A 129,968-nucleotide genomic window follows, 5' to 3' on the forward strand; every position below is an offset into this window, starting at 1 on the left:
CAGTCCTTTAAAGTCTAAATGTAAAAGTTAATCATTTTCCAAATGCATCTTATTGGTATTATTGTGAACAATTCATCCTTTTTTGAGCTCATAACATCTAATACAAAATTTAATGAATGTGAATCAACATACTTCTCTCTTATGACATGACTGACTTCTCCAATCATTTAGTCCACTTAAATCCTGTGCTTTTCTTACAATCAACTACATCTCAAAGTCCTATCTGCCTCCGTCCAATAATCCAGCAATGGATAAAACCAAGACCCTGTTCTACCTTTTCCTTTTCAGATTACTCACAATATAAAAAGAAAAGGTTAATACTTCCGATTCATTGCAACTACTGTATAACTGTTCTAATTCTGCATTAGAACTCCAAATCTAAAAGTCATCCACACAGAACGGTGGCAAAAGCATACAAAGAGAATATGTGATCATGTTCTTCATTACCCATGCTGAGCTTCAGAATCAATGGCTTCCTGAGCAGCAGATGAGCGGAGGTTCCATCTGCAGGCCATCTCAGGGATCTGGTTGATGTTAATGCCACCTGGGTGAGGAGATGAAGCAGCATCAGCACTGCAGAGGCCAAGCTCTGATCTCATCCCACTAAGATGACACAGCTCTGCTCCCCGATGAGATGAAGATACACTCTGGCCCTGGGATAAGGAATCATGGGAACAGATGGAAATACATCACAGTAAAAAAAGGCAGGAAATATCTGAGATCTAGACACTTTTTTTTTTTCTAATTTAAGGTACAAAGTAAATATGACTCATTTTTTCACACCCAAGTGTGCAAAAGCCTTTTCCTGTTTTTGCTATTTTATCCATCTAGACCAAAGCTTTGTGCTAGGATGTTACACAAAACACAATAGTTAATTAATTGTAAACTGTTTCAATGGACCAAGTTGCCGAGGACCATTTTCACATTTATACACTAATTTAGCTGTTTAAATTTAGTAAAACATTCCACACTGCTACAGTGGAGTTCATGTGATGATTAGTGATAGCAGGTGCCTGAAAACCAAATTGCTTTAGTTTGATTTTCTTGTTTTATTTGTTAGCTAGCTAGATAAATTGCTAGAATAATTATTTACCTTATCTGAGAAATTTGATATAAGAATATATAATTAGATATATATGATGTAATAAAAATTTATTTAATAGTGTTGGCCAAATGAAGTAGGTTACACACCTTCCAAATACCATCACATATGGTTTCAAATAGAGCTGCTGAGGAAGTGACAGTAAATGTATCTCCTTCCTTTCCTGTGACTGCTCTAATTCATCTTTTTTTTTTCTTGTTTGCGAAAAGGTGTGGAAAAATGCTCTTTACTTTTGTGGAAGCATGTTTACTTTAACTCTTTTGCAATAACATTCGCTATGATCTTCCATTCACCTATTCAAGCTGTACTGTCAACCCTGCTATTTCCTCCTCATCTAACTCAGAGATTTGAAAAGAGTACATATGAAATGGCATCTCTACAACACTGTAAAATCTGTGCATATGAGCAATATGCACTATAAATAAAAAAATATATATACACTGAGATTATATTATATATATATATATATATATATATATATATTATATATTATTTTTCTTGACATCGAAAAAAAAGTATTTTTTTTTTTGGTACACTCTCCAAGGCTGCATTTACTTTTTTTCTTTTTTTTAATCAAAAATACTGTAAAAACTGCAATAGTGTGATTTTATTTTATTTTATTTTATTTTATTTTATTTTATTTTATTTTATTTATTTATTTATTTAGCCAATTCTTCAGTCCTCAGTGTCACATAATCCTTCTGAAATCATTCTGTTATGCTTATTTGGTGCTCAAGCAACATTTCTTGTTATTATCAATGTTGAAAACAGTTGTGCTGCTTAATATTTTTGCAGAAACTGTGATACCTTTTTTTTCAGGATTCTTGATGAATAGAAAGTTCAAAAGAACACCATTTATTTAAAATAGAAATGTTTTGTAACAATGTAAAAGTATTTACTGTCACCTTTGATCAATTGAATGTCTTTGCTGAAAAAAAAAGTATTCATAAGAAAAAGCATTAATAAAAAATTCAAATAAAAATTACTGACCCCAAACTTTTGAATGATAGTTTAATTCTGTTGTAATGGAATTTCTTAATGATAAACTAACAAAAACTAAATTAGTCCAAACGAACCTTTTTTTTCTTTTTTTTTAGTAAATCTCTAGTGTGTTCACAAATGGCATACAGTATGCTCCACATTCAGCTCAAGTCTCCAGTGTTCATAGGTAAAACCAAACTCAGTTTGCCATGCTGACATATTCCTGTGGAGGGAGCTATTAATCACAGAGCCAGTTCTTGTATACTGTGATGTTTTTCTTCTTAAAGTGTAACCGATGTTTTGCATACTTAACCATTCAATCAATATGTTACCTAGAAGCAGCACCTTGCTGCAGCAACAATTAATTCATGGCTGTCTAGTTCAACATTGCACTGTGGTGAATGTAACTTCCTTTTAGTGCTGAGAGGCAGCAGACGAAGCACCTAACTAACTGGTCTTGTCACACAAGCAGCTGAGTTTAAAACTGTTTCTAGACAGAAAAAAATTTATTTCTCCTTCCCATCTGTCTTTACCATAACTTCTGATTGAATTAATGCATCCTTGCTAAATAATTAACTTTTGAATGTTAGTGTGTCATGGTTTCCATAAAAATATTAAGCAGCAAAAATTGTTTTTAACATTGATTAGAAAAAAATAAAATAAAATTGAGCACCAAACCGACATATTAGAATGATTTCAGGGGGATCATGTGACACTGAAGACTGAAGCAATGACTGCTGAAAGTACAGCTTTACCATCACAGGAATAGATTACATTTTAAAATATATTCAGATAGAAAACAGTTATTTTTAATTGTAATAATTTTCAAAATATTACTGTAGATATATTAGCTGTCATTGAATACATATATTCAGTATATAAGTAAATATGATGTGGTATGCGCTAATAGATGACATATCCCCGAATCTCCCAAGGCTCAAGCACATGACAGCACTTTTAGAACAATCTCTGCTTTACAGCATTTGTGTTGGTGGTTTGTTTTGCTCTGTTCTCTTGTGTATTTCCGTGTGAGTTTGAACAGCTGCGTTTCAGGTTTGTTTACTTTTCTTTGACAGGCCTGACTAACAGAGGCGCCATTTTACTGAAATAGGGCCATTTGATGAGCATATGAAAAAAGGGTATTCTAGGCACAAAATGCCTTCTTGATTTAGTAGTGGGCATCAAAAAGGGGCAATATGCTTAAGACGATTAGCTACGCTTCACTACACAGTCGCAAACACACACAAGCTAAAAACAACAAGGTAAGCGGAACAAAGCAGTTGCTGCATATAGTTCAATCACTATACCCTTTGAAAACATGCTGGTCTGTTTTGTCCCCTTTTCAGCACCAAGCCAGGATTATTTCGTAAAACATTTTATGCAAGTCTGCAAGAAGGTTGCAAGAAGGTTTTGCCAACATTCCTGCCATTTATCAGCAAAATAATTACACCTTTTCTTCTCCAGCCACCACTTTGCTTTTATCGTTTTTAAACACGCAAAGTTCTGTCCTATTCAAAGCCTTGAAATCATTCTCCCCTTGTCCAAACATTGGTCACGTAATCCACACTTTGTGTTTCACGAGGCAGTCGGCAGAGTGCATGTGCGGAGGATTAATTCCTGCTGCCAATCCAGAACACCCAGGGAGGATAGACCTTTACAACCTCGCCCTCACCTGAAGCTGGATATCATTATTATCCAGGATCAAGCCCGAGCATTAACCACCAGAAGGCATTTCTTGATTGAGTATTGACAATCCGCTGCTGCCTGCAACTTTTTTGGATTGACTTGTTGTTAGGTGATGCCTGTCAAGGGATCAATTGAGCTGATGACAGACGAGCATCTCTTTTCCCTCCCCGCACACTTTTCAGAGGTCAAATAATTCCATAGGCATAAAGTCTAAATAATCTTGTTTAACTAATGCATTTTTGTAATTAAGTGTGAAGATTAGACTTTGTGAGACTTTAAAGATTAATTCAACCAAAAGAAACATAATTTATGTCATCATTTACTGCCTCTTACATTGCTGCAAACTTAAAAACAAAAGGAGAAACTCTGAAGAATGTACTGGTTACTCTTTTCCGTGCAATTACAAAGAAAATGGGGACCGGAGCTTTCAAGCCTGAAAACGAGATGCAAAAGCATCCAAGCAAAAAAACAAATATTCCAATATAATCCAAGGCTTCTAACGTCATACTTTGATTAAAAATGAAATTTAAATCATCGGTCATTTGGTAATCATCTCCAGTGGGTTACTAAACACTGCATCTAGAACACTGAATCAGTGAGTTGAACCAGATCAGATCAATTTGTAAATGAATCATTCAGACCGTTAGGATAAAACGATCTAAAAATACAGGTTTGAAATGATATGAGGGTGAGTAAATAATTACAGAATATTTAATGGATTTATGAGTGATCTATATGTTTAATAAAAGATGTTAAAATTCGCTGTTGATTTCTAAAGAAATTAAATACATAATCAGATGGCTGTGTGGCTGATGGCTATATGCAAATACCATATTTTACATATATAAACATATCCATGACCTTAATCGTTATGTTTTCCCTATTAGTTTGGCATTGTAAGCTGGGAGCATAAACTTATGTGCTATGAGATTTTAATGAGCTGAAGGACATCTGAGGGCCAATGCATTTTCAGCCATTGTTAGCCCCCCTCCCCGGCTCCATTACACGCCTCATTTTGATGCGGCTATAGCATCTAGTGAATTACATTTGGTGTTTGGATGATTACATTGTTGGACAGAGATATGCTCATTGCCGGTGATCCCAGCAGTAATCAATATCTTTATGCAGACCAACTCCGACTCCTGCATGTAAAACATTCCCAGCACACCATCTCCGATCCACCCTAACATTCATTCCCTCAAAGACATCATGGCCCTGCGGCATCGACACAGAAATCTGTGCCTGTGTCTTCTTTAACCTACACAAAGTGGTCTCAGTTTACCAGTGTTATAGGGGAGTCTGTGACTAGTAGTCACACATTCACTGGAGTAAAACTTGTAACAACTACCCCAGTTTTCTGTTACAAATTACATGTAAATATAAATAATTACAGCAGTAATATTATTTTACTTATAGATGTTTTTGTCACTGTCACTTTAACACGTAGGGAATGGTACAAGCCATATTTTTTCGATCCATAGGCTATGTTTATGGTGAGATGATATGGAAACATGCCTCTAACAATGTGATGATAATTTTGTATAATACATACACTTTAATATGAACAGTGTACAGTATTACCAAAGTCATATCTAAATACAAAGACACTATAATGTAATGTAAGCTAACGATATGAGATCAAAAAGGTATATTTACAATATATCGAAAAATACAGCACTATTGCGAGTGTTTTGCATACGACAGTTCAGTAAACAAGAGCTTAATATTGAGTAACTTAGATTTTAGAAGCAATATTGCCAGCTCCTTCCTCTATTTGTCTCCAAAAATGAGAATACTTCCAAACAAAGCTGCAGCGCATTAGCCTTGCATATCCATAGCTGAAATCGTTCCTAATGAATCAGTGTTTTCGAATTAATCAATTATGAGCCAGTGACAACTGGAAACACACAAAGTGATATAAACAATGAAAATTTTCAGTGCTGTTGAACTATAAAATACTGTAAGTCCTTCAAGTTGATTGGCTTCTGAACAGAACAAACAGAAAAGACCAAATCAAAAATAAGACATTAATGTAACTAATACTGGAAGAGATTTAAACTTATTTAGACCATAATCATAATGAGAAATCTTGTTTAGCTACTGATCACTTTGCAAAGATTGTTCAGTGTATGCTCAGGGAAATGAAAACAGACATAATAACAGATGACAATTCCCTAAACAGGAACAAGTTTATATAACACTTGACATGACACACAATTTGACCTGAAAAGAATTTTAATAGTAATCTGTAGTGCTTCCAAGATCTTTTCCTGTGCTGAAAGGTTTTTATATTCTGATTGCAAATTTCCTCATGCTAATTCATTGGTGCAAGAGCAGATTTAATCTGCCACAAACCCATGATGTTGCATGAAGGGTAAATTGAAGAGCATGGCTGAAGTTTGGTAAGGAAAGTACCAACAGAACCATTTGATTCAACAATCCAGAGATCATGCACAAATGAAAACAGTGCCTTAGCACACGGTGCTCATAGCAGTGTGCTGCATTAATCAGGAAATCAATAGCGCTGTCGATCTGCTGCTTTGAAAGCTCAGTTGAAGACCTCAGTGGCACTAGACCAGAAAACTACCATCTCAATGGTAGAGCAGTCTGACATGGTCTTTAGCTTTTTACTTTATTTTCATTTATCTGTGATATTGATATTGATTTGTTCCACTAAATTTTCAGTTAGCCATATGATTCATTTTAAGTTTGTTATGAAGATGGTAACTCTGAATGTGCATTGCAAAGTGAAATACAGAGCTCTCTACAGACAACAAACAAACATAAAAATGTATGAATATAACTATCAGTATATTGCCCACATGGGAAGAGTTAAGCACAAGTACGTCTGATTTCTTAAGTTTCTCTAACTGAAGCAGACATTAATATACAGTGCAGAGCCCCTTATGGGACAAAAAGCATCTGGCTGTTCCATTGTAAAAGGCACATGGAAATGAAAAATATGAGATCTATTTCAATTTGTATTCTCTTACAAAAGTTTTACCAAAACATTTGTAATTCACAGAGAAATGTTATATTCACTTGCAAAACCTTTTTTGTTCCTCCAAAAATTTATGCGTTCAACTTTTCTGGGGGGAAAGTTTTGCTTTCACTTGCAAAACGTTCTCCTTGAGAAACTTTGCATTTGCTTGAAAATGTTTGTGCTCCTCCAAGAAACTTAATTCCTGTGAGAAACTTTGCATTTGTTGACAAGACTTTTGCTTTCCTTCAGGACATTTTGAGTTTGCTTATGGAAGTTTTGCATTCCTGCGAAAATCTGCATTTTACTGCAAAACTCTTTGCATTTCTCTGAGAAACTTTAGATACTTATCCACGATTGGGCTAAACTTTTGTCATTGCTTAATAGTTCCATTTTCCACGGTGGGGCTGATAACAGAATTCACAATACAAATATGTGTGCACACCAAATGCGAAGCAAATATTCACATTGCGTTATAGCTCTAGATTACTCAAGGGATGTTTTTTGTGTTACTCACGTGAATAAAAACATTGCATTTCTGATACAACTTGACATGTCAAACTGGGCGTGTCAATAAGCTCTTAGCTGACTGCCTTACGTGACAACGTGCCATGCAAACTTTCCACTCGAGTTGAAAATTTAAATTCCCAATTCCCATCATTCAAATAAATAAATAAATAAATTAATAATAATAAAAAAAATATATATTTGGACTTTATATTTGAAAATTAGCTCAAGTTACCATCAGTAGCTACTTAGTTAGCCAGTTAGCATCAGCTAACAATATTTTTCAAATAGGCTATTATAATTTTGTCATTCATAATTGTTGATTCTATTCTTTTTAATTTAAACTAAACTGCCTGTACTCTGATTTTGCTGTAAGTGTATAAAGAAAATTGCTTTGTCATGCTGAGGGCATTTTACCCCACCTTTGGGCAAAATGCACCCTTGGTACAAACTACATTTTTGTTAAAAAAATTACTAAAATTAAAACTCTGGACATTTTTCATTCCTGGTTTATAGTTTATGGCATTGTCACTAAAACTATGATAACTATTCTGGACACCTTTAACTGGAACCATTCTTTACCCTTATTAGAACACAGCCCAATGGTGGAAAACAGTACACATCAGTACCCCCAACATCATTGCTGACCTCATTTGTGTTTGAAGGGGAGCAACTCCAAGCGGCCATGTTCCAATGTCTAGTGGAAAGCCTTGAGAGAAGAGAGGAAGCCGTTGTAAGGTAGAATCAGCTCCCGGTTAATATCCATGAAGTTGAAATTGTCTCAAATGCTCAACAAGCACACATGGGTATAGGGTTTGGGTGTCTGCATACTTGGCCATGTAGTGTACCGCTATAGGAGTCAAGATGATTGTGTGTAGAGTGATCAGTATTTGATAATTCTCACTGATGTGTTCAGATGGTAGAAATTAAGGAATTCCCTGTATAGTTACCACAGATATAAGTATTGGAAACATAATTTTGGAAAAGAAATAAAGCCTGCTTTTCTGAAAGGAGCGGGTGTAGCTTTTATCCACCAGGGTCCCCCTGACAGACCACGCCTCATTGGTGTTGCTCTCCCATGTGTACTTCAAACGCTTCAGCCATCATATTCTGAGCTTGATCTGTCTGTTTGAAGATCCTCTTTATGGTCAAAGTTTTATGTGTCCTTTGTTATTGTCAGTCAGATGGATTTCAGCTGCATAAGCTGCAGCTAAAACAGAAGGCACAAACAACAAACAGACAAAAACAAACCACCAGATTTGGTGCAGTATATGTGAGCTTGAGAGCTGTGATAAAGGCACATGCAAACAGAATCAGGGTACTAATGTGGGTTAATGATAAAATTAGCTAAATGTTACAGCCAGGATTATTTAGTAATGCTGTGCAGTTCATGTATATACATAAAAGTAAAATTGAAGTGAAGTCAAATTAAAGTAAAAATCATAATTGTAGTGTGATGGATTTCAACTTTCAAAGCCAAGTCAAACAGGACAAAAAATGTTATAAGAATCCTTTTGACATTTTCAAAATTGTCATCCTGTGGACCATTTCTGGTTCAAAATCTTGTCAAAAATATCTGACCTCCAAAAAACATCTCAACTTCATGCTCTCTGCCTGTTCACACACAGAAAGCTGACATCTACAGTTACATACATCTGCATGTATATATATGCGAGAGCTGGTTGATTACATCGGATCCATCAAAATGCTTATCAGGGTTTCCCTGCTGTGAGCAGCTGCTTAATTATCAAGAACAATCTTGTTGTAGATGCAAATGGGGACTTTTGAACTAGAGCATCAAGTTCACTGTCAGTCACTAAACTCATAAGACCCTAAAATTTTCACAGGTCTTGTGACAAAATCAATATCTATTGTATCTGTATCAGTGTACACTATTTCTGTTGTCTAACTTTTTTTAATATCATATAATTAGCTTTACATTGTAAACAAAATACAATAATAATAATTAATTAATAATAATAATAATAAATTAATAATAATAATAATAATAATAATAAATAAAATCATGTTGTTTTTACAAAATAAAACTGCCAACTGTGGTGAATAATTCTGTAAAAAAAAAAAAACAATAATAATAAAATAAAACAATAATAAAATAAATATATAATAAATAAAAATTAAGACAGTAAATCCAGTATAACTGCACTGCTACTAAACTTTTTGTGTACTAATATATATTGACAAACATCATAACACATGATGAAATGAAAATGAAAATGTACATGTGAAGTGTGAGGTATCACATAGGGAATCTTTTTTTTTTCATTGTAAATTAAAAGGTGACTGGTTCTTTTACTGTACATAAAAGTATTTTATAATAAAATTTCATTTAATGCATTTTTCTTTAAAAAAAAAAAATACAATACAATACAATACAATACAATACAAATTACAATACCTGGGAAGTTTAAATAATATATATATATACATATATATATATAAATATATATATTTATGTCCTGGGATATATTATATATTATATATATATATATATATATATATATACATATGTGTATATATATATATATATATATATATATATATATATATATATATACATATACATATATACATATATATATAAAATATATTATATATATATATATCTATAACATACATAAAATGTATTTATTTATTCATTTATCCATTCATTCATTCACGATTGATGGAAATCATTTGCATGCATTTAGATCAAAACATTAAAAAAAGCCACAAAAAGTAAGTGAAAAAAGTTTTAAAAGTCACACTGCAGCAAGTCAATAAACTGGGGTGGTGCTAAGAATAATTTTCTATGAATTCACTGCAGCAGCTATGGGTTAAACACTGGCTCACTAAAGCTGTGATGCCCTACTGTGCCCTGGCTATAGTGACTCACAGGATGGATGGGATGATTAAACCACTCAGTGGAAAGCTTCTAAAAAACACATTAAAATCACTATGAGCAGAAAAATAGAGAAATTAATTCTCATAACCTAGCTCCAATTCTGAAATTAGAGACAGTTCTGTTTTTGGTTCTTTGTTTCAAACAACCTATTTTCCTGTGAGGCTTTTATTTTTATTATAAAACCAAGATAATCATGAAGGGGTTAAAAGGAGATTGGGACTGTGCAGAGATCTGGGCGTGTTGTCTTTGAGGGCTGAAGTTTGCAAAGTTGGGAAAAATCCATATTCATGGAGGTTTTCCAAGGCACAAGGGCAGGAGGTTGTCAACTAAACTGGACTGTAGAAAACACTGAGCATGCAGCATGATTTAAGCTAAGAGACTATTGAATAACCCTTATAAATAACTTCAGGCCTTGCATTTGTAAATAAAATGTAATATAGGCAGAGAATATCATATAGTTTCATAAACAAAAATATACACTGCAATAATATTTTTCTTTGCCATGTTGGCTGTCTTTTTGTTTGTACTGCTATTTAGAATATACAAAGGGTTGCAGAAAAATACATAATGCACCTAGTTCAATAAAAAGTCTATGCAAATGAGAAAAACTGATAAGCTGTAACCAGCAAAAGCACATCATAGGAATTTCCCTATCAAAGTTAAAACTGAACCCATGCTCTTGGTATGCAGTGAGCCAGGTGATTTCAAGAATAAATGATTTAGCTTGATTTCATTAACTCAGCATGGCAAAAGTAAATTTACTTGATGGAAAGCAATTACTATGGCTAACAGACAGGCCCAGGCAATTTGAAGGTTCTAATTTCATAAGACTTCAAATCAATTGTCATGACATGAGGAGAATAGTGTTACTGTACAAGAAATTGATATGACATAACATGGCTGAACATTTACAAAAATGCCAAAGGAGATATATCTAGTGTTCAGAAAATATTTATATAACTAAATAATCAACATATCTATATAAAAACAATCATAATAAAAAATGAAAGCACAAAGTGATATGAAAGACATGAAATTTATAATAATAAGAAACATATATATGATGTAAGGGATAATAAATAATAAAATAGTTTTATCACATGAAAAGAAAGAAACCAATGAAAGCACAAAGTGATATGAAAGACATGAAATCAGCACGGTGTATGAGATGTATGTCATTACACAAAAGTATCTGACTCCTGAATGCCATAACTGTATAATCAGAAACAAGTATTCCAAAGAGCTGTATAACAACTGTATGTAAGCATATATGTATTATACACTGTGAATAATGTGAAAAAGCTCTACAACAAGTAATTTTTTTTTAATAATATCTACAAAAAAAAAAAGGGGGGGGGGGTTTAATCAAAAAATAATATCTGGTTCTCTATATTAAATATTTAACATCAGAACATCACAGTATATGGCACTTGGATAATGAGATTAAAATCAATAAACAACCGGATTCAAGAAATAAAGAAAAAAGATAGCAATAAGGTTAACTATGAATTAAAGACATTGATCAATACGCACTGCTACTTCTGAAATTAATCACCATGTGCTTCATATTTACATAACAAGCCAACTATAATCTATGATGCATATTGCATATAAACATATTGTCTAATATATATATATATATATGTGTGTGTGTGTGTGTGTGTGTGTGTGTGTGTGTGTGTGTGTGTGTGTGTGTGTGTGTGTGTGTGTGTGTGTGTGTGTAGAGCTCTTCCAGCTCTCAGTCAACACAGAGACATTGTATCCAACACAGAGGTAAATACAATCATGATGCAAGCCAGTGGCATAGCAATGTAGTGGTTTGCTCTGGGCATTTCTAAAATAAAACTGGCAGAATGGTGGTGCAAGAGTGATCGCTAATCCTTCAATTCATAAGGAAAACAGAAATCGAGGTGAAGAGTCTAGTCAAAGAGAAGGATGCTGCATGGAATGTTAAAAGGGTGGAAACTAGCATTGGCAATGGGAGACGGAGGAAAATATAATGTCACATGTTCTGTTTCCTGTCTGTCAAGTCTTGAAAATCTATTTGAGCTATGTTTGTTTGTGGATGTGTGTGTTTTTGTTTTCTTTCTTCAGTTTTTTTACCTTCCTGGGAAATATGCTGCTCAACCGCATTGTGATAAGAATACAAATTACTATGAAGGCTTTTGTTTTTCATCAGTTACGATTTGCAGGATAATTTTAAGATAATTTGTTGTGTCTTCCTCAGCTGTGGTCTTGCAGTTATGCCAATTCATTACAATCTTTTTCATTCACTATAAATAAGAAAAAAGTCTGGGTAGTTGTAATAGTTATATGTAAAATATATGGCAGCTGCCACAGTAACCATTATTGAATTATCAGACATGAGCCTCCAGCATCTCTTCAAGAATGACAAACAGCTAAAGAACGTTCACAATAATGAGGCGAGGATAAAGTAAACCAGTGTTGATCAGGGCAGACTTCATTTCAATAAAAATATAGCTTGGTTATAGATGGTTAGCCTTGAGTCAGGCTTTATTAGACAGAAGAATAATCATTGTTGGTATATGGGAGCTTTCCTACATAATTAGTTTATTAATATAATCAGCCCGCAGCCTTTCAGGCAGCTTCATGCAGCTTAGATTAGGATTGTTGGAGGAGAAAAAAGAAGAAAGGAAGGAAAACTTAATTATATTCATTAATAATCCTCACATATATTTTGAATGAGAAAGCAAACCAAATTAAATGAATAGGCTAGATATAAGCAGACCAAAATACAAACGTTTATGAGGATGCTCCAGGATATTTTATAAGAAATAAAGGGGGCGGAAAATGCTTTCTTGTTTCATCTTGTTGTTGTTTTTTCTTCTTCTTCTTCTTCTGTAAATATGAATAAAAAATATCACATCTAATATGAATCTATAGATCAATGAACATTGTGCACTGTGTATTTTTTGTTTATGTTATCTTATGCTGTCATCTCAGAGTTATAGTGACACCTATTGGTGTGGAAGCAGCATCACACAAAAACAAACCAATTATAGAAATTTGCCATTTACAATAATAATTAATTTAGTTAACAAGTCAAAGTGTCCAGTAAAAGGCAGATTACAAAAATAATAATAATAATAATAATAAAATAAATAAATAAATAAATAAATAATAAATAATAGTATTTTCCTGGTCATGTGAACACACCTGTGTTCATTAAAAAGAAAAGAAAAAATACAAATTGGGTGGGTTTCCATCAAGTTGCTTGAGCAGATGACCGTAGTAAGATGGTACTGGTAACCTAGTAACTAACAGTAAATAAAAAAAATTAAAAATGGAAGAACAGCATCAACAAAAAACAGCCAATTAATCATGTGAGTATAATGTTCGCTTACTTTAAAATGTGAATTAAAACAGGGTGATTGAAATATAGCTAATGAGATACTAAGGGCCGGATTTACTAAGCAGAGCAAATGAGCGTGAGAGCTCAATCCAATAAAAGTCTCAATTGAAAGTTCTATGGTAGATCTACTGACAATGTGCAATTAAAGAACACAGATGCACTTCGATGAATTCCATAATTACCAAACTAGATTAGCGCAGGGTAATCTTGTAAACAAGCAGAACTGATGATAATCAATTGCGGGTAATCTATTAACAACACTGATGCAAAACAATCAACCTATAGGTAAGCCCCTCCCCTCGAATGCAGATCAACCAATGGCAGTTGAGTATCAGTTGCACTGGACTCAGATGTCTTTAGGTTTCTGTGCCATAGAGAAACACTGGAAGATCCAAAGCTCTCACTTGTAACACTGCTTTCAGGTTTTCAGAATTTATTTTATTCCATTTCCTAAACCCCAACAAGACAGAGAAAATTTTAAATTGCTGGTTGTCATACTCTTATTAAGTTAGAATTTTCATCTGCTCAAGCAGAACATTAATGTCATCTTGTGCTTCAGCAAGGTATCTCTGGCTAAAACCTAAATAGCTAAAGTCATGTAGGTCAAAAACACATAAACGAAGGTCTACATTTCACTGTCTCTCCATATTAAACTGGTTAAATGTAAATTAATTTAATCTTAACCTTCAGTATATGAACAATGTTGATCCTGGATGTTGTTAACTGCAATTGTGATGACCTTAACAAGAGGCTTCTCCCTCTTGTATTATGATCTGTAAATCCTTGCTTCCAAATTACACTTGTTACCCACCATATTTATTTTAATTTATTTTAAGTTTTCACACTGACAGCTGCATTGTAAGACAGTTATCAACTCTGTTTGTTTGTCCGAGTTAGCAACAGTAATTAAGGTGGGCAGGGCTTACTGATAGGTCAATTGTCCTAAAAGCAGAAAATATACAGACTATAACGTTATCAAAACAACCTCCGCTCACACATATCCATGAAAATGCTGCTGTATTATTAAAGTTTGCATTTTCAAGCCCTCAAAAAACCATGAACAGCCAAAACCCATTAGTTACATGATTTTTCTTCCCATACAATTTGTGTGTGAAATTCCTACAAATGCATATGCAATAAGGTCAGCCATAAAAATAACTGTTTCACTGCATGTGTTTAGCATTTTTTAATGCCAAAACAGGGTAAGCGTTTTACTGTTAGTAAATCTGACCAAAGCGGTAACCTAACTTTTAAACATCAACTACACTGAACAAAAATATAAACGCAACAGTTTTGTTTTTGCCCCCATTCTTCATGAGCTGAACTCAACGATCTAAGACACTTTCTATGTACACAAAAGGCCTATTTCTCTCAAATATTGTTCACAAATCTGTCTACCTCCGTGTTAGTGAGCACTTCTCCTTTGCCGAGATAATCCTTCCACTTCACAGGTTTGGCATATCAAGATGCTGATTAGACAGCATGATTATTACACAGGTGTGCCTTGTGCCACAATAAAAGGCCACTCTAAAATGTGCAATTTTATCACACAGCACAATGCCACAGATGTCACAAGTTTTGAGGGAGCGTGCAATTGGCATGGATGAATCCTGGTTTTCAATGTACAGGGCAGATGGCAGACAGCGTGTATGGCGTTGTGTGGGTGAGCGGTTTGCTGATGTCAAAGTTGTGGATCGAGTGGCCCATGGTTGTGGTGGGGTTATGGTACTGGCAGGCGTATGTTATGGACAATGAACACAGGTGCATTTTATTGATGGCATTTTGAATGCACAGAGATACTGTGGTGAGATCCTAAGGCCCGTTGTTGTGCCATTCATCCACGACCATTACCTCATGTTGCAGCATGATCATGCACGGCCCCGTGTTGCAAGTCTCTGTACACAATTCCTGGAAGCTGAAAACATCCCAGTTCTTACATGGCCAGCATACTCACCGGACATGTCACCCATTGAGAATGTTTGGGATGTTCTGGATTGGCGTATACGACAGCATGTTCCAGTTCCTGCCAATATCCAGCAACTTCGCACAGCCATTGAAGAGGAGTGGACCAACATTCCACAGGTCACAATCAACAACCTGATCAACTCTATGTGAAGGAGATGTGTTGCACTGCGTGAGGCAAATGGTGGTCACACCAGATACTGACTGGTTTTCAGCCCCCCCCCCACCCCGCCCCCCCCCCACCCCGGACCCCCAATACAGTAAAACTGCACATTTTAGATTGGCCTTTTATTGTGGCCAGCCTAAGGAACACCTGTGCAATAATCATGCTATCTAATAAGCATCTTGCTATGCCACACCTGTGAGGTGGATGGATTATCTTGGCAAAGGAGAAGTGCTAACTAACACAGATTTAGACAGATTTGTGAACAATATTTGAGAGAAATAGGCCTTTTGTGTAAATAGAAAAAGTCTTAGATCTTTGAGTTCAGCTCATGAAAAATGGGGGCAAAAACATAAGTGTTGCGTTTATAATTTTGTTCAGTGTATATGAAGATATCCACATTCAGAAAGAAGAGAAATAATTTAAAGAGGGACCAACAAGCAAACGCACTGAACATAAGCATGTACATTTTACACTCACTGTGATTTTGGCTTAGGGAGAACTGGCACCATTCAATCACAGACAAAAGCACCAGAATGAGAAACAAGGCACGTCCAGCAGATCACAGGAGTCAGTGGAATCAAAGAGGTAAAAATCTGAACCGCTTAAGTCCATGATGGTGAAGGCAGATAAAAGTCACTTTCATCAGGGCCAATTAAAAAAATAGAGGGCCACTGTTCTGGGACCCTCTTAACTTAATGGAGTATTTTCATACACCTAATGTTTGTGTGTGTTCAAAGGTTCTGCCTTATGTCACCATCTCAGCTTTTAGAGACAATCTATAGAGGCAACAGGAAAAACAAACCCAAACTTTAACCAAAAGGTCAACCTTGTGCATATTTTTAAAGCTGAAGCACCATGCCTTTGCATGTACCCTTGCATTTTTGAGTGAATTGTGAATGCAACTTCCAGGAAAAAAAAAAGTATTTGACTACTATAGACAAAAAAGTATATGTCTAAAACTTAACATATCTATCTTCATTTAAAAAGGCCTTGTTATTAAAATCAAATCAAATAAAACAAAATAATACATAATAATAAATTAGTCATATCTCACATAGGTCACAGGACTACCACGAGGGCCCACTCAAAAAAGAAACAAAAATGCGTATGAAGCCCATGTTTTTAAGTGATGGTTTATTGGACATGGATTTCTTATTATCCCTGCCTTTCCTTTGCGAGTGGAGCTAAAAAGGAGTCCACACATGAGTGAGTGGGATAAGGAAGTGAGTGAGCGCAGTGGAGGTGAGGGCGAATAGGTATGTGTGGCAGCTCTCAGGCAGATGGAGAAGCTGCACTTCCACACAGTGGGATGAGCCTCAGGCGTTTCTCTCTCTCCGCTGTTCCCCTGAGACATCCTCCTCCAACCTCACACTCACTCGCTCAGTCTGCCTAATCCAGCCCTGACAGGATGAGGCCAGCACACACTCACATACACCTATGCCCAGACAAATACTCACAGACACTTGACCGTCCCTCATTAAGACAATTAAAACATCTAAATTTTTCACAAATACACTAACAGAATTCATGTTTCTCATGACATTTTGATCTCAAGATTTATGCTTAAGATGCCTGCCATTAGTTTTGTAGACAAATTTAAATTGTCCCTACATATACATTTCTTTTAGTAACAGCAAGTTTAGCTCAGTCTTTATTTTAAGGTCCAATTCTTGCTATTAACAAACCATTAACTACGACTTTTGCCTCAATAAAACTATCAATTTGCAGCTTATGAATAGTTAAAAGGCAGTCGTTAAGCAGGTATTGGGTAGGAATAGGGTGTAGAATGTGGTCATGCAGAATATGTGCTTTATAAGTACTAATAATCAGACAATATGTTATCAATAGGCATGCTAATTAGCAACTAAGTAATAGTGAGAATTGGTCCCTATAGTAAAGTGTTACCCAAGTTTATTATTAAACATAACATCAGTGCTGATTTTGTATTGTTCCCAAGTGGCATTTTTCATGCCATGATGGGAATTATATATTTTGTTTTCAGGGTTTTTATTTATTTATTTATTTTATTTTATTTTATTTATTTTTTTATTATGAACTACTAATTACCAATAGAATATAATAATTATTTTAATGATTTCTGAACAGTATTTTGAAAGCCGAATGAAATGTTAATTTGATCAAATTTGGTGAATGTAAATCAGGTTTATTATTGTTAACTAAAATTACAACTAAAACAATAAAAAAGACCATGAGATTAAGCTGAGGTACTAAAATAACTAAATTTAAATACATTTAAATTGAAAACTACATAGACATAGAAAAAGACATAACAAAATTACTAAAACTTTAAAATAAAAATGAAAAAAAAAAAAAAAACTAATTCAAATTATTAAAGGGGTCCTATTATGCTCTTTTACAAAGTCTTGATTTTGTTTTGGGGGTGTACTAGAACATGGTCTCATGCTTGGTTGTTTCGAAAAATGCATTATTTTTCACATAATTTACATTATTACAATACCTTTATCCCCAGCCTGGCACAAATGGCTTGATTAGTTTCAGGTTTGATGAAGGCCCGCCTACCGAAAAACAAAATGTGATGTGATTGGTTAGTTGTCCCAGTGCAATGTGATTTGTGAACAGCTTAGACGGTGTTTCAGTACTGCCACGGCCTTTGCCAAAGCAGTTAGTTCTGTCTGCTCTGTAACAGTTAAGGATGGCGGCAATATTTCCATGTCAATTTGAGCCGGATTCAGACCCCGATAATATTGAGCAAGAGGATCACGCAGAATCTTTGTATGCACGGATATTGCAAGACATATTAGAGTGGAAACTTTTTTTTTTTTTCATGTCACATTTTAGATATGATGTCATCAACCGCTTACAAATAACTGCATTTACTATGTACAGATAAATGCATATGTATTATGTTCATTGTTCTTTAAAGGGGTCATATGATGTTGCTAAAAAGAACATTATTTGGTGTATTTGGTGTAATGAAATGTGTTTATGTGGTTTAAGGTTAAAAAAAAACCCACTGTGATTGGCCAGCTATCCAGCGTGTTGTGATTGGCCGAATGCCTCAAGCGTATGACAGAAATGTTACGCCTCCTAACATATTGTGATGCCTTGTCCGGCCGAAGCGATGTGACATAAACATAAAACCCATTATAAACATGATATAATCATGATTTCTAGTCGTGTCTTCTTTTGGAAGGCAAAATCAAAGTAGTTTCTCTCTGAGTGAGCAGAGGCCGGAGGCCTACAGTGAGCTGCGGTCTAGAGTGAAACGCGGCCGGCTTGAGTGAGCAGAGACGGGCGGCTTGAAGTGGATTCTACAAAGAAGCGTACCTTGTGCTTGCGCCAACCACATGTGACGACCCCAGGCTGGACTACGCTTCGTCCATGGTGAAAGCCGATTCAGCGATCCACAGTGCAAAGTAGATGTATTTCCTCAGCAACCAGCACTGATCTGCTCCGGGCATGACTAAGCAAATATCATCCTCTTTTGGAAGGCCAAACAAAGTAGTTTCGCTTTCACAGTGAAACACACAGCGCCTATACGACATGGCGGCGGCAACAACAATACTACAACGTGAATACGCCTTCTTTCTTTGCGTGAAGATCTGGGCAGCGTTATGCAAATCTTCCCACATATACTGATGTAGATATGTGAGGGTGTGTTAGACCGAGCCGTTTCAGGGGGGCGTGGATGGGTCTCAATTTTTATAGAGAATATCTCTTTGGATTTGAGACTTTAGTCTTTGCAACTTTACAGATCTTCTTTATTCACCAAGAGCTTGTAACACACCAAAGAGAAAGGAACATTTGAAATCGCATCATATGACCCCTTTAATTCTAAAATTATAACATGAATCGGAGTGAAACTGTTATACAGTTGAATTTATTTATATCATAGTCCAGTGTTTCCCACAGACTTGCACTCTATTTGTGGCAGCATATATATGCAAATTCATTGTTTTTACACAAATACACTGTTGGAGTGGTAGAGATTGAGGTTTCCCTGGTAATGGCTGTACACAAAGCAGCACTCCGCTCACAAACGCTGCTTTATAAGAGATTACATGCAAGATTAAATGAAAATGACATGCAATTTTCTGAAGACAGTCGGTTCCCTTCAGAAATAAACCCGCACACAAAACCCCGGAAAACAATACTGTAGTCCAAACAAGCCATTAGTTGTAGGGGAGAGCGGGGCACAAAGTAACACTTTTTGACTTTCTCAGTTTGTGTACATCCACAAGGGGTTCAGAATATTTTTTTTTTATTATCCACAGTAATTTTACACTTGTCTAGTATACATATGTCGCTTTGTTTCATAATTACAGTGTATACTTTTTTCTTTATTTACCCTCTAAAAATGGAAGTGAAATGTGACAACATGCCCCGTAGGTGGGGTGCACTGTAACATCTGAGGGGCACGTTGTAACATGACCCCATATATATATATATATATATAACGCGCTCCCCTAGTTCTTGAAAAGGGATTTTTTTTTAAATCAAAATATCTCCCTTTGGAGCGGACTTTGAGATTTGTAACTTTGTAAATCTTTTTTATGCCCAAACATAAACACTACACACTGACTAAAATTCAAAAGAGAAAAAGCATAATAGGACCCCTTGAATTAAGGTTTTTTTTTTTCTTTTTTTTTTTAAATGTTACACCTGGTATATAAAATATAATACTGGGAAACCACAATGTTAGGTTATATCTTTAAAATTAAACAGAGAGAAATGTCCCACTTCTTTAGTCTTGTTGCTTTGTACGTCTCATCACTCTTTTGTGGATGCCAATAATATGATACGCGTGAAAGTCTAATACCAAATGCTGTTTGTGTCTTCTGTTCCCTTCTGTTGTTTTTCACAGGTAAAGCTGCCAGTGTCATGCCACATTGACTTTTGTCTCCATTCTCAAGGTCAGAAACTACAAGAAAAGCTGTCCAAGCAGGATCAGGACAGGACAAAGGAACTGAAGCACTGACCCCTTGTATTAATGAATAAGAGATGACAAAAGCATTTATTATTCACGTCGTGCTGTAGTGAGATTGGGCACTGACACAATTCCAAACTATGTAACTTCTAATCAATTTGCCACATGAGACGTCATAAAAGTTCATGTTTCTGCTTTCTGAAACTCAACCCATAAAACTTGTAGACTTTATCATCTATACATCAATCATCCTACATTACTGAAGGCAGAGTCTTTCATGTGCTCTCAAAATAGATACATTTCATACAGCTTCAAAAGATTTGAGATAATCTAATAAGAATTCTTCCGTATTGTTTCTCAGTAGCTCAAAGGTCAGCAATGTGAGGACCAACAAGCAATCCAATATGAGAGATGGCTCTGGGAATTGCACAAGAAAAGGGTGTGTATTGCAGCCCCTGTTTGGAGATCAGATCCTATGCTATTCTGTTATATGATCCAGATATGAGTTTTGAATGTGTAGAGAGTCTGAAGATTGAAGATGTTTTGGTGTGCTGAAAAACAAATGGCTATTGTCATCATTGATCAACCTGTCTCAGTGACATGACTCTGACCACACAAGGTCTTGACCAGTGTGATTAGCTTTCATACCTTGAGGCTTTAGAGGCGAGAGAAAATGACAGCACTCTAACCTTTAAGCTAAGTTACTCAAACAGTTGTAAGTAAGGTGGATGTTTACTCCACATTTTCGATATTGACTGATGTCAGGCAGGTTATTGATCTGATAGATCCAAAAAATAAAGCAATCACCCAAGGCAAAGAAACGCCGCAAATGAGATATTTTACATATGTATTTTTCACCTCTCCTTGACAGCAATGAGATAAAATTAGCAATGAGCTAATTTACTCTTTTGCTAAAAAAATACCATCATATACCTGTACATCACCTTTGGAGTATCAACAATGTTATATACATTGTAGTCAATTTTATAAAAAATGATTATAAAATACAAACAATTTTATACATGTTTTGTATGTATGTGTGTGTGTACTGGTATATATGGTTTATTATAACATATTCAGATATGGGCTGCGTTTCCCAAAAGCATCATAAGCTTAAATTGACCGAAAAATTGATTGCACGAATCATCTTAGACTTGCGGACCGTATCCCAAAACCATCGTAAATTGAGTATTACTTGAAAATCTTTGCAGATCTACGAGTGCTCTGGAGTAATCGTAAAGCCCTACGTGCATCATAAGAAGACAGAATTATAAGGTCAACCTGCAGGACAGCTGGCAGATTACACCTTTAACTTTATTCAAGTGCAATGTGATTAAAATTAAAGCTTTTGATTGTGCTTTATTGTACAATTTACTCGTTGTTGTTTAAATTCATTTATAAATTAAATAATTAAAAGGGCAGGAAACAAACAAAAAATAAATAGAAAATCTAAATTAAATGAATGAACAAAAAAATTAATAAAGGAAGTAATGTAGGAAATATACTGTACGATGGCGTTTTACAACAGTGTTTTAGTGCCACATTATTTTTTTTTAATCTAAAATTATGAAAATAAAGTCATAATATTTTGAGAATAAAGTCAAAATTTATGAAAATAAAGTCAAAATGTTTTGAGAATTTAAATTGTAGAAATTATTTATAATATTTTGAGAGCATGTAAATATCATATACTATAATATATATTATTATATCCAGTAGATAAATATTATATTATATTATATTATATTATATTATATTATATTATATTATATTATATTATATTATATTATATTATATTATATTATATATATATATTATATTATATTATATTATATATAAGAATCCCTAAGCCAAACCCTAACCCTAACCATAAGTATGTGTGTTTACTTAATATTACTCAGTACTTAACTGTATAATTACACTGTAACAAGGACACAAAATAAAGTCTAAATAAAGTCTAAAGTCTAAAATGTAATACTTCAGTATAAATTCAGACTGTGTTAAACTGAAAAATATCAACTGGAACTGGTTCAGCTAGAACTTAATCAACTAGAACTAAGTATAAGATATCCATACTGATCAGAAATCTATGAAAGAATGAATGAAATCAACATCTATATGCTTTTACAACTAAATTATTAAGATTTCCTCTTTTAAAGTAAATTGAAATCTAGAAAAAAAAACATAGATTCATATATGTATATATATATATATATATAATATATATAAATAATGAATTACAATATATATATATATATATATATATATATATATATATATATATATATATATATATATATAATATATATATATATATATATATATATATATATATATATATATATATATATTGTAATTTCATATATAAAGTTATTTAGCAAATGCTCTCTTCGTGAAAGTGACACAGTACACTTCAGGAACAAATTTCTGGGATAACCTGATAACCTGGGGGGGGCTCAGCAAGTGCCTTGCTGAAGGGGCATAATGGTAATAACTCATGAACAAAGCTTCTTTTAAAAGATATCAAATCACTAATCTAAGCTACAATCTGGTAAAAGATTTTCCTTGTCAGGATAAGAAAAATATACTACCCATAGTCCATAGTACACTACAAAACACCTGCCATTTTGATAATTTAGCAAACATCTCATTGATTACAGTATATTCTAGATTCAGATTGATTGCAAATTGAAATACAATGTTTGTTTAATTAATCACAATCCACTTTTTCACACAAAGTCACCTTTTTACTTTGTTGGTTGCAATGATAATACCTTGGTTGCTTTTTCAAGGCGAAACTAATTAAAGTACTAAAAAAACTGACTACTTTTGTTTGGCACGAATCGGTGGTTATTGTAAACAAACATCAAAAAGCTATTTGATGTAAGAACTGAATAAAGAATAAAGTAGACAAGGCCGTGATCTCCCCTCAGGTCACAAGAGTACTTAAAGGTCATTTTTGCTATATTTTCAACAGAAACGCCAGCATTCTGTCAGCCAAATCCTGTTCTGAGCACTATGGTATTAGCATGTCTCCTTATTCATTACGATAACACTTTTTTTTTTTTTTTGTAGCGTGTCTTTTATCTGTTCCTCAGTCACTCAGAAGTCTCAGACTTGAAAGAGAATGTGACAGTGTTCCAATTTCACATTTGATCTCTGAGCTCAAGTACAAGCTTATCTTATCTTCATACCAAACACTTGAATCCATTACCTCACCATGCCATGTAAGCTAAAAATGATCAGAGACCTGATCTTAAGGCAGCATGATTGATGTTAAAGTAATATTTTCCTCTTCTTTCATGAATTTAGCAAAAGTGTGCATGTGATGTTCCAAGGCAAACTAGTCATACTTATTTAGTAGAAAAATAAGAGAATACTGCATGTCATAGTGTTACCTTTAGATAACTTTATGTTACTTTGACTGATATATTGTATTTTAATGTTGTCATTTTTCAGTTCTCATTGCAGTGCCTCAGTGGGTCTCATTTACATCAGATAAAGAAAATATGATGAAGAGAATAATAAAGATTGAGTCATCTAACCACAAAATTATGGACAAGGAGCTGTTAGGCCATTTGCATTCAAAAGAACAATTTGCAACTGTATGATTTTAATAGCTGTGCTCATGCCCCATGTGAACAAAATACAAATCTCTTTGTACCACCAAAAGATGTTAGTCCCTCCCCTTTTGGAAGAGGTGACAGTGTGTTTTCAACCGATGTCTGTTTCATGCTGTTGAATCACTTTGCTGAATCATTGTCAAAAATCTCCATATCTCTTATGTCTTCATGATTCAACATTCATTTTTTACACTCATAAGGTCAAATGCTCTGTGGTTATCTGACATAAGGAAAAAAAATAAAAATAAAAAATCTGAATATGTGGGCAATACTGTATTTTGGTGGTCCAAAAGCACTAAATTGCAGTCCAACAGTAGCCTACAGGGACTTTTCTCTTTTTGTGTCACTCTGCCTCTGTTTGTGCCTTATAGCCACACTGTTGGTTTGTTCATTAGTTGCATGGATTTTTTTACGGACTTTTTTGCATATTATCTCTTTATAAACAATAAGTTGAAACATTCATTCAAATGATTTGTTCAAATACACTGATTCATACAGGAATGAAACACATGGCTGTCTTCCCGAATGAGTCATTGAATCAGTTACTCAGTCAATCCATTCAAAATACTGATTAATTCAGGAACAAAACAAATGGACTATCTTTCTGACTCATTGAAACATTTATCCAATCAATACTTTCACAAATGCTGATTCATTCTGGAATGAATGCATCACCAGTTTACTCAACTGATCTGTTCAAAACCCACATTAATTAAAAACATTACACAATGGTTCTGCTGTGGTTTCGTAACTGTAATGTAACTGCCATTATATCAATGTAACACAAACCGTAACTTAACATAATATTGTGTCTAAATTGGAAGTTATTCTGTATAAAATTGTGTTTACTGAGTGTTTGTATGAAAGAAGTATTACACTCGCAATTGTGCTGTTTTTCCAAAGCATTTTGATCATAGTCACGTGATTTCAGAAATTCAGCTATCTATACTGTAAGTACAGCATAAATGATTGCTTGGATTAAAAGTGTGAACTGACAATAATGCAGATTGACTAATTCTTTATACATTTCAGCTATTTATTTATAATGCATTGCTGTCAGATTAAATAAGCTTTTCGTGACGTACTGTATGAGCATATACTGTATTACACGTTTGCCTCTGGTTTACACAAGACCTCATATAAGTATTCATGTTCAGAAAAAGCTCTGACATAAGTCCTTGGGAAAACTATTACATAACCTCTTATACATATGATATAGCCATTTACAAGTCAAATTATTTATTGATCACAAGTCCTCTTCCATCAGAAATGTAATTTTGATGTGGTGACGTCAAGCCAAGGAATCAGGGAGAGCTTGATTGGGACAGTTCTCAACAGTGCAATGTCGAAAATGTACCTGTTCAGCTACTGAAGTGATTCATTTACATCAGCTAAAAGAGGGTATAGCCTGTAGTCAGATTCAATTCATCAACAGCCCATGAAAGAGCAACAGGAAAATGGTCGGGCCTTTTGAAAAATGAGCCTGTCCTTAGTGTGATCTTCAGTCACCATGTAATAATAGATTCGCAATACAAGCATCGTACATCCAGGGTTTCCAAATTGTTGCTATTAACCTTGTAAATGGACCTACAATCCTTTTGCCCAGCACAATTATAACCTGCCTAGTGGTTATCCATGTGATGAGGACAAATATTATTAACACAATGTAGAAATTCTAATTTAATCAATACACAAACAAAATACAAAATATATCTAAAACATGACCTTTAAGGCAAAACATAGTCATAAATTTTATTTAATTTACAAATACTTGTGCATGGAAGTATCCAATATAGCAAGAAAATAAAGAAATATATGTAATTACATTATCATCAAGGTGTAAGCCAGCAGGTAAGAAATGTTACAGAAGAAAGTGGATTTCTGCACACTTTCTGCTGCAGCTGTGTTTAAATACATACATTCCTGCCCCAGAGGATCTGTTGCTTGTTTAGACGCTCTTCCAGACAAGAGGAGGTGGAAGACTGAGTGCTGAGGTGTCTCCAACACACTCGTTTCCACAGATGCTCTTTCTGCCCGCTGTCAGGAAGAGACTGTCAGTAGAAATGCACACTCCCTCAGGAACTAGTTACAGAACAAACAATATGAGCCCCACTACCTTAAAATGGCATAAACAGCCATCTTCTTGAGCCACCCATGTACAATTGCAAGGCTTCCTGTAAGCAACATTTACTGAGTCAATAAGGAAGGAATAAAACATGTTTTTCCTATATTTTAGTTAGAATCAACAATCTTCAAAGCGTACTCGATATGGCCATGGACAGATTTCTGATATTGTACATATGAATTGTTGGTAACACTTTACAATAAAGTCCCATTAGTTAACGTAATTAATACATTAACTGACATATGTATTTCATGTACCGTAGTTCATTTTGTTGACTAATGTATTTATCTAATATTACCAAACAAATCCTTGATGTAAAGTGTTGAACTGTCAAATATTGACCATATATAGATTTCTATGTTTCACCGCAATGCATTGTAAGGATGATGGAAAGCATTGTAAGCTTACAGTAGCTACTGTCTATCATTTGTTTGCAGTGATAGCTAGGGCAATCATTGTATTTTTTATATTTTTTAATTTTCCACTAAAAAAAAAGACCTCAGTTTTGTTATTTCTTTTACTTTTTGCAGAAGGTCTCATATAAAATGTGTGTCGAATGCCTGTGTTTTGTGCAGGATGTTTTTCGATTCATTAGCCCTGTATTTAGTCCAATAACACATTCTAGAAACAGCCCTTAAATATATATATATATATATGTACATATGTACATTCTGGAAACATATTATATAAATATATATATATATATATAAAATATACAGTGCACAGTGCACAGCATAAATGAGCACACCCCCTCTAAAACTTAGCAAATTCAGCAATTAATCTTTACTTAGAAGACATGTTAGGGTTCTTTGGAGATGTAATGTTCCAACAAGCCTGCTTGATCAATAACCAAAGAAGAATGTCAAAATTATTCAGCAAAATAAGATTTTCTTATCAAAATGATACAATTTTGTGTTGCAAAAATGAGTACACCCTCCTTAAAGTTACTAACTAAAAAAAGTGTATAGGTTTAAGGCTATTTTTGATCAACAGGTAAGTATATTGAACCAAAACTTTTAAAGACAACCAATTTCCTGACAATTAAAAGTGTTATATAGCCCACTGAATCATACTCAGACTTAATGCTGGCAGCAGTGGAAGCACTTGGGAGAGAACTGCCAGGTGACTTATGTCTTAGCATAAAAGAGAACAATGGTACAAGAGGAATACCAAATTATTATTTTAAGTGTGAAAATATAGCAGAAGTAGCACTGACATTCAAAAACAATGGACTTGTGATAAGGCTCCTGAAATAATCATGTCTTCACTTTAAGTTTTCATTTAGTGATGAGGGAATTTTTGCTAGAAAAAGAGCAGGAGAAATAACAAAAGCTATGAAAAGAGTGACACTTTATCTCACAGAGTATGACGCAGCCTGCCGAAGTGACATGCATGGTTGCTGTCACCACTAGAATTACCTACTGTAGCAAAGCAAAATAAACTCATTCAACCTCTTCCAAGGCCCATATTTACAAAACAGAGACCTCTGGGAATCCATACTCTGGTCTCAAGAGACCAAGTCAATCATTTCGTATCCAAAAGCATCCAAAATGTTCTGGTGCTTCTAGAGGAGGAGTACAGTGAGAAATGCTTGGTACCCACAGTGACATTCAGTGGTAGTAAAGCTTTTATATAGGGATGAATGAGTGCTGAAGGTGTGAAGGAGTTGTGCTTTATCGATGCTGGCATGAATTCACACACTACTGTGTGATGTAATACAAAAACTTAAAACAGAAGACAATACCCTCCTCTCATTCCCTGCATTATTGGGCATTTTTTCAACATGAGAATTAATATATTCATTCTCCCAAGGTGAAAATCCTTCAGTGGACATGTATTTCACTCAATCTAAACGCTCTTGAGCAGCTGTGGGGGATTCTGTAGAGAAGAGCTGAGCAAAACTCCCCATTCAAGATCAGAGCATTTAAGGAGGTCGTCCAGGAGTTAAACAGGACAGATGTGAAAATGTGTCATGAACTTGTACACTCAGTTTTCTGAATTAAATCTTGGGTGTACTCATTTCTGCAATCCTTCATTTAAACAAAATTGGCTAATTTACTTATCCTACAGAAAATATTGGCATATTTTTTGTTGTTTTTATTAAGTATATGTTAAATATGTTTCAATTTTGCCATCTTTCCATTAATTATATTAGTGATCATTAAGAAAATACATTGTTTATACTTATTCAGAGGAAGTGTACTCATTTACGCTTTGCACTGTATATATGCGAAAGTCTGGGAACCCCTTGCAGAATCTGTGAAAATGTGAATAATTTTAACAAAATAACAGCTCAATCTAAATGCATGCTGTTATTTATTTAGTACTGTCATGAGTAAGATATTTTACATAAAGATGTTTACATATAGTCCACAAGACAGAAAAAAAAAAAGATAAATAAATAAAAAATTGCTGAAATTATTAAATTTGCCGCTGGTGAAAACTTTTGGAATTTGAAGAATTTGAAGGTAAATTGTACTTAATTTGTGTTCCGGGAAACATGCAAGTATCTTCTGTTGCTTCCGTAGGACAGTACTGAAAAAAAAAAAAAAAATAGATATATATATATATATATATATATATATATATATATTTATTTATTTTTTATTTATTTTTTCATCCCTTATATTTACTTTTTCATAAAATTTATTAAATTTACTTGTTCTTAAACATCATGTTCAAAAGTTTTCACCCCCAGCTCTTAATGCATGATTTTTACTTCTGAAGCATCATTGAATGTTTGAATGTTTGAACTTATTTTAATAGTTGTGTTTGAGTCCCTCAATTGTCCTCAGTGTGAAAAGATGGATCTCAAAATCATACAGTCACTGATGGAAATGGTTCAAATATGCAAATGATGCTGGAAAACTGAAGAATCTGCAGGACCTGAAGGGTTTTTCTGAAGAACAGTGCTCAGTTTAACTATTCAGAGCAAACAAGGGACTCATAAGCAACTATTAAAAAAAAAAAAAAAAAAAAAAAAAAAACATCATCCACACTATTAAGAACCAATAGTTCCAAACTTCTGAATTGGGTTATTTTAATAATATGTTAAACATCTTTATGTAAACATCTAAATGTAAACATATTTTATGTACAATATCTTACTCAGGACAGTTATAAAATAAAAAATAACATGCACTTTGTATGATCTCTCTTATTTTGTTAGAATTATTCACATTTTCTCAGATTTTGCAAGGGGTATATATATAAATCTTAAGTACTGCTTATCATATTACATTGTACTTATATTTAAAAAAAAAATACTTGCATGTAATTACATCTGTAATGAATTTCTGTAAATACATTTATAATTACACTGTTGATCCATCCCTTACACTTAAACCTACCCATACCAACAAACCTGTCCCTAAACCTTACCTCTATCCCACCTCCATAGCAGTGTTCTGTAGAACAATATAAAAACAATGTACTTTTCATGTAAGTACATAGCAGTTAAGGCCACCTAATATAAAGTGGGACCAAAAACACATTACACAATAGCACATATTACATATTAACCACAATATAGCATATTGCTGTTGCGTGTAAATGCTTCAGGTGTTTGGTTCTTCACTAAAAAAAAACAGGGATGAGCCGGACAGAGATGAGCCAGATGAGACGACATCACAGTAAGCTCTTGATAGCATTATCTAATATTTTGAAGAGGCTGGTGACTGCTCCATCACAGAAAATAAAAAAAGATGACTCATGTAATTAATGTGTGAAAATGTGGAGAGTGCTGCAGTAGGGTGCTAACAAACACTTATCAGGGCCGTCAGGCTCATATCGTTCTGAAAAGAAAACTACTGGCAATATATGCCCCAAAAAATCCAGGAAAGGCTCCATTGTTACTTGAACAATACAGGCTACGGCCTGAAAATTTTGAGTGTACTTCCCATTGCACTCAACCTGGCTGGAGAGTTCAAATCAACACTTAGCTAAAGTGAAATCTCAGTGTGAGAGAGCTCTCCCAGGTGACTGTACAGCATCACTAATGGCCTTGTTCGGGGCCTGGCCAGCACAGCCTGTCGATACAATTCGCTTCCACCTTTTCCGGCTGCCAGGTCCCATCTGGAGCCAATTCATGATCTCAGACGGTGTGCACCTTTCACCAGCCGCTAGCTCCTGCTTGCCTGTAACAGGCTCTGCTGTGACAGGCCTAGAATGTGTCCCCATGAGTTATGCTGAACTTTATTGGTTCAGGTAAAGCAAAAGTACTGTTGTCACTCTTGAAAGGACCCTGCATCATAAGCATCCTTTAAGACTTTAGCCATTGAAAGGATATTTGCTGTTATTCTGCACTTATTCATTCGGGAAGGAACTGAATATAGATTTATAAAACATACAAAAAGCAGATTCTGCTGGATTTTGTTCATCCAATATCCATTTTAGTAGGGAGGAGCAGATGATCTGAAATATGAATGATGAAATATTAAACCTCCGATACTATATTAAGAAAATTGATCCACAAAATTATGGATTTAAAAAAAAATTCTAGTAATTCTATTATTTATTTAATATGGAGATTTGTGTATATCATCCTTCGTGGAAGTTATAACAGCAAAAAAAGAAAAAAAAAAGTTAAAGAGGTCAAGAAGATAAAAGGTTATTTTCTGCTTTTTAATGTGAAATAGTTAAGAAAATAAAAAAAAAAAAAAAAAAAAAAAAAAAAAAAAAAAAAAAAAAAAAAAAAAAAAAATAATAATAATTAATGGCAACGTATTTTCATTACTTCAGCTCATCAAATTAATTTAACCATATGAGATTTATAAGAAATTCAGATTGATTTTGAGATTATTATAATTTAAGTTGAAATACCAATTTGAGCAGCAACTGTATCAACTGAACTAAAGTTTTTAAGGGTAAGTAGGTGGATTTATTGATTGATTGATTGATTTATTGATTGATATTTTTACAGTGTAGTTACACATTTTATCCTTATATGTATTGGTATAAATATAAGTGAAATTGGCCTTAATATTATTTGTTCACTTTTCACCAAGGTATCAAGCGATTTTTGAATTTAACATGCTGCCTAAAATGTTTAACTCAAATGCGCTTTGTGTAATTCAAAGGTTAATTGCAAATTGAAACTCCCCCCCTTGTTTAAATAGCGCTTCATTTTTAATTTCATCAGAAGAGTATGTGCCATTGCCATGACCAATGAAATGTCACCCATCTCATTTCTTCGGTTTCATCAGGATGTGAAAGTCAGGGGCTGCAGTCATCCTGCTGTTGCCTGGACATGCATGATTCATTCGTTTTAGACAGAGATGACCTTGATCTCATCCTCTCTGTCTCTCTCCCTCTCTTTCCTCACAGCATCACCACTCCTGTACAGACATACTGTGGATGAATCACACTTTTAGGAGTTAGGAGGAAGTCGCGGGAGCTGTTATTCCCAACTGTTCAGGAGCAATAAGAAAGCAAGCATTTGTTCAGTGACAATGAATAATTGTGTGAAAAATCATGTAATGGGCTTGCCACAAAAATAAAGAAAAAAGGGAATTAGAACAAAGAATTGATGTAGATTGTTTGATAATAGGTCATTTATTAATGGTAAAGAGATGCCATCTATTAATAAAACACATTTCCATTACATTTACTACATTTTATTAATAATAAAAAACCTAACAAATGGTGCATAAAATTCTGCATTGCTTTTGACTTTTTAATATTACCCTTTAATGAGTAAGAATTTGCTGTCATCTTTAAAACGCTAGCTCAACTCAAAATGAAGATCTTTCATCATTTCATCGCATTCATGTTGTTCCAAACCTGTATGACCCTATTTTTATTTTTATTTTTATTTTTATTTTTATTTTTATTTTTATTTTTATTTTTATTTTTATTTTTATTTTTTTCAACACAGAGCACAAAAGGAGGCCTTTTTAAGACTGTACTAGTCATAGTTTCCATGCAATTACAATGAATGGACACACAACACTATTTCATGGGTGCAATCCAGACATTGCACAAAAAAAATAAAATAAATGTAAATAAATAAATCTGAGCGATTAGAGTTTTGGAGCTTTTGAGCGAATAGGTCCTCCATGCAGATTTTTGTTAATTAAGCAAATTTGCCATGTTGACCAAGATAAATCTACTTGGTTTGAAAGTGACGTCTGTGTGAGCCATACATTTATGCATTTAGCAGATACGTTTTTCCAAAGTGACTTACAATAAAGAAATTAGTCACAGAGCCAACAATATTCACAATACACAGTTGTCACATTTATTAGAAAGCTATATTAAGAAACAAGCTAGAGCAGATGACAAATATAGAGAAGATAAATAATCTTTTTTTTTTCAGTTGGTTTAGAGGTGTGGAGTAGGTAAGTGCTAGTGGAAAATGTCTTTAGCTGCTTCTTGAAAATTGTGTTGGTTTTAGCAGTTCGGGTGGAGGTTGGCAGCTCGTACCACCAGAGAAGAGCAGAGAGGGTGAAGGTTTTGGTAAGTGACTTTGTGGCTCGTTGTAAAGGAACAGAAAGGTGCAGCTCGTTCTGTGACTATAGCTGTAAGGAGCATACATGTATTGCTACCCTATAGACAGTGATCAATGGACTCTTTTTTACTTAATGTGACCACACATTAAAGCTCTCAATCTTCAAAAGGACACAAAAGCACTATTAATATCATGCTTGAGCACTATATTACACTCCTCTGAAGCCATAGCTTTGTGTGAGAAACATACCAAAGTCTTACTTTATAATAAATACTGATAATTACACAGAGAGGGTCTCTCTCACACACACACACACACACACACACACACACACACACACACACACACACACACACACACACACACACACACACACATATATATATATATATATATATATATATATATATATATATATATGCAGCATTTGTGATATTATAAAAATGCAGTCTGTTTTGTACAACCTAGCACTAATATTCAGGGTCATGTTCTGTTGACCTAATCAGAATTCTAAATTATGGTTGATCTGAATTAATATATTCCCCACTGGTTTATACCTCTGTAGAGCTCTCAGTCACAGTTACACATGGGTCAGTGTGAGGCTATGAAATAATTATTAGAGTGAACATTGTGATTCTGAATAGAGTTCAGTTTTAAGATTTTAACAATAGACCTCTTGTGCCCTGACAAGAATTACATTTTTGACAATATAAGTCAATTTAATATGCGAGTATTGTAATTTGAACATTAATGCCCGGAAGCATGTAAATAATTGAAGCCAGGATGCTGGTTTAGCCAATTTCTAAAGAGTTGGTTAGCTGAAGAGAAATCAATATTTACAGCCTGCAACACATATTTCAATAATTTTAATTAGGTATCACAGATTAGTCAATGGGATTTCTGTGGGATTATTTATATGGCAGACGAATATAGCCTAAGTCTAATCATTTGATGTATAATTCATGCTTTTAGAACAAACAGTTTATGCAGATGTTTAACACTTTTTAAAGTGAACTGTTTAAACCATAAGTATCAGCAAAAGGGCTTAGCAAGATCATTAATATTCATTTTATTAAATTCAGAAATTTTCTTTTCACTAAGGCCACATTATACATTACCATGCAAAGGTTTATATATTTTAGAAATGTATTTGATCAAAAATATACTGTACATCAACAATATTGTGAAATAATGTTACAATAATAATTATTACAAAAAAAATTCTAGAGTCTTCTATTTTAATTTATTTGAAAATGTAGTTTATTCCTGCAATCGCTAAATTAATTTTTCAATAGCCATTACTTCAATCTTCAGTGTCACACGAACCTTCAGAAATCATTCATATGCTGATGTGGTGCACAAGAACATTTCTGATTCAATATTTAACACGGTTTCTGTTTTATATGTTGACTGTGTGAATAAAAAATGATTGAATAAAAGTAAACATTTATTTTAAAAATAAATAAATATGTATAACCATGTCATAAATCAAAAAAAGTATGACAATATAAATGATTCAATCGACATGATGAGAGGTAAAACTATAGCTCATCTCTCACTGATATAAGAAAATGAGACACATTCATCTCTGTCTATCAGGCACATCGATAGCTCTGGTGAAAATTTACCCACGTCTAGTCTTAGATGAAATGAAAAAGAGAGCAGACCACCAAGGCAGAAAAAAATCCCACTGGAAAACTTGTCAATCCATCAGAGAGAACTGGATCAGAGTCAGACTCATTTCCCCACTGGACCTATAGAGTGTTATTACATAGCTGGTTTAATATCCCTGGGCTGCTTTTGTAGGGATGGGATGGGTCCATTGATGTGTGAATCTGACGATCACATTTAAACATTTAGCATGGATGAAATGCAATCATATGCAGCGATTCATGGCTGTTTGTAATCATTTCACTGATTAACCACATATTATCCAAGCTGAATGCTTAGCAACCATCATTTAAAATAAAATTATAGTATAACCTAAGGTTACAGACTATCCTGAGCTTTTCCCTTTGCACTACTATGGTTTCAATAAACATTGCTATCAACATCACCATCTAAATACAGCCTAAATACTTGCAGAAGCTCTTTTGAAAGCAGAGCTCCTAGTGAGCTAGAGAACACCCGCTTGTTTGGCTTATCTTTTTCTTTGAAGGGCACACAAAAAGGACAACAGAGACAGGCATGTAATTTGAGGTAAGTGAGTGCATCAAAGAGCAGAGTTTAATCCCTGATTTATTCTAAACTGGAACATGGAGGGTTGTCAAAGCAGCTCTTTTGAGAATGAATTTGGGGACATCATCTTTTCTTCTGGATTAAATGTATCTGCTCACATCAACAGCCCAATGTGAGCACAGACAATAACTTGGCTTTTTGCGTAATTTCTTAGTGAAAAATCATTGCCTTACTTACAAACCTTGAGGCCCATTTACACATCAAGATAATTACAAAGATAACTATGTCAATGTTTTTAATGTTTTTAATTTTAATTTTTCCGGCATGCCATTATCGTTATGTTCAACTGTCTGAAAAAACATAATAATAAAATAATAAATAAGTACATAATAAATGTATAAGCTATCTATAAAATCACATCTTATAAAGTCATAGTATATATATATATATATATATATATATATATATATATATATATATATATATATATATATATATATATATATATATATATATACAATATCATATCTTTTATATATATATAATAGCAAGTCAGCTTATATATATACCTTATATATATACAAACCCAATTCCAAAAAGTTGGGACACTGTACAAATTGTGAATAAAAACAGAATGCAATGATGTGATGATGTGGAAGTTTCAAATTTCAATATTTTATTCAGAATACAACATAGATGACATATCAAATGTTTAAACTGAGAAAATGTATCATTTTAAGGGAAAAAAAAGAAGTTGATTTTAAATTTCATGGCATCAACACATCTCAAAAAAGTTGGGACAAGGCCATGTTTACCACTGTGTGGCATCCCTTCTTCTTTTTATAACAGTCTGCAAACGTCTGGGGACTGAGGAGACAAGTTGCTCAAGTTTAGGAATAGGACTGTTGTCCCATTCTTGTCTTATACAGGCTTCTAGTTGCTCAAACTGTCTTAGGTCTTCTTTGTCACATCTTCCTCTTTATGATGCACCAAATGTTTTCTATGGGTGAAAGATCTGGACTGCAGGCTGGCCATTTCAGTACCCGGATCCTTCTTCTACGCAGCCATGATGTTGTTTTTGATACAGTATGTGGTCTGGCATTGTCATGTTGGAAAATGCAAGGTGTTCCCTGAAAGAGACGACGTCTGGATGGGAGCATTTGTTGTTCTAGAACTTGGATATACCTTTCAGCATTGATGGTGCCTTTCCAGATGTGCTGCCCATGCCACACGCACTCATGCAACCCCATACCATCAGAGATGCAGACTTCTGAACTGAGCGCTGATAACAACTTGGGTTGTCCTTGTCCTCTTTAGTCCGGATGACATGGCGTCCCAGTTCTCCAAAAAGAACTTCAAATTTTGATTCGTCTGACCACAGAACAGTTTTCCACTTTGCCACAGTCCATTTTAAATGAGCCTTGGCCCAGAGAAAAACACCTGCGCTTCTGGATCATGTTTAGATATGGCTTCTTTTTTGACCTATAGAGTTTTAGCCGGCAACGGCGAATGGCACGGTGGATTGTGTTCACCGACAATGTTTTCTGGAAGTATTCCTGAGCCCAATGTTGTGATTTCCATTACAGTAGCATTCCTGTATGTGATGCAGTGCCGTCTAAGTGCCTGAAGATCACGGGCATCCAGTACGGTTTTCCGGCCTTGACCCTTACGCACAGAAATTGTTTCAGATTCTCTGAATCTTTGGATGATATTATGCACTGTAGATGATGATAACTTCAAACTCTTTGCAATTTTTCTCTGAGAAACTCCTTTCTGATATTGCACCACTATTTTTCACTGCAGCATTGGGGGAATTGGTGATCCTCTGCCCATCTTGACTTCTGAGAGACACTGCCACTCTGAGAAGCTCTTTTTATACCCAATCATGTTGCCAATTAACCAAATAAGTTGCAAATTGGTCCTCCAGCTGTTCCTTATATGTAACTTTTCTGGCCTCTTATTGCTACCTGTCCCAACTTTTTTGGAATGTGTAGCTTTTATGAAATCCAAAATGAGCCAATATTTGACATTTCAAAATGTCTCACTTTCAACATTTGATATGTTATCTGTATTCTATTGTGAATAAAATATAAGATTATGAGATTTGTAAATTATTCCATTCCTTTTTTACTCACAATTTGTACAGTGTCCCAACTTTTTTGGAATCGGGTTTGTGTATATATATATGAGCTGACTTGCTGCCTCGCTGCCTTATGAAGCAATGAAGCCTCATGAAGACTTTCCAGGCAGCGTTTTGCACAAAGGCACCTCATGAAACTGATTTCGGACAGGCTTCTGAGGCAGTGTAATGATCTACAACAAAATAGAATGAGTTTTGGTGATAACTAAATGAATATTTAATAACTATAATACTGAATTCTCGCTAGAAAAAAACATCAAAAGTGCAAAAAGTTAGTCAGAAATATACATTTACACAAAAGCTGACCACCAAACGCAACTTTCAGATGCATCTTTATTATTATTATTATTTTTTTAGCTCAGCTGTCATGGAATGAAATGCACAGGATTGTGAGATATCAAAGGCAGCAAAGGATACATCTGTGCTGCCTTCAAAATTCGATCAGAAGAAGGTACCTCCGGAGACAGGAAGTAAAGCAGAATTTCGATTCGGATGTGCCTTGATGACATTTGAACTGCTTTAAACATTTGTATTGTTAGACACCCAAGTACTAGTTGAAACCCTATACTTGGGTATTTCTCTCAAAAAGCTCCTGTCATCACCAGCATGCATTGAATCTTGAGATAGTCTGGGCCAGTTTGTTTTATCCCTTGTGGCTCGGGAAACGAAAGGCACATTTCGAGGCTGCATTTAAAGAAACCTTCGAAATGTGCCGCTGTGATGCATTTGGTCATGGACTGCAATCTTTGAAGGATGCAGCCTCTAAATTGGGGCACAGCTATGGTTATTGCAATAGCTATCATATTTGGTGTAAATTAAACTTATTTATTTTAAAATGACTCTTGACATGTCAAATATACAGTATTCTGAATGTTATGTAAGTGACAAATCAATAAATGAATCTAAATATATAACGATTTTATATGGCACAAAGCTAAATGACAAATGTATGGCCACAATGAATGAGGCAATTAAAACAAGAAACTAAAGAAGAAACTACTGTCAGGATTGCAGAGCCATCATAGAGCTTTGAACAAAATACGTTAATTAATAAATTACACTTTTAGTGTCAGTAGTATTGCATTTCAGCCTTTCCCTCAACTGTCTTACAAAATTGTTTTACACATAAAAAAAATAGGATAGAATGTGATTTTTGGAGGTTTTTAGGAGCCATGGAAGTATCATTCGATCCCATGTAGCAGGTTGTTCTCTGTAATGTATTATAATTTAATTCTGTAGCAATGTAACTGATCCAGGCCAAGACTTAGGGCAGGTTGTACAAAATGTTCATGTGCTGTTATTATGAAGTCCAGTGAGCTACATGATGTATTTCTCTTACTGGTCTTAAAAATGACAATTGGCTGCCTTCTTAAAAATGTCACATATTTTAAGCAATATTTTTCTTCAATCTACCACAGTTAGCATAAGAATAGTTGCCTTCTTTGCACTTTATGTTTACTGAAAACCAATTTATCTGGTTACATAACAGACACCATTGATCACATACACATCTACAAGGATTAATTTCACTGAGAGATGAAACCTCAACTCACGACCCTCATGGGCATTGTTTAAAATATATTATTGGCTTGTTGAATTTCCATTCTGTGTGCAGCATGGCAAAAACTCACTATTTTTCGGCAAATGCACTCTACAATTAGCCTTCCCCTGTGGCGTCTTCATTCATTATTTACACTGGTGACATCCACTTAATTTCACCTATTATAATGCTTGTATTGTCTCAAGTACTTTGGTTCTTTTATAGTAATGTCCATTCAAGGTCAATTGTTCATGCCATTTAAATAATGAGTGCTGCTGAGGCTGAGTGAGATATGGTCACTTCAAAAAACAAATTGCACTTTTCAGTTTTCTGCTTTAGTTTCACAATTTTTAAACAATGAGAATATAGCCTTTGTATTGTTCTTTCAGAAATATTTACCCCATGTTGATTATTTTTAATTTCGCCCTGTCAAATTAAAAGAAAAATGAATGAAAGAAAGAAAGTTTTGAAACAACATGTGTTCTGCTGCTTGGTAAAATTATAATATCACTTTGCGAGATCTCAGAAAAAAAAATACATATAAAAAAATCCGATCACTCCTGCTGTCATGGGGGTGGGGGTGGGGTGCTAGAAAAGGGTATTAAGAACTGGAACATCTCTAAAACTTTCTTGAAGCAAAATGGAAGCACTCCTCACAGATTTTACCTTTGTGTGAAAATGGCTGCAAGGAAGCTTTTCAGAAAAGCCTGACCTTAAGTTACACCTGGAGTTTGCTAGAACCCATGTGACAAAACCCGAAACTAACTGAAAGAGCTAAAAAAGAAAGAGCTAATGAAACTAAAGTTGAGCTTGAGCATGAGGTATAAAGCTACTGCTATAAAACAAGTCCCTAATGAAAGGATCTAGTGGAATGTGAGTGCTTAAATGTTCTGCTCATCAAAATGAATGATGCCATCCATCATAGCAGGCAATATGGCTCAGGTGCCTGGGAGATGGGCATGATGCCTGCTCTTCACCAGACAGAGTCAGACGGCTCCCAACCACTTTATTCTGATTCCACTCTAAAAAGGAGATCAGTTACACTGCATGAAAAAGAATAGAAAAAGAATACTTTTATCCTCATACAGTATCACTTCTCTTAAGTATATGTCATAGTTAAAACAATGATGCATTTTTTTCTTCCACACCTGTCAATGCCAACAATTCACCAGCCATACATGTTTTTGACTAGCTATGGAACTGTGATTTGCATTATTTGATAGAATTCTAAATTTGTGGGTAGTGTTGTTATTTTTACCTTTAACTATTAAAACATTTTTGTTAATTAAAATAAGGCTGGAATAAAATAACATAAATAACAGATAAAAACCATTTAACTAAATGAAAATAAGAAATGCTGCCTTGGCGACTACTCAAAATATTAATAAATCTATATTAGTATATAAATAATACTTACAGTAAATAGCGGTTTGTGAGAGACTGTTTTGTATACAGCTTTGTGTCTATAATTTGAATCCCTGACATCAGTAAGATTCAGATTATCATTCTCACAGTTTGACTAAAACCATTTTTCAGTTTATAGCCAATCATTTTAAGTTTTTTTTTTTCTTTTCATATTGCCTTTAATGCAGGAAAGGCAGACAATAATAAGAGTGCATCTCTCCAGTGCCCTAATGAAAGAACACACAAGGAATCCTTATACACTACCACTACATAATATAACTGACAGCATAAGTCACTGAAATAAAGACAGTTGCTAGGGAAGGGAATGGTGGCACAGTAGTGCTCTGCATTGTTTGATACAGTGATGTGTCTTCATGAAGTTTTATGGTGTTTCTCATAGCGAAGCAACAAGAACAATTCAGCTCCCAGTTGTCTCAACTGCACTCTGTGTTGCTTACATTGTGTGGGAGGTTGTAACTGATAAAAGCCATGGCAGGTGGGCTTCTCTTTGAAGCCATCAATAGACTCAACAGCCAAACAGACTCAAAACTTTCCAGTCCCCCATAACAGGTGTCGGGCCAAGAACAGGGAATTATGGTAAGTGATGCATGCACAAGTCAACAAAACAACCACACAATCAACCAAACATCACACTAAATTTGTCACTTAGTAAGGTAATCCAGTTGGAATAAATCAAAAGAGACTCGGCTATCAGATAAAATATAGATGGTTAGCAACAAACCACTGACGCTGACAGCATCCATAGAGCATTTTATTGATCCAATCGAAGCAAACCACACAAACGCAGGGCTTGAGCTCATGTGGCTGACCGGTAGCCAGTGTAGTGGTTAAGCTGATTCAGTGATCAAAGATTTAATAGAAATGTCAAGTACAACGCAACGCTGACTGGAAGCAAAGGCTGCACCTTCTAACCCTCACCAAGTTGTTTGCTTCAGTCAAATGTTAATAGCTATTCAGGACTTGGCTGCTGCGAAATCCCCTTCATCAGAATGGAAATTGCCTTGCAACTTTTTAATGGGTTTATAGGGCTTTGTTGCATATAAATGGCTTAGGTAATCAATAACAATATGTGCTTGTTGGGTCACACGCAAGATCACAATCACGCAGGATCTCTATCAGCAAAGACACGCATTTTAAAGTCTTTTGAATTGCGCAGATAAAGCCTTTACAAGCATTCTCCACTTATACTAGAGCCAGTTCTTTTAAATGTACACATCAGTTGTCTGCAAGCCACAACACAATTGTTTATATCTCGCTCACTCTCTATTATAAACAATTTACCCACTCTAGCATTATATCATGAAAACTTAATATATAATTATCAATATCACAGGAAACACTCTAGGCAATTGACATTTCCTTAAAGGCATAGTTCACCCAAAAATTACAATTCTGTCATAATTTACTCACCCTCATGTTGTTCCAAACATGTAAGGCTTTCTTTCTCCTTTAGATATACAGCCAAAGAAGAGGTTTTGCAGAATATTAGCAACCAGAACATTTTGGTTATCACTGACTTCCAGTATATGGACAAAAAAAAAGAAAAAAAAAAAAACCTTTCAGAAGAAAGAATCTCATACAGTTTTGCAACAACAAGAGGATGAATAAAGTTTGATGAAATTATTATTTTGGGGTGAAGTACCCTTTTAACCTTTGCAATTCAGTTCGTTCTTTCAGAAACTGTCCAACCCTGAAAATGAAATAATAATATACCCACCCTTATGTGATCTCAAGTTGAACTTGTAATAATTTGCATTTAATTAAACAGATGGCAAACTCATATGACGCAGTATGAGTTTGCTCATACTAAAGTGCACAATAACTCCTCCTCTAACTGCAACCCCAATATTGCAGCCTAACCAAGATTTAATCTAGTATACATCAAGAAGAGTGTATTTTCTTTGATTTTCAATGCAACAAAAGTGAATGGGTACTGGAGCTGTCATGCACAAAAAAGGACAAAACGTGTGTCCATATGATTCATTCACTATATTCCAAGTCTTCTGATGCCATGTGCCAGCTTTCAGATTAAGGATATTCAAACCTGTCTTACATATGATAGACACAGGAATTTGAGGTAAATTTGAATGTGAGAGTTTGGAAAGCTTGGAAGGACTTGGAATCCAGCATGACTCGAATGGAACATTTTGTCGGTTTTGGACTCATTCAATAAATGAGGAACATGACATGAGGAACAAATAATTAGTTTCTTTGTGTGGCTGAATGATTTGATTTTAGATTATAATGCACTGAACTGCAATATAAGGAAGTGAGTGTGAAGAGAAAACGCTGCTGTTAATCGCAACATTGTATTGTATAATCCAGTGTTTGTTAAAGTCTTGTTGTACTAGCCTCTGAATATCAAATTTATCAATAAATTAAACGTTTCAACTTAACTTTAAGGTAATTTGCACTAAAAACTGATAAAAGTCTGTAATTATCCAAATGCCGATGTACATGCTCATATGGAATCAGTGCTGCTCATTCAACATGCGCACGGTCTGAACTCTGCTGAAAACACTTGCGAGGAAGGAGACTATGGTCCTCATCTTCTGTCCTAAGTGGTCATCGGAAAACAACACTTATTTTGTTATATCTGTAAGAGATCGGAAAGGTCAGTATAAGCGTCAATTACTATTCAAAAATAACAGCTTTACCTAAGCGAATTTATTGTCACTTAATTTAATTCACGCGGATGCATGTTTGAAAACGATCAGGATCTTTTTGCGTTTTGCTATTTATTAAATAAATGGCAATTAAAATTCCTCATACTGACTATTCTATTGGATATGTTTAGCAAAAGGAATATAGGCTTTGATTACACCTATATATATATATATATATATATATATATATATATATATATTTTTTTTTTTTTTTTTTTTTTAAGACATAGCCTACTATCTAACTTAACATTGATTCCCATAATGGACAACATGTTGCCTAGGTAGCTCACTAGGTCGTGAGATAGACTGTATAGGTAGCTCACTAGGTCGTGAGATAGCCTGTACGTGTAAAGGTTAACCTGTTTAAGCAGATGTCCAAATGTTTTCGTGGCTGAGGGTCCTTTAGGACCCAGCGGAGAGCTCAAGTGCGCGGCTAGAATACGCTTCATTCCCTCAAACTTACATTTGGAGATGATCGCTTTCAGCAGGTTAGTTGTTCTCTCCCGGGCAGGATAGGTAAGCGCTGGCAGCAACTGAATTTAACTGAAGGTTTGGATGCAATGACTTTTATTGACAAAGGGCTGGAGTTCTTATCAGTAAAGTATGTTCAGCTGGCCGATGAACATTTGACAGACGTGTAGGAGAACCTGTGCACTGCATTCAGTCAATTGCTGTGGAGTAACATTTCTGGGACATGATCTGATCAGTAAAGAAAAGACCGGATTCATTCACTGGATGTTTTCTGTCTGGAAAACTGTCAAGGTGGGTTATTTTTGTCGCTTGCATGTTGCAAAAAGAGTCTAAACATCATCCATGTGCAGGTATTTTCTCAGCATATCTGGAGTAAATCAACTGAGGCAGGTATAAATACTTAACGTTCTGTATAATATGACCCGTGTTTCTATATAAGAGATCGTTCAGGTGCTTTTCCACCCTGTATAATTAGTTATTTCTGACACCTCCAATTTGTCCATTAATCGATCAACGTCTTTATCCAAATTTAGAACTATATTTCCCTCTAAACTGCACAGTTTACTTGTTCTTATAGTCATTATCTTTGCTTTCTGTTTTAAAGGAATACATATCGCACTTTCAGTTCGTAATTCGCATAACTTGACCACAAGCTCATATTATTTCATTACCTTTTCACTCCTCATGCGCACGAGCTTTCCAGGTGCTGTTTGGTCAAGACACTGAAGATCAACAGTGTTTTGTCTCTAAAAGAAAGCGTTTTGTCTAGTCCTTTATAGTTCAAGACTATTACCCTGTTGCTCTTTCTCGTTCACACTTAAAAATAAAGGTTTCAATAAGAAGCAAAAAAAAAAAAAACACCTTTATGGTTTTCTGCATTAGGAGAATAAGTTAAAAAGCCCCTTTTTATTTGGTAGTTATCTAAATTATCAATATGTATTTGTTTTTAAGCCTTAATGAAACATTTAAATTAATCTTTAAAGAACCATAGAGTATATTCAACTCAAGAACCCTGTACAGCTAATGAGAAGATCTTAACTCAGACTAGCAAAGCACCATTAAAAAAACAAAAAACAAAAAAAAAACATTATTTTTAATAAAAAGAGACTGTCCAATAATCATGAATGTCATAACTATATAGGACGTTTTCATTTAAAAATCTAATAAGGGAAGATTACAGACAAACCATGTTTTAGTCCCTTAATGATTATTTATAAAATGCCTTTTGTTTCCCTCATAACTGTAGCTCAACACAGATATGTTACTTCAGTGGAGCTACCTGGAAGGATGTGACTCTTTGTTGATCTCAGCGGTGTGGCAGTGCATCAGTATGGGAATGAGAGTAGCACTTTAGACCTCATGTCACTTTGTGTGTGTGTCAGAGCATGCAAACCTTTCAGGAAAGAGGCATTTAATTATGCATGTTCCTCTGGTATGTGGTGAATATGGTCCGATGGGAAGCAAACGACGGGCTGATTGGCATTACTCATGGAAAGATTGATGTATTACATGTTTGGAAGAACATGCCAAGCACTTTAGATCTGTGAAGCTTCCCTGCAAAGTTTAGCAGCTTGCTTTATATAAAAAAATAAATGAATAAATAAAGAGAGAGAGAGAGATTTAGAATTTAAATGTACACTGGTACTGAGGTACTGGTCTCTATGGTTTAATGATAAATATCTACAGAAACTTGCCATTGCACTAAAGGTTCTTTGCAGTCGAAAAGGTTCTTTACATTATTAAAATGTTCTTCAGAATAATTATAATAATAATGGTGCTTTTCAGAACTTTTCACTGAAAGGTTCTTTTGGGAATCCAAAATGATCCTTCTATGGCATGGCTGTGAAACCCACCTTTTTGATGCTTTATTTTTAAGAGTGCAGATATGCTTGATTCTTCTTTTTCTTACTGACATCATTAACACCATAGCAGATGCTAATCTGTCAGTTCAGAAACCGACAGAAAACAAAGCTTCACAACCTTAAAAAAGATTACAGGGTGCAAAGCTGTTAGAGCATGTTTCAATTTCAGCACCTGAACAGCTCCAGTCCCATTGCGCACAAAGCTACCATGTAAAGCATGTGGTAGTTTGTGTTTGAGAGGAAGAGAACAGTGCAGAGGGGGTTGAGGGAAAAAAGTAGAATGATCAAGGCATGTCAGCAGCATTGACACTTTGAAGGACAACAAGGTTAGTGGAAAGACCATTGAATAAATAGAAGTATTCACAGCGGTTTTACAGGGTACCTGAAGGGCTGTAACCAACGCGAGCCATGTGCCATGAGTGTCTACAGACTTAAAAACACTTTGATATGCTTCGGTTGCCTGGGGAGTAAAATACAAGTGGACACAGGGGGGTGTTTTCAGCGGATCTGAGAAAAAAAAAAAAGTAGGGATAAAAAAAATACCCAAGCCACCACTATACTTTAGGGTTAGGGTTGCACTATAATTTTTTTATTTTTTTTTACGTGAACATATGGGATACTTGTACAACATTCATAGTCCTTTTTTCATAGCAAAATCTCGTATTTTTCTGCTGTTAGATTCAAGCATCAGTGTAAAAACTGTGTTGCTCTTTGTGCAGCAGAGAAATATGAGAATCAATGTAGTGGTCTATCTTTTTGATGCAATTAAAATGAATGACGATTGAAGTGTTCAAGAATAAGACACAAAAGAACCATAAAAGTATCATAAAAGTACTTCACAGAACTCATGAACTAAATGGAATTTTAGTACTTATTCACTTATAATCTTCACCTCAAAGAGCATCTAATTTATCCTTTTGGGATCCACGGAAGAAAGAAAATCACATAGGTTTGGAACTTGAGGTTTCATTATCAATGAATTATGAAATGTTTTTTTTTATTTTTATTTTTTTTTTTTGGGGGGGGGGGGGGGGGGGTTATTCCTTTGAGATTCAGGATGTATTGATATTGCAGTTCTGCCAATAATTGTTTTGATGTTATGGCTGAAATCTGACAAATAGCCAATTACTATTTTGTGAAAAGTCAATTAGTACAATACTTTTAAATGCTGCAAGTGAATTTAGGAATCAGTAAAATAACTGAAATTATGAAAGATGGATATTCATTTTGAGATCTGCTTAAGATTGCATAATGAATATATATATATATATATATATATATATATATATATATATATATATATATATATATATATATATATATATATATATAATAATTGTTTTTTCTATTTCAGCCAAGTATGGTGACCCATACTCAGAATTTGTGCTCTGCATTTAAATTATGAAAGTGAAAGTGAAAGTGAAAGTGACGTGACATTCAGCCAAGTATGGTGACCCATACTCAGAATTTGTGCTCTGCATTTAACCCATCCGAAGTGCACACAGCCAGTAACACACCCACACACTGTGAACACACACCCGGAGCAGTGGGCAGCCATTTAGCTGCGGCGCCCGGGGAGAGCAGTTGGGGTTCATGTGCCTTGCTCAAGGGCACCTAAGTCGTGGTATAGGGTGGAGAGAGCGCTGTACATTCACTCCCCCCACCCACAATTCCTGCCGGCCCGAGACTCGAACTCACAAACCCTTCGATTGGGAGTCCGACTCTCTAACCATTAGGCCACGACTTCCCCGTTATGGACAACATGTTGCTTAGGTACCTGTAGCTCACTAGGTCGTGAGATAGCCTGTATAGGTATATATATGTATAGGCCACGACTTCCCCATTATGGACAACATGTTGCTTAGGTACCTGTAGCTCACTAGGTCGTGAGATAGCCTGTATAGGTATATATATGTATGTGTGTATATAAGAAGAAAACTAACATTTAGTTTTATTTATTTTGATGTTATGACAGATAACTGACAAATGGCCAATTCTGCACTATTTAAAAAAAAAAAAAAATATATATATATATATATATATATATATATATATATATATACAAAAATAGAGACAACAAAAACAATCACAACAATATAATTAAAATTATAATAGATGGATATGGAGATGGGCCATGGAGATAATACTGATATTTAAAAAAAATAAAAATAAAAATAAAAATGTTGCAGATGATATAAAGACAGGGCAGTGTTGTGAGAAAGGATGTTTTTACATATGAATTTCAATACCAAGGTGGCGAGGAAGCCACTTCTGACTGATTTTGGAAAGACCCTGCTTTTATTTGTGATGAGCTGGTTTCCATTCCTCTCTAGAAAATTCCAGGAAACTAAGGAAGTTATCTCCCTCCGATGTATTAGTTTCCTCTCTAATGCAAGCCTGATAAGCTCACACTTCTCAAATTCCTAGTGTTAAGTGCATGGGAAAAAAAGTCTCTCCCATCTCTACTGTAACCTAATCACAGGACTGGGAGTCTGAAGCTTTATCTGGATTAGGAGTGTGATAAAACACTTGTGTGATATCGGACCGCACCTTATCTATCCCACTATCCATGACTGCCGCCTTTTACTTATTGCCTGTTCTTGTGCTTTAGAGCAATCCCTATTTCAGTCCTATTACTGACATTTTTTATGAAACCCATGATGCTGACGGCTATACAGTAATGTCTTATTAATCACATCCTGCCCCGTGCCAGGGGCTGAACGTGGTAATTGGCTCCTTGTTAGACGTCAACATGATTGACAAAGCACATTTAGAGGCTGCTCTGTCTCATCTATCATGGCTCGTCCCACTATTTGAGGGGGCACAGACCTAACCAATCCTACCTCAACATCAAGGATTCCTTATTTTGATAGATATGATGGAGAGGTGCATTCAGAAACCTGTTTTTTCATACTGTATGGCCAATGTGTGAGCATGTTTTCATTATTGATTTTAAATTATTGATAATTACTGATACAACATAAAAAGTGAAAATGTTATTTTAAAGGACTAGACTTACTGTATGTGGAACACAAAGGAGACATTTAGCAGTGTGTTCATACTGCTCTTTTCCATATAATTAAAGTGAATTGTGACAGGGGACTTTGAGCCAAAATGATGAAAAAGATAACAATAGAGATAAAAATATTAGCATCCACAACAATGGACGATAATGTTCTGTTTATTATAAGTGTGCATTGCAGTCCTCTGAAACCATATGATAGCTTTGCGTGAGGAAAAGGCAGAAATGTATTAACTGATAATCGGTGCACCTTTCAAATCTCATTAATGTTCATGCATATTCAAATATGGTGTGTTAAAATGTGTAACACCAGGTTTGATGGCAACAATGCCACAGGTCGTTGCTTCTTATGTGTTGTAAATTATCTCAATGTATCAAATTTTAATATGTGCATATTTTAAAAAGAAAGAGAGAGATTTGAGAGCTATGATAGATGGGATATTTTATGAATACCTACTTACGTTCTCTTCAGTTCCTGACACAAAGCTTTGAATGACTTTAGAAGACTTAAAATGCAGTGCTTGAATCATACAGACCACTTTGATGAAACTTTTATGATGCTTTTTTGTCATATTTGGAACTTGACAGCCCCTGGTCATGAGGGTGAGTAAATGATGACAGAAATGTCATTTTTAGCTGAACTAGCCCAACATCTAGTTCAACCTGAACTGACCCTTAAAAATGACTTTCATTTGCTGTAACCTGCTGTGGCCTGGTTGATTCAGTCATATTAAATGGATCCAATTAAATATTTTTTACTTATATAAAACCAGTTACTTTTATGTTATCGCATAAAGCACATTTTAGGCCACCACACAAAATATTTTTTGCAGTGTAGCACTAGTAATAAGGGCATCTGTCTCTGACATTAAAAGGTCTATGAAATCCATTAAGGTCTATGAAATATGAAGTATGCATACCATTTCTATATCTAGAAAAAATATTGGCCTCTTTCCACCACAGCTTTCCTCACACTAGAACAGAATCCTTGAAATCTCAAATTGCTGAGAGACGTTTGAGGGTTGCACTGTGGAAAGATGTGCAGACTTACACAGTCTGTTTGTGCCTACAGGGATGTTTGGCTATTTGTCTTCCGTAATAAGCAGGTATTTTTAGGATATTTCTCTATGAACTCTGTCTCAGCTATAGAAAACACTTGACCTGCACCTCCTCACCTTTTCCACCGGGCTCCTCGTTATTCGCACAACACCAGTACTGAAATCTCCTTCGCTGACACATTCTTGTTTTCCTCTCCTTTTGTTCTTATCCCCCACAGACTGCAGAGAGCATATGAGAAACAGCGATGGACAGGCGGATGATCTGCAATGGCCTCCACTAATGGCTTCAAGAAGGAATTAATATCATTCTTTCACACTGGTGACCTATGCTTACCGCAACTTGGTCAAAACACATTCAAGCGCCCCTGCAACACAATCAGACAAAAAAAACAAATGAGTGAAATTAGAGCGGCCTAAGGAAGCTGAGTCAAAACTGGCACAGTTGCCAGCCTTTTTTCCCCTTTAAAGTTCAGTGTTACCACAGAGGCGGTCTGCCTCATCATCCTCTGCCTGCTTATTATCTATCAGACTCCATTTAATGAGGCATCAGAAGAAAGGCGCAACCATGTACTTACTGCTAGTTTTTGTACTACAGGCCCTGTGGGTGAGTTTGTGTCATGCCACACAGCATTACCCGGCCTCATGGGGGCACTATGATGTTTGTAAGTCCCAGGTTTATGCAGAGGACCGCCTGGCCTGGCACTACATGGCCTGCCAGCCTGAGGCCACTGATATGACCAATTACCTGACTGTGTCTCTGGACCCACCCAACATTACCTGTGGAGACCCACCTGAGATGTACTGTGCCCTGGTGAGTTTGATACATTTTTACAAACTTGATGAGTGACTAAGAGAATCACAAAACCAGTATACAACAACACCCTACATTGCTTGTATTACATTTCTAGAATACTTGATTCCGATTGGTCATTTGTAGCACTCAGCAGTCAACATTTTTGTCCATTGTGACAGGCAACAATTTACCTAACTTAGTTTCATGTCTTTGCGTATAACTCATGAAAAACAAACAAAAAAAAAAGAAAGAAATCTGCACACCAAACAAATTTATTGTTCAAGATCAATTAAAAAATAGTATTTTACTGAACATAAATATAAATAGCTGTTCTGTTGTCACTTTATATGATAATCTAAAGTAAAATACAATTTTTCAATGGATCATGAATTTAAAAATAGTTTGGTGTGCAGATTTATTTATTTATTTATTTATTTTGCACTAAGTGCAAATAGCCAGCCTTGTTGGCAGAGGCTATTTACACTAACTCTGCTCACCAACGTGTGATTGGAATAGTCATAGGGGTGTTCAGTTCCAGGTTTTTCGGAGTCGACTCCAGCTCCTGACTCCCACCATAGGAGTCGATGGAATCAACTCCATTTAGCATGACTGTCCAAATTAGTCCCATTTAGCAGTGACATTACCTTTAAATGAGCTATCACCATTGTATGCTGTTGTCGACACTTAATTTCACAGAGGGAAAAGTCACGAAAAACAGCCGTGGTGGAATATTCTCTGAGAATTAAATAAGAAAGAAGATATTCTTTAATGAATTTGTTACATTATAATGGCCCGGGTATGGCGCTAAATGTATATTGTGTTAAACAGCATTGATATTAAAAAATAAATACAATAGGCCTAAATACAAAAATACACTTACTGATTTGTTTATTCTTTTTTTATTATGTGTCAGTTTTTAATGATTTAAGGCTAGTTTAATGATGGAATAGCCTATATGGAAAACCAAATGTAGCCTATAGGCTATTGCCTACATTAAGCATAGGCTAACATTGCATAACCAAATATTAATAATATAAAGCTATCACAGAAGCATGTATAATTAAAAACTCAATTTATTATTCCACATCTGTTTCACACATAGTCCGTTTGCAGTGCATGTTTTTTTCCGTGCCCATGTTGAGCATTCACACGATGCGTTCTGAGCGGTTTGTATATGAAGCATTGCAGTGATCGTTTCCGCACCAAGTCAATTTTTTCTTTGCTGCACACCCTGAAGTAAAGTGACAGGGCATTGCTTATGTTAAAAATGTACATGGATTGATACGAAATGTAGACTATTAATTACACTATAAATGCATATAAAGCAAGGAATAGCACCCTACACTTTTAGATAAACATGGTAACCGATGGCACACGTGGAGTTAGAAAACAAAGTTCTTTTTATGACCAACAGGATTACTTGTAATGTAAATGCAAAAGAAAAGGCACGAGACGGCTGTTTCTGTCAATGGTAAGTTTTAATTTAAAATTGTAATAGCCTACTACCTTTTAACTTAAGAAAAGTAGAATAGGCTTTGATTACCTGTTTTGCCATTTGCTTGAGCATTTTAATACATAAAATTAATATAGCCTATAAATCAGTAAAGTAAATGCATTTAATAATATTGGGCTTAAATGTGAATAGGTCTATGAAAGATAGTATTACTGTGTGAAAAGATAATCACTATGCTGAGAGAGAGAAAAAAAATTACAACGTTCAAATTTGACATCAAAATAATGGTGGTAAACAGCTGTGGATCATAGCTGTCATACCCCTGGACTGTCTGTGAGTGTTTTTCTCCCCATGTGCTCTCCGTGACCTAGTTTTCCCTCTTGTTAATCATGTCATTTAGTTCAGGTGTGTCTTGTTAATTGTCCTCGTTTCCCCGTGCCTTTAAGTCCCAGTCTGTGCTGTCTGTCTTTGTCGGGTCTTAAATCGTCATGTTCATGTGTCACCAGCCATTCCTTGTTGGATTTCCCCTGTGTTCTGGATTGCATTAAAGCCTGTATCTGGATCCACGTCTCTGCATCATTTTCTCCGACACAGTTCCTGACAGAAGACCCGACCGACAAAAAGACGTAAACTGCGTGTTTCCCCTACATTTGTTTTCCTTGTTTTGTTCATTGTTTTGTTTTCTGTTTTTCCTTATGGATCCCCTCACCTCGTTATTCACCTCCCTAGTCCATAAGGATCTTTCCCTATTTGAGTATGCAGTTCAGTCAGCACGCCGTTCTAACGGCTTTCAACGACGCTGCGGTGAACTCACTGTTCTGGATCCGGGCAAATTACCATTGCCCTGATGACCTCCTAGAGACCACTGGACTGAGCTGGAGGGAGGCAATCATCCGGTGTCTGGAGAGTGTCCGGCCCCGATCCAGAGCACAGCCCGACCCAGAGCCCTTACCTCACCGATCCAGTGCCAAAGCCCGAGCCCACAGATGATGGAGAGCCTGAGCCCACCAGGACTGACCAGCCATCACTGTATGGGGTGACAGTGCTGAGGATCACCATGGAGCCGGAGCTGCTAGTGACATCAGACCAGCTGCGAGAGCTGGCTACAGCACTCACCAAGAGGGAGAAGGCCGTGGATAGCGAGAGCGTGGAAAGAAGCTCCGCCCACTGCACCATGGCTGAGGGTGAGCTTAATGAGTATCTAGGACTGCTGGACTTTGAAGGGGACCTAATAGACTGGGAGGCAGATATATATGCACATTTTCCTCCCACCTTCCTCGGAATTACCAGTCTGCCCTGAAAGGTCTGCCAGCCCCGTCGTTCCCTTGTCTGATGCGCTCCCGGTGCTGGAGCACATCAGATGCTCAGGCACAATGTGCAGGCAGTGCACACCAGCCCTGAAAGCCCAAAGGCTCAGAAATCCCCACCCACCCTCCCGCTCCTGCCTTCTCCACCCCTGTCATCTGGCAGCAGCTCTGCCCGACCTGAGCACCGCGGGTCTGCCAGTCTCCATCATCAGCATGGCTGTAGAATCCCTTGTCTCCGCCTCCAGCCTCTGAGTCCTAGACTCTGCCTCGGTCCGTCAACCCAGCGGCTCCACCATGGCTCCTAGCTCCCTCCTCTCTGCCATGGCCCAGCAGTCCACTGGCTCTGCCGAACTCCCTCATCCCTCCGGCTCCACCTTGGTCTGTCGTCGACCATCCGTCGCTTCGGGACTCCACTCCTCCAGCTGCGCCTCATCCCTCTATCCCTCTGGCTCCGTTAGGCTCCTCCGTGGGTTGCCTTCACAGCTGCAGCCTGGGTCCCGCCTGGCTCCGTCTACTCCAAGTTCCTCCTGTCTCATCCCTAGCTCCTCCCTCCATCTGGTCCTCCCTAGCTTCTCCTGTCTCCTCCCTGGCTCCACCCGAGCCTCCTCCTAAGTTTCCACCCATCCCATTTAAGATCATTCTGGTAGCACATGAAGGCAGCATTAGTGAAAGCAGGCAGAGACAATGGTAGCTTTAGCAACATTAGCTTTATAGAGAGCCAAAAAACTCTCTTGGAAAACAAAATATGAGAGGTGATGCTTACTTTGTCTGGAGTCTAGAATTTTGCGCACGAAGCGTTGGTAACTCCAGAGCTGATCTGACCCTCGTTTGTGAGGCAGTCCGGCGTAAAATGTTAGCACAAACAAACTTTTCCATTTCCTCAGCGGTCTATGGAGACTTCTATGTTCATAGGGGCATCCTAACACACAACACTTTTAATGGCTCTTTGGCGCTCAGATTGTATATCCAGCAGCTACAGCAACAAAACAGTAATTGTTCTTCTCATACAGGGCTGTGTATATGCTAATGGCAGAGAGCGTCACAAATGGGCGTGACTTTCCCCGAGTGTGACGTCATAGTAGTGAGAAATCTGGAATGGCTAGTGTGGAGAGACTGTTTATGATATACTGGGATTATAAAACAGTGAGTGGGTGGATTTTTACCATTAGAGGCTGGTTGTTTTCACACACTGCGGCCACACAGCTGTGTTCAAACACCTTATAAAAGTGATTTTTGCATTCTATGGCACCTTTAATAAAGGACACTGAGCCCATGCATAGACTACGAACCACACACGGACTGCACTGATCCTCTCTTAATTTCATTCACTCTTTGCTGATATACAGCACTCAACAGCGATTTCGGAGTCAACACCGAGAGTCGATTCCAGTGCTGGAGTCGACTCCGGCTCTAGGGCTATTCAGAGTCAAGGAATCAACTCTTTTGGACTACCCATCCCTAGATAGTCAATTCTAACGTTGTGTCCAAAAGCATGAAGGCATCAAGGCACGTCCGAATACAAATTCTGCTTCACTTCCTGTCTCCAGAGGTACCTCGGATTTTGAAGGTAGTATAGATGTATCCTTCGCTGCCTTTGATATCCCACAATCCTGTGCGTTCCATTCTGTGACAGTTGGGATAAAAAAATAAAGATGGTGCCTTAAATTTGCGTTTGGTGGTCAGTTTGTGTGTAAGTGTATGTTTCTGACTAACTTTTAGCACTTCTGATGTTATTTCTAGCGAGAAATCAGTATTATAATGATTAAATGTTTGTTTAGTTATCATCAAAATTCATTTTATTTTGTTATAGATCATATATGCATATTATAAGACAATGAAAGAATTTTTTTACCTATCATACATTTCAAAATTAAATTCATTAATCCCAAAACCAAAATATGAACCTTTCATTATCCATAATAGGGCCACTTTAATGGTGGTTTTCCACTGCATGGTACGGCACAGAACGGTTCGGTATGGTTCACTTTTGGGGGGTTTTCCACTGGGTACAATACCTGGTACCTGGTACTTTTTTCAGTACTACCTCGGTGGAGATTCCAAGTGAACCATACCATTACCATACCATACAGTTACCTGCATCACTGAACTTGCAACACAGAGACACAACAGAATTGAGACTTTGTTTTTTTAAGAAATTAATGCTTTTTATTCAGCAAGAAGGCATTTAATTGGTCAATTTATAATGTTACAAAAGACTTAAAATAATTAAATTAAGATTAAAAATGTAAAAAAACTTTTTATTAATTTCTAATATATATATCACCATTTACACCAAATATAAAGCAGTCCAACTGTTTTCAACATTGATAATAATGGGACATTTTTCTTGAGCACCAAATCTGGATATTAGATTTGATTATTTGATTTCTTCATGTGACACTGAAGACTGGAGAAATGACTGCAGAAAATTCAGCTTTGCCATCACAGGGATAAATTACACTTTAAAATATATAATTGAAAAAAACAGTTAAACTGTAATAATATTTCACAATAAAATTGTTTTATTTATTTTTGATCAAATATATGCAGCTTTGGTGAGCATAAGGGGCTTCTTTCAAAAAATATTTAAAAGTCCCAAGTTTACATCAGATAGCAATAACATAATAAATTAAATATTGGGCAAAATAAACCCAGGTGAAGCATCAAAAATATTAATCTATGCAACATGTTACAAAGCTAGACATCTTTTTTTTCTTTCTTTCTTTCTTTTATGTGTATAGCATTGGCGGCACACGTACACTGAAGGAGGCAAGGTCATAAAATGTTCTTTAAATATTAATCTATTTCATGCTCACTGAATTCACAACATACCCTGTGAAAATCTCACAGATGGTCAACAGAACTGCATCAAGGTGTTAATGTGCTAGCATGATAAGTACAGTTAATACCAACAGGCTGAATTATCAACAAATCACATAACAGTATACTAATAAAAATGATACTACTAAAATTGTGCATATATATAAGCTGAACATCTTTTCCATTATAATTCAGTTTTTTTTTTTTTTTTTTTTTTGGTGGGGGGGGGGGGTGCACCTTTACAGCTTCAGTGACATTTACAGTGAACTATAGATCAGCAAATCAACCCAGAGAAAGTGCAAGAGACTCTTGGCATGTAGAGTGACAGATCACCTGATATAAGTGAAATGTGAATTATTTAACATGTTTGAAGGTAATTTATTTTATTCATGAGGGGCTTTATTTAGAAGTGCATCCAAGAAATAGTGTCAAGCAGTGATAAAATGTCAGAAATAGGAACGTGGTAAATGGGTCTTTGGTCTCTATGCACTGTACAGTAGAGACCGTTGTTACAGAGCGGCATCTCAGCAACTATAGAGTTTTGATTTAAAAGTTAAATTACACAAATGTGCATTTTCTCTAGCAGTTGTTTTGTATGTTTGTTTCAATAAACTTGTTAATTAGAACATTTAACAAGAATATTATACAATGATGTTGGTGTATTAACAAGAATACTCAAACATCATCATATTTTGGACTGTAAAGTTGGACCATAAGCAAAGGTATAATTTTGCGACATTTATTTTTCATAAATGTCTGGTTGGGGCAAGTTGTTGTGCATTTTACAGTATGTGTTGTAATTGTATGATTTATACATTTTATATTATTTATAAATGTAATAAAATCACAATTTCTTTGGGCCAAAACAATTATTTGTTTCATGTTTCATAATTGGAAATAATTCCATGAAATCTGTGCCTTTTCCACTTGGAAAAATTAAAAAAATAATAAGGTTAATCATTTTTTTTTTTTTTAAATATCCATGAAATGAAGACACCTTAAAATGACAAGAAATTGTATTGTGCCATCTCAGGCTATGTAATTTATTATTTTATGACTATTTTTCTACCTCATGCTTTGGTATTTTTGTCAACACTGTTACCGTCATAAGCATTGCTAGATACTATAGTTTAATTAGAACTATGTGATAGTTTTAAACATATATGAGCATCAATTTAGTCCCTCTTTTCATTGGGATTGTTTCAAATTTTGGATTTTTTATTTATTTTTGTTTTTTATATTGTCATTCAGAGACCAAGAACATCCTAATTTTGGATGGTGACCACATACCAATAAAGAAAAAATATATGTTTTTACAATACAAGAGAGACATAAAAAAAGGGCGTTTGTCCAAAATAAAATAAAGTTACAATGGAAAAACTTGGAAGGCTGTATCAAATATAATTTTTACAACTTTTCTTTAAATTAATGACAGTAACCGGATTGACGTCATAGTCACAGGACTGACCAGAGTAACAGGAATGACAGGACACACATCCTTCAGCACACTGAATATATTTGTTAACATAACACTGTAGAGTTTTATAATTTTAAATTGCATTATATTGTTTTGCACTTACTTAGCATAGTTGTATGACAGTTGTAAACAGTCATTTTTTTTTTTTTTAAGTCATTGTTGATTTAGCACATTACATTACAGAACGTCTCTAGGTTACGTATGTAACCCTAGTTCCTCGAGGGAACGAGACGCTGCGTCTAACCCTTTTTGGGAACGCTTCTAGCGTGAGCGACTCTGAATATCGTGTTTAATCAGTCCAATGAAAGAGTGTGACGTCACGGGCGGGGTGACATAAGCGACCAGGAAGCTATAAAAGCACATACTGCGCAGCTGGCATCAGCTTCAAGTACCAGCAAGCGCCAGCAGGGGTGCCGGGGGGTATGGCTCCAAGACGCAGTGTCCTCGTTCCCTCGAGGAAACTAGGGTTACATACGTAACCTAGAGACGTTCCTCTTCAGGAACTCGAGCTGTGTCGAACGCTTTGGGGAATGAGTACCAACGCTGCCAGACTACCAAACCCTGCCTAGTGTGTATCCGAAGAGCACAGCTTAGGACGAGAGGGACGGATGCGCCTGGAGTGACTGGCATGTCTAAGCCATAAAACCACTTGGAAAAATTAAAAAAATAATAAGGTTAATCATTTTGTTTTTTTAAAATATCCATGAAATGAAGACACCTTAAAATGACAAGAACTATTGTATTGTGCCATCTCAGGCTATGTAATTTCTTATTTTATGACTATTTTTCTACCTCATGCTTTGGTATTTTTGTCAACACTGTTACCGTCATAAGCATTGCTAGATACTATAGTTTAATTAGAACTATGTGATAGTTTTAACATATATGAGCATCAATTTAGTCCCTCTTTTCATTGGGATTGTTTCAAATTTTGGATTTTTTATTTATTTTTGTTTTTATATTTGTCATTCAGATGACCAAGAACATCCTAATTTTGGATGGTGACCACATACCAATAAAGAAAAAATATATGTTTTTACAATACAAGAGAGACATAAAAAAAGGGGTTTGTCCAAAATAAAATAAAGTTACAATGGAAAAACTTGGAAGGCTGTATCAAATATAATTTTTACAACTTTTCTTTAAATTAATGACAGTAACCGGATTGACGTCATAGTCACAGGACTGACCAGAGTAACAGGAATGACAGGACACACATCCTTCAGCACACTGAATATATTTGTTAACATAACACTGTAGAGTTTTATAATTTTAAATTGCATTATATTGTTTTGCACTTACTTAGCATAGTTGTATGACAGTTGTAAACAGTCATATTTTTTTTTTTTTTAAGTCATTGTTGATTTAGCACATTACATTACAGAACGTCTCTAGGTTACGTATGTAACCCTAGTTCCTCGAGGGAACGAGACGCTGCGTCTAACCCTTTTTGGGAACGCGTCTAGCGTGAGCGACTCTGAATATCGTGTGTAATCAGTCCAATGAAAGAGTGTGACGTCACGGGCGGGGTGACATAAGCGACCAGGAAGCTACAAAAAAGCACATACTGCGCAGCTGGCATCAGCTTCAAGTACCAGCAAGCGCCAGCAGGGGTGCCGGGGGGTATGGCTCCGAGACGCAGTGTCTCGTTCCCTCGAGGAACTAGGGTTACATACGTAACCTAGAGACGTTCCTCTTCAGGAACTCGAGCTGCGTCGAACGCTTTGGGGAACGAGTACCAACGCTGCCAGACTACCAAACCCCTGCCTAGTGTGTATCCGAAGAGCACAGCTTAGGACGAGAGGACGGATGCACCTGGAGTGACTGGCATGTCTAAGCCAGAAAATCTTGCGAATGTAGAGGGCGTGGACCACCCCGCCGCGTTGCAGATGTTCAGCATGGATACACCTGCCAAAAACGCCTTGGAGGCCGCCATACCCCGTGTGGAGTGAGCCTTGGCTCCCAACAGTGGGGGAAGACCAGAGGACTCATAGGTGACGTTGATAGCCTCGACTATCCAACGACTAATAGACTGCTTAGAAGCAGGAGAACCCCTCTTGGGGGGACCATAGCATACAAGCAATTGGTCTGTTTTTCTCCTCAGGGCAGCTCTGTGGACATATGCGTCCAGTGCTCGAACTGGACACATACAATTTAGCTTCGCTTGGTCGGGCTCCCGAAAGGGAGGAGGACAGAAGGCCTGCAGCACTACAGGTTGTGGTGTGACAGAGGGGACCTTAGGAACATATCCCGCTCGAGGGTATATGAACGCTTTGGTCATGCCAGGTGCAAAGTCCAGATAAGTAGGGGCCACTGAGAGGGCCTGCAAGTCTCCTACTCTCCTCAGAGAGGTAATGGCCAACAGAAAGGCGGTTTTAAGCATCAGATGTCTGTCTGAGATATCTTGAATAGGCTCAAATGGAGGTCTGCACAATGCTTCTAGCACCACAACCAAGTCCCACGGGGGAATACGGGACCTTACTGGAGGTCTCAGCCTCAGCGCACCGTGGAGGAAACGTGTAACTAAGGGGTGTCTTCCCAAAGACTGACCATCGAGAAGGGCGTGGTAGGCCGCAATGGCCGCCACGTAGACCTTCAGCGTGGAGTGGGTCAACCCTGCAGAGAGCCTGGCCTGTAGGAACTCCAGAACTGTACCAACTGGGCAGTTTACTAGGTCTAGCTGGCGGTCTCTGCACCATGAGGTGATGAGTTTCCACCTCAGGGCATACAGTTTCCTCGTTGAGGGAGCTCTGGATTGGAGGAGGGTCTCAACAACCTCGGTTGAGAGACCGGATGCTATGAACTGCGCCCCCTCAGGGGCCACACCCACAGCTTCCACAGCTCCGGGCGAGGGTGAATTATCGTGCCCTGCACCTGTGAGAGTAGGTCTGCCCTGATCGGTATCTCCCAAGGAGAGCCGTCGAGGAGCGAGACCAAATCTGCGAACCATACTCGGCCCGGCCAGAACGGGGCTACAAACAATAGACGGACCCCGTCCTGGCGTACTCTCGCCAGAACTCCCGGGAGCAGAGCAATAGGGGGAAATGCGTACAGACGAAGCCTCGGCCAGGTCTGTACCATAGCGTCCAGTCCCAGGGGAGCTGGATGAACTAGAGAGAACCAAAGGGGACATTGTGCTGTCTCCTGAGTTGCAAAGAGGTCTACTTGAGCTCTGCCAAAAACTCTCCATATCTGCTCCACCACCTCGGGGTGAAGCTTCCATTCCCCGGGCCTCGGCCCCTGCCTCGACAGTATGTCTGCTCCCACATTCAGTTTCCCAGGAATATATACTGCTCTGAGTGAGAGGAGTTTGTCCTGGGACCACACAAGGATCTGGTGCGCCAGCTTGTACAAGGGGCGCGAACGCAGACCTCCCTGGTGGTTGATGTAAGAGACCACCGATGTGGTTGTCAGTGCGCACCAACACATGGTGATCCCTTAGGTCTGGGAGGAAGTGCTTCAGTGCACGATAAACTGCTAGCATTTCTAGACAATTGATATGCCATGTCAGATGGCGACCGCTCCACAGACCGCGGGCAGGGTGGCCACTCATGACCGCACCCCAGCCAGTGAGGGAAGCATCCGTCGCTAGTGTTACACGCCGACCAGGAGCTCCCAGCACTGGGCCCTGATTCAAGAACCAAGGTTTCTTCCACATGTCTAAGGCACGGAGGCAGCGCCGCGTTACCTTGATAGTTCGAAGTGGATTGCCCCTCTGGGAAAATCCCTTGGTCTTGAGCCACCACTGTAGGGGTCTCATGTACAGCAGGCCAAAAGGTATCACGTTGGACGCAGCTGCCATCAGACCCAACAATCTCTGAAATTGTTTGACAGTGAGTGACTGGCCTTCTTTGACTCTCTCGACTGAGATGAGGATCGACTCGATACGAGCAGGGGGACAATCGTGCCTGCATCGTGGTCGAATCCAATACTACGCCTAGATAGGTGGTTCTCTGAACTGGAGAAAGTACACTCTTCTTGGCGTTCAGTCTCAAACCCAGCTCCCCCATATGTGCGAGAACAACATCTCGATGCTGAGCCGCAACCTGCTCTGACTAAGCTAAAATCAACCAATCGTCGATATAGTTGAGAATGCGGATGCCCTGCATGTGCAGGGGGACCAGAGCCGCATCTACACATTTCGTGAATGTGCGGGGTGAGAGTGCAAGGCCAAAGGGAAGTACTCGATATTGGTAAGCTTCGCCCCCGAAAGCGAACCTCAGAAACTTCCTGTGTTGTGGAAGGATGGATATGTGGAAGTATGCATCTTTGAGATCTATTGTGACAAACCAGTCCTCGGACCTGATCTGAGCTACAACATGCTTGATCGTGAGCATTTTCAACTTCAGTCTCATAAACTGATCGATTTAAGACCCGCAGGTCTATGATCGGACGCAACCCCCCATCCTTCTTTGGAACTATGAAATACCCGCTGTAAAATCCGGATTCCCTGTCTTGAGGAGGGACCACCTCGATGGCCTCCTTCTTTAATAGGGCTTTCACTTCTTGTTCCACAACCAGACCCTGCTCGGGGCCGACTATCGTCGGAGTAACCCTGTTGAACATCGGCGGTGCAGAGCCGAACTGAATACGGTAGCCTTTTTCTACCGTGTGCAGGACCCATTGAGATACATTTGGCAGTAGTTTCCACGCTGGCAAATAATCTACTAAGGGAATCAGTCTCTCGAGACTGACCTCTGGTGTAAGAGGCCCCCGCAGGGGCGGCGAGCGTCTCAGCCCTGCTACGCGCACGGGCGGAAGATACTGAGAGTGATGCTCGCTGGGGACAGCTGCGCCATGGAACACTGGCAGGGTTGGCAGACCGGCCCCCAGAGGGCGCTGAGGCGAGATGGGCACCGTGTACTGCGGTGTGCACCGCTCTACCCCAGCAGAGGCTGCCCTATGAAGCCCTGGCTCTTTGGCGTCAGGGCTTCTTGGCCGAGGCCTTCTTAGCATCGATAACCGCCCTTAAATCTTGTTTGGGCCTCGAAGACCTCGGCCGAGAGCACGAGAGGCGACGCTCTGTTTTTGAGCCTCTCGGTGTGAGGAGCTAGGGTGCGGCTGGGTCATCTCCCGCCCAGATGCCCCGAGGGAGCGACGGGGGAGGAATTTATGGAACGCCACCGCCTGTTTGCGAGCCTCCTGAAGTAGTAATCTGAAGAGGGGATGTAAAGGCGGGCTGAGAATGGCCGCTTCCACGATCTAGCGATCTCTTCGTGTAGATCGGGAAAGAATGGAAGGCCCCGGCAAGGAGGTGGCTGACTCGCCCGCAGAAAGTGTTCATCTAGCTTGCTTTTCTGCGGTTCAGTTGTTTTCTCGGCGGGCCAATCAAGACTCAACTTGGCCACCGCACGAGTCACCACCTCCAAGAGCTCCTCATACCTAGGCGAATGGGGTGGCGAATCCCTGTCGACAGACTCCACATCAACCTCCTCAGAGGAAGAGAGGCGGAGTGTCGATCCCTCTCCCTGGGTGGAAGGAACCGCAGAGCATTCTTCCGACTCCAGGGATTGGGCGCCGGATCTGGCAGAAGTGGAAGGAGATAGGGACTCGCCCGTCTCCATTCCCTCTGTCAGATCCACTTGCGAACCCCACGAGTGCAGCTGCCGTTCTGCCTCGGCAGAAGCGGGGCAGGCACCGCAGGGAACGCTGGCGAAGGCTCCCTCCTCGAAGAGAGCCCTCCGGGAACGAAGCAGCCGCACCGACATCCTCTCACAATGCGGACAGTCGGCCCCCTCGAGAGCCGACTCGGCGTGCTTCAAACCCAGGCAGACCACGCACAGACTGTGTGTATCCCCGCTCATTATGTAGCGCGGGCAGGGAGGGACACACAGTCTGAAACGCGATCCGGATTCGCCTCTAGAATGCTTTGTTTTCGGCTTGCTCTTAGACATGACTTGGAGCTCTACTGGACAGACAACAGTAAATAAGACTCACAAGACAAACTGAGGACATTCACACACAGAGCGCTTGCTGAAGACGCGAAGCTGATGCCAGCTGCGCGGCATGTGCGTTTATAGCTTCCTGGTCGCTTACGTCACCCCGCCCGTGATGTCACGCTCTTTCATTGGACTGCTTACACACGATATTCAGAGTCGCTCACGCTAGACGCGTTCCCCAAAGCGTTTGACGCAGCTTGAGTTCCTGAAGAGGAACTTCAGATATACTGATCTGGTTCAATTATTAGGCAAAGAAGATGATCAGATCTTGGTCTTTCTGTGATCATCTGAAACCAGGCCAAGATCTTGACTTTCTTGAACATTGCAAGACTGGGGTGAATGTCTGCAGTCATCTTGCTGTTCTTGTTTGTAATTGATTTTAAATGGATGCATTATTGACAATGAGTTAAAGAAAAAAAATAAGTTTTATTGAGACTGATCATCCTATCCTGCTCATTAACAACAACAGTAATAGTAGCACTAACAATAATACTAACATGCAATACTACATGCCACTGAATGATATAGGCATTAGCTTAAAATTACACCCAGGTTAACACCTTATCTATATTCAATTATAATAAATAATTGTTAAAATTGACATTTTAAAATTGGTAAGTATTGACACTGCATGTATTGACGCTGCTTTATTTATTATTTCTTAGGGATGCAAAAGGCCCCGATTTTGTGGAATGACCCAATTGCTTTTCTTGAAAGTCTTATAACAGGCAGGTTCTCCTTGTGACAACTTACCCCATATAGTGTGACAACATCCATATCATGTTAACCCTACCTTACATAAACCATCTTTTTCAGAAATAAGCCTACCCTGACAAACACGTTTCCTCTACTACATTATTATTATTATTATTATTAATATTTTTCTGTAATTCTTCTAATGATCACAAACCAGTTTCTGTTTGTCCAATATATCTGTCCACTGTGTGCACCTTCACATTAGGTAAATTACAGCTTTTTCAGTTTTTATTACAGTAATTTGACAACAAACTGACAGTCAGTCTAATGGATGTCAGCATTACAGTGCTTCAGGTGAGTCTAACCTATGTAAGGTCAGCATCATTTGAGGTAACAAGCCAGTCATGGAGGTCCATGCTGATCTCGTAGCCGGTGAAGCAATGAGAGCTGATTTTTCTATTCCATCGTGCCTTGGGGGAAGTGAGGTTGGGGAAACAGGGGTGTCATGTAACAGCAATGAGGAGTTATGTGTTAAGTGCAGTGCTCAAGGGCACAATAGCAATGCTCAGTGGTTGCTGGTATAGAACACAGAGTATCTTGTTACTCAGCAATATTTTCTCTTGATGCCTCATTAGGCTTTTTATAGTGGGATGGCGAGTGCAATATTTCTGATATAATTACACAGTTAAACTAATTTACTAACTCCACACCATGGCTTCTATCCATTAAAAGATTCAATCAGTTGTGTTGGCTAAGAAGCTTAAACTTCCTGGCATGATCAAATATGATAAAGGGAAAAGGAACAGCAGATGGTTAATTTAAGATGCTATCAAATTTTTATGAGTAACCCCCCTAATGTGAGATAGAAGAACACAGATGACTGGTGTAAAGTAAACAAGGAAATAAAGCACTGCTGTGGGCCCCATCCCAACATGCTCAACAGTTCACCTTGTGTGGAACATAAATTCAGGGAACACACACACACACACAAATACACGTTGGTACATCTATCATTATGAGGACTTTCCATATACGCAATGGTTTTTATACTGAGCTAATGATATATATATATATATATATTTTTTTTTTTTTTTTATATCTCCTAAATATAACCCTCACATTCTGCATTTTATATTAAATAAATAAATACATTAGTATGTTCATTTACCTATTTGAAATGCGGGGACAGCTGCATGAAACCTGAATAAACACTACATAACAGGATATTTAGTGTGTGTGTGTGTGTGTGTGTGTGTGTGTGTGTGTGTGTGTGTGTGTGTGTGTGTGTGTGTGTGTGTGTGTGTGTGTGTGTGTGTGTGTGTGTGTGTGTGTGTGTGTGTACAAGAAATTTAGAACATTTAAAAAGCAAGAAACAAACTACTTTTAATTAGCTAAATATTATTTATTTTTTATGACTTTAAATATGTGTGGAGTCAACTTTTCACTTACATCAGATGAAGACTTGTCATTTAATAAAATTTGCCTAGTTTTATTCTATATGGATAACTTTGCCATCAGATATTAAAATTCACTTTTATACTGTAAAAATGTTCAAAGTTTTAAATAATTAATTGTGAAATTCACTACCATTGAATTTTGTTTAAAAAACTGAAAATTGTTTCTACACCATTTTTTTTCACATAGTATTTTATTAAGCTGTATCTAACTGTTTATTGCATATTTATACAGTGGAATCAGTAAATTAACACTTTTTCATTAGCATGATGCTGCATTCAAATCAGTAGGTGTGAGTTAAGTCCAAGATGATTTTTACATGTCAGCACAAGGAAAGCAAAAGAAAATGACTGCACCTTTAAATTTAGATAAAACCCAATTAAGCATATGTATTATGACACATAGACATTGTTACGAAAAAAGTTATTTTCCTTAAAATTACCCACCATCTTCTGTCTATAAGTGAATAACAGGGTGTATTTAAAATAGCCCGTATAATTTACTGTTTCTCGAATATTAAGTATGTCTGTGGGGAAATCTGACTCAAACTTATCTTATTGAAGTTACTGTTTTCCTGAAGATGTCTTAGATTTTAGAAAAGTCTGCCTACAGGTAGATTCACGACAGGAATTTTAAGCAGCTAGCGGTGCAAGACTTAAAACATATTCCTAGGGAGAGAGACTGTTTGAAATAATCTAAGCTAAAAACACAAAAGGCATCTCGTGAACCCAGCCAGCAGTTATATTCCAGTGTGGATCAGCAGTATCGTCTCTAATAACACTAAAGAGAAGGGAAACTTTCATGGCCATTGCATATTGCATTTGCATAATCAGTATACTGCATGAAAAATAAATGTGAAAAACCTTGGACTTGTCCAGCCATCCTTAATGTTAGTATTAACATAAGTCATATATATATATATATATATATATATATATATATATATATATATATATATATATATATATATATACATGCTCTATGTGTGTGAATTAAATATACATAATAAATATGCACAATACACATGTATATTATGTAAACAAAAACTTTTTTTTCGATGTGATTAATCGTGATTAATCATTTGAGAGCACTTATATATATATATATATATATATATATGCTCTATGTGTGTGAATTAAATATACATAATAAATATGCACAATACACATGTAAATTATGTAAACAAAAACTTTTTTTTCGATGTGATTAATCGTGATTAATCATTTGAGAGCACTATATATATTAGGGCTGTCAACGTCAATGCGTTGCGATTAATTTGACAATCCTTACTCTTAAAAATAATTAAACCAAAATTACTTAAGCGCAATTTCTGTTCTAACCCTTTAATCCAATTTTGCTTCTCTGCTGGCGATCAGATCCTTTTACGCTGCTAAACTCCGGGAAAATTTTCAGTCCAATGATCCACTAAGTGAATGCATTCAAACAATCCGTCCATAACAGCGCTAATATAAAGGAAACCAGGATGATTACATCAGAGATTGCAGAGAGAACAGAGACTTGAATTGTGTTTTCAGTAAATTATTCATTCCAGTGTGTTTTGCTTTAAAACACGAGCTCTGTCTTCTGTGATTGTCTCTGAAGAGCGCCAGCCCTCACACGTCACACAAGCCGTGTGAAGTACAGACTAAACGGATTGTCAACACAGATGAGACGCAAACTATGTTTTCTCGACTGGATAACCAGTCTTGTTAGTAAAGTTTAGATGGATGAAGACTGCAATCAAGGTAAAGACGTTTGCAGTGGCATACAGGAGTAATACAGTAAGCATGCGTGTGTCCATTATAATAATGTGTGTATGAGTACTCTTGACACACTGATTGCACATTGGATTTATGCCCAGCACAGAGATTTCCATACATTCACATTGTTTCTACACACATTCACATTAATGTTTTGATTTGTCATGTGTATGTTGCTGTGTTTAGTTATACTGAATGGACCCGTGTACTGTAGGAACTGTATGCAGTCAGCAGGCGATTGGTTTAGATTTTTTTATTTTTTTATTTTTTTTTTGGCATCTCCTTGTGGTCCTGTTCGGTATCGCAGTTTGACTTCTCTAAAATGTAAAAAAGTTCTTTGCTGTTGCACCGTACACATACTATAAAATTCAGATTTTTTTTTCTTTCACATGTTCTTACATGGGCTCCTTATATCATTTGGTTATTTGGTGTCCTTTTGGAGTTTCTAAGTGTCCTTTGTTGGAAAGACTTTTTAAGAATTTATCTTGAAAAAAGCTTGCAGAAAATACAGATTTTTGAGAATCACTCTTTAATCTTGTGGTTTACTTTGCTGGATATAGCAAATGATGACAAAATAAACATTTGAAACAAGATAAATGGTCTATGATTAAGTGTGCTATTAATCGCGATTAATCACAGAAAAGGGGTGTACTGACAGCCCTAATATATATATATATATATATATATATATATATATATATATATATATATATATATATATATATATATATATATATATATACACACAGTATGTATATATGAGTAAATTTTACTGTAAAATACTATCTGATTTATGGATTTTGTAAAATTAATTAAAATTATATACATATACAGTATATACACACACACACACACACACAAACAAAATAGATGTAAGATGTATCATGCAGGGATTATGGGAATGTCCCTTTACCGGTCTTCACCATGAATTATCCAGTAATTCATATTTTTACTTAATTTTACAAAATCCATAAATCAGATAGTATTTTACAGTAAAATTTACTCACCTTGAGGCTATCCAAGATGTAGATGAGTTTGTTTCTTCATCAGAACAAAATTGGAGAAATTTAGCATCACATTACTTGCTCAGTAATGGATTCACTGCAGTGAATGGGTGCCGTCAGAATGAGCTCAAACAGCTCATAAAAAGCATAATAATAATCCACATGACTCCTACATTAAATTACAACCCCCAATGGAAGTAACTGTATAGATGTGCAATTCTTTTAACACATTATTTTGTGGGTACAACAGATTGGGAACTATTATCTTCTTGTTTTGAAGAAAAAAGGATCATTAAAATGTTTTTCTAATGTTTGTAAGTGATGTAATGTAATGCAATGTACTGTAATGTGATGTAAATTTCTCCAAATATGGAGAAGTCATGGCCTAATGGTTAGAGAGTTTGACTCCTAACCCTAAGGATGTGGGTTCGAGTCTCAGGCCAGCAATACCACGACTGAGGTGCCCTAGAGCAAGGCACCGAACACCCAACTGCTCCCCGGGCGCCGCAGCATAAATGGCTGCCCACTGCTCCGGCTGTGTGTTCACGGTGTGTGTGTTCACTGTTGTGTGTGTGCACTTTGGATGGGTTATATGCAGAGCACGAATTCTGAGTATGTGTCACGTCACTTTCACTTTCATATGTTCCATACAAACTCTATTCCTATAACTATTCCTATAACAAACATATCATTACTATTTATCATTTAGTTTTAATAAATTGAAAAAAAAAAAATGTCTTGCATGGTTGGGTCAAAGACGACTAAAATGTTTGTGAATGCATATCTTCTGCCACTATTTGATTAGCAATTATCGAAGATACAATTTATTATTATTATTATTATTATTATTAGATGCTGCATTAAATTCAACTTGGTTTCAAGTCTGAGATGATGCATTTACTCAAATTAAATGGCCACAATACTGCTGGTCATCATGTCCTTAGAAAAGTGACATTGGGCACTATTATTGCAAAGAGAAAACAAACAGTCATTGTTGGTCTAATTTGTGCACCCTAAATATTACCTCACTCTATATGAAGCTTGAGCATGAGGACAATATGACCTGTGGTTCCACAATAGCAATGAATCTGTTGTGTTTTATGATCTATCACCTCTTTCACTCATTTATCACCTACACAGAGGTGGGAGTCTGGGCTGCACACACACACATAGCAGAAGATGGAGTGTATGGGACAGCTTTTTTTGCAGCAGGGAGTTAACCCTGATATTATTTTTAGCTGCAGCAACAAGGGAATGTGTCCAAAAACATGTAGATGAGCCTTTTCTCCTCTATTTCTCTCTCACCTTACATCTTCAGCTTGTTTGCAACATCAACAAAAATACAGCATAAAACACAAAACAATGCAAAGTTCTCTCCCTTTGTCCATTTATTGTACCGTGCAAACAGGCATACAGAGCGATCTTTTAGGGATGATAATTTGATATTGAGGTTTCACAATATAATTTTACCCACAAAGCTAGATTGAACTATTAATAAACTGGTTTTAGCATAACACATTAATCTTGTTAATTAAAACAAAATGTTCAATTACTCTACATCTATTCTAATTGTTTTGGGGAGGGGGCATGAGTACAAAGATGTTCTTGCAAGATTTTAAAGATCAATTATGACTACTAAAGTGGGACAAGCAGCGCACCTAAGAGACGCTGGTACTTTTGAAGTCTAGATAATATTAAATAATTTTAAAAATGCTAAAAAAAATCTCCAGGGAAAGACTTGGCATTATAAATAATCTCAATTGCATTTTCATCAAATTCTAATAGCTTGTTCTATTTAAGGTGTTAGCGGTTCTACGCATATGATACAATTCGGGGTATATATACACACACACACATTAAGTAAATGGAGCACAAATACCGCATTTGTTCCCAACCTGTATAAGTTTCTTTCTTCTGCTGAACAGAAAAGAAGAAATTTTGAAGAATGTGAATAATCAAACAGCTGATGGTAGCCACTGACAGTATTTTATATATATATATATATATTTATATATATATATATATATATATATATATATATATATATATATATATATATATATATATATACTATTGAGGTCAATGACTACCATCAAATATTTGATTACTAAAATTCTTCATAATATTTTTATTTTTTTTTTATTTTTTACAGAAGAAAGAAATTCATACAAGCTTGAAACAACTTGAGGGTGAGCCAATTATGACAGAATTTTCATTTTTGGAGTTACATTAAGAAATTTCATTTATCCTATGATTTACTCGCCCTCAAGACAGCAAGCCATATGACTTTGTTATTTCAGAAGAATGCCATCTGAGTTGTATTAAAAAAAATCTCCTGGCTCTTTCAAGCTTTATAATTAGATTGAATGGTAGTCAAAGTTTTAAAGTCCAATAAAGTGCATTCATCGATCATAAAAAGTGCTCCACATATCTAAGGGGGTTGATAAAGGCCTTTTGAAGCAAACCAACGTTTTTGTGTAAGAAAAAATATCCATATTTAAAACTTTATAAAAAGTAATCTCTAGATTAAGCTAACTGTCACACATATTTACGAGAGAGTGGTGTTCCAGTGCATGATATAGGTCATAATCGCAAAGTTTTAAGTCTTTTTTTTTTTTTTACACAAATGCATATCTTCTCTTCAGAAGGCTTTAATTAATCTATATACATTACTATATACTATTTACTATACATTATGTATACATTACTATACATTACTACATAATACTATATACAAAGCCAATGTTTTAACCTCCGTGCTTGACTGTAGGGATGCTGTTCTTGGGGTCATAGTCAGCATTTCTCTCCCTCCAAACTCGGCGAGTCGAGCAGCTCAATTTTGGTCTCATCTGACCACAGCACTTTCCCCCAAGCCTTCTCTGAATCATTTAGATGATTCTAATCATTTCTTTGGCAAATTTCAGATGGGCCTGTACATGTGCCTTCTTGAGCAGGGGGACCTTGCAGGCGCTGCAGGATTTCAGTCCATTGCGGCATAGTGTGTTACCAATGTTTTGCTTGGTGACTGTGGTCTCAGCTACCTTAAGATCATTAACAAGCAACTCCTGTATAGTTCGGGGCTGATCCCTCACCTTTCTCATGATCACCCTTACCCCATGAGGCGAGATCTTGCACTGAGCTCCAGACCGAGGCCGACTGATGGTTATTTTGCATTTCTTCCATTTCCGAATAATCGCACTAGCAGTTGTCTCCTTCTCACCAAGCTTCTTGCTGATGGTCTTGTAGCCCATTCAAGCCTTGTGCAGATCTACAATCTTGTCTCTGACACTCTGACATCATTTGACAGCTCTTTGGTCTTGCCCATGGTGGTGGGAGAGGTTGGAATGGAAGATACAGATTATGTGGACAGGTGTCTTATACACCTAACGAGCTGACATTAGGAGTAACTTCTTAAAGTGACAGGACAAATTTGTGTTCCACATGGGCACATAACCAATCTGTGAGAGCCCGAATTCTTGCTGGTTGGTAGGGGATCAAATACTTATTTCACTCACTGAAATGCAAATCAATCTCTAACCTTTATATAATGTGTTTGTTTGTTTTTTTTGCCTGGATTTTTTGGTCTGTATTCTGTCTCTATCCATTAAAATAAACCTACCATAAAAATTACAGACCATTTATTTTAAAGTGGGGCAAAATTACAAAATCAGCAGGGGATCAAATAAATATTTTCCCCACTGTAGGATTGCTTGAGGGTGATGGAAATTTTAATTTTTGGGTGAACTTTCCCTTTAATGGCTCTTTTAAAAAAAAACAGGGACAAGCCCTCTAACATGCCACTTCAACTCCCTGTCTCAAAAGTAAAAGTAATAATAAAAAAACATATTAAGCAATTTGATCAGGTCTTTGCCAAAGAGTTGCTAGCTATTGACCTCCGTATAAAATCGATGGCAACTGTTTTGTTACCAGCATTCTTCAAAATGTGTGTGTGTGTGTGTGTGTGTGTGTGTGTGTGTGTGTGTGTGTGTGTGTGTGTGTGTGTGTGTGTGTGTGTGTGTGTGTGTGTGTGTGTGTGTGTGTGTGTGTGTGTGTTCAACAAAACGAATACATTCAGATTTCGAACAATATTTTGGGTGTACCATCCCTTTAAAGAGTAAAATCAGCTAAGAAATATACTCACCCTCAGGCCTTCCAAGATGTAGATGAGTTTGTTTCTTCATCCGAACAGAGTTGGAGAAATGTATCATTACATCACTTGCTACCAATGGATCTTCTTCGGTGAATGGGTGAAATCAGAATGAGAGTCCAAACAGCTAATAAAAACATCAGAATAACCTACAAATAATCCACAAGACTTCAGTCCATCAATTAGGTGAATTAAAGCTAAATTTCTCCAAATCTGTTCCAATGAAGAAACAAGCTCACCTACATTTTGGATGGATCTGCACAACAAATACTAAGACCACCTATTAGAAATTACATTGGAATACAAATTCTAATATGAATTTGCTTCAGAGTGGTCCAGACCCGAAATTGAGACTCCTTTAGCTTGAAGCATCAGAGCTGATGAGCATTTATAGCACAATGGATAGCAGTGCTCTGAGTCACTAGATTACTATAATTCTTCTGAACTCTGACCTGCTCTCACAGAATGCATGAAAGTGAACAGAGGTGCCAGATTACCATGTGGTCCCCAAGCAGCTTAAGCAAGGAAACGAGGATGAGCGTGCAGCTTAGAGCTGCTCTGAGATCATCTGAATATTGACAGGCTTTATGGCAGAATTGTCTTTGTTTGGCAATGATAAGCAGAGATATTTATAGAGCCTCTTGTTTGGTGGTTCATTTGTCAGTCACTGAATTTAGTACAAAACACTCTACGGACAATGACAACATGACATGCCCTGAAAAGGTGGCTTTTGGTCACTTATGCAACTATTCAATAAGGGCGAACAACTTCATGCTCAACAGGGCCACAAAGGCAATTTTCTGTCAGAACTACTCTTATGTGCAGTTTTTCTGTAAGCCATGGTACTTTCTCTCAGCCTGTATTTGGATGAGGATAAAATACCATTGTGTGGGGACTTTGAAGCATCGAGAGATTTAATTTCTCAGTCAATATGCAAAGATAACGAGATAAATAATGCAGAGATGCATAAACAAGACTGGCGGTTTCCAGGACCAGTAATCCCGTTGTGGATGTGCTGAGAATGAGAAAGAGACCACAAAATCCTGTTATGACAGCAAACAATAAATGAATGAATGAATGAACAAATGAATGAATACATTTTACATATAAAATATTAATATTATTCCACATTGGATTATTTTCACATTGTTAATAAAAATAGTAGTAGTAGTAGTAGTAATAGTAGTGATAATAATAATAATTCATTAATTAAAAAGTAATTAATATCCCAGGCACACATTTGCTCATTTAAAATACTCAAAATTCATTAACATTTGAACGAGGTTAAGAACAAATTTGTGTATATATGCAGATATTGTGAACTTCTGTGAGAAGCTGTATAAATATAAATAATCAATGTATTGCTGTTATTTATTTATGAATAATCCACAGATTTCTATTAAAGTCTAAAAATTAAAGTAGTTAAGTATTAGAAATATAAGGTCTATCTATCTATCTGTCTATCTATCTGTCTATTAAAAATATTGTATATGTCAATAATCTATATCAGGCATAGGCAACGTCAGTCCTGGAGTGCCGCTGTCCTGCAGAGTTTAGTTCCAACCCTAATCAAACACACCTGAACAAGCTAATTAATTAATTAAGGTCTTCAGATTTATAGGGCTACAGGCAGGTGAGGGTTTTGTTCAAGGTTGGAGCTAAACTCTGCAGGACATCGGCACTCCAGTGACCGACATTGCCTACCCCTGAGCTATATGCGTGTTATTGTATACACTTTGACTGTTAATGTGGTTTCCCAAAATGTATTACTCTTATACTCTTATAATTTTATTCCACCACACGATATACATTACTTTCTTGGTGTTATGGGAAAAACAACCAGACATAAATTACCAGGAATCAACTTGCCTTGTCAGTCTCATTTCCCCAAAAAGCCAAGATGAAGCCAAGATCCAGCAAATAAATTAATGAAACTAAGGGCTTTTGGCAATCCAACACAAACTGTCTGCCAGCAACGCGCTCCAGACGGCAAGGGATTCCTTTCAGAGTCTGGCCTGCTGGCTGGCACTGTGAATTTCCCATCCTCCTTCTGATCTGAGCGGCTTGGCAGTCTTTGAGGCAGAGCCTCATGAGCATGTGTCAGACCTGCACCCAAAGAGAGCGAGTGCTGGACTGAAGGCTTGTTCAGGAACATAGGGGTCACAGATGCTGAAAGCCTCTTCACTCAGAGAAATACAAAAGCACTGAAGCAGTTGAAAGACGCATTTGTTTGGACAGTTTCTGGAGAGGTAGTTTATGAGTAATGTACTTCATAAAATGCCACGGTCATAAACACTGGAGCACTTCATGTGGCATGTGGGGACAACAGTTGCTTTAATGACTTGAGACTTTTCTTTAGTACAAGTACTAGTGTCATTCTTCAACTATTCCATGTGGAATTGTCAGCCTGAGGTGTTGCTTGGGCCTGAGAAACCTGTCTGAGTGTCTGAAGGAAAGGAATTGACACAGCCCTGTGTAGGTTTGGCAGTGAGGGGAGAGTGGCCAGTAGCCACTCTTTTAAAATGCATTAGGTACTGTAGTTGAATATTGAACATTATATTCAGGGGTTCACATAAGTTTTTCAGTTTGAATCTCATGAGAGCACCTGGAGGTTTGATTTGCTCACACTACACATACAGTGAGCCATGATATATATATATATAATAGCAATATTAATATTATCAAAACAAAATTATTAAATAATAATAATAATACCAAAAATATTAAATAATATAAATAAAGTGTGATCTTATTATTATATTAATTATAAGTGAGTTTTAAATTAAATTTACAATTATTTTATAGTACATTTAAAAATACAGTGCTAATGCTTACTTTTTCTTTAATTTCATTTTTACTTTTTATTTTTTATATAAATTTTCCTCATTTTGAAACCTAAAATCAGCAAGCTTTTATTTTGAAAAGTTGCTAGTAAGTATCTATGTATGTGCTGCCTATGTGTTTTAGTGCTGCCAAGTGAAGTGCATCAATATATGAAATGTTGTAGTTTTGCTCTGAAACCATCAGTGCATTGCCTAGGATTATGTTGTCAGTTCGATTAGAAATCCTATACATTATTACAGTTACTCGATCTAAAATGGTGATTTACAACTGCCAACCATGTAGGTATGCAAATGAGTGGTCTGAACTTATTTACCCAGCATTTTTTATTATTATTATTATTTTGGTCGTGCATGTGCATCTGTGCACAAATTATGAAAAAAATTACATCTGTATTGATCTTGCCTTAGTAAGGCAGTGTTGGGTTCTTTCACCAACAAAAGTAGCCTTACCTCATCAATACTTGAGAAACTTTACATCTCAATTAGCCAACCTATTTTTCTTTATTATTATTATTATTACTATTATTATTTTTGCTTTGGCTTACTTGTCTGCTAGACTCTAATTATATGTTGGCAGCATATCACAAATCATGTAGTACTTACAGACTAGGTTCAAAATAAATCCAAATATTCCTTTGAGCAATAATACAAGATGGTGACAGCTTTGCAATTTGTACTATTAATTGGCAGCTAAAAAAAGGATACTTCCTAAATCTCTTAGTAGATTCACCTGCTATAGTCTTGTGAAAATGCCTTGCACATGTGATGTGTAAAACAGGTTGTTATTATGAGATATTTGTTGAAAGCCTGCATATTATGGAGAACTTCTTTGAAGGAAAAAAAAAAGAAAGAAAGAAAACTGGGAGAGATCTGGGGTGTGTTTCCCAAAAGCATTGTTAACCAACAATGATCACAAGTTCCAATAAAAGCAATTTACAGTGTCACAAAGTTTTCGGCCTGTGGTTAGAAACATAATTTCTTGTCATATAGCATGGTCTTAAATTGACCATCTACTTGAGCAATCTAAGTAAGTTAACATGTAGTACAATCATTCCATACATTTAAAAATTTTATTCCACATTTTTTAGTTTGTAGAGATTAGAGAATTAAAGAATATGAAGAGAGTGCAAGTCTGTATGTTCTCTGGTACCACAGGGGAACCCGCAAACCTGCATGTTCGTTATTTACAGCAATAATCTGACATTAATCTAATCTTAAAGTAATCAATTAGCAGAAGTTATCACACCACCATCTGATTGATATCATTAACAACAGTTTGAGCACGAATATGCGGTGTGGAACTTTTTTTGCACCAAAAGTCCTTAGGGAAACAGTTGCTCATTAGTTAGTTTCTCCAACAATGCATCTTAGTTAAGCAGCGAGTTACATTATAGTTCAAGAAATGCACCCCTTGTCTATAAAACCTGAAAAAAAAAAAAAAAAATTCTGTTAATTTTCCAACTGGATAACACAAGACCCTCTGGAAGTATATGGTTTGAAATGTGACATATTTACTCAAGGAGGGACCAGTAATAATCATTCTGAATCTGCATGAAAAATTATGTCATGAAAATGCTGATTGGTTGATGACACCATGAGAAGATGGAAAATAAGTTCTAGTAGCCTATAACCCCACTTCACAATTACAAGAATATTATTTAGAATTTATGAACCTTACAATGAAAATGAGCATCAAAATGTGATCACTCCCATTTCAAAAGTAGTAGTATTTCGCTTTAACTTTCTGACACAGACACTTCACTGAAAATAAGCATTACAATTTGATCACTCCCATTGTATATTTATGCAAAATGATTGTGATGACACAACTAATAGAGAAAGAAGCCAAAATGAAGCAGATGGTGTATTTACAGAATATACCAGCATGTGTGAACGAGACCAGACATGCTAGACAGCCAAACCTTGAGATATGGAGTCAAAAAGGTTCTAAGGGACCTTTGACAACACTTGGTGTGGTGTGAGTAAGTGAGGACTTGATATTAATCAGAATGAGTCACAATGCTTAAACTCATCTTCAGTTTCGCCACTAGAACTGTGCTGATTTGAGAAACAGCTCATTAATCATGCTATGAAATTTCTATGACTAACCCTACAGTAAAGTGGCAATCATGAATACATGAATAGTCAGATGGTTAATCAGATGAGCCTGTTGTATAATTCTCTTCACAAGTGTGGCATATTTAAATTATTAGCGAGGGTCACTTGTTTTACAGAAACTACCTCTGTATTGTTCAATGCAACATAGAGATTAGAGCTGATATGACTCAGAGCTGCATTTGTACAGTGGAATGGAATAACAAATGGAATAACAAAGAGGTGAAAGGGAAGTAAAGCGTCAGGGAGGGCAGATGTGAAAGTTCAAGGAGCACAAGCAACAGCTTTGTTTTGGTATGGGTGAACAACAGTGGTGATGGGCTCAAAGGTCACTGGCTTGCTGGCAGCCCTGCCATGTGCCACACATGAACCTCAAGGACATTTTATGCATTAACTAGGAGAAAACATAGAAAATATATGATAATGATATATTCATGGCATCAGCAATGAGGCATAATATCCCTTGCATGCATTGTGCACAAATAAAAATACAATGCTTCTGTTGTAAGCCCATTTCTGCCACAGAATGAATAAAAATGTAAAAAAAAAAATTAATCATGCTATGGTAAATTATAACTATGAGATAAAAAGAATGAATTATGAAAAGTCATAATAATGAAACAAAAACCTGAAATTATGAGAGAAAAGGGTGACTTTTTGTCAAGATTTACTTTTTACTCAAAACTATGACTTTTTATCTCATTTTTTTTTCTTATAATTTTAACTTAGTATCTCAAAATTTTTATATTTGTCAAAATTATGATTTAAAGAAGCTTTTTTTCTGTGGCAGAAATGAAATTATATTTAGGTCTCATCATTAAGAAGGAGAATTAGGGCCAAACAATAAAAAAATAAAAAATAAAAAACATCTGGAGATTAAAGTAATTATAACGGAAAGATTAAACTGAAAAAAAAGACTAAATACAATGTTGAGAATAAACTCATTCAATTTTGAAAATAAAGTCGTTGTTTCACACAAAAACTCATCAAATTTAGAGAAAAAAAGGTCAAAATAAAATGTTGAAAATAAACTCATACTTTGAGAATAAACATTGTATTTTGAGAAAAAAAAGTTAAATGCTAAGAATAAATACACTCATAATACACTTGTGGATGTAGAATATGATGTGATTGCAGAACTTTTCTCTTCTTCCTTTTTCTCATCACATATCACATTGGAAAAGTGGAAACCAATTGTCTAACAAGTGTTTAATAATGATGTATTAATTGGGTAGGTTTAGGGTAGGTAGGCTGTAGAGAGAGCTTTGCTGTCCCAATAAGCAGTGTCTATATAATAATTTTGATAAATAAAATAATTTACACTTTATATTATCATTAAATTCTGTTAATGTACAACAATGGTGTCCAAATAGTATCGGTCAATATTTATAAATATAAATAGCATCTAATTACTATTTACACTTATTGCAAAGATTTGCTACTTTTACATAAATAGAATCACTTGAATAGCACATCACCAACAAATACTGCTGCTGTCACTTAGTGTAAATAGAATACATCACTATTTTCACTTAGTGTAACTGCCATTAATGGCTGTACAGATGGTTACAGCTGTTTCATTATATGGATAGAGGCGTACACAACCATCAACAATCCTAAAGTAATAGCCAGTTTTTCTCAAAACACAACTTTTTTTATTTTATTAATTTTTTTTATTCTCAACATTCTTTTAGTCTAAATTTAACGAGTTTTTTCTCGAAACACAATGACATTCTTGTAATGTAATGGATTTATTCCCAACATTTTATGTAGACTTTTTACAGAATTTTTTTTTTTTTATTGAAACAGGCTTGGTCCTAATCCTCTTCCGTACATCATGGGTAGATGATATAAGTTAAAAAGCATAAACAGAGCATAAAATGAAAAAACCTAACCCAACCCAAACCCATGTGCTGTTAAACATGAGAGATAAAGGACTAACAGAGTGAAGTGGTGGGAAGAACTGCTGATTGAATTCTGACAGCTTGGTGTATCCAGTCTATTCCACCTCCTTTGGATAATGAAGTGGCGATAAGTTTACCCCAGCCGGACGAAGCCCCATGGGATAGATAATGAGGCCAGTTGTTAATTAATGTGAAGTTCTCCTGGTCTCTGTATGCTCTGTGAATCCCAATTAGTTTGAAGCTAAACATTTCGCACTTGATTTTTTTTAGTTCACTTCAAAGATCAGGCTCCTTCTGCTGTTTTCCGAGACCCTGCTTTCTAAGAGTCTTTATACTAAAGGGAACAACAGCAATGTGTGCACTTCTGCTTAGAAGCAACCACAGCTTCTACCACTCATGTGTCAAATCATTACACACTGTGTCCTAACTAGACGAGACAATGCAATGCTAAATGTGAAAGTGCTGCTTGATTCAACACAATCACAAATCACAGCCAACCAGAACAGCGTTTGGAAGAATTTTGTCTATTTGCATGCACAGATTCTTGGATTCACAACACTCAGAAACCACATACCTTGTATTTGAATGATGATACTTCTCCAGGCAGCATCCTTTTTATGGTTTTCCTTGTGGAAGATGTGGGATTTATGTAATATCAAACACTTTTAACTTATAAAATCAGTCTCTTCTCACAGAGGTTCTATTATTAATATACATAAGGAGAGGTACTTTGGTACAAAGAAATGTTGGTGTGGGCAGGGCTACATGACCTGACACTGCAGAAATAGAAACAACACAATAATACTAGAAAATAATACCCGTGAATTATGTATACTTGATATTTTTCTTTGTTTGGACTGCATTATTTGTATTTAAAAATAATATTTTTGTTTTAATACATTTTAAAATGTAATTTATTCCTGTGATGGTCAAGATTAATTTTCAGCAGTCATTACTCCAGTCTTCAGTGTCACATGATCCTTCAGAAATCATTCTAATATTATTATGTGCTGCTCAAGAAATATTTATTATTATTATTAATATTATTATTATTATAAATGTTGTGTTGCTTAATATTTTAATGGAAATGGAATAGAATTTGATGAATAGAAAATTCAAAGACTATTTATTAGAAATAGAAATCTTTTGTAAAATTATAAAATGATTTACTATCAGTTTTGATCAATTTAAGCTCCATTGGAAAATTATGTGTGTGTGTAAGCATAAGTGAAAAAAAAACTGCCAGTGGAATGATGAAAAATTAATTCAATATATATTTTCTGAAAACATGTCCACACAGTGTACATTTCTGCACAGAAGTTTTAATTACTCATTGGCAACTTTTCAGCATTCTTTAATGAATAGAAAGTTCAATATAACATCATTTCCTGTGTGACCCAATGCCACAGATATTTTACACACTGAGATCCTGTGGGGATTTACTGGACATTATGATAAGAGGCCCAGGATCTTATCATAATGTTTTCATTTTCCGGCCATTGAAGTGATTTCCAGATATCCAATCGGCAATCTGTCAGGGCTACGCCACAGATCTTATTCTGCAGCGTGTGCAGGTCTTGCTGGCTTCACAGTTCACCACCGCTTTGCTTCATTTCTCCCATGGTCAGTGGGGTAAGTCCTGCACTGCAGTAAAGCACCTCGATGACTATGGACCATTAAAGTGCCATTGAGTTTCTGTCAAGTCGCCAGCACCTACAATCTCTCACTGTCCCTTCTCTCAACCCTCTCCATTATCAGGCCCCTCCAGCCAGCATGGCTCAACATCACCATATACATTGCTAAGACTGCCATACCTTAACAGAGTCTGCATTAGTTTCAGCCATCGAAACCTTACTTTAACCCTTGTATTATGTTACGGGTCAATTTGACCCATTTTGAGTTGAGCTGTTGGAAATACCAGTTAATCTGTATCTAATTTTATTCTTGATATTTTGTAAAACTTTTCTCATTTAGGGCCATGAACATGCATGCAAAGGGAGGATACACAAACATGCATGCAAAGTGCACAAATAATTTTCTTAAAATTGAGGTTCCTATGCAATTTTCTTTAGGTGTTATACTAAAACCGTCCACCGGGACCCATTCCTTTTTTTTATGCTAATTTTCGGTTTTAAATGTACAATTTTTTTTTTCCCGCTAAGTATTACTTCTATCACAAAATGTGGAATCTTGAGACTCAGACCTTTTCAATGATATGCATTTTGTCAAGATTATAAAAAGTTTTAATTCTAAAAGACTTACATATTTTGTAAAATGACACCCCCACTAAGGGGGAGGAACCTGCTAAAAGATTTTAAAATACCATTTCCATGGTATCGCAATGTCCAATTTCAAAATGGTTTTCACGGGATGAATTTTGAGGTTTTAAACTTTCAAATGATATATAATTTATGATGATTACTAATACATGATAGGGAAAAATTAAATTAAAAAGAATTTGTGACAAAGGTTATAACTCCTATTATGATGTAGTCTATGTTTTGAGGTGTACTTTTGTCATAAATTAATCCATTACTGCTCCTACATAATTTGTAACAAAAATAGTAATAAAATACCTATTGAGGAGTCTTAGGCCTTTCCAATGATACAGTGGCATGCAAAAGTTTCTGCAAGGGTTCCCAAACTTTTGAATGGGGTTATTTTAATAATTTCAGTTATTTTTATTATATTTATTTATTTATTTATTTATCGTCTTGTGGACTAAATGTAAACATCTTTTATTTACAATATCTTACTCAGGACAGTACTAAAAAAAAAATAACATGCATTTTGTATGATCTCGTTTTGTTAAAATTATTCACATTTTCACAGATTCTGCAAGGGGTTCCCAAACTTTCACATGCAACTGTATATAGTTTGTCATGAATAGATTAGGATTTAACTGTAATTTAGTAGTATATAATATAGCGGGGATCTCCAACCCTGCTCCTGGAGAGCTACTGTCCTGCAGATTTCAGCTCCAACCCCAATCAAACACACCTGAACCAGCTAATCAAGGTCTTCAGGGCTACTTGATAATTACAGACAGGTGTGTTGGAGCAGGGTTGGAACTGAAGTCTGCAGGATAGTAGTTCTCCAGGAGCAGGGTTGGAGATCCCTGTAATATAGTATTATAGAAGTAAACTCTACCACCGGGACAGTAACAGTTAAGGGGTTAAAAAAATAAAAATGTGGTTAAACATTTAAAAAAATAAAATAAAATAAATCATACTTTTTAATATTAATTGTTTGCACTGTGAGACAAATACTAATATTTTTTTTCTGTTCATACCTGATACCTTCTTGTTTTTAATAATGTGATATTTAGGGAACTGCATTTTTAGGCAACAAGGGTCCATTTGACCTGCTCCATCAAAATTGTACCCAGAAATCGAACATAATACAAGGGTTAAGGTCTGTGTGAAGCAGGATGTGATGTATCCTTGTGATTCTAGGCGAACCCATAACCCTTCATCAATGTAGGCCTTAGCAATTCTGTTCCTCTGGGAGAGATTTAGGACTCATTCTAGTATGGTTGCTTGTGAAGACCCTTGCAGTAACAGAAACGAGGCTCTGCGTTATGAAACAGACAAGTGAATCCTTCCTATAGCAACAATAAAAAACATTCCAAAAAAGCATACAAAGACAACCCAATCTCATAAAAAAAAAAAAAAAAAAAATAAATAAATAAATAAATAAATAATAATAATAATAATAATAATAATAACAATAATCATTGGTTTCAGAGAGGTGAATGATGTTTAGAAGTTTGACACATAACAAGGGATCAAGGTTTGGCTGGTTAGCATGATGCATTTACCCCAACCCACATGACTCCAGTCCATCAGTTAATGTTAGGGGTTGCAGTGTACAAAAGGCACATGTATTCAAACAGTCTTTTTTGAAATAAGCCATGTATTCTGATGAAAAACATTTCACAAGCAAACATCAGGAAGGTACTCCAAGCACAACACAGTGTACACATTACACTGGACGAAGACTAACACAAACGAAACACAACACAACACACGAAGAATAACAAAATAAACTAAATCCACACACTGGACGAATCCAGAGTAATGGACAGGAAGGTACTCCACTTAAACAACAGTGTACACATAGACTAACGTAATGGACTGGATTTAAGTACTTAAGCAAATGAGGATTATCACAAGACACACCTAAATCAAATGACATAATCAGACACAGATGGGGAAACTAGGTCACAGAAAAAAAAAAATTAGATCATTTTTGTTTTTGAAGATATTTCATTTTTAATTCCTCTGCTTGCTTATTTATTTATTTATTTATTTATTTATTTATTAGAGCCACAGCACACTATATAATGTAGCATTATTATCAAAAACACAATATTTGTATTAGCTTCACTTTCCCCCAAAAATTGAAATGATAGAAGATTTAAGACTTCCCTATTCTTGAAGAGTAATTATATTGTGAAATTATTATTTTTTTATTATTATTATTCTAAAAGGAAATTTATTCTTGCGATGGCAAAGCTGAATTTTTAGCAGCCATTTAAACATTTCTTATTATCCATGTTGAAGACAGTTTATTGCACAATACATTTTTAAGGATTCTTTACACTTTTCTGATTATTATCAAAGTTGAAAACAATTGATCCACTTAATATATATATATATAATTTATTTATTTCTTCTTCTTCTTCTTCTTCTTCTTAGGATGAATGGAAAAAAAATTAAAAAGCAGCATTTATTTGAAACAGTTTTTTTTCTGATATTAATATTTTATTTTATTTCAGAATTAAGTTAACCAGTTTTAGTTTATGGACGGAAATGTTAATACTAACCTTTTCTGGCTATTACCAGACTTATAACAACAGTCAAATATTTTTTTTTTTTTTTTTTTTATTGCAGTATATCTATCAATAACATGAAAAATATTGCCATGCTTAAAGAAACTGAATTGTAAGTAAAATATTAACACTCTTGCTTTGTAAATTCCACAAGGAACATATTGCGTCTTTGTCTAGAAAGTAAACAAGACAGATTAATAAAGACGAGTAATCAGACAAGATGTTAAAGCCAGACTTCCCTTGATCCGAGTCTAAATAGTGAATCACACAACCTCCGTATAGTCCGATATTTCATTAAAAGGCCTTTTCTTTTTCTTTATATGAAACACTGAAATTACATGCATGGGGTTCAGTGCATTTTATCACAGGAAACAGTTTGTCCCTTAAAAACTTGGTCTACGTTGCAGGTAGCGATTCGATGTATGAAAAAAATGGGAAATTTAGATGCTTTAATGTGTGATCTTGGTTGCGATTTTCAAACATCACCTCAGCTGATTTGTGGGGCAGCTTGGACCTATTCATCAGGCCCTGCTGTCACTGGGCAATAAATTTATGTTCCTCATCCACATACTCTGTCCCAGACTGCATCAACAGAGGCTCTGCCTGTCAGTCTCACAGCCTTCATGTCTATCACATCTGCTGTTTTTATTGTTATTGGTGTTTTTCAGTCATTGCACTAACTCTATATTATGTACCATTATTAGACAAAAACACAATAATTGCATTAGTTTGATAGCTTAATTTATTTCTCTGGCAAAGCTGATTTTTTTACCAGTCATTACTGCAGTCTTCACTGTTGTATGATGCTTCAGAAATCATTCTAATATGCTGATTTTTTTTTTTTTTTGGACAATATTTCTCATTATAATCAATGTTTGAAAATAGTTGTGCTGCATAGTATTTTTTGGAAACTGTAATACTTTTATTTCTTTCATTTTCTTTTTCAGGATTCTTTGATGATTTTTTTGTAATATTATACATTTCTTTTAATCAATTTAATGCATCTTTGCTGAATAAAAGTATCATTTTCTTTAAAAAAAATTGTAATGACCCAAACTTTTGAACGGTTGTGTATATTTTAATTTATTAGTTCATTATTTATTTGATTATCTTTTAATTTCAGTTATTGTTGCTATGATGTCTTCCCAAACATTTTGATGTAAGACTCAAAATAATGATATAAATAAGTGCATTTTTGATAAATATGGCAATCCAAATTAGGTTGTTAACATCATTCATCAGAATTTAGATTAAATTCTAGTAAAACAATAATGGTGTATTGTCAGAATTACACTGTTAAACATTACAAAGGGTTTTTACAGTAACTTACTGGCAACACTGTTACCAGTAAGTTACTGTAATTAAGAGTTTTTTTTATTATTCATCAGTATTAGTTACTTACTGTAAAAGGAATTTACAGTATTCTACTGTGTTATATACAGTAAATAACTGTAAAAATTACAGAAATGTCTAACAGTGTACAAAAGATCTTGTTGTGTTAAGTGTATAAACTAAACATACACTTATAAACTCAAAAAAATAAAAATAAAAATAAAAAATAAACTCAATAATACAACAATTTACTTAGTTGAAGGGTTGTGTCAGTGGCCAAATTAGTAAAAATGTGTTATTATGTGATATTTTGTACCATATATATTAATCTATCAATTCTGTACCATAATTCATTTTAAGTTCGAAATTTACAACCTGTTTTTCTGCTCTGGGTCATATGGGGTAATAACCCTGAACGCTTTCATCAGAGCACAGCACACTAATATTCATTTAACACAGGCTCGTATGATGAACGCCCTAACATCCTAGTTCAAACCATTGGCCCGCTCACAGAGACACAGTATCGGATTGCCCCTTTGGCTTTATGAGGCAGGACCTCATTAGTGACCAGTCTAACATGACCTTTATGTTGAAGTGTCTGTGATGCACACTTCTATGGCGGTAGTCTAATCAGCAGGGATTAATAGAGAGCAGCTTTGGGAATTACTGCTGTGGTCCAGTGCCACTGATGGAGATGTCAGCTATTCTAATGAAACCACTGCACTGTCTTCCCCCTCTAACAGAGATCATGCGTGGAATGTGATATAATCAACATTGATTTTTCAATGGCCACCTTCAACAATGGTCACTCTATCCCCAAGTGTTAAGAGGAGAGAGAGCGTATTGATCATGATAAGGCAGCTGCTTTTGGTCAGGGAGCCACCTCAGAGAATCCAGTTTAAGGTCTGGCCCTTTTTGCCACATAAAGCCAATCAGTTTTGTCTATATCAGGGTATGTAAGTGTTGTAATGTGCTGGAGGAATAAATCAATGATATTGTGTGTGCAAGTGGCAATTCACTTCTCTTCCTTACATGCACACAGAGAGGAGACTGATCATTTAGATCATGTAGACATAAAATATTTAAGCTAAAAATGACTCTTATCTTCCTCATGTTGTTCTTAAATCCATATGTATTTTCTATGGGACACTCTTGCTAAATGACAGTTTGCAGTGACCAGAAACAACCAAGCTGGGGGGAGGGGGGATGGTTGAGTTAAATCGTGAATTTAAGTACTGACTCCATTTCATAGGTGAACTTTAATTCAAATGACCACAGCCAAAATGAAGACAAATTGGAGTTTTAATTGGATTCAAAAAAGAGAATTTACTCACTAACAATTCTGAGAAATATAGCAGGTACTGGCATTTTGGGAGATTAAGTCTTTCATCTTTGTCCATAAATTGGCTTAATAAAAAATAAGTTCATTATACAGTTCTATTCACCTTATTTTTCAATGTAAATGTAAGCAATTTCTTGTGAGTGTGTGAGACTTCCAATAAATTAGTTGCTATAACTAAAAGAATAACAAAGAGCAGGAAACGGTATTATTATATTACTACTATAAACAGTATTAACTGCTTGGGCTACAAACCAGTGTGTTTATGATTACAATAATAAATAAAATAATATGTATCAAATACCAGTTTGCAACATCACGCAGCATATCAGACAGCTAAAATAACTGGAAGTGGCTGACATCGGAAACCTAGCACATTCCAGCTAAAAATGGTTGAGTCTTCTGTTATGTTAAAAATAAGGCAGAAGATGACATTTCAAAAAGATACAAACTATCTATTGTAAAAACCTTCAAAATAGTTTTTAAATGACTTTTAATTCATTCAAATTTGAATAGTATTTCCAGTGTTTTTCTATTCTTTTTGCTACCACATTTCAGTTTCAGAAAAAAAAAAACAATTCTGAATTGTGATTATTTTTTAATATTTTTTTTTTTTTTTTTTATGTAATATTTGCAGATTGAAAGCCACTGGTTACTATGAACTGTTTTTGTATAGCAAGAATTGTGTAAAGATTCTTCAAAAATTTTTATTTTGTGCTTCATGGAAATCAGTATATGGGTTTGGAGTGACATGAATAGCAGTAAATGAATTTTCCTTCAAAGATGTGTTTATTCTGCCTGACTAAACACTTGTGCCCAAGTGAAACAGTCTTTGCTCAGCACAGCATCTAAGATCCGATCTCCCTGTGAACATTCCTGGACTAAACAAACAAGGGAAATACATTTTGATCCAACAACGCAGAGTAGATAATTAATTTGATGAGAGGAAGCATCACAATCTGTCAGTTCTTCCACTGACAGCAGCGATGGGGATAAAATTATTCCACAAACAAAGCTGAATATTTTGTCCCAAGAGCCTTTAGATGTTATGCATCTTTTGTAATTGCATTCCGCCACTGTTTGTGCCTGAAACAAAACAAGATTTATGACAATTGCAACCAATCAAACATGTATACAAGACGAAAATTAATGGCCCTCTCCTCAAAGTTCATGGCTGATTGTCATTTGTACTATGGCTCAGAGGTGTGCAGAATGTTAATGAATAAGTTGATCTGAAACACAGTGGCTCGGCGGTGCAGGGCAGACACAGACACATGAAAAATGCATGGAGTTCCGTGTGTACCTCCAACTTCACTCATCGGAATTCCACTCCCATTCGAACTGGCCAACAAGCAGAATATCAATTATATTAGCAATTTGGGTGGTAGTGAGCGAGCGGGTAATCGTTGAGCAGCTCTCATGAGGCACACCGCTCTGAAAGCAGGCAATGGCCATTCAGAGTGTCGTATTCAGCAGTCAACTCAGGAAAACTTCCAACTTACTGCGTTAATGGAGGCTGAAGGGTTTTCACCAAAGAATATGTTCATTAACATTGTGATTCATGTGGAGAATCAAACATCTCAGTGTGGGTTCACCTCAAATGAGTGCCACTGTCTAACGGGAAACCCGTTATTATTAGCATACTGCATAATTAACACATCCGGTCTCTCTGTGTGTGTTTCAGGAAAACCCATATATGTGTAATAACGAATGCGACGCTGATACTGAAGAGCTGGCCCACCCTCCCGAGCTCATGTTTGACTCTGAAGGACGAAACCCAACCACGTTCTGGCAGTCGACCTCCTGGAAGAAATACCCCAAGCCCCTTCAGGTCAACATCACACTGTCCTGGAACAAAACAATAGAACTCACAGATGACATTGTCCTCACCTTCGAGTCTGGCCGACCCGAGCAGTTGGTCTTGGAGAAGTCCCTGGATTACGGTCGTACATGGCAGCCGTATCAGTTTTACGCATCTGACTGTTTGGATGCCTTTACTATGGAGCCAAAAGCAGTACATCAGCTGACCCCAAGCACGATGCTAGAAATCATCTGCACCGAGGCCTATTCAACGGGCTACGTGTGGAAGTACGATAAAACTGTGCGCTTCGAGATCAAAGACCGCTTCGCCCTTCTTGCCGGCCCGAGACTGCACAACATGGCTTCTCTGTACGGGCAGCTGGACACCACCAAGAACCTAAGGGATTTCTTCACCCTCACTGACCTTCGAATAAGACTTCTGCGGCCTGCCACAGGAGCCACAATGGTGGACGAGAACAACCTTTCTAGATACTTCTATGCCATCTCGGACATTAAAGTGCAGGGCAGGTAAGTTAATTCTCTATCATTAAGTTTTAAATATTTTTAATAGTGGTAGTTAAAGGTTAGAGGTAGTTGATAGTTAAAGGTGGAGTAATTATTCAGTATAAGCTCATTGGAAGAGCGTGCCCCTACCTAAATATTTGCACAGCTTATACATACAATTATGATTACAAGGCAAATTATGATTTAATAAAGAATTATTGGTCACACTTTAATTTACTGTCCAATTCTCGCTATTAACAAACCATTAACTACTAATTTGCCTCAATAAACTACTAATTTGCTGCTTATTAATAGTTAAAGGGATACTCCATCCCAAAATGAAAATTTTGTCATTATTCATTATAAGCTTCATTCGTCTTCGGAACACAATTTAAGATATTTTGGATGAAAACCGGTAGGCTTGACACTGTCCCACAGACTGCCAAATAAATAACAGTGTCAAGGTCCAGGAAAGTATGAAAAGCATTGTCAGAATAGTCCATCTGCCATCAGTGATTCAACTCTAACGTTATGAAGCGACGAGAATACTTTTTGTACACAAAGAAAACAAAAATAACGACTTTATTCAACAATTCCTTTCCTCTGTATCTCTCCAAATCAGCGTAGCGCCATTTTGGCAATTATGAGCTGTACGCAGGCGGCGTGCGCTCTTCTGTGTCAGCCGCGATGCGCCAATGCGCTGTTTGCTTTCAAACCAGAGTGTAATTACGAAGATGAACAAAGCTTTTACGGGTTTATAACGACATGGGGGTATGTGATTAATGATTCAATTTTCATTTTGTGGTGTAGTAACCCTTTAAGGTAGTTATTGAGTTGAGGTATTGGGTAGGATTAGGGATGTAAAATATGGTCATATGGAATGTATTTTTTATAAGAACTAATAAACAGCCAATATGTTATTAATAGGTATGCTAATAAGCAACTAGTTAATAGTGAGAATTGGTCCCTATAGAAAAGTGTTGCTAAATCATTTTCATGCTATGTTATAAAATGCAATAAAATGTTGTGATATGAAAGTGTCACAAAACATGCAAGTGGCTACATAATATCATTTGCCAGAAATATTTGATAACAACTATAATTTAACAACTACTTAAAGGTAACAATTACTTCAGGGGCAAAATTATAAAATGAACCCAGCACAGAATCTGCCAAATGTTACTTAAAACTAAACATGTCAATAAAAAAATTATATAAAAAAAAATACAAAAATAAATAACTAGATGGAAACACTAGCATATTAATAAAATCCAAATAAAATGTGCATTAAATGATTATATGCACAATTGAGATTAATATTTCATAATGACAATGACATGATGAGAATGCAAAAAATGGAAACTGCAAAGGCTCTACTCAACTTTATTTTTATTTTATTTTTTCCCTGAAATCTCAGCTCTGTGTACTCAAACTTTCAGGATTAAATTTTTGGCAAGTGTTATGCATGTAGCCCCAGCCCAGCTTTTCCAGGGCTCCACATGGTGTCAAATGACAGAATAAGCATAATGAGTGACCACTCATATTCTTCTCTAAAATTAGAAGTCAGGCCGGATGGAGGGAAATTGCAATGGGCAATAAAGAATAAAATGGACCTCCAAGGTCTCATTTAGCCAACATAAAAAAGCAAAAAAATGCAGCATGACTTCACAATGTCTTCACAAGTCAAATGATGGCACAATAGAAACAAAAACACAGCAGCTGCTCTCCAAATTGGGCCGGAATGGCTCATAAGCGGTTGGTTTATGTGAGAATAACTTGGTTCATAATGAAGCATTTGATAGGTCCCATGTGAGTCTAAATGCATAGCTCTAAATTAGGATTCAAAGAACTGCAGTGGTAGATTAGGGCAATTACACAGTGAGCTAATTGGAAAGAGACTAATCTACTAATTAAGACCATTTACTGCTGATTAAATAATAACCACTGGGGACACATCACCATGCAAGTGTGCCTGTTGGGCGACATTAATATGACTTTGCATCTGTAATGATTACAGAGGGTATTTTATGAATCGTGGTGCATGGTTTTTGATCCTTCATATAGCACACGTTTTCATTTGAAGACCTATTGCACAATATTTCAAACTGATTTTATAATTCAAAGTAAGTTGTACACATGCATGCCCCAGTAGACAGTATTTCTCTTGTGTCAGGAATTGTTTGCTTATTGAGTTGAATGAGCTGACAAATCTTAAGTTAGGCTTGGGAAATCATGCACATGGTCCATCACCTAGGCATAAACGAGCAAAATAAGAAAAAGAAAATGTTTGACATTTAGCAAATTGTTTTACCTGATGCAAATAGTTTCACTGTTGTCTCAACAACACAATTTACATGTACATTTAGTCATTTAGCAGACACTTTTATCCAAAGCCACTTTGTGACAAGTGAAATTAGTGGAGAGGGCTGCAGGAGTGGCAGTTTCCTCGTGGACAAGTCTCAGTTATATTCTTGCACAGTGTACTAGCAAAGTGTTTATATATATATATATATATATATATATATATATATATATATATATATATATATATATATATATATATATATATATATATATATATATATATATAAATTAGACCGAATAGAATAGACTAGGTAAGTGCTAGTATTAATTGGTTAGGTGATGGCAAAAAAGATGTGTCTTTAAATGTTTTTCGAAAATGGCTTAACACTCAACTGCTCAGATTGAGATATGTTGTTCTGCCAGCTGGAAACAGTCCAAGAAAAGGTCCATGAGAGTGATTTTGTACCTCTTTGGGATAGCACCACAAGGCTTCATTCACTTGCAGAATGCAAGCTTCAGGAGGGCACATAAATCAAAACTAGTGAGTTTAGGTATATTGGTGCATCGCCAGTGGTTGTCTTGTAGGCAAGCATCAGTACCTTGAATTTGATGCGAGCGGCTATTGGCAGCCAGTCCAAACTGATGAAAAGAGGTGTGATGTGAGCTTTCTTTGGCTCATTCAAGACCACTCTGGCTGCTGCATTCTGGATCAGTTGCAGAGGCTTGATAGTACATGCATAAAGGCCCACCAAGAGAGCATTACAATAGTTCAGTCTGGAGAGAACAAGAGCTTGGACAAGGAGTTTTAGGAAGGGTCTAATCTTCCTAATGTTGTATAAGGCAAACCTGCAGGACCAGGTCACTGTAGCATTATGGTCTGTGAAGCTTAACTGATCATTCATCACAACTCCAAGGTTCCTGGCTGTCCTGGAAGGAGTTATGGTTGGCGAACCTAGCTGTATAGAGAAGTTGTGATGAAGTGCTGGGTTGGCTGAGACCACGATGAGTTCTGTCTTATCCAGGTTGAGTTGAAGGTGATGATCCTTCATTCAGCCAGAAATGTCTGTCAAACAGGCTGCAATACGAACAGCTACTGTCGTATCATCTGGAATGAGAAGTAGAATTAAGTGTCACCAGCATAGCAATTATAGGAAAAGCCATGATTCTGAATGACTGACCCTAAAGATGAAATGTAGATGGAGAAAAGAAGTGGTCCAAGCACTGAGCCTTGAGGAACCCCAGTAGCAAGAAGTTGTGACTTAAAAACTGCTCCCCTCCAAGACATCCAGAAGGACCTACCAGAGAGGTAAGACTTGAACCACTGGAGTGCGGTTCCTGAGATCCCCATCTTCATGAGGGTGGACAGGAGGATCTGGTGGTTTTCTTAAGCAGTGGGGTTACCCAAGCCTACTTGAATGCTGTGGGAAATGTACCAGAGAGAAGAGAGGTGTTGATAACGTGAGTGAGCACGGGTATAACTGAAGAAAAAATGGCCTGAAGGAGGTGAGTGGGGATAGGATCAAGCTAACAGGTAGTTGGATGATTGGAAAGGATAAGTTTAGAAACATCTGCCTCCGAGAGTGGAGAGAAGGAGGAGAGAGAATGAGTATTTATGGTTATGAATTTTTTATCAGTTTGTAGTGTGGAGAACTGGTCACTGATGGTTCTTATTTTATTTATGAAGAATATTGCAAAGTCATCAGCAGTATAAGCTGATGAAGGAGGGGGTGGAGGAGGACAAAGAAGAGAAGAAAAGGTTTTGAAAAGCATGCGAGAGTCAGAACAGTTGTTAATTTAGTTGTGTTAGTATGATGTTTTAGTAGTGGAGACACTTGCAGAGAAGGAGGACAGGAGTGACTGATATACACTAAGGTCGGTCAAGTTTTTTGATTTGCGCCACTTCCTCTCTGCAGCCCTGAGTCTAGAGCGATGAGAGTAACACATCCAACTCAAATGTGTATTATTTTGAAAAGTGGCAGTTTCCTCAAGTTTGAGGTTCCAAAGACCATGAAATTAGTGGAGAGGGCTGCAGGAGTGGCAGTTTCCTCAAGTTTGAGGTTCCAAAGACCAATTGGAATAGAGAGTAAAGTAGTGAAGGACATAGGGACAGTACGCAGATTATTAGGATTGCGCTGCCTCCAACGTACAGTGCGTGATTTACGAGTGTTAGTAGTAATAGTAGAGATTTGAAAGCACATGTTGAATTCAAATGACTAGAACAAGCAGATGAGAACAAGTTATACAAAAAGTAAACAAAGTGGGGGGGGCAATACTCAGGTGCCTTGTCAGTGGAGTTGCACAGGTAGAGGTGATGGTCTTTAATCTCATCGGCTTTCACACGAGGGCTGCCACAGCGTACTGAGCAAATATATACTTCCCATATTCCACGTAATTGGATTCAGCTGAAGTCAGTAATTGAAGCCATGTGATATGCATGAGAACAAATGCAACTTTACCACGGTAAACACAGTAAACAAAGTAATGTGTCCTAGCAACTACAATCGTGCTAAAATCTTATGAGAAAAGATACAAAACACTTACAAACTGCTGTACTGCTCGACTGCTTCTAAGAACAAGTAATTGCAAACAAGGAAAATTATGCGTGGCTTTGGCCAGGCCTTACTACTTATTACACAAAATAGTAACAAAATTTCCCTAAAAACTTTGAGCAGACAATCAATTCTAAATATGTTTGAGTTGAACATGCAGATCTAAAATGAGTTTGTCAGCACCCCTCACGTTCACTTTTGGAACTTATAATATAGCAAAGAAGAGATACAGTAAGTGGCTATTCTATGTCTAATGAAGGCACGAGGGGCTGCTGTTGTTTGGCTTTGACGTGTTGAGAGTCTGTAAGAAGAGGGAGGTGTGGAGGCTGAAGTACTTGATGTTGGGAAGGACCTCCACCTATAGTCTTCTTATGAACTACGGCTTTCACACAGTCTAGACCAAATTATCCTCGCAGACAGTCTTAGGTTCATTAAAAGCTACAATTCAGTCATCATACAAAAAAAAAAAAAAAAAAATACTGCTTTTTGTTTTAAAATAAGGCTATAATTGTGATGCATCAATTAAAATTTACTGCCAACCTTCTTTTATGATAATAGAATGAAATTCTTTGATCTTCTCTTTTAACAATGTGAGGAGGTAGTCTTTATATTGTTTATAAAGGACAAAATTGTCTTTTCAAATTAAGAAAAACTACTTTAGGTAATAGAAAGGAAGGAAAAGTTATGTATGTTTCAGGAAACAACTTTTGTTTATGATTAAAGTGTTAAATCTGAGGTCTCTGCTTCTTTGCAATCACCATATTTTGCCATTTATTAGTTCCTGAGGCAAATCAGAGGTGAATAGGTACATCCAATAACTTCTCCTGCCTGTGGGTTTTCATTTCAATTTAATCCCAAAAAATCTCTGACACAGAGAAGAATATTACAGTGGAGGTCTTTTGACCAGGGTTGTGTAGTTATTCACTTGGATGGGGTTAGTAGTGTTGAAGGAAGCAATGCCTCAGAAGTTCCCAGCACACTCCAAAGAGCTTAGAAAGGTATGATTCCTAACAAAATCTGCATCTTCATAATAATGTTATGCTGTAAATTAATTAGATGTTTTTTCATTTACATTCTAATGGCAGATTGATGAAACTGCAGTCATGTCCTTCAAACATTTTAAAACTAAGATTGAGTTTGTTTACAACACTGAGAATGAAAAATAAGGCTCATTAAAAAATCCTGATAACTTGAAAATCTGAAATCGTCAGGTTGTTCTCCAGTTTCTCTATCAAAACATAAATGGACATCTACAGTACATGCTAATTAACAAGCAAAGATTAACTGTGAACACGTACAAAAATATGTATGTGCTAAACACATTTTGCTTCAAATGTTGACCTATACTTACATTTTGCATTTATATAACTTTGTACAATGTGATGTTATGCGAAACTTAATCATGCATATAAGATGAAAACAAAATTGTCTTTATTTACATTTATTCACTGCTTGTTTGATCATATACTGTTAACTACACACACACACACACACACACACAAACACACACACACACAACACACACACACACACACACACACACATATATATATATATATATATATATATTTCAAAACCACCACTGGCTCTGCACCCCTTTACCTAAATTCATTACTTCAGACTTATGTGCCCTCTAGAAGTTAAAAACGCATATCTTCCATCTTTATTTGACCCTCTTACTCTAGCAATCTCTATTCTAATTCTATTCTATAAAAAACTAGCCCCTTTTAGACTTGCACTCTATTCATTTAATCTTGCTTCTCTATTTTTTTCTATTCTATCTATTCCTTTTCTTTTATTTGTTATACAATTAACAAAAGCAAAAAAGGTCTCTAACACTAGCTTGCTCTATCCTTTATCTATTCTATCTGATTTATTTTTATTTATTATACTGTATAATTTAAAAAAATGTATATACATGTATACTCATGTAGGACAATATATACTATATAGCAAATGCTTGATTGCTTATACAGTTGCAAAATGTAAACTTTATCATTGCCCAAATCTATTAAACTAAAATTAGCATGATAATGCAATCCCATAAAAGTGCCAATGGGAGTGGAAAATTCTGCGGGTGATCTACTGACAATGCACAGTAATCAGGGGCAACATATTAACAACACAGCTGCAAAATGGGTTAATACATGCTTTTTGGGGCATTATGTAATGGCACAAAAACAGACTAGACCCTGGCCCGATGTATATTGTGAAAAGTGCTACAGAAATAAATTTGACTTGACAAAGCTGTTATACTTTTCATACATTGAATATAGTGCATGAGTAGTATGAACACTCTCTGTGATATTTTGATTCTTTTTTGAAGTTTAAAAAACCGTCTGTAAGTGCATATAGAAAAGAGCAAGCAGCACAATCTTCAGAATTTACCTTCTACTTTCCATGAATCAAAGAAAGTCATACAGGTTTGGAATGACATGGGGGTCAATAAATGATGACAGAACTTTCATCTGTAGGTGAATCATCCCTATATTGACTGCTGTTGAGTAGATTTTTAACAGCTAAATGAAAACAGGCCATGCAAGGACTCATGAACTAAAAACTGCCTTCAAGTTCCCTTTCCATAGCACTCCACTTTTGGGATTATCTCATATTCAATAAAATATATTTTTAGGCCATTGCAATTTTTTTCATCCCAATTTAAATATGCATGATCTGAGGAGAGATTATTCAGATGAAACGGTCCAAAAGAAAAATCCCTAAAAAAGCTGCATCACTTTGGCTGTTTTAGTCCCAGCAGACTCTCACGTTGTAATACTAAAATAAATGCTTCACAAGTCAAAGAGTGCCAACTTACAGAATCTTGCACAAAGATCTACCTAGTCGTTCAACCCTTCTATTATCCTCATTCTTCACTCATGTGATTTATGTTCTTTGAACTCATACTGTTGCAAAACCATAGTGGATATGAAACACGTTTCAGAAATGTTTTTTTTTTTTTCTTCTTTTTTTTTTCAGAAACTATCAGCAATCACAGAGTTTTCAAATTTAATTCATAAACACTGAATTAGTTTTATATTGAATGTAATATTTCATTCAGAAGGTGTCAGTCGATGATAACATGCCCTCGTGAAATCAGAATGGCAATTCAGATTGTTAAATGGCAAATTGCTCTATTCGCATGAGGCTTGATTTGAAAGTCATAGACTGAGCTTTTGAGTAGAGGTGTTTGTCACAACTGACCATGTTCCCTGCCAATCATTTCTGATTCACATCTAAGATATTTAATTATGCCTAATGAGAAGCTTTGCTGCAGTCATCAATAATAAACGAGCAACAGGGAAAAAAAATAAAAAATAACATCAACATAAACTCTCCCTTGAGGCACTGCAGTAAACTTGAATATCAACACATTTTGCACTTTCAAAAATAACACTACATTATACATTTATCCCAGCTGCTTTGGAGCCAACATTATGCACATTTTCTTTTATAACAGAACTTACGTGAATATAAACACAGACGCATATGCTGATCAAATTAGATTAAAAAGCACAGTAATGTCAATCATTTCTATTATATTTATGCACCATTTAATTCCATTTTCCAGAAACCGTTCCGCCGCTATACTTATCAATAATCATAGCACTTTATCACATACTTCCACATATGCTGTGTCCCCACTTCACTGTTTATCCAACCAGCTTTGAAGATGAGGGAGAGGTTGTGTTTGATCAAAGCGGGGATGGGACAGAGTCCCTTATTAGCATAATATTCATGCAGATCAGAGTAAATGCTCCATAATAGGGCCTGTCATTGAAACAAATTGCAGGCGTAGCTCTCAGCAATGCCAACCAGAATGCCACAAATTCAAATCGGATTTGGCCGCAGTGGAATAATCACAAATTATGCTGTGATGAATTCCTAATATTTCCCCCGAAATCTGGAGAGCCCCTCCCAGGTCGACTACATTTTGAGGTGAGACACAAACAATTTGCCTGAGATGTATTACATTCCACCCCGACGAGTGAGGAAATTGGCCACCACGCAGAGTCAATTCAACAGCATCACAATGGTTAATTATGTGGCTATGACTTTTAGCATCATTACTGAAGTTTCAATACACCCAAGGCACAGGGCATGTCAAAATACAATTGTGACACTTGCGCATTGCTGCTTATAGTATCATGTAAAACTGAATAAAGGAATAACATAGGCTAGGCTCAAAGTATTTCACTGGAGCTGCTGTTATATTGTGGGTGATAGCTAGACATAGTAGTTGACCTCAGTCTTGAGTTCAAGGTCTTATACAGTATTATGTTTACACTTTTTTTTTTTAAGGACAAACCCCTGTAAAGTGTAAATTTTATTAAAATTTTATCATCCTGTCATATTTCCTGATAATTTACTCACCCCATGCTTTCCAAGATATTTATGTCTTTCTTTCTTCGGTTGAAAAGAAATGAACAATTTTCAGTAAAAAATCACATTAAAATACCCCAACTAGTGGACTTCAACAGGGACCAAAGGGGTTGAAGGTCCAAACTGCAGTTTCAATGCAGCTTCAAAGGGCTCTACACGATCCCAAGAATATGGGTCTTATCTAGCGAAATCATCTTTCATTAAAAAAAAATACAAATTTGTATACTTTTTAACTACAAATTCTAGTCTTGCACTAGCTCTGCGATGTGCGTTCATGACTTCTTGCATTACATAATGACATTGGAAAGTTTTTCCCTAGTGTAAGACATCTTTTAGGTTTCAAAAGATTTAAACACCCAGGATACACACATCAACGGACCATTTTAAACAATAAACTTACACAAAGATATACAGAGTTCTGGCATTATTAGAAAAATAATGCACACCCGAGGTGTAACAACGGCCCATCGTCAATTATTCCTTACTTTTTGTGAAGTGTTACCATTTAGATTTTAGACATTTACATTTACAGATAGAACAGAAAAAGAATAGAGCAAGCTTCTGTTAGAGGCCTTTTTTGTTTTTGTTAATTGTATAATAAATAAAAAGAAAACAAAAAAAAGAGAAATAATAAAAGACTAGAGAAGTGTTTTTTTTTTTTTTTTAAGAAAACAAGCAGTTAGTAAATAAATGGAGTCTAAAGGAGACAAGTTTTTTATATAAAGAATAGACTTATAATAGAGAGTGCTAGAGATGGTTAAATAAAGATGGAACAGATGTGTTTTTAGTCGTTTCTTGAAGATGGCTAAGGACTCGGATTGAGTTGGGCAGGTTATTCAACCAGGAGGGAACATTTAACATTAGAACTACTGGAATTCTATAACTACTAGCATGGCCATAGCGGTCATTCTGACCGTTCATAGTAGACTGAACTGAATGCTATTTTTGTCATATCATATTTACATTCGAAGCTTCTTTTGAGGTTTTACAATGAGGCTTTGAATGTTTGTCGTCATATTTTATGACGTCATTACCCAAAATTTACAGTATTTTTTGTAATATTTAATTAGCTACATAGACAGCTCCCGAATGTGCGAGAGCAAACCGCAGTGAAAATGTTGTATTTGAAAGTCTAAATGTCAACAAATATGAACTGAAGCAGAATATTTCTGTAGATAAAATATTTTTGAACGTGAATTTCGGAAGTGATTACATCTTTTTTCAACACATTATTACTTTTGTACTTTACAACGCTCTGGAGTTACTGGAAATGTTTGGATCACATGAATCACAAACATTTCTATGCAGCCACCACTGGAATCATGATCCATGAATAAATGTATCTGTTATGGTAGTATAGGTAATAAACATTGTCACTGTCGCTAAAAAATAAAAGAAAAAAAAGCCTAATTTTTTTTTTATTTCACAATAATAGTCTTGTTGGGGCTAAAATTTGCCTATACACATTAGATATAGCATTACGCTAGCATAAAAATAATATTAGCCATTATTATTAATATTATTATGGCTATTTTGTCATAACACTGAAGTATTATTGATAACAGCCAGGCTATAGTCTTCCAGCCTAACATAGGCCTACCTGGAACCGTTGGAAATTGAATGACAGCACTTGTCGAATTGAAGGTGTCCACCCGGCTTTTTTACGAATGGGAATTTTACATTAGAATATAAAAACAACAAGAACAAAAGTTGCTAGGCAACAGTGACGTGCATCTTCAACCGGGAAAAAGCTGCAAAAGCAGAAATTATACGCCGTCTGTAATGCGAACAGTCAATTTGACCACTTTGGCCATTCAAGGTAGAAATACTCAGAACTCTTTCGTGTTTTGTAATTTTAATAAAATAGCAATGTTATAATAAAATACACACACATTTAGGAAAAGTCAGGGTATTATAGTTATATGGGTTTTATTTCAACAAAGTTATTACATTTAAAAATTAAAAAAAATGGTCAAAATGACTGCCTTGGTAGTTCTAGTGTTAATTTTAATGTCCGTGAAAGTGATTTTGTGCCTCTTTGAGATGGCACAATAAAGCAATGTTTACTTGCAGAACGCAAGCTTCTAGAGGGCACATAAAACATACATTTATATAAATGTATCTGTATAGAGTAAAGCCACAATACCAACTACCAATAGGAGGTTTCTGGCTGACAACAAAAATTAATTTTGCTTATGTCACAATATGAGTTAAATTCAGCCCTGTACTTGATACTAGTTTTTGTTGCCAAATATTTTGGAACAGTTGTTGAATAAACAACTAAACTGAAGTATTATGCCTGTCTATCTGCTTGGCTGACCGCTTTATTCATCACTGAGAGAGCATTGACTTATGATGTGGGTTCAATATAAAAATGATTTTTTTGTTTGTTTGTTTTTTTAATAGCCACCATTTCATCTTACAGGCTCCCTAGTTCTGTCACGCTCTGTGTCGGAGTAAATGATGGAGACATAGATAAGAAAAAAACTAATAAATTAGTATTTAATTAATCCACACAAGGGGTAATCCAAACCAGGAACGTGAGAAGACACACTACATCACACTGTTAGACCCAACAAAGATAGAACTGGGTGTGCCTCACACTTCCTGAAAAGTGAAATTGCGGGCTCTTTGATCGCCCCCTGCTGGCTGGCTGCAGTACAGGCCATAAACCCTGCCCTCTCCATGTAAACGAATGGGACTTGAGTGCAAATAAAAAAATCAAATTACACTTCCAATACAATATTCCGAAAAATGTTTTTTGTCATTTAAGATAGCTTAGTTGTTATCATGCTGATATATGTTCAATTGTTCATTTTTGTGATAAGTTTGATCACAAAAACTAAAGCTCTGCTGGGGTTTGGGCAGGAGTTTGATACCGCGGCTCCACCTCACGACACTACTGCACAGACTCTGGCTCCAAACGAATCTCTATTTGCAGACTCTGGCTCCAAATGACGTCATTTACTCAAGAAGGCAGCGGCCATACTGAGATGCTTTGGCTTCACTTTTCTATAGTGGAAGGAAGTGGAGACGTGTTGTCCATCTTTTTTTACAGTCTATGGACAGAATGCACAGACTGGGACTTAAATACATGGGGTAATGAGGACAATTGACAAGAAACACATGAATCACATAAAACCAATCAAACAAGAGAGAAATTGGGTCACGGAGCACACGGGGAGGGAAAACACACCAAAATAGGTCCATAATCCTGACATATCGCCCCCTCCCGGAAGGGAGGGATGGGTGGGAACTTGAGAGGAGTCTCAGGAGGAGGACGGGCACCCAGGAGGGGGCCGGCAGACAGAGTTCTAGGTGGAGGCGATGGAGGGAGGAGCCAGGGAGGAGACAGGAGGGGCTTGAAACAGGAGAGGCTGACGACTCCAGGGGGCCGACCGATGGCGGCAGAGCAGGTGGTAAAGGAGCCCAAGGTGGAGATGGAGAGCTGATGAGCCTGGGCGATGGGGAGAATCCGGAGGGCCAAGGCAGAGCAGATGGCTTAGGCGACCAAGGCGGAGGCGGGAATCCAGAAGGTGGCAGTGGAACCGGAGCGACCGAGGAGGCTGGAGGTGGAGGCAAGGGATTCTCCAGCCACGCCGACGATGGAGACTGGCAGACCCGCAGTGCTCACACTGAACAGATGGTGTGCTGAGGGTGAGCAGAAGGGCTGCCAGAAGATGGGAGCGGGAGGGTGGGTGGGCATTTCTGATCCTCCGGGCTCTCAGGGCTGTAAACAGGAGCAGAAGCCCTTCCTGAGCCGAACTTGGGAACGGAAGCCTTCTCTGTGTTGGTCTCAGGGACACAAGCTTTCTCTGGGCTGGACTTGGAAACGGGAGCCCTATCTGGGCCTAATTCATGAACAGGAGCCATCTCTGGGCTAAACTCGGGAATTGAGGCACTCCCTGGGCCATCCGTGGGAACCGTAGCACTTTCTGGACTGGACATGGGAACCGCTGCCCTATCTGGGCTGGTCGTGGAAAGAGGAGCCCCCCATGGGCTGGACGTGGAAACAGGAGCCGATGAAGGAGGGAGGAGAGGGGGCAGGTCAGCATTTACATCTAAAACCTCTCCTTCTAAGTCCAGCCATCCCAGATCCACATTAAGCTCACCCTCAGCCATGGTACAGGGGCGGAGCTCCTCTCTGCACTCTCACTGACCATGCCATTCTCCCTCGAGGCAGGCTATGTAGCCGGTCGGGCCTTCTGTCACACACGTTTGGAGTGAACGATAGACGTAGATTAGAATAAACAGTATTTATATGAATCCACACAAGGGGCAATCCAAACCAGGAATGGGAGGAGACACCCGTATATCACACTGTTAGACCAGACAAAGACAGAACACACTGAATTGGACTTAAATACAGGGCTAATGAAGATAATTGACAAGACATACCTGAATCACATGAAACCAAATAAAACAAGGAAGAAACTGGGTCACGGAGCACATGGGGAGGGAAAACACACCAAAACAGGTCCATACTCCTGACAAGTTCATTATTATTGACGAAAAAAACTTCAGCAATTTTGTTATCAAGACTCCAACTTTTAAATTTGTTCCTTTTCCTTCAGCACATTAACATTTCCTCTTCTCCCATCTTTACTTGTGTTGTATTTACCTCTTCTTTTGATACGAGTCACATCACAGATGTCACTCAACAAAAGCTGTTAGGGCAGATGTCGAGAGCCAGGCAGGTTCTCCAGTAACTAAGGTTGGTTGACATACAAAAGTGAGCGAACCTTCAGCTACATCTGTGAAGTTCAGGAAGACAGACAGCTACAGCGTTCTCTCACCTTCCTTTTTGATGAGATGGCTGTCAGATGTCTCTGTGCCTCCACTAGAGTTTACATTTGGAGTCCAAGTCTGCTTCACACTACAAAGACATCTAAGACTCTCTAATCCTCAAGGCCAGAAGGTGAAGAAAGTTTCCAGGGGTCAAACAGCATGAGTAAAACCATGACTCTCACAGATATTGGTAAAGTTTACTTACTGGACATGCTCAAAATTCTTCTAAGATCTCTTATAAATATTTAAGTTCTACTTGCTGCAGGTATGAGTTTAATGTACACATATGCAGTGATGGAATATTACTGTGATTACTGTAAAATATGTATATCATTCAGTTTTAGTCAGTTTTCAGTCCTCATTTAAATTGCATGACAAATGTTTAATTAAATGATAAATATTCTGAATTCAGAATATGTAATATGTTTAATTCAAATAAATTAAAATATGGACTCTTAAAACTTAAAAAGAAAACATTTCAAAATTCTAAACTATAAAGTCAAAAACAACATTTTCTTTGGCATTAATAAACTAATTTAATTAATAAACTTAGTCAAGCAATTTTCAACATATGTAGTTTAAACTATTTGTTTAAATTCTACATAAACCATAAAAAAATATAATATACATGCAGCAAAAATTTAAACAACATACATTGTCTTTGAGCACTGGTTGCCATTTAAAGTTAGCTATGCATTTTTACAAGGTCATTTTTTGCGAACAACATATAAATTAGTATTTTATAATTGATGTTTTACCATGACAGTTTTACGTCACAGCTCACAATACAAATTAGGGAAGGGTCATGTGATCTTACAATGAGGTGACCAGCAAAAAAAAAAACAAAAAATATAATATAAAAATATATATTTAAAAAATTACAAAAAATTACTAATAATTTAAAAAAAAATAAAAAAAAATCCCCCTTTAACTTACATATTATGATCTCATCTTTGAATAATTGGCTTTGCCTGATAAGACTTCACATTACGGCTTTCATAGCCTTGGGCATTTGCAATGCCAACAATATAAAATATATAACAATATAAAATAAGGTTGACAACTGATAATAAACAGCAGGACTGTGATGAGCCTGTGATACACAACAGCTTGAAAACAACTTTCATTTAGTCTCGTTTGCAGAGGCCATTGAGTAATAAAACTACAAGATACAGTAACATGCATTCTATTCAGCAGTAAAATGATGGTATTCAAGCACAATAACAATAATGGAGAAATTGCCACACAGTAGTTTTTGTTATTTGTTTTCCCACACTAGAATTATTTTTATGAGACATAGATCATAATAAAAATGAAAGCACAAACATAAAATTTCCTATATCACATCCTGATTGGGAGTATAGCAGAGATTTATAGTAATTTCATTAAATATAGCAATTGCAAATGATGTATTTTTAATTGTGGGGGGTCTCACAAACACTGTGAATTGAGGTATAGGGAACTCAACCATAGAAAAAGGTCAGAATGAAACATAGCAATAGGAACTGACATGAAAGTCTGCTTTCTACTTCCTCTGAAGACAGACAATATATTTCAGACGTTGCTATGTTTCATAGTAATGGGGCATGGGAGTATAGATGCCTCTATGTGAGGGCTAACGTTGCATCATAAGATTTCATAACATAAGCCACACACATCTTCTGTTAAAACGTTAAAAAAAGCAGGGTATATTATTCTTATTCAAAACCATTTCTCAGATTCATTCGAATAGTGAAAAGAAGCCCCTTTGTGGCCAAAATTCATGAATATGAGTTATGAACTACACCTCACAGACAATGCTGCTCAGTATAATGCCCCGAGCCATATCTTTAGAGAACGAGCACGCAAAGCAAAACACTTACGTCCTCGATTCATAACAGGAGGGAGGAGAGTGGAGTTAAATGAGTCACTGAGTGGTGCCACTCTTAGATAATGGCCAAAGCCCACTGTGGGAGAGCGAGGAGAAAAAAGGCCAATAAAGAATTATTAAATGGATTTTCATCTTTCTGCCAGCACAAATGCTTGCCGTGCCAGGCGTTCTCCCAGCGGCACCCACCGAATGATATTCAACGGTCCCTCCAATTTCAACATGACAATGCCAACGGCAAAAGCATCACGTCCCACACCGCTGCGCCGCAGATACACTGAACTTTGTGACATCGACTTGATGATCCAGTTTCGGCTGGTTTTTAATTAACCCGAGGGTCAGATCTGAAAGCACACCACTTTAGGGAATTTTACTATCTGGATGAAGGACGGTTAGATACATCCACAGATTAGAGATATGGAGGAGATTTAACTGACTACCCTTTATGATACTTCAGAGAGGTGATGAATACGTGCACTTCTGTAATGCTGAAATTGGAAAGTAGCCTATTTGTATTAATGCTAAAACATACACTGCATAATAACACCGAATGCTCTATTAAAAAAAATCATCTAACTGAATGGCGATATTGAATGGGTCCATCAAAGTCCTTTTGACGTTAAATAGACCATCATGAAAGCTGAAATTAGAGGTTTTGTTCCACTGTTTTCCCGCAGTTATTAATCATTTATGCTCAATGTCACGAAAAGTAGAAAGTCAATTGGAATGGATGTATTTCTGTAACACGTCTGTCTCGGGTTCACAGCGGGAGGCAGCCATGTATCCTCACCGCGGCGGTTCTCCAAAGAGCAAAAGTCCTCCCTCGAACGCATTGTAGAAAAACAAATACTGCCTTGATATCATACCGAACACAAACCCTCCAGAGAGGTGTAGCATATCCTGAATGCTCAATGATCTCATTAACCGCTGCCCATCTCACAGGGAGGCAGGGGTCAGAATAACACAACACGGTTGTAACCTTTTGTCTCCTGGCAAAATCAATGACTGCAAATTATATTTAGAGTAGATATGGAAAGTGAGACCACTCATCTCAAGTGGCAGCTAAGATAATCATCCTCAATCGCATGAGTGTCTCTGAAGCTCTCACTGCTTTAACTAGGAAATTAAGATGAATAACTACACATGCATTAAAAAAGAAACACATTTCACTCCTGAATTGCTAGTAAATTTCACAAACAATGAGTTAAACATGAAATTCAGGAACAGTATCCCCGTGTAAAATGTACTCCAGTAATCTTTGTTTTAGTTACAGCTTTGAAAAGTCACTGCATGCATCTTCCAATAAAATAAAATGCATGGAAAGCATTCTTGTTTTGACACAGACTTCATTCCTCTTACATTTAAAGCTCTCTAAACACTCTGAAACAACAGTGAGTCTGTCAAAATTTATTTCCCAGCAGACATCAGAGGAACTTTGAAGAGGTGCTGTTAGTGTCGATAGACTTTCCACTTCTTTTATTCTTTCCCTTTTTTCAATGTTAAAGCCCAACCACTGAGAGGCTTTCATTCTGCTTTTGTGTCACAGATGTGACCCACGCTTCTATTCAGTATCTCCGCAGGGGCACACTCAAATGAGCTCTGTTTTTAATGGCATAATGAAGCTCTCTTCTGCAGCATCATGGGAAGCCAACGTTAAAGGCTGGAGTTTGTAATGGATATGCAACAAAGAGGATCTGAACGCATTGCAAAAGAAATTAATATTACGTTTCGGATAAGACGTCAAACATTGCGGCTGGTTCTTTGTTCGTGCCACCAACATAGCAACGGTAGCCTGGGCTGACATTTCCCATTTGATATGATGTTTTGTTCTTCATCCTGCTAGGTGCAAGTGCAATCTGCATGCCAACAGCTGTGTTTTTGACAAAGGGAAGCTGGGGTGCGAGTGTGAGCACAACACTACAGGGCCAGATTGCGCACGCTGCAAGAGACACTACCAGGGCCGAGCCTGGAGCATGGGCTCCTACCTGCCCATCCCCAAGGGTACTGCCAATATCTGTGAGTACATCCTGCCATCTCCTTCTCGACATGACTCATGGGAAAGCATAGTGCTCCATCAAGTACCAAAATGTGACCTTTTCAGTTGTGTTCCAAATGACATTTTACTTTGAGAGCAACAAAAAAAAAGGACCAACAATAAGCCTGTAGGCAGCACATCTTACAGAAACTCAGGTTTTCCTACAGCTCCAAAAACTGAATAACTAGTGGCAAATGGCAGGTTTCTGAAATCAGTGTTATTTTACTATTACTGAAATACTAATATATTTTTATATATATATATATATATATATATACATATATATATATATATATATTGAATTGAGTTTTACTTTTATATTTTGTGTTTATGTTCTTGGTAATTTTGTTCTTCTTAGTAGTTTTTTTTTATATATTTAGTTATTTAGTTTTAGCTGTTTTAGTGCTTCAAGAAATGTTGCCTTGATAACAAGCTAAAAAAGGTTTACATTTTTTTTAAAGGTGGGTTTTAGTTTTACTTAGTTATCAGTTTTAGTTTTAGTTAACTATAATAACCCTGCTTGAAATTAGGAGTTAAGATATAAACAAACATTAAATTAAAAACATGCACATTAAAGACATGTTCAAACATTAATGCGTCATTCTCTGAAACATACAGTTCAATTAAATGGTGTTATTTTTAAATTTCAGTTAATCAGAGAATCCTAAAAAAAAAAATCACTATTTCCACAAAAATATTAAGCAGCACAACTGTTCCCTTTCAGTCAGTCACGTTCAACGTTATGTCAGCAGTGACTGACGAATTGGGATCTTGCCAGAGAGCCCAATCGCCTTCGAGTGTTAATAAAACAAGCCAATGAATGTTGAGCATGCAGTCGCACATTCAGCTTTTTGTTTTGGAGCCGAGCCTTTCTGCTTGTGCAATCACCGAATGAGAGAGTGTATACAAGACAGCAATCAAGAGTGTTGGTGTTATGGTGCATCAGTGGAGGTTTGCTGGTGCAGTGCTGCTGCTTTTTTTCCGATTTGGACAGTGTGCTGCAGCTCATCAAACTGCAGTTGCCACCATCCCATAGTGCTTCAGCACTTAAATCTAAAAGAGCAAGTTCTAAAGAGCTCCACGAGTGATGTGGCATCTTTTTAAAGATGGCCTTCCACTCGTGTGTTTCTGGATGAGGTCGCTTCCTGGCTCTGTCTGATGGTCACGATCGCTGCATCTCGTGCCTGGGCTTTGAGCATACTGAGGCAGCGTTCGTGGATGATTCATGTTTTCATTGTGAGAACATGACCATTGCTATGTTGCGATCGAGACTCCTCTTCATGAACAAGAGGGAGTTCCCCTTGATATGCCCCATTCTAGTTCCTCTGTCTCACAGCAGCGGAGGACTACTTCGGTGATGAGCTAGGCTCTGGAGATGAAGACTAGGCTGTGTTGCCTCTGTCAGGGAAGGTGGCGTTGCCCGAGTCAGACCCAGAGCTGATTTCTATGCTTTCCCAGGCTGCCGAGAGTGTTGGATTGTAATGGAAACCCCCTCCATCTCCCAAGCACTCGAGGCTGGATGATTGGTTCCTGGAGGTGCCGCACACCGATCCTCGCGTCCACCTCCAGTTCCTTTGTTCCCGGAGGCACATGAAGAGGTTACTAGGTCTTGGAGGGCACCGTTTTCTGCCCGAAACAGAGCTAGTGCCTTTTCCTTCCTCACTACCCTCGACAGCGGGGCAGCTAAGGGGTATGTGGAGATCCTCCCCAGTCGAGCGCGCTATTGCAATGCAGCTTTGCCCACAGAGTGCTGCCACCTGGCGGGGTAATCCACGTCTCCCGTCCAGGGCTTGTAAGTTCTCGTCCGCTCTAACGGCCAAGGCTTATAGAGCCGCTGGACAGGCCGCCTCCGCCCTGCACGCCATGGCCCTCCTGCAAATCTACCAGGCCAAGGTGTTGAAGCAGCTACATGAGGGTAGTTCTGACCCGGGTGTGATGTAGGAGCTATGCACTGCAACGGACCTCCCCCTACGGGTGACACGGTGCGGTCCCTGGGTCAGACGATGTCCACCTTGGTGGTCCAGGAACGCCACCTTTGGCTAAACCTCAGTGATGATTATACATTTTAAAGTATATTTATTTTAATTTTAGTAATTGTTATATTAATAATATAATAATTTACTTTATTTCAATAATATAGTAACTTTAAATTGCAATAATATTTCAAAATATACTCTTTTAGTAGTAGTAAGTAGTAGTAATACTGTAAATGCAGTTTTGATGAGCATTAGACCTATTAAAAAAATGTCTATAATATAATATAATATTATATAATAAATATATTTTTCTGCATGTCTGTCAATTATTTCCTCACCTGTGCTGCTACTCTTGCCTCCTCAGACACCCCTGAAAGAAACTCTAAAATCTCCTGTTATTAGCTTGTTTGTGCTTCTCCCAACCTGTGAGAGCCAGAAGTCATCCTCTTCTTTAGCTTCATCTTGGCATTGAGTAGTGGCACATCTGTCAAGTTCTCAACCCAAGGCAGGGGGCTCATTGCCCTAATAAATCTAATGAAGTCAGTAACTGTAGCTCAGGGACAGCAAGAGGCTCGGCACTGTCCAGATGGTGGGAGGAGAACTCTCTGGCCCCCTCAGTGCAGGTCCACTCAAACCTTAGTCACTGCCATCAAGCACAAGCCATATACTTATGCAGTCCCAAGCAAAGGACATTTTACCGGATGCTGCATCGCAAGGAGGAATGTGGCAGCGACATTTCGGTTTATGAATGTTCTTTTCTGCATTCTCAACATTGCAGTGATGCATGCGTGATCTTTTATGGCGATATTAGATTCAGTGCACCTGAAGTGCTTTTGTGTGAATGTGTAGGTGGTGTGTATGAGTATACATGCTTTTGAAAGCCTTTAATATCGCTCTAGCCTTTCCCCCGTTATGAAGGCCCTCATAATGCAGGGACAAAGCTCAGACTGACAGCCAGTTATTAAAAAACCAATACCAGGACACATCTGTGCCCAACAGAGGAAACCAAGGACCACCTATATCAAAAGCAATATTAGCACCTGTTTTGGCAAGAAATCCACAATGCTACAGGCTTGCATATGAAATCAAAATAACATTATTGCCCCTGCAGGTTTGGTGAAATCAATAGTCCTCGACTGTTGCATCGTTTCCCTTCTTGCAAATGAGCATGATCGCAGCGACATGCCACTTCTCCAACATTGCTAGGATTACATGTGAGGTTATGAAACATATGGCTCTCACATAAAGATAAATTTGCTGAAAGTGCAGAATTTAATCAAGCTGTAATAGCTTTCATCTGTCATCAAGTCTTCTGCCGTGATCACAAGGGCAATTTATCTCTGTTAAGATTCATAGTATGCAGGACCCTGCTCATGCAGATATATGGCTGCATGTGACCTCGCGTCTAATAATTCAGCAGGAAATGAAATCCATGTCTTTGTCTGGTGGGATGGGCTTAGAGAGTCAGGAGGGAACATTTCGTGTGAGAGCGAAAGTGTCCTGCTGTGCCTTTACACCAGCACCATACTGCCAGACACTGTAGAGGAGATTTCTCTATGTATAAAACAAGGTTGTAAAGGGACAAGTTTTTGGCTACACTGGGTTTGAGTTAACCAATGGGTTACTGTTCTTTTTTTTTTTTTTGCCGCAAACAAAATGCTAATCTTCGTGGTTGAGGACTGAGAATGTGTCCAATAATTTATTTCCTGAGTTTAAATTGTATTTTTAACATTGCATTTAAAATTTATGAAGGGGACTATATCTATTCATAGAAATTTCTCAGTGTGTTTTTGTCAGTGTTGTGAAGTAACTGGTTACATGTAATGGAATTACGTAATTTAATCACAAAATAAATGTAACTGTAAAGTGTGTAATTAAATTAGTTACTTATGAAAATGTTAGTGATTACAAAGCGTATTATATCTGAATATTTTCAAACACAAACACACACACACAGATTTATTTGATTTCATTCCCAAATTGCATTGACTTCTCTAAAATATGAAACACCAATGTTTCAGGAGTTTAGGACACATGCTTACTCGATAAGTGTTTTATTTCATATTTGGGTTTATGCTTTATTTTTTTAAGTTGAACTGTTTTTTGTAAGGCAACTGTTTTTGTTAGATGCCAGTGTTTCCTGTCATAGCTATGCAAAGATTTGATTTGATGCTTTATTTACCTTCCAGCGGGACTTACATTTCAGTGAGGACATAAGATATGCAGGGAAAAAGGTTCTGGACAGTATCTACAACTTTCTGATTATAATGAGCAGTTGCGGATTCTACATCATCACTAGCAAGGACAGAACTGAATAGTTTCGAGATAAATTCAAACCACATGATACCTAAGAAGTTCCCTCTTTCATTAGTCAAGAACAACACAATGTTTTGTGACTACATTAAGTTTCTTTGTATTTCAGTTCTGTAAATTTCTCTTCCTGTCATTCCAATTCAAATTCCAATTCAACATCCAGCAGGACGTGACAAATTCAATTTAAATTCCAGAACATGAACTGAAAGGAAGCCGATTTCATTTCATGAAATGTGTAGTGTGTACTATGGTATATAGTTTTGTGGAATTGATCGTGTTCATTTATGCACAAATGTCACATTAGCATTGCATGCAGATTCATTCTTCAAATAAACAGCAAAAATGCATGAAATACTTATAATGCGTGTGTGGCCGCCTCAACCAGGCAGAACCTTAAGATCTTGATCTTATGTTTGCAGAGGAGGATTTTCAATTCTGTGCTCTTGTTGTGTCCCATGTGGGAAGAACAGGTGCTTGAGAAGCGAAGAATTATGTGTGTTCGGTACTTTTGTGATAAATAAGATGTGTTTTGGTTTAATCAATGCACACTGAGCTCATCTACCAGCTGTCCACTTCTGCCTGTTTTCCAGACTTGTCATTCATAGCTCAGGTGAGCAGAATTCCCAATTAGCTTTGAGTCGCTAACGCTGTAATGAGGCCTATGATGTGCCGTGAGAGTTGAACGCGAGAATTCAACCACGTCTGAGTCTGAACTCTTTTGGGGCTAAACATAATGTAGCGATAAAATATCTGTTAGTCACTTTTGCTAGGTTAAGCATTGTATTAAAAACCTGGAAACTATAATACAAAAGATCACATAAAGTGTAAAACACCTCAGTGGTCTGTGGTTCTGAAGGAATTGCATGCTGAGATATTCAGTGCTGTTATTCTTTGAACAGTGTCCTATAGACTGACTGGAGAGCAATGGTTTGAAATGTCAGGCCTGTCATAATAGCCGATGATTGAAAATAATAATATAAAAAAAGAATCTGATGGATAGAAAAGTTAAATCATTTATTAAAATGTGTGCTAACTAACAGCACCGCTGATTAATGAATAATAAATAACATAAAACACTCTGACAGGCCGCATGAACTCTAGCGGTTAAAAGAAAGAGCTATACAATAAATTTTGTAGACAAATGCAAACTGTGTGTATGCATTTAATCACAAAATAAACATTTGTATTTGTTCTAAATGTTAGAGTTGGTAGTAGAAGAGTTTTTGTATAAATTCATACATACATACATATAAATATGAACTACTGGCCCAAGAGGTTAAGAAAAAGAAAAAACACTCATTGATCCCTGCCAATGCAAGTGTGCTTTTTGAAACAAACAACAGCTTTCAACCCAGTTTTGTAATTGCCAGTGATGATACTGTGGCACACAGAACTGCTCATTACAATCAGAGAGTGGCCAGAATCATATGAGCTGGTTTGATTATGTTTTTTCTTCCATATCTGATGTCCTCACTGAAAACATGAAGCTGGGAAGCAAGGTTATCACATATTTATCTGACTTTTTAAAAAGCTTCTGTAAATGTAGTTTAATTCATGCTAGTTCTTTCTTTTTTTTTTCCCCAGGTATCCCGAATAATCTTGGCACCTCTGGTGAGTTTTTCACTCATGGCATAATAAACATCATTTGTATTGTATTTATATAGATAAGAATACTTTAATATGTAAAACAGAATTCTTTCAAATATTCAAACATACTAATTCAAGGTCTGATGATAAAAGTGACTGAAACCCAGTAGATTAACACTAGATTAATGAATAATGCTGAACAAAAGCCAAGAAATATTTTGATTAATATTAATATTCTTCATTTCATCAAGTTCGACCGAATGCTTCTTCTCTTGGAGCTGCAAACCGAAATCAAGGTAAGACTTTCAGATATCATCTCATTAAATCTTATAAAACATGCAACCACAGATATTTTATTTTTTATTTTTCCATCTTGAGGATTCAAACCCTCATACTAACAAAGCGCCTTTGTTTGTGTCTGCTTTGATCTCCTCTACAATTTCATTCCACCTTCAAATCTCAAAAGACTGTCCAAGAAACAGTTTTGAGTGACTCATTGTCTGCAGTTAGTTTGTTGTTAGGGTGTTGATGACAACGATATGTTTAGAATTAGAAAACAATAACATATAAAAATGTTAACGTTGTCATATTCAAAAACACATCATGGCTATGAACTGATTTGATAGTTTCTAAAGGCTGCTAAAATGTATTTTGTCGCTTACATATACAGTATGTAGATGGTCTCAAAGCTTAACAATAAACTAAAATAAATTTTGATTTCATGGGGTTTTTAAGAAAAGAGAATTGAAAAAACTGAAGGCTTCTCATTTTCAGCTCTCCTGCTGATTGTGAGTGACAGAGTGGTCTCTTTTCTATCAGGACCAGAAGCAGAACAAAACAGAGGATTGTGAGATTGTGAGAATCTGTCTAACATCTTCTAAATCCAAACCTTCTTTTAGTAAGCAGCTGGTGGACAGTAGTGTTTAATGATGACCTCCCGGATATCAGGCTTTTCTAATAACCTCTCAGATGTAATTAGTTTCAAGTATCTGTTTTCTTCTGCCTGGCCTCTTCATGGAATAGAATAGTGAATGTGAGAAAAAAACATGAGATGGCGGTAGGTTTATGTACACAGATTTCAAAGACTTGATTGAGAATAATATCTCAAGCAGATAAATAAAGTTGAGAAACCATCACTGACCATTAAAAAAAAGGATAGAAAAGTGTGCTGGAAAATATGTGCACTTGAGACTGAAATTTGCTAATGAGTCAGAGAGTAGTAAATGCTGATAGCAGTGTATGATAAATGGGAACTTACAGTAAAATAGCTTGTAAATGATGAGCAGAAGGCACAATATTCTATTAGTGAAATTTATCTTTATTTTATTCAAAAATTGTGTTTTTTTAATGGAGGGTAACAGCCTGAAAATGTCTTACAGGTCTGTTCTGTTCTGCAAGGGGGGAAAAACAATGCTAAATAAAATTCAACTACACGTATGAATGTGCCTTCAGATAGCTAGATAAATAGATTTATACAGTATATACTGTTTTGTCTGAAAAAATAAAAAATAAAACAATAAAAACTATCATCAATAATAAGGCACAGTATGGAAAGTGGATAGTTGTTGATATTAGTTAAAGATTACATTTAACAGTGAAAAGAAAAAAAAAAAAGATCCTTTAACTAGAAAATTTTTTTTTAACTTCTGTAAAATTGTAAAATTGTAAAATTAATGTCCAAAAAAAACACTTAAGCTTCTTAAAACTATTAATTAAAATAAAAAATGGATAAATCAATAGCAAATTAAAAGCAATTACAGTAACACTTAAGCTTCTTAAAACTATTAATTAAAATGGAAACTGGATTAAGTAATCGCAAATTTAAGGCAGGGATAGTTCCATAGTAGGTGATCAGTAATTACTCAATTAAACTCATTTACAAACTAATAAATATCTATGAATATAAATATTACCAATTATACAACAGTTATACAACAAGAGTGCAACATTCTAGCGATATCAGAACTCAGAATCGTTTCACCATTCGTATCATGTATAAACCACTTGCAGCATTTCTCATAGCGAGTGTCATGGTAGGATCTCAAATCCATTATAATTTTATAAATAATACGGTCACAAAATGTAGTACGCTGTTTTAAACAGTGTAGTTTTTAGACAAGAATTCACTTGTACAGACTTCAAATATGTGGTTTGTTAATAAAGATAATGTCTATTCAATGTTTTTGGAGCAACATGTGAGCTCCAGGGCGTCAGCGGGCATTCAGTGCTTATAAACCCACCAAGAGCAGCCTTACCTCAGCCAGTTCTTCTGGAATGTGCAGCTGTCTCTGATTTGTCTATAGTGGTTAAACATGAGATATTAATTTTGTGTAAATTTAATTGTTGACTGAATTGAACTGATGTTTTTGAATTAGTAATGGAGGCTAAAGAGGGTTTTTAAAGACACTCCGTTGTTGTTTCCTATGTATTTACACAGTCATGCCATAAAACTGCTGTATATACACAATATTACACTCGTAGCCATGTGATATGGCTGTATATCAGCATGCTGTGACCTACAGCACTTTTGTGATATTGCTCATTTAATTATTAAACACAACATTAACATATCTGATATGTGACCAGAACTTTGAACATGGTCATAGAATGCACCACTAATTAGCCAAGTGTTACCTAGTTACTCCGCAGTAACTTCTAGTGACCTGGACCATATACTGTGAATTTTTTCAATTTATAATAATGCTCCAGATCATTAGTATTTCCTGCAGAGTAACTATGTAACACTGGTTTAATTAATAGTGTATTCTATGACCATGTTCACAGTAAAACAAAAAAAATTGTTCACATCAAAGACTTGTTAATATTGTGTTTACTTTAATCTCATTTAGACATTACTGATTACCTAATTAAGAACTATCTCAGTCCTCAATTAGTTAATCCTGTTTCCATATTAGGTAATAGGACAGTAATAGCTGAAGTGTTACTATAGTACTGAGTTACTTCCTGCATAGTTACCTATTTATGACACCCCATTATTCTAATCTAAAGCATTAACACTAAACTAAAGAAGGTCTTTAATCTCATACACCACTCTGAGATTGTTCATCTTAAAAAGGAGCACTGAAACCTCTTCTCTGACCTGTCAGGGAAAAAATAAATCTGTCGCATACATGCGTCACTATTACTCAACTCAGGAGCTTCCTGTTCTGTTAGCGTGTGAAAAAGTCACTATAATCGGCGAAGGTGCGATATAGCACAAATGTCTCCCAGGGAGAGACAAACCTCGGCCAGGGTTCACACCTCTCGTTTTTTCTTAGGTCAGAAGGTAAAGCGCAACACAAGTGCAAATGCAATCTATGCCACTGTACACCACATGTGACGGATGACCTTGCACGTCTTTGACGATGAAAATGAAGACCGGGACAGACGTGAGTGTCTGTGTGTTCAATGCTCCCTCGGTGCGTATATACATATTTGAAGAAAGATGCAGTCAAAGGAGCAGCAGCAGCGGGTCTGTCTTCTGGGTACACTTGAACCGCACCCTTCGCTCGAATCTAATCTTGGGTACAGATGCTCATGGAAAGACAATAGCTCTGTAGGGTCCTCTGGAGGCCTGTCAGCATTTGGATAATCCCATACACAGTGAACAAAGTAAACTCCAAGCCTGGAGATTTAAAGTTTAAATCCCAGCAAAATCTTTCCAGAGTTGTCACTCAAAACTGGACACTGAGCTTTTCTGAGCACCAGTTAAACCATGCCAGATGGGCTTTTCGTGGAGAAATATGATAAAAAAATTTAAAAAAAACTGATATTTCAGTGTTAAAACTGCCCTCAGCATTTAAAATGTTTAAAAGTGTCTCTTTTTAAGTGATGCATCTCTGTTTGTTTGTATAATAGTAGAATTTCAGTAATAGTGCAGAAAAACTGTCTATATTTAAACTATGGAAAAATAGAGTGAAAATAATAAAATGAGTTAAATCTCTGTGGATGTATATTACTTAATAATAATATGTACAATATGCTTCTGATTGATTGATGCATTGTTCCAGCAGAGCTAAAATGCACAATATAGCAACAATTTTGATGCGAAAAACCTCTTCACCATGTCACTGTGCAGCTCACACAGCCGATCATTATTAAAAATAAATTACAAATGTGTCCTATAATAAGTTTAAGTATTATTTAGCAATCTTTTTGTGGCCATGCTATATTGTACACACTTATGTTGGGCCTAATAGCATCTTTTAATTGTGATTACATTAGTGATTTATAGTCTCCCTGACTATATCCAACTACATAAGATCGAAAGTTTTGTCGTTATCTATTGCATTCAAACTAATCAATTTATCCAAAAAAAAAACCATAGTTCCAATGAACATGCATCAACAGCCTCAGAAAGTCGTGTGATTGGAAATGCAGCTCTTGATCTGTGGTTAGAAACATTGTTTCTTGTTAGTTCAACATGTGGGCCTAAATAGCTCATGCTCGTAAACAAATTAAGCAAGCTAATGTAGTACAATCTATATTTTTCATTTTATATATGTACAAAACTCTTTTATTATCTTTTATTAGTATGTCATGAGAATGAAGAGTGTGTATAAGTGGTTTAATACCGCGGGAAGCTCAGAAGTATGATGTGAGAGAGAACTTGCAACTGGATAAAACATCTGGAAATAAAGCAAAACAGTGGAGAACAAATAGCGAAGGATTCCTCAGATGCCATGTTGATTATTTACAACAATAATCTGACATGAATTCAATCTTGAACCAATTAATTTTTCAAAGTTATTACTCCACTGCCTGCTTGATGTCATTAACAACAGTTGTTGATTATTGAAGCAACATGGCTCGAACAACAACTGTGAAGAGTTACCGCAGTTTAGACAAACAGCCATTTCTCCAATAATGCAGTGTTATTAATGTTAGTTAAGTTGCAAGTTACATCTTATGTATGGTCAACACACCTCTGGTTAGACTGATTTTAGAGGGTCAGCTAAAAAACTAAACCAGTTAAACTCTAGTTTGGCCTGCTGGGAGACCATCATAAACCAGCTAAGACCTAGCTGGCTGGTTTAAATGGGGTTTTAGTAGGATTATTGTTCATTGTTGGTTATCTTTAGTTTTGTTCTGCCCCTGCTTCTCAGAGGACCAAGATGAAATACATCTGAATAAAGAAAGCAGCATGTAATTACACCCAGTTTCTGAGCAAATAGTCCTGTCTCTCCTGCCAAAGCAAATATTTTCCTCAATAATGGAAGCTAGTACAATGCAATGGCAATCATCTTTTTTCCACTAAAGAGCTTGTTTACAGGTCAAGGGGAGGGGGATTAGAACAATTCAGACTGGATTGGCACCATGACGTACATTTCATTGCACACCACTTCCCTGTTTGTATTGAATTTAAACTTGAAATTTGAGGGGGTGGAAAAGCTTTGAATCTTAATTATGTGGTGTTTATTTTTCATTTCGGAATGATTAGATTATGGATCTAGCATCAGAAGTGTCACAGCATCGTTGAACTGTTCATTTAACAGTGGGTGTTGATTGAGTTTGCGGTTACCTTCACATGCTAAAAAGCACTAATCTACCTGGAGTTACCAGCAATTCAGCATCAACCCATTCTCATGAAAATGAAAGGTGATGAAGGTTAAGAAAAAAAAAAAGGAAACATTAGTATAAGTACCAATTCTCACTTTTAACAAGTTGCTTATTAACATGCCTATTTTTAACATATTGGCTGTTTATTAAAACACATATTCTGCATGACCATATTCTACACCCCTAATCATACCCAATACGTAAACATAACAACCACCTTACTAACTTTTAAAAAGCAGCAAATTAGGAATTTATTGAGACAAAAGTCGTAGTTTATGGTTTGTTAATAGAGAGAATTGGACCTTAAAATAAAGTGTGACCAAAAATATAATTATGAATTAATAAAATTCAGATTAATTAGCCACCAATTTGCCAAAATGTAAAATAGTTAGGAATTGCCATGAGATTGTGTTGGCAGCATTTGGACTTTCACTGGTAGCGTCATGCCAGATATTTGCCAAAAGTCAGCAGTGGTATTTTCGTATTTTGGTCACACGCTGAAAAATGAGTCACACAAAGATATATTTCCTGCCCCAAATCCCACCTCTCACTCTATGATTAATCATATCACTTCTGCAATATTACAGTGGGACTAGCATCCCCTGTGGTGTCCTTAAAAGACACCACTGAGCCTCTCGCCAGCGCCCATCATAAACAATCACACACACAGCAACCTGATGATCATCTTGATGGATGCAATTTTTTTCCTGGAAAGTGTTTCCTGGGGGGGGGGGGGGGGGATGGGAAGCGATGCATGTTCACCTCTCTTTTTCTCTGCTCCCTGCAGCTCGAGTGTGTGACAACGTGCTCCTGCGCTGTCAGAACGGTGGTGTGTGTCACCACCACCAGCGCTGCCAATGTCCGGCCGGTTTCGGCGGCATACTGTGTGAGAAGGCCCAGTGCAAGGGTGACTCTTGCGAGGATCTGCAATCCAGCCAGCCGTCCCTCCACCCCCCGCCCACAGCCCAGACTCTCCCACTGGCTCTTCTATCTCTTATCCCCTCCCTGCTGGCCACCCGGGGCCTTACATCACTCTGAGGGGAATGCTTTCGCCCCAAAGACATTCTCCACGGGGGCTCCAATCATTACTTCCTGTAAGAGGACACACGACGACTGAAAGGAAATGCTCCTTTGATGTGAAAAAAAAAAATAAAAATACGAAACCTCTTTTTAGGAAACCATAAAGTTTTCTACTCAGTACTATGTCAATTAAAGTTTGCCAGAGGTGATGGATAAACTGAAAAACTAGAAACTGCAAGAGGAAATTTACAAAAAAAAAAAAAAAGAAAAAAGAACAACAACATAAAAAAGCTGACGCTAATGACCGTCTTTGTCTTTATTGAAAATGTTAGGAAGAAATCAAATCAATACACTGTTACACTGCTCTGAAGCCATCCGTCAGGTAAAACTTTATCTCAAGCCTCAGAGCACAGAAACACTGCAATACAATTTTTTTTTTTAGACAAATCATCAATGTGAAGATGAATCAAGATGTACTCGTAGACTGCCACCTGAATTTACGCACACACCAACACGACTGGTTGTCAAAGTTCTCACACTTTACCTTTTCCTGACCTTCTCTCTTCTTCTTGTAACTCTGTGAAGTCATGTAAAAAAAACCATGATGTATGTCACACAAGAATTAATCCAGATCATCATTCAGAGCTGGTGTAAGATCAAATATACAGTAACATGAGAGACAACTGTTGACATTTTGTACTGGGATGTTTTCATGGCAGTGAGAATTAGAACAAGAAGAAAGACCCTTATAAGCAACGTGACTTTTTTTGCATTGCTGCAACAACCTGTAGAATTTGGGTTGGTCCTTTATTGCCCTGATGAAATTGAATATTCCTGTTCATTTGCTAATCGTTTTGCTTAAAACATGCGTTTACATTCTCACCGACTGAACTGTATGAAAAGTTTCACCAAAGGGCTTTGGTGAGAAATCCTTTGTTGCTTGAAACCAACTATGTTTGTGAATTAAAGATGAAAAAAGAACTTTATTGCCATTTCGTGAAAGCGAATCTTCAAAGATAACAGATGATTTCTGTTCATGTGTTCTCAGAAGTTCAGGCTTGTTTTCAAAGCTCTTAGCAACTGTACAAATTGCAGGTGTATTGAATTTAGCGGTTAGCTCTCTCCCAAATATTACAATTGTTAAGAATGGTGTAAAAAGGCTAGAAACGTTCATCTGTCAAAGTATAACACTTTGAACTCAAAACCAATACAGATATTCATATATACATATTCAGCTTTATTATGTCAGTGTTCTGAAAAAGGAATTTTAACATGATGGGTCTCATAGACAGATTCTCTTTAGACTTAGCAATTAGCTAACATACAGTAAAGACAGATATACCTGTAAGGTAAGGTCATAATCACAGAATAAACTACATCAGAGTGATCAGAGATTATGACCACTTGACAATAATCATTATCCTGCTTATTAGATGGTAACTTAGAAACACTACAACTATAATATTGCAATGTTTGTACTTGTTATATAGCCTGATAATAATATACACTGCTGTTGAAAAGTCTGGGATCAGAAAGATTTTTTTTAGCGGAATAATATTAAAACAGAAAATAAATATTTTAAATTGTAATCATATTTTAAAATATTACCATCCTCACTGTATTTTTTGATCAAATAAATGCAATATTGGTGGGCACAAGTGACTTCCAAAAACATTTTTAAAAATCTTGTAAAATGTTTAGGTCTATTTTAAGTTCACTCTCTTTGTGGGTAAATGACTGGGTGATCTATCTTTTTAATGTACCCACATTATCAATTAATGGATGACATTCCTTTAGCTCAAACTGTAAAACATGCTTCTAGCAACACCAATGTTCATGGGTTCAATTGCATAACCTTGTAAAATTTAAAAACCTTCAAATGCATGTCGCAAGTCGCTTTGGGTAAAAATGTGTGCAAAATGAATAGGTGTTAATGTAAATGACCCTATCACTCAGTAGCTGGTACTCAACAGTCAAGTCATAATTATTGAAAGCTCAAATTTCAACTGAAATCTATTCATAGATATAGTACTAACAGGGCTAGATCTGAGAACACGCCAATAAAAGTTTTCCAGCAGAGACTGAAATCAAATGTAAATCACAAAACGAATGAGTAAGAGAAGTGTGTTGACGAAATATGGATTGGAGAATGTCACTCACTGCGAGGCATAACGCAGTCGTGATACGGCAATCATTTCAAGTCCATGCTGGGCACTCAAATGGAAATGAAGTCATTCTGTGCCTGTGACACACGGTGGAAGCGGCTCTGAGGCTGGATAGATTACATTAGTGAGATTAGGCCTCTTCATTTCAATCAAATAAAATCCTCTATCGCCCTTGATCTTAATAACTTTTCTCCCAAAAGACAAGTATAAGTGAAGATGTCATTTTATTTTGAGAAATAACTGCCATGTCCATTTACTCCATTGTAAATTCCATTGATGATTAGGTCCAGGTTCACCATTTTTGTTCGACTTTTGTTCGTTCATCTTAAAAGATGCAGTCAAATAATTAGAAGGACTTTAAGATTGGCCAGATAAATGGGTATAAACATTGCACCCATCATAAAACAAGTCGTACCGCATCTCATTAGGTTTGGATGCAAATGCTGTCAGAATGCTAATGAGTCTGTAATGAGACTGAATACAAACTCCCCCCAGCAGACTACAACCTCTATTTCTGACGGACATCAAGGGTCAATGAGGCTATGGCATACCTCATTCCTCATACTTTATAATAATAACAACTAAATTCTCTTTAGAAAACAGCTTCTTTTTCAACTGAGACTATTGTTATACATTTTAGCAGCTATTTTTACACAATGTGTCCCTGATTGTGTATTTTGGAAGCTCTGCATACTAAAAAGCTGAAACAATTCTTTGACTTTCCCTCAAGCTGTGAATGAATCCTGAAGCTATTACTTGTCACCTGTTGGAAACAACATCGACATGAGTATATACACACAAACTCTAGATGAATAATTTTACAGTGCTATTTCAAAACTGCATGAAAGGCCCCTGAGACGGTGAATTCTCTTTCAGTACGGTCTTTATACCATCACTGTGGGATTATCAATGGCTTACAAAACTAATGGCTCATTCTCAAGGTCCCATTTTTCAAAGCGGCAGAACGGCATGAGGAGCTTCCCACTTGAGACTGTCCCTGACAATGTTACTAGGCCAAGATGTCCCACACCTGAGATGAGAAAGAACATGAGGTATATTTCAGCAAGGCTGTAAAACATCTTTTTATGCCTTCATTCTTCTCCTCCAACTTTCTGGACCATTTTTAAACTTTTAAAGGTTATAGTGTATCAGGATTGTGTGCATAGCTCATGGACATGCACTTGATGGATGATTATTGAAGCACAATGTTTTTCAAAGTACAGGAGACTAGCAGAGTAGATACCATAACACTGCCATAAAACATTATGCTTTTTCTCTCTCTCTCTCTCCAGGATGTGGCCTGTTTACCAAGAATGATGCTTTTCTCAGAATAATGGCCACATCCATCTCTAAGGAACAGGACTGTAATGCTTTATTCAAAACAGGGTGTGACACTTTGTGAAAGCAGCTGCTCATTTACACTTCTTGAAGTAAAAACCAGCTCACAGTACATTAGAGATCCAGTTCGCTCTTTTCCCTTATAGCATATACAGTGGGGTCCAAAAGCCTGAGACCACTTCTGTTTACGGATTATTAATAATAATAATAAACTAATCATGCCAAATTATATTATCAATCTGTGCTACAATGAAGGTGTCACAAATTTGCTTATTGGATTAATTGCCTAAAGAAGAAGTAGAAGAAGAATTTTTCAAACTTGTTTATTTATTTATGTTTAAATTGGATTTTGAATATCTTATGCCCTGACCAGATTTGAATCTCTCAAATATATGCTGCACATTCTCATAAGATGATACAGTACACTATCAAGTAAAGTCATATACACTATCGATACACTATACTTTTTTTAAAAAACAATTTAAAAAGTCTCACCTATTATTTGATCAGAAATACTGCAAAAACAGTAATATAGTGAAATAATTTGATGTATATTTGAGGCTGAACTTTCAGCATGTCACATGATCCTTAAGAAATCATTCTAATATGCTGATTTAATGCTCAAATAATATTTATTATTATTTTCAATGCTGAAAACAGTTGTGGTGATTAAAATCTTTTGTGAAAACCGTGATGGATTTCTTATTCAGGATTTTTAGATAAATAGAGAGTACAAATGTATTTACTGACACTTTTGATCGATTTAATGCATACTTGCTGTAAAAGTGAATATAGGTCTTTAGGATATATAGAATTGTCCTGACTGCACATCAGTTGTAGATTGTGTTGATTTATGAAAAGATCAGTGCTGAGTATCTTAATGGGAGTTAAATGCTATCATGACATGCCAAAGACAAGGAGGCTTCTGTGCTGAATATTAACCTCAGGGAGGTTTGCTTCAGTTGTCTGGCCCAGTGTGCGCCACGCCTTTCAATTCTCTTCAAGGACTAAAGAGTGGGACATATTTAGTCAATGCATTCTTGGATCCTGCCAGTCAGCATTATACAATATATAATTAAAACATGATTGATCCATAATTGAAGACCTGCAGTTAATTGTCCATAAGCAAATACTGTAGATGGGCTATATAGGCATTATCTAGTGAGCAACAATAACTCCCTGTCTTGCTAAAAATTTATTCAGCAAATGGCCACACCTTGAATGTGATTCTTTAAATAGCAGCCATAACAATGCACACTTTTTTTTTTTTCCTCTCTGTTTCAGTTTAATCTGGTTAGGTTTCATTTAATCAGGTTACTTCCCATCCTGGTAAATCAATAAAGTGTAAATCTAAAAGGATTAACTCCGAATGTTGTAGTTGTATGCGAGGTGAGGGAGATGTGACACCTTTATACATTTTCCATTTAGGAGACAGTTTTAGGGTTTTATAAGCACTCTACTCAGGGTCAAAGCCATTAGCGAGCATCTGAGATCTTTTTTCACATCTCTTGCACTGTATATTTCAGTTGTTGGAACCTTCTCTTCTGCAATAAGGGAAACATAATCAGATTGGAGCTGTTGTTGTGAGGTCAGCTACTGTGTTTTTCAGGGCTCTCCTCAGTGCTTAAGTGAAGGGCGTACAGGTTCAGAAAGGAAAGTTCAGGGATGCATTAATACAAAAATACTAAAACGGGATTAAAATGTTTATAACCAGGGTTTAAACTGGGTCAGCATTAATACTTAGTAAGATTTTTGTTTTTCTTTTATTCAGCAAGGATGGATTAAATTAAACCAATATAAAAATGACATTTATAATAATACAAAAGATTTCTGCATCAAATAAATGCTGTTAAGTATCATGGTTTCTACAAAATCAACTGTTTTCAAAATTGATTATAAGAAATGTTTCTTAAACCCCAAATTAGCATATTAGAATTATTTCTGAAGAACTGTGTGACATTAAAAACTAGACTAATGACTAATGCTTTGCCATCACAGGAATACTTTACAATTTTAAAATAATAAAAAGGCTTTTTTTTTTTTTTTTCAAAATTTGAATGTATTTTTGATCCAATAAGTGTAGCAGTAAGATCTTTTAAAAAAGAAGAAAAAATAATCTTACTGACCCTTTTGAACTGTAGCACGCCATAGGGATGCATATTTTTCAAAAACATTTTTTTCCCTTATCCCACATTTTTTTTTTCTTTTTTTTTTTAAAAACATAGATATACAGTGGGTTGGATTGAAATGCCACGTTTAAAACAATATCAAAAAAAACCCTAAATGCCACAACTAAAACATTAAAACATAGATATACAGTGGACTAAAAAAGACTGGAAATGCCACGTTTAAAACAATATCACCATAATTCCTTTTTGGCATAACTTGCAGCTGTCACTGAAGACCAGCAACAATTAATTCTTTTTTGATTACATACTATAATAATGATAGACACATGTCACAGTCAGGCGTGCTTCTTTGTCAGCTGTGATGCCTGATTAGTGTATTAAACAGCTTTCTTGTTTCATAGGGTCAGAACATCATCAGTTTTACTGATTGATTGCCAATTTAGATTAGAACACAACAGACCAATTAGAACACAGTTTAGATACAGCTGTTTAAGTAGGCTATTCCTATGCTGTTAATTTGAAAGGAATTGTATTTTAAATTTTATAAAGTCTGGAAAATATTAATTCTGTTTTTAATTCAAGTTTTCTGTAAAAACATTAGAAGTTGCAAATGCCATATGGCCACACACCACAGAGATTATGCAAGAGCCCAGGATGGAAGGCTGTAATGCAATGATCTTGTAAATTAGTGCACACAATGTACAAGTAATCCACTTTCAACTGCCGCTAAGCACTACTGCATATAAAAATGCTGCTGAACTAAAATAGCCATATGGTTAGAAACCGAAAGGATGAAAGAACTCAGAAAGATTCGGTCTTATAAAATGAGGACGAGACTACATTCTTCATCAACATCCGCCTTTTCAGATATAATGAGTGCATTTGCATATAACCTTTATCTCACTTGTAGCCTGTTGATGGAGGCTGCAAAATTACAACGAAGGAAAAGAGAAAGCGAATAGAGCCATTGTGAAGAGTAGTAATGAAGATTGTAGGGTTCCATGTGTGGCATACATTCTGCTTATTTATCAGTGTAAACAAAGTCAAAGAATTTTCTATTCCCTTATATTGTAGATGAACACATTTTAGAAAGGGGACACAAGCTGTAAGAACAGGCAAGACACTTCCGAACAAGCATTATGAGTAAAACCATTGGTCAAAAAAAAAAAAAAAAAAAAAATCAATGCCTTTCATTCTACAATGAGCTCTGTGCCATCAGTTCAGAAGAATACCTGTGGTGAGCAGGGACATGTGGGGTTGTATTTAGCGATGATTCATCAAATGGGCTTCACGAAGACAGTTTGATGGACATGGCATCATTAATGCATAATGTAGAGCGCTTAGGTCACTCAGTCATCAAATATTCAGCAGTTAACACAAGCACTTAGACGTGAGTGTCACGAAAACATGCATTATGTTCTAATTGAACTTTTTCTGTTATGTGAAGACTGAATATGAATATGTTTTGTTCACAGTTATGTATACACTTGAGGGTATAATCACATAAAGCCGCACTGCTTAGATTCCAAACTTCGATTCCAGTTGTCAAGCGACACCAGTTACAAGCCTCATCACTCCTGAAATGGATTTTAAAAATGACTTTAAATTGGAAAGATGTATACAGTTCTCAGAAACTTGACTAAAGGTTTTGAGTCAAATCCAATTACACAAAAGCATTTTTCCTCTAGCAGTTGTTTTGCAAACTTCAGTCACCTATCTGATCAAGGTACAGTAGATTTTAGGTTTATCTGCATTCACAGGACAGGGTATTATTCATTAATGACAGATTGGGGCAAGTTGTCACGTGTTGATTGTAAGAAATTTGTATATGGTATAAACTTTTGGCACGTTATGTACTGTATATTATATTTAACTTTTTTTTTTTTTTGTAATTGTATTACTGTTTTAATATTGTTGAAAAGCCTATAAAGATTCTATTGTGACTCCCACATATACTGTGATATTTTAGTAAATAGTACACAAAGTACTACACAAAAAAAGTACACTTTACCATAAGGTTTCATTTTAAATTCATTAGTTAACACTTTTTAAACCTGCTATACGAATGCACCTTTACAAAATAATTGCTAATTGCCTGCCAAATGGCTTAAAGGGGTCATATGATGCGATTTCAATTTTTCCTTTCTCTTTGGAGTGTTACAAGCTCTTGGCGCATAAAGAAGATCTGTAAAGTTGCAAAGACTAAAGTCTCTAAAGAGATATTCTTTATAAAAAAGTTAAGAGTCAACCAAGCCTACCTAATATAGCTCATTCTAACACGCCCCCACATGTCTACGTCACGGTGTGGGAAAATTTGCATAACGCCGGCCAAATGTTCATGCAAAGAAAGAAGGCATAACTTTTATACTCGCTGTTGCCGCCGGCGCCATGTTGTGGAGATGCTGTGTTTCGTTGTGAAAGCTCTTGTGCACAAAAGCTGTTTCTATAAAGTGAGGCAGTTCCAACAGTACAGTCTGGTGCTTCTGACTCACAGCCTGTAAGTACGTTTTCATACGTAAAGGATTTGCCACTGATGATTCAAACACAAGTTTTGAGCAGTGTAGAGTAGATCTTGCTGTTTGTCATTTCTCCGATCACAAATGCAGACATGGTTTTATTTTTATGCGGCGTGATACGTAACGCATAAGAAACGCATAAGCATAAGTCATTATAATCAGTAATTATGTCCCCACTGGATGCAACAAATGGCTTGTTTGTAAGGGGTTTTATTGGTTTTGTCTCATCGCACTGGGACACACGGCATCACAGTATGGTAAGGGGCGTAACATTTCTGTCATACGCTCGAGGCATTCGGCCAATCACAACGCACTGGATAGCTGGCCAATCAGCGTACACCTCACTTTACAGAACGATGAGCCTTGTAAAAATCGACGCGTTTCAGAAAGGTGTGGCATAGAGGAGAAACAATAATGTACAGTATGTGGAAAATAATGTGTTTTTTGAAACTTAAACCACATAAAGACATTGCATTACACCAAATAATGTTCTTTTTAGCAACTTCATATGACTCCTTTAACCAATCATAAGCACTCATGCGTTCTTATGGAATCCGTTTTGCATATCGTAAATCATTTAGTGTCTCCAACCCTGAATCTCTTTAAATGGTGCACTGCAACCACCCTCTGATTTGCTAGCATGGTATATCATAGCACTGGTTTGTATTTTAAATAGCAGCTCAATGGCATAAGAAGCATCTCTGGACTTAAATTGCAAATCACCTCCCCCAATCCCACCCTCACCAGCCCTCTGGAACAAATTATTTATGTATCACACCAACTGAGACTATAAATAATATATTGTGCCCCAGATCCCTGTGTCTAGAATGAAAGCATTTATCCTCTTTTGAAAACATGTAGTGGTATCAGAGCGCAAGGGAGACTTTCTGTAAGTGCAACAAGGGCTGAATCATAAGAAAAAAAAAAAAAAAAAAAAAAAACTACATACAAATAACTTAAACACAAGTGTGTCTGACTTGCTATGTTTGGAGAGCGAGAGGAAGAGGCCTGAAGGAAATATCAGGGTGTAAAAAAGAAAGTGTGAAGACAGAATCAATAAAACCAGATGGTGAGAAATGACACTTTCTTGATGGAGGGACATCCTGTCAAGTTTGGCTAACAGTGTGAGATAGAAGAATGCTAATTTAGAGCCTGGGAAGGGTTGAGGTTTTGTAGTTATACTTTATTAATAAACTGATGAGATGAACTTCCATTGCTTTACCATTGTCTATGAAAACTATGAATTATTCATTAAAATCGCTATTAAATAAAAGTATTATAATCTAAACAAACAGCAAATTAAAACAAATTAATATTTAATTTATTTAATAACTGCATTCTGTTGCAGTTAGCTCTGGTTTTTAAATTTGATTGGCTGACATTTTGTCCACACCACATGGTTTTAATTGGCAGAGCAAAAAATACAAAATACTGCAGTGATGGCAGAAACAAAAACTTTGAATCAGTTAAACCAGTTCCTTTGCAAAATGATTCACTGTTACAAAGCTGCACACTGGTGGTCAAAACATTGTTAAAGCAATGTGAACACAACCTGAATGTTAATAAAACACATTTTACAAACAAATTGCAAATGTTTTCAAATGTTTGATGTATTAAATGTGATCTACAAATCAAAACTACCATTAAATATATTGTATCTAAATTGGTTCTTTCATTTGTAATTTTTGTTTGATGTATTTATTGGCAGGATTTGGCTAATTAGGCTAATCAGAAACTATTACTTATCCCTCTCCCTTTATACTTGCATGTTTATTAAAATTAATTTAAACTGAACCCACATCATAAAGCTGGCCAGAAATCTGCTGAAATGATGTGGCTTGGCCAGTTTAATATGTGCTCTGAACCACTGATTTAAAATAAAGGGTTTGCAAAGGTTTCAAAGCTTCAGGAAACATTGTTTCGAAATCGCCCCCCATTACAAGACTTTGCACATTACTAAATATTAAAGTTTTGTTTTCCTGAACTGTTAACTGATTATATATATATATATATATATATATATATATATATAAATATATATATATAATTAACTAGTAATTTTTTAACTACAGTGGAGCAGCAGTTGAGTATAGTACTCAGAACCCTCTTGAGTAATGAGGTTTGTTACCACAAGTATGTACAACTTCTGTTTGTGGGCTTAATGGGAGATGTATTACAAAGTGCAAAGCCCAAAGGGCCAATGAGTGCATGAGGACACCCTTCCAAGGTTGGATTGGGGGGATTCATTGTGATCCACTCAGGATTTGTTCCCTTCAACAGCTTTGATCTGCAAGTGTTTAATTACTCAATAGTGCTGATGAAGTCCTTGAGGCGCTCAGGCTCAGTCCTATCAGACATACAGTAAAGGGCTTTATTGAGTTTCTCTACCACTCTTCCCATCTACAGTTGCTGAATTTGTAAAGACAGTGTGGTGAGGTGAGGTAAGTCACACCCATATAACACATAACTCTTCACCCGTTCCTATCTCGTATTCAACACCAAGAGGTGACACTTTCAGGTCATAGGATTGAGAGATGCTCTCTCTCTCCCTCTCTTTCTCTCTCTGTCTCTTCCTTTTTCTCTGAAGTCTCCTGCTGTCAGTTCACACCTTTCTGAAGTGGAGAGAGATAGACCTGCTACCATCCTCTGGCAAACAAGGCTGGCTATCAATCACTGCTGCGCTACAGCTCGGCCCTCATGGCTTTTTCTGAACATGCCTCAGGTTAAATCTCAACTACTGTTCCTACTCAGCTCCTACTGTCCGAAGATGATTTAAGAGCATTACTGGGAA

General features: G+C 36.5%; 1 protein-coding gene across 2 annotated transcripts; it reads left to right on the top strand.

Moving 5' to 3' along the window:
- The first annotated feature begins 42,515 nt into the window (after positions 1 to 42,515).
- On the top strand, positions 42,516 to 119,309 carry LOC109075555 (netrin-G1-like). Of its 2 annotated transcripts, none has more exons than XM_042717985.1 (7): positions 42,516 to 42,664; positions 49,348 to 49,940; positions 88,032 to 88,675; positions 106,383 to 106,555; positions 112,448 to 112,474; positions 112,702 to 112,746; positions 118,797 to 119,309. In XM_042717985.1, the coding sequence occupies exons 2-7, from the start codon at positions 49,668 to 49,670 to the stop codon at positions 119,045 to 119,047; spliced, it is 1,413 nt and encodes a 470-aa protein (XP_042573919.1). In that variant the 5' UTR covers positions 42,516 to 42,664; positions 49,348 to 49,667; the 3' UTR covers positions 119,048 to 119,309. The 2 variants fall into 2 exon arrangements, with proteins under 2 accessions (XP_042573919.1, XP_042573918.1); XM_042717984.1 differs by lacking the exon at positions 42,516 to 42,664 and adding an exon at positions 43,041 to 43,478.
- Positions 119,310 to 129,968: the final 10,659 nt, after the last annotated feature.

Source organism: Cyprinus carpio, chromosome B2 (assembly GCF_018340385.1).
Source record: "Cyprinus carpio isolate SPL01 chromosome B2, ASM1834038v1, whole genome shotgun sequence".
In the NCBI taxonomy this organism is placed as follows: Eukaryota; Metazoa; Chordata; class Actinopteri; order Cypriniformes; family Cyprinidae; genus Cyprinus; species Cyprinus carpio.

What these genes read in the sequence shown, in the direction of transcription:
- LOC109075555 (XM_042717985.1), top strand. Translation starts at nt 49,668, where the DNA reads ATGAGGCATCAGAAGAAAGGCGCAACCATGTACTTACTGCTAGTTTTT. An exon ending in GACATTAAAGTGCAGGGCAG is followed by an intron (nt 88,676 to 106,382) that starts GTAAGTTAATTC and finishes TCATCCTGCTAG; the next exon opens with GTGCAAGTGCAATCTGCATG. An exon ending in AGCTGCAAACCGAAATCAAG is followed by an intron (nt 112,747 to 118,796) that starts GTAAGACTTTCA and finishes TGCTCCCTGCAG; the next exon opens with CTCGAGTGTGTGACAACGTG.